Source organism: Hesperophylax consimilis, chromosome 26 (assembly GCF_061612785.1).
Source record: "Hesperophylax consimilis isolate HC1 chromosome 26, BYU_Hcon_1.0, whole genome shotgun sequence".
NCBI classification, from domain to species: domain Eukaryota; kingdom Metazoa; phylum Arthropoda; class Insecta; order Trichoptera; family Limnephilidae; genus Hesperophylax; species Hesperophylax consimilis.
This window is the reverse complement of record NC_142861.1, coordinates 8,199,341-8,343,519: the sequence shown is the minus strand read 5'-3', so window position 1 is coordinate 8,343,519 and position 144,179 is coordinate 8,199,341. Positions and strand designations below refer to the sequence as shown.

The following is a 144,179-nucleotide window of genomic DNA, read 5'->3' as shown; positions in this document are numbered from 1 at the left end:
AGTGAGGAGGACTTCAACAATCTGCCTCGTTTTTATGTATATATATTTCACATATACCCTACAAATGTAATTAATAAAATAGAAACTAAATTTTTTTTTAAATCAACAAATTTGACAGGATACCCATTTTTTTTTTAAAGTAAGTTTGTATTCTTTCAAAAGCTTAAACATGTATATTATTCAATGTGAAAGAGACAATCAAACATGCTGCTGAAATGGAAAATTTGGAATTAGAAAAAAGCATGCTCCAGATTAACTATTTAATTGTTTTTCTAAAATAAGTGTTTCTAACATCTTTTTCTTTTTTTCGAATTCTAAATTTTCAATTTCTAGTTTCCTTTTCTTTTCCAATCTGTGAATTATTTTTTGATTATAAAATATTATGTAATGTAATGCAATGTAAATGCTTTTGGTTTGTTTGGTGCTATATATTATGTAACATAATATATATACAATAAGTTATACTTATATTGTAACATAATATGCTGAGGTGTTCACATATCTTAGTTCTGTAAATAATTTTTTGATTACTGCGTGGAAATGCTTCAGGAATATGTTTGAGTTTTGTGAAATAATATGCTGAGGTGTTCACATGTCGTAGTTCTGAAAGCGGTGTTGTTGTTTAGAACTGTGTTTGGACAGTCTACACTCAATTCTAAAACCTTTTCTTTCTAGACAACAATACCGCATTAGGTAGATACTGGGTGGAAATGCTTCAGGAATTTGTTTGAGTTTTGTGAACATAATAATTATGCTGGAGGTGTTCACATGTCTTAGTTCTGTGAATTATTTTTTGATTATAAAATATTATGTAATGTGATGCAATGTAAATGCGTTAGATTTGGAAATGTTTTAAACTTTTCTTTAATGTTATTAATCTTTTGCACGCGGCCGTATCAACAGTTGATACGGAAACTTTGACGGCCGATATTCCAGCGCTCTTTCGTCATAAATGTATTTCTTGCTCGCTTGGACATTCGTAGAACTATCACGATGCTGACATCTACAAGTATTTCTCAAAAATAAAATTGTATTTCATAAAAAAAGATCCATAATCAAGTGCGCCTCTTCGCGCCTTTGAGTGCTTTAGTTCACAATTTTGTCAACGGATGGCGTTAGTACTAGTATGTTATCTGCGCTTGCGCGCGCCGAGTTCATTTGTGGAATCTGCGCCGATAACATTCTGTGTTCTGCTGTAATATTGAATTATTACGAAAAATTCAAATTAATTTGTTCACTTCAGAAATCATTACTTTTTGATTTCTTGTGTTTCGTCTAGCAAATTCAATTTTACTGTATCCACGAGTGACCATATTGTGCCGATTGCGCGTATTTTTTAACATTTTACTGTGTTACAAAACTGAGTTATTGACTTTACTATATACTTTATTAATTTAAATATATTTTGTTATATACATGTATTAGTTATATATTACTAAAGTGCGTGTTATTTTCGTGTTTTATATACTATTTCAAAATTTATTAGGAAACGTTCACAAGTTTTTAGTTTTTTTAATTCATTTGATTTTTCGGATAAAAAATGGCCCATAGTTTGGAAGATGATGAAATTGAAAATATATTGAACGTTTTGGATTCTGATTATGAAATGTCCGAAGATGAATTTGAACCTTCGGAACTTTCAGATACAGAAACTCAAGCGAATGAGTCTGTAAGTGAAGAAGTGCTACACTCCTGGGTGTCTGGACCTCATATTCCAATAGTACACGAATTTGATGATTTTCAATCCGGCGTTTCTGTACAATTTAACGAAAATTCAACAGAAAGTGATTTTTTTGAACATTTTTTAAATCGCTCGATTATGAATGAAATTGTTCGAGAAACAAACGACTACCATACTTTTCTTCTCATTTCAAAGGAATTTGGTGCGAAGTCACGAATTCATAAGTGGAAGGACACAAGTATTGAAGAAATGTATCTATTTTTTGCAATAACCATGCTTATGACAAGAAACGAACACTTGACTATTGAATAGTATTGGAGTACAAATATATTTCTAAGTTCCCCTATTTTTGGCCAGATCATGAGTAGAGACCGATATTAATTGTTGTTGCAAAATTTACATTTCTGTGACTCAAATTCGCTTCATATAGATCGTCTTTATAAAATAAGGTTAATTTTAAATCACACCCGAACACTATTTAAGGAGTCTGTGATACCTTATGAAGACCTATGTATAGATGAAAGTATCATTGTTTTCAAGGGTAGGCTAATTTTTAAGCAATATATTCCATCAAAACGACATCGCTTTGGAATCAAAATGTTTGTTTTGTGTGATGTGAAAACTGGATACATTCTAGATTTCATAATTTACTGCGGAGAAGGCACGGAAATTACAGATGAACAAAACTTGGGAATAACCGGCGCTGTTGTTACTACACTCCTAACTGATTATTTTGGCAAAGGGCACAATTTATGGTGTGACAATTGGTACTCAAGTCCAAATTTATTCAATTTTTTGCATTTGAAAAAAACAAATGCCTGTGGGACGGTAAAAAAGAACCGGAAGGAAATGCCAAAATTTATTAAACTGAAAAAAGGCGAATTTGAGTCAAAAAGCCGCGGTCCCCTTTTAGCATTAAAATGGTGTGATAAAAGGGATGTACACATGCTAACTACCTTGCACGATAACTCATTTAAGGAAACCAGTAAAATAAATCATCAAACTAAACAACCCATTCGCAAGCCCGCCTGTGTCATTGATTACAATAAATCTATGGGAGCTGTTGACAAAAGCGACATGATGCTGAGCAGTTTATCCTGTATGAGGAAGACCATAAAATGGTATAAAAAAGTATTTTTTCACATACTTGACCTATATTTATTGAATTCATTTATTTTGTACACCCAAGTGACAGGTATAAAAAAATCTCTAGCAGATTTTCAATTGGCGGTTATTATGCAACTAGTTGAGAAATATAAACCAGAGATTTCTCAAATACCAGAGCCTAATACATCAGCCCACCTCAACCCGTTTCGGGTTTTGCCTAAATATGCCGCTAAGCATATGGCCGAATTGATTCCATCAACTGGCAAAATAAAAAAAACCGCGTAGACGATGTCGTGTATGCCGATTGAAAAATAAAAAAAATGCAGTTAACGAGATACGTATGTAAAGAATGTGGTGTGTCTTTATGTATCGAACCCTGTTTTAAAGTTTACCATAGTTCCAAAAAAATGTGACAGACAGAGATTCCTCTAAAGTGCTTAAAAACAATATTTATTAAGTGATATAAAATTTATGTGTTATTTTTAAGTGTTGAGTTTAGAAAAGAGTTTGAGAAAAAGTTTTCAGAACTAAAAATGATAAGTGATCATGGTGTCCCTTATGTCTATCAACGCAGTGGCCTAAGTACACACACGGCGAGTGAATGGCGGGACCACATTCAAAAGATACGGTACGTCTTTGTATGAAATTTTATGTTTTTGTTTTTATAAACATCTAAGAGTGTTGACACACGAGGATTTGTTTTCATATTGTGGAGAATAATCTGTTCTGTCTATATAGTCCAATAAATCATGCCAGAATGCTATAATTTGACATTTAATTGCGTGCATAGGTATTTGAAAATGTGTACCGCGTACGGGTATAGATAAAACTATATAAATATATTCTGTATTGCCGATATTGTCGATAAAATCCTTTACAATCAGTCAGAGGCGGCACTGAAATTCCGGAAATTTCTTGTACATTAAATCGATCCTCCTTTCTTTGGCTTCTGCGAAATGATCAATGACACGGCTGTGGAAATTATCTATTTTCGAAATATATTTTTCTTCAATGCTAAGCATTGCAAGTGAGCATAGTCTATTTTGCCTCATTGTATTTCTTAAAAATGTTTTAATACGTTTAATAGTTGAAAAATATCTTTCACATTTAACTGGAGTCATTGGTATCACGCAAATAAATTGTGGTACTTTGATTGTTTCTGAAAATATTTCCTGGAAATTATTGGTCAGTAAAAAATTTAAAAGTACTGTTAGAATGGTGAAAGTCATCACATTGGTAAACAGTCAAGTGCCAAATCTACATTCAGTGTCTTTGAACTTTCGCCGTGAACCCTGGTTTTAACGGAGTATTAGCCGCCTGAAAGAAGAGTAGGGCCCGTTGCTCGCTCAAACCCGGGTTTTCCCCGAAATAAACTCACTCTATCTATTTTCCATTCATTCAATTGCAACTTAAACATTCGTCTCTCTCTCTCTCTCTCTCTCCAACTACCCACTGTGTCTCTCACCCGCTCCCATCCCAAACATCCAGCCCCATCGAAATGGAAATTGAAAGCACCAACCTAGAAATAGCCAGGTTCTTTGATTCACACCCCGACCATAATTCCGTCACTAATGAGGAAAAAATCCACATATACAATCTACAAGTCCGCCGATTCAATCTAACCCGCTCCACGTCTCAATTATCCCCTTGCAACTCTCCCTTCAACGACGGTAACGTCACACCCACCAACTGCGTCACCACCCCCCCGCACTCAATCCGAAGAACCCCCTCCACCTCAGGAAATGCCTCTCCCCCGACCAGCGCCCGCAAACATCTCGCCTCCTCCTCATCCCACTCCAGCGATTACTCCACCACCGATAATTCGGGGTCAGAATACTCTGGCTCCGAATCAGCATCAGAACTGACCACAAGGGTGGGTTTTCGGACCTATTCTTTTTATAATGTATATTAATGATATGGTAAAAGTATTGAAACATTGTAAAATAAGATTATTTGCAGACGACGCACTGATATATAATTATAACAGGAGAAGATTATGAACTCATAATGAACCATACAAATGAAGACCTACATAATATATTAATATGGCTGAAGAAAAATAAACTTAAATTGAATGTAAACAAAACAAAATCCATGAACATTGGAAAACGAGTAAAGCCGGGAATACACATGCCTGTAGCTGGCACACTTGCATGCAAGCTCCTTGCACATGCCAGCTTCTATCATGCGTATACGCTAACTTGCATGCCTGTACCTGCCTTGCAAGTAGATTGCACAACATTTGATTTACTGGCATGCAAGTTGAGGGAGGGGACGAGGGGGGCTATGAAACCGGCATGTGTGAACGTCGCGACAGGTACGGGCATGCCAGTAGCTGACCTGTTGTTCGCCGCGGCGCGCGTATTTTTGTTTGGTTTGTTTTTGTGTCTGTTTAGTTCGATTTTTTTTGTATTCACCATGTCACGATGGGGAGATGAGAAGACGATTCAATTTATTAATTTGTATAGAGAATACGAATGTCTCCGGAATCCTAATAGTTCTCTGTATAAAAATAAAGTAGCCCGTGACAATGCCTACAGAAAAATTCAAGAAGAATTTGACGTGAATGTGAAAAAGATCAAAAATAAAATAAAAAGTTTAAGAAGTAGGGTAGACTGGGTACGATTGAAACAAGTTATGATTGAAACATCTCAATTTACTCGAAAACTATAATACCTAAGAGTGTGACGCAACAATCGAATCTCCGTCAGATCTGTAGGTACCTATCACCAGTAGCCAGTAGCCCTCCAGCCGGCGAGTGATACAGTCATGCACAGGAGACATTATTGGATTTCGCGCTAAAAAGTAAGTAACTAGTTACGAAATTTTTGTTTACGTTATAACTCATTTTACTCTCGCAGCTCGACGAAACTTTTTATTCCATTCTCTTCTTTATCTATTTTAGAGTATTTGTAATGCATTTGCGCGGCGTTTATGTCTATTTAAAGGGCTTATTTTAGACCTTAAAGTAGAAAATGCAGCGTGGGGATGTTTGAAACAACTCGTGTGGGGATGATTGCAACGTTTCAATCATGACCATGTTTCAACCGTCCACACGGAGAGAAAATTAAATAGTTATAATGAAAATTGATCAGAAATTGAAATCATTCTGTCTTCGGATGATGAAGTCGATCTCATTCGACCGTAGACAACCTCACTTAACCATATTATAATTATATATAAAGTTCATGTTCAGCGTTAATAGTATACATTGTCAATATTAGGACAAAAAGTTGACAACAGAGAAAAAAAATACACACGAACAGTAGGTAATATTTAAAGATTAGAGATTTATAATTATAAATCGAGTTTTCACACAGCCCGCCTCAATAGACTAGCCTGTGTTGAGGCAGTCATTTTATAAGTTAATTTGAAATACATACGAACATACCTACACTTGTAAGGTTTATTCACTTAATACGATGGTTTCATTAATAATGTCGTATTTTGTCGGTAATGGCCCTATCATTACTTTTATTCCAATTTTTTACGATATCCAACCTCATCGTGATGGGTAGGTACCTACTCTTGCAATTGTTTTCATTCAGTATTTCTGACGAGGATTTTTTTTTAAATTTTTCAGATGCCTAGAAAACGAATAAACGTCACAGACCGAAATACTAGAGACATGTTTTCATATCAGCAAGCATATGAAGAAACATTATCTGGAAGATCGTTGAGAAAGGCTGCAGCGATGTTTAATTTGGACCACGTCTCATTGGGAAGGTACAAAAAAAGAGAGAAAGTGCACCAATAGATACATCTGTTGATTCCATAACCATGGGATACAATTCGGCGAAGAAAGTATTTTCCCCATCTCAAGAAACTGAGATTGCAAATTATGCAATAAAAACGGCAGACATTTATTTTGGACTGTCTAGAAAGGATTTAAGAAAACTGGCATTTGATTTGACCACACGGTACAACCTGACAAGGCCAAATTCATGGGACACAAATAGCATGGCCGGAATAGAATGGCTACGAGGATTTTTAGACCGCAATCCACAATTATCTGTAAGGTGTGCCCAAGCCACGAGTTTGGCACGAGCGACAAGTTTTAATCGACATAATGTTGATGAATTCTTCAAAAATTTAGCGAACGTTTTGGATAGATATAAATTTGAAGCAAAGGACATCTACAACGTAGATGAGACCGGTGTCACAACTGTTCAAAAACCAAATCGGATTGTAGCCAGAAGAGGAACTCGGCAAGTAGGTGCGGTAACGTCGGCCGAACGAGGAACTCTCGTAACTGTTACTGTAGCAGCAAACGCAATTGGCAACTCAATTCCGCCGATGTTTACATTCCCACGTATCAAATATCAAAGCCATTTCTTAAAAGATGGTCCGATTGGTAGTATCGGTACCGCGAACAAATCTGGATGGATGCAAGAAGAAGATTTTACCATATTTCTAAATCATTTTCAAAGGCACACCAATTCGTCTTTAGATCATAAAGTTCTTTTATTACTTGATAATCATTCATCGCATGTTTCTATAAATTGTATTGATTACTGTTATGCCAATGGTATAATCATGCTCTCCTTTCCCCCGCATTGCAGTCACAAATTACAGCCATTGGATCGATCAGTGTTCGGACCATTTAAAAAAGCGGTGAATACAGCTTGTGATGGGTGGATGAGAACAAATCCAGGAAAACCAATGACTATTTATGATATCCCAAGCATAGTGGCGACTGCTTTACCCCGGGCAATAACCCAAACTAACATTCAATCTGGGTTTAGATGTTCTGGAATTCATCCGTATAACAGAGACATATTCAGTGATTTAGATTTTGAACCCTCGTACGTCACGGACAGACCAAATCTAAATGTTTTAAGTAGTGCCGAAAGTGACCCAGTGGTAGTTCAAAACTCAGAGATTTCATGGCCACTTGAAGCAGCTGTTCCACCTACTTTAATCTCAGTGATTTCGCAGCCAATTTCTGTAGGAATTGAAACAGTTGTTCCGTCCACTCAGAGAGGCTCGGTGACTCCAGAACCAAATGTTAGTACTGAATCAATAACATTTGTTACGTGTTCATTGAGAGGTTTGGTCAGTTTAACAAATAATACGCTGCCTTTACCTACAGCTTCTGATCCTCTTGAGATTAACACGACCGAGTCTCTGATATCATCGTCACAAAATTATGTACATGAATTACCAGTCGATTTTATTTCCGAAAGCAATTATTGCAACTTGTCCGTGCCTTCAACAAGTAAAATGTTTATACCAGAAAGCGTGCGACCATTCCCAAAAGCGCTACCCAGGAAAACAACTACCAGAGGTTTGAAGAAGAGGAAATCCACTATTTACACAAACACTCCGGAAAAAGAATATATACGAACAGAAACCAAAGAAAAGGAAAGAAAAAAAGGTGCTAACACGATAAAAAAGAACATGAAGAATACAGAGAGGAAGAAAAAGAAGACTGAAACAACAGAAATATATCGAAATAACGCTTCGAGATCAGATAAACATACTTTTTGTTTAGTATGTGGTGAAGACTATAATTCTAGTAAGTCCGGTGAAATTTGGGTCCAGTGTATGATTTGTGAACTTTGGGCTCATGAAAAGTGCACCAAACAAGAATTACAGTACACTTGTCATAATTGTGAATCTGACTAATTATTGATGGTGTGCCTTGTAATATGGACGGATAATTTTATAAATATATTTAATTGCGTAAGAGTAAGGAGTTTACCTAATATTTGATTACTCATCGTTTCATTAATGTTAATTTTTATAATGTACCTTAAGAAGTAGGTAGGTACCCCTTTGTTTTAGTGCCATTCTTTACACATAGGTGTTTTATTCGTATCATTCAAGTGTTCACTGAATTTTTTTGTAGGTAATTAGTCACAAGTAATTATAATGATACAGTACCAGATACTTACCTACTGATTGTTTACTTGTAATAGATACTATTTACTTATTTATGACCATTTTCATTTTTTTGTTTTGTTGGCTAAGCCCTTTGTTTTAGTATCGTTCTTTACAGAAAGACGTTTTATTCGTATCATTTAAGTGTTTACTTACCTTTTTGTAATTGATAAGGGGTTTAAAAAAAGGGGTTTAATGTTACTTCCAGTGTTAAGTACCTACCTACATTTTTTTTTTCTTTAAATAGATACCTAATATATACTTATTTATTAGATATTTATGGCCCCTTAACCGATTATTTAGAGTTTTGTTAGTTCTAGAATATTGCGATACTTTGTAATAATATGATCTCACATCACAAACCACAGATACAATTATTTTCTATTTTTGATTTCTTAATTGTTGAATTTTACATGGAGAAAATTCTGTCGAGTCAGAGGTAAAATCAACATTGTTATGATTGAAACAGTGTGATGATTGAAACAAGCACTTTTGTATGAAAGCAAAAAACTTATTTTTAATACCGTTCTATTCTGTTCCAGGAAAATATCGCTGGAAAACTATGTTGATTATGCCAAATACTCATAGTTAGTATAACTAAGAGCACTTAAACACAAATAATAAATAATATATTTAAAGTTGTTTTATTTCAAGACATTTATGTTTATAGTTTTTAAAATACTTGTGATATGTTTAATCACTATTCATGATCTCATTGAGTACTGTTTTTATAGTGAAAATGTTTAATATTTATTAAAATTACTCCAATTATTCCAAAGATATTTAGAGTGTTTCAATTATCCTTACATACTGTTTCAATCGTCCACACTATGGGGATAATTGAAACAGATTTCCCCATCGTCTTTAAGTGGTTATTGTAGCTTACCTGTACGAGTTGTGGCCATCCAATAAATTTAATTTGATAACTAGATAGATCATAGATCATCTAGTATAAACATCTTATCCATAAATACTATAAATCCATAAATAATAAGGATTATTATTCACATATTAAAAGTGACAAGTAACGTTTGAATTTGTCTTGCGAATTTCAGTTAAAATAGTTATTATAAGCATCATTTAAACAATTGGTTGTGTGAATCACATTATAAAAATCCCTCTAAACACTGTGAATTATAATTATACCATAATCGTAGTGATCCAAACGTATCAATCGGTTATTCACTAAATTCTATAAAATATTATCAGACATTACTGATTCCAGTGCGTGTGAGCGGTGCGACATCATAGTAGGTCAATATCACCCGTAAGTGCAAGCAGCGCAGAAACACTCCGGACACTTGCAACTCGCTACGCGATACGCAGTTGAGTGTGCAGGGTGCAGGGTCATCACTCACTTCCTAACTTAATATTACGAACCTCTAAAATAAAAATGGATGCTAATCAATGTATGGCGAAGGCTCAGGAAATTATTAACCAAATACATTTAATAATTACCGACTCATCTAATAAGTTCAATAAAGAACAACTTGCAAAAATAATGCCAAAAACTACCGAGTTACTGGGCGTCGCGGGACAGATGGCAGTGAAGATGGGGACTATGGAGGGTGAACTATCCGCATACAAAAATATTATTAATAACCAACCTGCAATAACTGGAACTACTCAATCTACTTCAATGGAAATATGTGACGCAATTACCGAGATAACAGAAAGGAATTTACGTTCGAAAAATCTAATTCTGCTGAACGTACCTGAAAGTAGAGACGAGAATCAAACCAACAGGATATCTGATGACAACAACAAAGTATGTTCAACGTTAAAAATTATCGATGATACATTACAGATAAATATTTCTAAAATATATAGGCTTGGCGTAAGAAAAACTGACAAGATCAGACCCATAAAAGTAGAACTCCAAGATTCATATCAAGCTAAGCAAATAATCATAAATAAATATAAACTGAAAAATGGCATCAAAGTTAAACAAGATCTCACGGAGCTGCAAAGGAAACAAATGACGGATGTTTGGAAAGAGTTTGAAACGAGAAAAGCGGATGGGGAAACAAACATAACAATTAAGTACATAAACTCTGTTCCAAAAATAATAAAAAACGTGCCAAAAAACTTAAACAGCACCTAAAATTGTTTGGGTACTACCAAAATGTTCGCGGAATGAGAACCAAATTACAACATCTCAAAATAACTTCTCCCACATTCCCACATGATATTTTGTTATTAACAGAAACATGGTTAAATGAGGACATCAATTCATCGGAATTAGGTCTCAATAAATACAACATCTATCGTCTTGACCGTGACCCCATTACAAGCAACAAATCAAAAGGAGGAGGTGTAATGGTGTGCATATCTAAAAACATTTCATCTAAAAAATTGCCAGTTAAACACAAAAGCGTTGAACAGATGTTTGTAATGCTAAATATTTCATCCACAAAAATCATTATCGCTTGTACTTATATTCCACCAATGTCAGATCTGCAAATATACAAGAACCACATCGAGGATGTAGAAACACTAAAATATAAATATCCTAAAGCCAAATTTATAATTGTAGGCGACTACAATCTTCCGAAAATTGACTGGTCTTTCGATAAGAACAATGAAGTGATTATTAACGAAACAGAAGTGCAGTGTGTCAAATCTAAGGAAATGCTTGATATGTCTTTTTTCCTAGGACTAAAACAGTTAAATAAAGTGCACAATTCTTATAACCGAATGCTTGACCTAGTATTTTCTAGTGACTTAAGGACAGTGGTAGAACAATCGGATGAATTGTTGTTACCTTTAGACCAACACCATCCGGCGTTAGATATTATTATCACAAATGAGTCTAGAAAATTTCAGAAATTAAAAACTTCATCGTACAATTTTAAAAAAGCTGACTATCCAAATATAATTGATTATCTTGACCTTATAGACTGGTCATTTCTAGAAGATGAAAACAATATTGTGAATCAAGTCCAACAATTTTATTCAATCCTAAACACTTCAAAAGAACGTCATGTTCCAAAAGTTAATTTTATTGCATCCCTTTACCCTACATGGTTTTCAAAAGAATTAAAAGAATTGATTTATACTAAAAAACAAACTCACCGAATATATAAGCAATCTAGAAACGTCGATGATTATATAATGTTTACTAACATAAGAAAGCAGTGCAAAGAATTGTCTAAAAAATGTTATAATGATTATATTAGTTTAATAGAAATGGAGGTTCATGATAATGTTAAAAAATTGTGGAACTTTTCTAATGCTCAGCGAAAAAATGATTGTAGTTTACCAAATATTATGTATCTGAATAACAATTGTGCGGATAATACCGAAGGCATTGTCAATCTTTTTGCAGATTTATTCAAAAGTGTCTATGATGATAATATTACTGATAATGAAATCCCAAATGATATATCACTTGAAGAATCACTTAACCTAAACCATTGTTTTATTGAAATAAACGCTATAGAAAAGGCTATAAAAGCATTAGATACTAATAAATCCGCTGGACCGGATGGTTTCCCTCCAATATATTTAAAATCTTGTGTTCGCAGTTTGACTTATCCATTATTTTTACTATTTAATAAGTCTTTGTCGTCAGGGTGTTTTCCAAAACAGTAGAAAAAAAGCTATCTTACGCCTATTCATAAAAAGGGAGATAAAAGCGATATATAAAACTACAGACCAATATGTATATTGTCCGCTATTCCCAAACTATTTGAATCGTTAGTCCTAGATGTAATATGTAAACAAATTAATAATATTATTGTACCCAACCAGCATGGCTTTATCACAGGTAAATCCACCCTAAGTAACTTGATCATATACGAAAATTACATAACTGATTCTCTTGCCTTGAAGCATCAAGTGGATTCAATATATACTGATTTTTCCAAAGCTTTTGACAAAGTTAGGCGACATATCCTTGTACAAAAATTAAGTATGTTGGGTATCAAGGGTAATCTGTTAAGTTGGATTGATAGTTATCTTAGTAAAAGAGAGCTATGTGTCAAAATAAAATCTGTGGAATCTTACATTTTCGAAGCCACAAGTGGGGTCCCTCAGGGGTCTCACCTGGGACCAATTCTTTTTTTGTTATTTATTAATGATATTGTTAGCATATTTAAAGATGTAGAAGTTCTTCTTTTCGCAGATGATTTGAAAATATATAAAACAATACGCAGTTTAGACGATTGTTATACTTTGCAACTTAATTTAAATAAACTATATCGTTGGTGCATCATCAACTCTCTGTTTCTTAATATTAAAAAATGTCAGGTCATTCGTTTTTGTAAAATACGAAATCATACAATTTATGAATATTCGCTTAATAATGTAAAATTGACAGCTGTCACTCAAATCAGGGACTTGGGTGTTATATTTGATGAACAGTTAACATTCAATCCGCATATAAATGAAATCACAAATAAAGCCTTAAAAATGCTTGGTTTTATATGTAGAACCGCATGTGACTTCAAGTCACTAGAATGTTTGAACACACTGTACACATCTTTAGTAAGAAGTCAAGTAGAGTATAATTCGCCTATTTGGTCCCCGTTTTATAAAGTACATTCCAACAATATTGAAAGGGTACAACACAAATTTTTAAGATTTATTAACTTTAAACTGAATATTCCAATCCAAAATATAAATTATATCCAACTCATGCATCAACTAAATTTGATTACGCTGTCAGATAGGCGAATTATCTCCGACCTTGTTCTACTAAATAAAATTATTAATTATAGAATCGACAGCCCTGAAATTCTTGCCACAATAAAATTATTTGTACCTTCCAAAAATACGAGACAAAATTCCACCTTTTTCTGTGACAATTTCAAATCTAATTATCAAGCGCACATATCGTTAAATCGAATACAAAATTTTGGTAATAAATTTGGTAATGTTGTTGATATATTTAGAGATTCCGTAGCAGTGCTTAAACGAAATCTACATAAACACTTTGCTGAAATGTATGACTTATCCACTCCATAGTGAAAAACCCATTTTTTAGCTTCTGTTTTTTCACTCTTTTCTTTTATGACTTTTTAACTTTAATATATATGTTTTAACTTTACAAATTAATATTGTAATTTAAATAACAATTCGAATATGATTTTAAGTCCCTATAAATGCTGATTAATTTCAATCCATTTATTTTTCTAAGTAAAAAAAAAAAAAAAAAACTGTTCTCCATAATGGTATTCTGTATTATTTGTAAAACATTTATGTACTACAGATATAATAACTATTTTATTTATATATGTACGTAAACTTTTAAATGTCACATAGTTAATGTAATAACACTAATAACAATGTATGTAAAAGCCCAATGGGCGTTTAAATAAAATAAAATAAAATAAAAAAAATACAAAAGAAATATTACTACACCTAGTTAAGGTAAAAGTGTTTCAACCATACCCGGTCTACCCTACTTATCACCAAGAACTAAATAAAGTCGAAAAATCAAAACGATCGGGAGCCGGAGCGAGTGAGGTTTATAATCCCAGTTTGAGATGGTTTAAAGAAATTCAATTTCTAAATGATACATTTGACTATAGAAAGTCAATCCATACAGAAGTAAGTACTTACACATCTATACCGTATTTTTCTTAGTTTCGCAATTTTTATTTTAAGATAGAAATAAATAAAAAACAAAAGAGTAGGTATTCACAAAAACTTTATTGAATTTTGTACATAGTAGGCATTTATAATCATTTTAACCTGAAATGTTAATCATTCGATCTTGCCAAGGCAATACTTCCGTTGTTATAAAAAGATCAGCATACTTATTTCCAATAAGTATTGCTTCTCTAGATGAATGATTACTACGTGTTGGTGGTAAATCCTGTAATACACTTTGTAATTGATGACGCCAGGAGCCGTTGATCGTATTACTGACTTGAATATCTTCATAATCTACACATCTTTGAGTGATATAAGTAGGAGTAGTTTTTCGCAACCAATTGTGTAAACAACATGCTGCTAATACTATGAAATCAACTTTTTCCGGTTTTAGGGCTATATTTGATTCAAAAACTCTAAATCTTGATACAAGTATACCAAACGCATTTTCGACGATTCGTCTGGCCCTTGATAACCTATAGTTGAAGACTTTTACTCTTTGAGTTGTCATGGTAGGAAACGGTTTCATGAGATACTTTTTTAATGGAAAAGCTGCATCTCCAACTATAACAGAATGTTCAGGAATGTCCAGAGTATTATTTGCTAGTGCTTGTCCTATGCTTGATCTTTCGAATACTCCTTCGTCTGAAGCTCTACCGTTGCATCCAATATCAATATAAGAAAAACAGTAGTCGTCATCCACCAGTGCTAGGAGTACTATGCTGTTGTTTCCTTTATAATTATAATAATTTGAAGTATCATCAGGAGCAATTATATTTATGTGTTTGCCATCGATAGCACCAATACAGCCTGGAAAGTTCCATTTAGTTCGAAAGCCATGTTCTATCTCCTTCCATTCCAGTCTCGTTGGAATCTGAAAAAAAAAGTCTGTTATCTACCTATAGACATACACTCGATAGTAAATATGTACATATTTTTTACAGATGCAACCATCCTCTCAAACAAACACTACAACAGTCGAGCAGCCAGGGTCATCCTCTCCAACAAGCATTACTACAGTCGAGCAACCACAGTCGTCCTCTCCAACAAACATTACAACAGTCGAGCAGCCACCGTCATCTTCTCCAACAAGCATTACTACGGTCGAGCAACCACAGTCGTCCTCTCCAACAAACATTACAACAGTCGAGCAGCCACCGTCATCCTCTCCAACAAACACTACTACAGTCGAGCAACCACAGTCGTCCTCTCCAACAAACATTACAACAGTCGAGCAGCCACCGTCATCCTCTCCAACAAGCATTACTACAGTCGAGCAACCACAGTCGTCCTCTCCAACAAACATTACAACAGTCGAGCAGCCACCGTCATCCTCTCCAACAAGCATTACTACAGTCGAGCAACCACAGTCGTCCTCTCCAACAAACATTACAACAGTCGAACAACCACAGTCATCCCCTAAAACAAGCACTTCAACAGTCGAGCAACCACAGTCGTTTTCTCAACCAAGCACTGCGACAGTCAAGCAAACACAGTCATCATCTCAAGCAGCTATAAAAAAAAATCAGACTAAGAAAAAAGGTGCTGAACAAAATGAAACCCTATTAGCACTCCAACGACTGGAAAATATTTCAAATGCTATTAATAATCCAAGGTTTAATGAAGATGAGTTTTACTATTTTGGACAAAGTGTTGCTGCCCAGTTAAGATCATTACCATTAAACAACGCACTAGATATGCAAGCCCAAATTCAAACTTTGTCATCCACAGAGAGATCTCGATTGTCCACTCCGTATTGTAACATGTCTATACACTCTGAAGATACTTCAGCATCTTCTGCCAGTTATCAATTGATAACAGTACCAGACTACTCTGCAGTAGACGATAACACGGTTACTATTTACCAATCTAATCCAGAACAAGGGCAGAACATTTTCAATGAAGCTTGGAATAATGCTTAATTTTTAACTTACATAAAGTCATATTGTTATTTTTCTATGTGTTGAGACGAAGTGTAATAATTTAATTGAAATAAAACAATCACTTTGTTTGTAACCACGAATTATTATTTTTTATTTAAATTAAAATTTAAATTTTTTAAATAAATAATTCGTGGTTACAAACAAAGTGATTGTTTTATTTCAATTAATATGTCAAACCACAAAGTTACTGCTTTCTACAAAAATGTAATAATTTAAATAAAGAATATGTATAAGATATAACAAATTATTTTACTGACCTTCATAAAATCCTTTAATGCATTAAATATTTCACCACAAACAACTGAAACAAATTGTGAGATCGTCGATTTTCCTACTCTGTACAATGCTTCTAGAGTTGCAAATGAATCACCAGTAGCTAAAAATCAAGTTATTTCCAATTTAGTTCTGGACGAAATTGCATTTCGCATATGAGTATCTTTCTTTTTTATTTTATTCGCAATTTTTCTTAATAATTCATCAAATTTTTCTGGCAGCATTCTTAAATGGTTTCTGTAACCATCTATATCTTCTTGTCGCATTTCTGTAAGCAGACAACTACTTGCTCCAAAATTTTCCCTTCTGCTAATCCAATCTTTCACCTAAATCCGTCTTCTTTTTTTCTCTCATTAAATTAGCCACACATTGTACTGCCAATTGCAATACGATGATATTTAATTCACTTCGAATGTTTTCCATTGCCAAAAAGCTTGAGACTACTCAGTCTCAGAGTGATTTGAGACACGTACTGTCTAGTGACTGGCATGTGTATACGTCTTGCAAATACAGGCATGCAAGGACGCAACTTGCATGCAAGTTTAACTTGCATGTGTATTCTCATTGCGCCAGTAACTTGTACATGCCATTAACATGCATGCAAGCTACTGTTCCATTTTACAGGCATGTGTATCGCCGCCTTAACGCAAACAAAAAAAGACATATTGATAGACGGTGAAGTATTGAAAGAAGTATTTGAAATGAAATATTTGGGGGTAATAAATGACTCCAAATTAACTTTTGCTCAAAATACAAAACAAATTATTAAAAAGATTGCCAAAAACATCTCACTGTTGGGAAGAATAAGAAGATTCCTTAACACAGTTTCCAGTAAAAATGTGTACAACGCAATTATTGTACCACACATAAATTACTGTAGCAGCATTCTATTCTTATCCAACGACGGTTTAACCCCAAGGAGACAGCCAACTATAATCGTAGTGGAAGAAAAGTTCTCCTAGAGAACGGCTCACTACAAGTGTAGTTTTGAGCATTTGTCATGTTCATCGCTAAATATTTAGTAAATTTACCAGTAAAACTTCGAGGTTAAAAATGTTTTGCATTGAGTTGTTTATTTTCTACCACATCCTTTTAACAGATTCTCCTTTTTACGTATAGTTTTTTTTTAACAGAACTTTTAAGTACGTTGTATCCCTCTTCACTTGATTCTTATCTTCAGCGCACGCATACAGTCTTAGTTGTCCTTTCGCCGTGTGAGTGTCGCGTTTCTGGCCGTTCTGCTGGACACTGTTTATTGTTATATTAGGGTGTCCGTTTTTTTATTACTCTTGGAGTGTTTCTGTGTTAATATTTACTTTTATGAAGTGTTTCGTTCGTATTTATTAATATATTGTGCGTATTATTTGTGAATTTAAGATCATTTTATTGTTTTGTATATTTGAGTGTTTGTTGTAACTATTTAAATTTGATTTCTAATCCTTAAAATGAATGAAGACGTCATTGAAAACTTTGTGATAGATTGCGATTCTGATTTTTCGATGAGTGATGATGAAGATTATATTCCTGAACATTTGGAGAGCTTAGAGGAAGCTTCAGAACAAAATGGAGGTAGTGAAATTGGAGATTTTGAACGCTTAGATGAACTAAACACCATGCTCCTGGGTCAGTAAAAAAGGTAAATCGAGTAGGCAATTATCTGCTGAGGCTAACTGCCAGACATTTTCCTTCGGACGTTCCACCATCTTCAAATTCTAAGAGAAAATCAGTTTATCGGGAGTGTCACATATGCAAAAATTCGTCGCTAAATCCTAAACGTCGAGTTCAGACACGTTATTGGTGTTACTGTTGTCAAGTTGCCTTGTGCCCCACTACATGTTTTCGTATATATCACACTGTAGAAAAGTTTTAATAATTAAAAGAGCCCGTCGCGCTGTACAATCTTGTGGTCACCCTTTCTAATGCCGACAAGTGGCCTTGCGCAAGTGTATGCGTGTTGGCCAAATATTTTTCTGCATTGTACGAAAACATTTATTATAATTACTGTGTAGATAAAACTCATCGTAAAATTTAATAACTTGATTGCCAAAGGTTCATTTTTTGTGTGAAAAAGGCACAGACATAGGAATTAATAGACGAGAAGATAAAGGCGAGGGGTAAAATCAACTGTTGAAGAACGAAGGGAGTGAAGATGACTGTGATTCGTCAATAAATCAATCTGACAGTAAATAGGCATCTCGCATTATAATATCACCATTTACTTCTTAAAAGTAAAATCTGCTTTGAATGAATAGACATTTTTACATGGGAGCGCAAATTACTCGCCACGTTATGAACAAATTTGCGAAGTCCAAATTCGGCAAAGTAAGGCAGCTTCTATATTCAGAGTCGTAGTTAGTTTCAGAGTATTTAGTTAAGACACTTTTATAAATGTTCATAATTTACTTCCCAGCAACCAACCAGCTTTGTGTTTCGCGTCCAGACGTTTCTCGATGTGATAGTAACAACTGATTCATATTATACGATGTGAATATGCTTAAAATAAAATAAAATAATGCTTATATATGGAATGTAATACGACAATTGGGTTTATTCTCTTTTTTCGCATCTATTTTTACCAGTTTTCATAGTACAAGTAAACATTTTGCCGTGTTATTTCGTAAAATGAACCGATGATGCCTCGACCATAGTTCGCACAAGAATGATGACGTCACGTTTTCAAATATCACCTGAGGCCGTACGCGAGCCCAGCCGGCTCAATGGAACCGGTATGGGGAGTGGGGAAAATACGCTTTTAATCACTTAGGGCAGGTCTACTAATATTCATATGTCTATGGAAAAAGGGAATTTTTACGACTTGACAATAAATAAACAATCTGTGAGTGTTCCATTCCGGGATTTTGTCATTTGAAGGTAATATTTTTTATTTACATTCCATCTAACACAAAATAACCCAGTAAAAATATAATATCAAATGAACAAAACTAATTTTACAATATTAAAGAATACCGTAAAATAAATAAAAACATTGTAAAATCTTTAGGTAGGTACAGCTAAATAATATTTCAAACCTGGAGTGAGTATAAAATGTAATTTACGAAAATCTAGCCGTTTCAGGCGGGCAATTCATGCAAAATCTGCTAGTCTTCTAAGGGTTAATGAAACAAATGACAATTCTACAAAATAGAGCAATGACAACCATATTGGAGAAAAATAGATACACAAAAATTAAGAACATGTTGAAAGAGTTAAATATCTTGTCATTTAAACAAATTAATTTATACTTTAATACCATATTTTTAATCTACAAGATATGTAATATCAATGGCCATACGTCTAGTGAATTCCTAAGAAAAATTGATAAACTACAGAACAAACACACACATGAGACGAGGAAAAGAAATGAATTGAGACTCCCCTTCAGGAAAAAAACACAGAGTCAAAAGTCATTGATGTACGGAGCGTTGAAGATATTTGGAGAGCTACCAGAAGAAAACATAAAAACATTTAAAATTAAATTACGAAAATATGTGATTGATTCATTTTAAATGTGTTACTATAATTATATGTATATAAGGATTGTATTAGGACATAGATAACTATGTACCTACTTAGGGGGCTAAGGTTTTAATTTTTTTTTGCATTTTTTTAAAATAAATGAATATGTTAAGAATATTGTGTTCAAATTCCAAGTTGATTGGAGCAAAATTGACGAAGTTACGGGTATTTTTATACCTGTCGGATTATCCCTACCCGACCCGAGCGCGCTATTGTTACCTGGCAGATGTGTCAATCTCTATATAATACCTACTCTTACCCCCCAGTTCTATAAATAGAAATTAAAAATAATTGATAAATAAATTAAATTAATTTAAAGATTTAATTGGTAATATTCTATATTCATTTAAACCCTAAACACATATAAATGATCGCATTTTACATATTCAATCATAACGCGAACATCGTTCGCCACAAGCGGATGTTTCGCGGCGCTCTCTTCTGTGAAGTAGTGTTAAAAAACGTAAGTGTATTAGTTTATTTTCGATATACGTATATATTGTAGACATAAAATCAAAACGTAGAATTTGTTCATGTAATTTGAAGGGAGCGTGTCAAAGGTGAACAGGAATGTGAATAGCGTGGAGGCGAACGTTGTTGAGATGATTGTACCTTCTCATATATTACCTTCCAGCCGAACAATATGTAGCAGGTCTTAATTATTGTAACTCATCTCATTTGCTAGCGCCCGCTGTGGATATGTACGAACGAGACAGCAGTATTATAATTGCTTCCAGCAGTATAGACGAGCAGACGTATCGTATTTCATGTGACTAGTGTTATAGGGCTGTGCAAATAGATGTTTAATTATAATAATAATTTGATTATTTAATTTGGCTATTATAGCTCTTCGTGAATTGAACAATTTTTTTTTTTTTTTTTTTTCTTAAGTGTTTTTTTTTAAATGAAAATAAAATATAATTATATAATATAATATATGTATATATATATATATATATATATATATATATATATATATATATATATATATATATTATTTTTTTTTGTAAAAGGTAAATATATGACTGTTTTAAGTGTTGACAATAACTTTGTCTATAACCATCATTATTATTTTTGATTTGCTTAGATAAATTAAGTTCTCTTGAAAAATTAATTAGATGTGAAAAATATTGTTAAATTATATCTAACCCTAGTTATTCTTTGAATATATTTGTTAATTTAATTTTGAATTTGCCATTTTTGAAGAAATGAAAATTAGCTTATTATTTTTTTTCAGTGTATAAATATGGGAAACAAATGGCATTCCAAAACTTTCCGTCAGCTCAACAGAAAGAAGAAAAAGTATGATTTTTTTAATATCTTTATAACATAACTACTTTAAATATATTAAGACTACTATTATTAATAAATACCATATCAAGACCTAAGACTTTACCCAGCAATTCTTGAGATTATTTTACGTTAAAAATGTAGTTTTCATCAAAATTCTTTAACTTGTCGCCACCAGTTACAACGTATGCGCTTGGTCTATTTAGTTTATAGTGCGTACCACTTGCATCAGTTCGTAACTCGTAACCAGTGGTAACATGTGTTTTCATTGAAAAAAAAATGTCACCAATCCAAAGTGACATCAAAATTTTTCACTCCAAATAATCTCAGTAATTGTCTTGTTAGTTATGTCTGTTAACTCACTGTATATATATTTTTAGTTTAAATTTGACTGTTTTTTGTACAGACCAATTTCTCTGAGAACTCTGGAAATGGAGGTTTTGGTGGATAACAACTTTGAAAGTTTCAGTACTGAACTAACCACGAATATAGTTGCCACGGCTGCGGCTGCGGCTGGTATATCTGTTTTAGCGGTAAGCAACATCAACTAGTGATTATATGGGTTTTTTTATCTAATTGAATGTATAAGTAGTTCACATAAGATTGTTTTTTTTAGGAACAAAGTGTGGATGATATTCACGAATCTACTACAACCACACAATCAATGGAATCCGGCAATGGTGAAGTAAGAGATACGATGAAGCTTTTTTTTCTTAGCACGTATTATGAATGATAAATTTATATATAATTACTAACTACTTAGTATTTTCAATTTGATTTAGTATCAGCTCATGGATAGTGCAGATCACGACATTCCTGCAATGGAGCCACCAGAAAAACCATTTGCCATTGATGGAAGGAGGATTGTCGATTTCCAATACATGTTTGCGGAATTGCAGAAAATGAATAATCATTGCCCACTTTTAGGATGTACTCTGTCCAATATTTATATTTATAAGGAAAATAGAAAAGGATTCCAATCAACTTTTTTTTTCCAATGCAATATGTGCCACCGCAAAATGAATATTTCATCATATGACGAAAACATACCTCTAGATGTAAACCATGCTGCTGTGTCTGGAACTGTAACCGTTGGGATAGGTTTCGCAAACCTGCAGCAACTTGCTGAAACCATGGAAATTCCGGCCATGACTGGAACAACATTTTGTAAAATTCAAAATAAAGTTTCTTCGTGGTATGAATCCACAGCTATCATAAAAATGAGAGCAGCACAGAGAGAGGCAGAATATGCAAGAGAAATAGGAAGTGTAGATTCGAGTGGTACTCCGTTGATAACGGTTGTTGCGGATGGATGTTGGTCCAAAAGATCGTATGGAACTAACTACTCTGTCCTTTCTGGGGCTGCGGCAATCGTTGGCCAAAAATTTGGTCAAGTCCTTTTTTACAAAGTAAAAAATAAGTTTTGCGTAATATGTACCAGGGCTGAAAATAAAGGCGAACCTGCCAAAGAACACACGTGTTTCAAAAAACCACACCGGCAGCTCTACAAGCATGGAGTCAGACATTCTGGTAGAAGGTTTCATGTCTTCTATGAGCACACACGGCATTATATACTCCAAACTCATCGCCGATGGAGATTCCAGCACGTACAAAATTTTTTTTAAATCAAGGCCTTATAAAAACCTAACAGTGGAAAAAATTGAATGCCGCAACCATCTTTTAAGAAACTTCTGTAATAAATTACATAAGATTACAACAGAAATATTTTATCCTCTAGCTTCACGAAAAATTTTGTCAGCCAGAATTTTGCGGTTTCGCACTGCTGTGCGATGTGCCATCTCGCATAGGAAAGGAGAAATTGGAACAATGGCTGACAAAATTTTCAAATTAAATTCTGACATATTAAATGGACCCCGGCATGTGTTTGGAGATCACAAATCCTGCCACTTGGCGGATATTTTTGCAAACGTGCTGAAAACGGTGAACCCAATTGGACACCCCTATTAGAGAAATGCAAGATGTTTGATAAAATAATGCTGCATGTAAACACTCTAGCATCACATTCTCGAAGTTTGATTTGTGATGTTGACAGCAACGTGGTTGAAAGATTTAACCAAATAATTGCCAAAATGACTGGAGGTAAGCGAATAAATTATACGTCCCGAAATTCGTACCAGAGTCGATATGCCGCAGCAGTGGTGTCGTTTAATTCCAGGAGAATTCATTATTCCGTGCATAAAGAGGTTTATGGAAACAGCCCTGGTACGTTGTCAAAAAGAATGGAAGCGAAGCGTGCACATATTGCAAGGAAAAAAAAATCCCCAAAAAAAAAACTTTCTTCCGGGTTTAACCATATTATCGCAGATAGCGATTATGGTCAACATTTAAACTCACCCGATATGGATGACGAGCTTTTCACGGAATCCAAAAAAATATTTTTTGAGTCTCTGAATCTCTCAGACGCCGATCGTTCGCGTATTGAAAATGAAACCGTTTTGCAATCGAAGTCAAGAGAATGGATGGAACTCCGGAGAAAGCGGCTAACAGCATCTTGGTTCGGGAAAATTTGTAAAAGACGATTAAACATCAGCTGTGGACCGTTAGTTAAAAGTATAATGTACCAAAGTCCGCTAGGGGTGCCATCAGTGCGTTTTGGTAATGACACCGAGGCCCAGGCCTTAATGCAGCTTTCCATTCAATTAGGTTTGACATTTACTAAATACGGTTTGTTTTTATATGAATGTCATCTTTTCCTAGGTGCCACTCCCAATAGTAAAGGAGATAATTTTATAGTTGAGATTAAATGCTGTTATAGCGCTCGAGGTATGGAGCCGTTAGCAGCAATTAAAAAAAAAAAAGTTTTGGTATATTGACAAAGACGGTGAAGTTAAAATAAACCAAAAACATGATTGGTATTTCCAAATTCAAGGACAACTCCACATCAGATATATGTATATTTGGTGTATGGTCCTCGAATAACATTCCATTAAAGGTTGAAACCATAAGAGATGACTCTTTCTTTCACTTTTCAATGTTAAAACGCCTTCAAAATTTCTACTTTGATTGCTACTTGCCAGAAATCATTGACCCGAGATACGAAAGAGGCATGGATATTAGAAATCCTCCTTACATAGAGCAAGCCATAAAAAAAACGTAAGAAAATCGCGTCTGTGAGGTTATTGGTTTTCTGATTTCATTTTCCTTATGCTTGCTACAACCTTAACTTGCGTTTTATTGAAATTATTTTCATTGTGTTTAGATATAAATGTCTTTTACTCGTACCTGAACTATGTTGGTACCATTTTGTAACATTGCGCAAAACAAATGCATTATATTCCAATTGCCCGCCATGCACATATTTTTTATATTGATACATTCTGTAAATTATGTTGTATTATGTTCCTTATGAAAAAAACTGTTGTTTCTAATGAAATTGGAAAACCGTACAATAACTGTACACCATTTATTTCATATCTTGAGAGCTTCACTTACATTCATGCATCGTATCGTTTAGTATTATTTTATTGAGTAAAGTGGGGAATTACATCAGTTCATCAAACACGGCTAAAGCCATTTTAAGTATCGTTTTTTTGGTGGAAAGTACATTTCACTGTGGAAAGTACGGTAAATGTACTACTGAACTGAGTTTTATGTTCATATGAAAAATGCGTGTATCTATTTGTGAAATAACACAAATTAATTCAATAAACGAAAGAGCTCAAATCACTTGTACCTTAGCAATTCAGCATACACATAAATGTGAACAAAGAACATTCAATTACAAGATTTCTAGTTCTTTAAATATTTCACCTACTGAAATTATAAACGGAATCAACATAATTGTTGGAGACATGCTAGCTGAAAGAAATTGTTTGTATTGATTTAAGTTCTGAAATACTACTTTATGTAATGTTTTATTGTTGTTTTTATGTTTTATTTTATATATTTATGCAGTACAATCTATGAAATATTGATATCAGAATTTTTTAAAAAAGGACCCATTAGTCAATCTGCCAAAAATTGGTTTATCGGGACGTTATAAAAATACATAAATATTGTAAAAAAATTCGTAAATCATTTTACTGCCAAACTTTTTCACTATCACAATCTAGGCAAATAAGAATAGCACAAAAGTTCTATTATTTGGAATATTCCAATCTGTACATATCCTTTAAATTAATTTTTCCACATCAGAAACACCAGATAAAGCAAACAACACAAACCTGACCTCAATTATTTGATTTCCCAACAAAAAATTATTCGTACATGCAGGGATTTGAACCCGCAACCTCTGCAATCGAAGTCGAGAACCTTACTTACAGTAAAAATATCAATATCCACTTATTCCAAGAAGGGAAAGACATTATTCTAGTAAATTTTTAAAGTAATTGTTACCATACCAAATTTTGGAAGAATCTTAAATGTGTATTTATTTATAACAGCGCCCTTAAGGTGATTTTGCACAAAAACGGCGCTATACAAGTCATCCAATTATTATTATTATTATAAGCCTAAAAAGTTTTAACGTAAAAGTGGAATATTAAATCATTAGTGTTGATATGAAAATATCAATATTTAATAGGAAAAAATAATAGTATTAATAAAAATGCATAATAATAATAATAAAATATAATAAAAATAAATAAATATAATAATCTAAATTAATTTTTGAATTAAATAACATAATTTTACCAAAAATCATATTTGACGAAATTAGTTTTTTAGATCTTCATACAATAGTATATGCTACTGCTATTACTGTCTGTAATAAGTTAGGAATCAAATTATCATCCTCTGATGATAGATCATATAGTCATAGTAAACCAGAATGGCAGATCAGATTAGAAAATGATGTAGTATTTTTAAGAAGTAACATAGCTAGAGTAATAGAATATAAAAATGGGAATAGAAGTAGGAAAATTTTGAGACATGTAGATGAAATTGGGAGAAAATTTGGTTATAATATAGATAGTCATAATAATGAAAATATAATCAATGATTTATTGGATTTATTAAAACAAAAATTAGGCGTAAAAGCTATTAGATTAAAAAGATATAATTATACGTATAATAAAAAAAATAATAACAGATTATTCCATAAAAATGAAAAAATATTTTATTCCAAACTTGACGATAAACAAAATATTATTTCGAATAATAATATTCCGTTGCCATCTGAATCAGATATGCGCGATTTTTGGACTAAAATTTGGAGTAAAGATATAAAACATAACGAGTCAAGTCCCTGGATAAAAAATGAAGAACTCAATTTTTCAGGCATTGAACAAATGAGTTTTTCTAATATATCGGTTGAATTGTTAACCAAAATTATTAAAAATACTCATAATTGGAAAGCCACGGGTTGCGATTGGATACATAATTTTTGGTACAAACGTCTAACTACTTTACATCCTCTTTTGGCAAAAAATCTTTCAAAATTTGTCAGTCAACCACAAAATTTTCCAAATTTTCTAACTAAGGGCATTACTTATATGTTGCCCAAAAGCGAAAATATTAATAATCCCTCTCAGTACAGACCCATTACATGTTTACCGACAATATACAAAATATTAACCTCTTGCTTGACAGATTTAATATATACTCATTTAGATGAAAAAAATATTTTATCTGAACAACAAAAAGGTTGTCGCAGAAAACATATGGGATGTAAAGAACAATTAGTTATTGATTCTGTAATTCTAAAACAGATTCAAACTCGAAAACGTAATTTACATACTTGCTATATAGACTACCAAAAGGCTTTCGATAGTGTCCCGCACTCGTGGCTGATCAAAGTATTAAATATATATAAAATTAACCCCATTATTATTAGCTTTTTGGAAAATATTATGTCCTTTTGGAATACCAATTTACTTATCAATTTAAAAGGTAAGAAAATAGTAATACCGGGCATTTCAATTAAAAGAGGAATTTTTCAAGGAGACTCATTGAGTCCTCTTTGGTTTTGTTTAGCATTGAATCCTCTATCTAAAATGTTTATTAAAAGCAAGTTTGGAATAAAAGTTAAGGGTAATACAAGGGAGAGTAGTACAATTTCGCATTTATTATATATGGATGACATAAAATTATTTTCGAATTCTGAACAAAATTTAGAGAAAATGATCGAGGTAGTTAAAAACTTTTCAGATGATATCAAAATAACTTTTGGTTTAAATAAATGTAGAACGATCCATATAGAGAAAGGCAAAATTGTAGATGGGGACGAGAGTATATTTAGAAATTTCCAAATTACTAGTATGAAAAGGGATGAGGTTTATAAGTATTTAGGATACCCACAATCAAATAGATTAGACCATACTAGTATTAAAAATGATATTAGGATTAAATTTCAAACTAGGATCAGGAAAATTTTAAAATGCAATCTATCTGCTAAAAATTTAGTAAAAGCAATAAATACTTGGGCAATACCTCTATTAAAGTACTCATTTGGCATAGTTAAATGGTCTAATACAGATTTAGATAACTTAGAAAGATTAATTAGAACTACTCTAACAAAGTTTAATTGCCATCATCCAAATTCAGCTATAGAACGAGTTAATTTACCTAGAAATTTAGGAGGTAGAGGTATAGTCAAAATAACTTCTTTGAAACATAATCAGGTAGAAATGCTAAGAACTTTTTTCCATAGGAAAGCTCATAGCCAGAAATGCACAAAATAATTTGCAAGGCAGATAGAAATATTACACCTTTAAATTTATACGATGAGAATGCCAAAATTTTTATAAATCCCAACCAGGAATTATTAGATTCCTGGTCAAATAAAATTTTACACGCAAAACACTTCAATTATCTCAACCAAACGTATGTTGACAAAATTTCGTCAAACAAATGGTTGAGTATTGGAGAGTTGAGCGCAGAAATAGAAGGATTTATGCTTGCCATTCAGGAAAGAGTCATTAATACTAAAAATTATAGAAAGCATATAATCAAAGATATAAATCAAATTGATGATTTGTGTAGAAAATGTTTGGCTTTTCCGGAAACTATAGAACATATTATATCGGGATGTTCTATATTAGCACCGTCCGAGTATACATTTAGGCACAAACAAGTTTTAAAAATAATTCACCAAAATTTGGTAATTAAACATAACTTGATTGACTGCCGTAATGTAGTACCATATTATGAATACGAACCAAATTCATTTTTAGAAAACGAATTTTATAAAATATATCATGATAAAACTATACTAACAGACCGAGCGATTAGTCATAATAGACCCGATATAGTTTTACATGACAAAATTAAAAAAATAACTTATATCATTGATGTCGCTATTCCAAATTCCTGTAATATTCAAAAATCTGTTAGTGAAAAAATAAGAAAATACACAGATTTAGGAAATGAAATAAAAAGAATTTGGCATTCTCAGACTATAAAAATATTACCATTCGTTATTTCGGCTACTGGCATTATACCTAGCTCTCTTATCAAAAATTTAGGCGTATTAGATCTATCAAAAAAATTATATATAAAGATGCAAAAGTCGGTCATTTTGAATACATGTAGGATAACAAAAGATTTTTTAAATATTTATGTTGAGGGATCAGTACGATTTATAGGCCCTGTTCGAAGTTCTACCGAGCCGAACCCTCTGATATGAAAATATCTGGAGTCGGTGAATTATTTTCCCATTTTATCTCTGGTGAGTTGACGTGTTGTTCTTGTATTGTTTTGTATTTATTTTGCTTATATAATGCACTTACATAATGTTGATTGACTAGATGATCATTTGTGGAAAAGTGAGTGGAAGGGTTAAGTTTTTCCTTTGGGGAAGATTTAACCCGGACAACTAAATCGGAAGTTTAAAAAAATAAAAAACTGTTTTTTATATGCGTACAAACTGTAAAAACGAAAACTTTTAATTAAATAAATGTATTCTCAACTGTGTTTTATATTTCAATGTTGTGACAAGCCTACTCACTGTAAAAACCTAAACATTGAAATAAATAAAAGTATTCTCAACGGTGTTTTATATTTCAATGTTGTGACAGCCCTAGCAGCAGTCGCAAGTCGCAAGAGCCGGCCGCTTGCGAGTGTGTTCATTGAATTGAAATATTTCCAATATTGGGGGAAAAAATATTTTTTCCTAAATTCTTACAATTTTATAGGAAATTTTATTTTAGATGTTAATTAAATCAATACCTCTCTAATAATTATTTCATATGGAGAAGATGCAGATTTACATAAAACTTGGAGATCTCTTTCGACATTTATGTATTTTGAAACTAAAATAAGCATAAATAGTAGTGGTTAAACCCAGTAAAAAGCTCATAGTTTACTTATAAAATCAAATTATTTTAATCGTGGATATCCGCCAGTTTTTAAAAAGCTGTTCATATAATGTTTTTCAACACATTAGGGAATCTCAAGGGAAAATTCCCACAGTATAGGGAAAAATTGAAAGCCAGCCAAGATAAAACACGCTATTTTTAATTTGTGATCGGGAATGTTCGTGTTGTCGATCGTGAAACCTCGGGTGTTTATGCCCGGATAGTAGGATCAAACCACTTGTTCAGTAAACTTTTGGCAGAATTGTCGACAAAATACGACGAGGGCGACACAGTCGACCAATTTTTTTAACTATTTTAGCAAATTTCGACAAAATCGTTATCTCTGCTACACTCGACCAGGCGTCAATTGCGTTACGTACAAAAAAAATTTGGTATGGCAATTTTCTATACAGGGTGTATCGGCACGTACCCGACAAACTTTAACCAGCTATTCCTTAGCACATTTGGAGTAAAAAATGTTATGGGCACTTTGCTGTCCGGTAACATTTTTTTTCTTTTAAAAACAAAAAATAAATAAAATTTCCACACTCCTTTACTCCCCCCAGTATAGGGGTAAAGTACTTGGCAACGCCGCGCTACTGTCATCTCTTTCACACGTATTCTGTCTCAAGTCCCGTGTGGGCTGTTAAAGCAAGTGTGTCGAAAACCATCTTCGCTCTTTCCTACACACTAAATAATAATAGTTAAAATGAGACGAATGATGCCATACCATTGTTATTGTAAAAGCGCGCCAATAGGTAAGTATACAACGAAACTCGAATAAGAATTGCCAGGTGGTTTTTTAATCGCTTTAATCTGACTTCAAACAATAATTAAACACGTAAAAATTTATTAAAATATTTCCAAGTATTATTTAATATAATATTACAGTACAGTACTGAACCTTCGCAATAAATTTATTTGATTTTAAGTTTAGTTTGTAGAACTCCATTTCAATTTAGAGATTTTTTTAAATTTTTAACAGTCTTATTATTAAATTTATAAAAACAGTGTGTTTATAAACAAGTTCTGCTAGTTGTAATTATTATTACGCGTGACAGCTGTTTCACCTTCTGACGGCATTATCAAACTGTGGTGAAGCCACTTACAGACGACGTAAGTGATAACTTTCTATTTTTATTATCCTGGCTTTATTGATTTCCGAGTAAATTGTCCTAAATTATTATTTGCTAATTCCTATTATTGCATTGTTTAAAATTTCACTTAATGTCGTTGGTATTTCCAACTGATGACTCAGGGGTTTATTTCCCTGAATAATTAAGTATTTTGGGATCTAATTATCATGCATTTCGTTACATCCGATATATCTACACAATTTTTATCTTGAATTGGGGAAAGTTTTATGGCTAAGGGAAGGAGTGGAAGGTGAGGAAGTACCTGGATATTCAGATCTGGTCACCAAATACGGCTAGTCATTTCAAGCAACGTTTAAATTCTGAATTAATTAATCAATTACGAAAAAGCGTGGGGTTAAGAATATTTTTTAAAATATAGTTGTAATTTATTGTAGAGTTTTTAAAAAAAATGCGATGTTTTAAATAAAATTTAATAATTATTATGTAAATAACTTAGCAATCTGGCAGCATTCATTTGCCAGATGGTCAATCCAATGCAGTCATGACGTTTGTGTGAGTGCTTTCCTTTGTGTGAGTGTGTTGCGCAGCAGTTTTATATGAACCGTTTTTTGATTCATCAGGATTGTTTTTAAAACTATACATTCTTTGTACCTTCAAATTAGTGGAAATAAACTTAAGTGTGTCAAGATGCTCGTTATGTTCCGGTAATTCTGGAAGGCTTTTAACATAAGCAATAATATTCATAAATCACATTCCGCGAAGTTGTAAATAACTAAATTTATTAAAAAATATACATTGTAGGATAGCCTAGCAAGTAACATTTTGACAGAGCACTTACGGTGATTTAAAAAACAACGGCGCTGTTCAAATAATCCAATTATTATTGTTGATAAGTACCTAAGTGAGGAAAATTGTTTTTAAAAGTGCTCAGAATTATTGGACTTCGATTATAAATTCAGGAAACCTACTAATTAGTTTCTTAGTTTCAAAATTAGACTATTTAATACGTGAAACGCGTAAGAGGTGAAACCAGAGCATTCCAGAGGTGAAACAATTTAGATACAAAAATAAAACTGATGTGTACAATACAAGAAGACAATCAGTGATTCGCATACGAAAAATGTGAATAATCATTATTGTTAAATAAAATATTTATTTTCTGGTACTGGATTATGTAATACGGGCTTCGTTCGCAGCGACACGCGAGTTGAGTTGCGGCGTTGCTTTCAAACTTTGACAAAGGATAAAACAGTGGTGACATGTGGTGAAAATATGTTTAATTAATTTTTTTATTAAAAAAACGTTACCGGACAGCAAAGTGCACTTAACATTTTTTACTCCAAATGTGCTAAGGAATAGCTGGTTAAAGTTTGTCGGGTTAGTGCCGATACACCCTGTAGAGACAAAACCGGCTTAGAAGAATCACGTTCACATTTAAATCCTATCCTTTCAAAATTTATTTTAACACAAAACAAACAGATACACCCGCGCGGACAAGTCTTCTTTGCTTGCTTTAAACAAGAGTGGGCAAAACTCGTATAGACTATTGTCCAAACTTTTTGCTTTATCTTCACCATGTACCGATAAAAATCAATTAGCTTCATCTCTCTTCAACCGGGAATAAATAAACCTCTTTTTCGCAATTCCAAAAAAATAGTACCTTCGGTGAAAAATAGATGAATGTTTCTCCTCACGTCCACTTCAATGTGCGTAGTGGTAATATTGAAGGATTAGAAGCTAAGGGTGATGTAGGAAGAAAATAATTAAGATAAATTCTGCATCTTAAATTTGATGAGATGAATGTTTCTCCTCACATCCACTTCAATGTGGGTAATGGTAATATTGAAGGGTTAGAAGATAAGGGTGATGTAGGAAGAAAATAATAAAGATAAATTCTGCATCTTAAATTTGATGAGATGAATATTTCTCCTCACGTCCACTTCAATGTGCGTAGCGGTAATATTGAAGGATTAGAAGCTAAGGGTGATGTAGGAAGAAAATAATGAAGATAAATTCTGCATCTTAAATTTTAATGAGATGAATGTTTCTCCTCACGTCCACTTCAATGTGCGTAGTGGTAATATTGAAGGATTAGAAGCTAAGGGTGATGTAGGAAGAAAATAATAAAGATAAATTCTGCATCTTAAATTTGATGAGATGAATGTTTCTCCTAGCGTCCACTTCAATGTGCGTAGTATAAGAAAAAAAATTGCCAATCATGCTTTAGTTTTAATAATTGTAGAAGTTGATTTATGTTTATACCCCCTGCAACCACATGTGACGCCAACCCGACAGTGCCTCACTAAAAGTAGTACCAGTGGTGCTGACGGGCACCACTGGTACCATGCAGCAGATATGCGCATTCGTTTTATTAGACGAGGGCTCAACCGTTGACACTCATTGACGCTGCCACAGCAGAACAAATCGGGACTATCGGACCTGTCCGCGAGCTACGTCAGCACGGAACCTGTGAGAAACGGCATGCCATGTACAAAATCACTCTACGCAGCGCTGGAATAAGTGATATCTACTACTTCAAAGCCAACAGAGGGTCCCTGGCCGATATATCACCCCCCTCGGGCAAGACAATGCTCACTTAACCCATTCATGACGAAGGTGCCATATGGACCTCGAAAAAGTGTTGGACCTCAATTAGTCACATCATACCGATATATTAAAATTGCGATGCGAAATTCAGTTTTATGTAGTCTACAAGCATGTACAAACACGTTTGTCTTAGAGGCGCTCAGTTCGTTTGCATGTGCCGGCGTGGACAGACGTGTACAAACGGAGTTTGAAAAAAAGTGCAAATTTTTCAAAATGTCAAAGCGAGTGAAGTAAGTAATCCAATAAACTTATGTGTAGATTTGATTTTTTTTTTCCAAAACCGTTTATGATCCGTAAAGAATGAAATGTACTAACTATTTATAGACATATTGTTACAAAAATAATCCTTATTGTATCAAAGAGAGTACTTTGAATTGAAGGTTTTGATTTTTGGCTCCATATGGACCTTTCGGCAGATCTCACTATACATAAATTGTAATTTTTCGCAGATTTCATTGTTTTTTCGTGTTTTTTAGGGGTCTGACTGTTGAAGAAGTGATGTTACTGCTTGAAGAACAATCGGATACGAATTTGGAGGATGATGAGGTAGTGGATGTGGATGTGTATGTGGAGCCGCCAAATGAGAGTGATTTGTCCGGAGCAGATTCAGCTGATGAAGATGACGGTGGAATAATTGCCAATATTTCTCGAGCGCAATTGTTTTCTAATTGCCAAATCGTAAATCGCCGTCGACACAAAAAGGGACAAGATACGCCCGATTATGATTCAGATCAAGAGAACCCTAATCTAGAGCATTTCGGAGACGAGCGTTTGGATTCAACTTTCAGTGACTTCGACATAAATTTATTCGACGCTTCAGCATCACACGGTCAAGCGTCTGCAAGCACTTCTTTCGAGCCTCCTTTGAAACGATGCCGTGTTAGTACTGGAGACAGAGTGAATGATCCCGCTGAACCACCTTATCGCATTCCAAAACGTATGCCTGGTCTGAAAACTATGTTTCAATGGAAGTCTAACGATGTGACGCCAATTGTTTCTAGCATATTTCCCGAAGGAAATTATACCGACGTAGCTGCTTTATCACCGGTGGAATTATTTGAACTAAATTTTGACAACGAAATGTACGAATTCATCGTTACAGAATCCAACAAATATCAGACCAAGCAAGACCCTGAAAATAGTCATAAAGTATCACCTTTATCTGTCGGGGATATCAAAGCGTACATGGGTATACTTATAACATCGGGATTATGCCCGATTCCATCAACTCGATTGTACTGGAGCAGCTCTCGCCCTTTCTACAATAAGCAGATTGCGTCTACCATGTCTCGTGATAGATTTGAACAGATACACAAAATGATACACTTTGCTTCACCAAATCAGTTCAATAGTGCAGACCGGATGTGGAAGTTACGTCCATTTACAGATAGGCTTATTGAACGGTTTATGCGAAACTTCCACCCAGAAGAAAATTTAAGTTATGATGAATCGATGATTCCATACTATGGCCGCCATGGATGTAAGCAATACATAAAAGGCAAACCCATTCGATTCGGATATAAAGTGTGGAGCCTAAATACACCCTCCGGTTACTTGATCAATTTTGAGATCTACCAAGGCAGCAATCCCCGGATTCCAAAGGAGTATGGTGTTGTAGGCTTGAATGCTTCACCACTACTTATGTTGGTCGATAAATTGCCAGTGGAAAAGCGCGAATTGCCATATCACTTCTACTTTGATAATCTTTTTACGGGTATGCCATTGCTGTACTATTTGCATTTTTATGGATACAATGGCACAGGTACAATTCGAGACAATCGGATTCTCAGTTCATCTCCTATCCCCAAGAAGAAGGCAACAATGTCAAAATACAACAAAGGTGTGCTTTCTCGAGGACATACTGAAAGTGCGCAGACATCATTTGGCAAGACCCCCATCTACGTTACTCAATGGGTTGATAACGCTGTTTGTTCTGTAGCTTCAACAAAATACGGAAAGAATCCATTGGATCTAGCAAGCCGTTACTAACGGAAGGAGCAAAAAAAGATCAGTATACAGAGGCCATATGCAATTCATCAATATAACACGAATATGGGCGGAACTGACAGAATGGACCAAAACGTTGCACGTTATCGCATTACTGTTCGCCAATAGAAATGGTGGTGGTCCATTTTTACCTGGGCCATTGATGTAACCATTCAGAATTGCTGGCTTCTGAAGCGCAAAGCCACGGGCAATTTTAAATTGCGGCAGTTAGAATTCCGTGAAGAAATATCAAAGCATTACTGCGAGAAGTATTCTATCAAGAAATACTTCAAGGCACCCGACAAACTCACCAAAATAGGTCAAACGGCGATGCAGTATGATACCTCCGTCCCCCATTATCCTGGGCCAATACCGATAACTGAGACTAATAAGGGAGGAAAACTGTCTTGTTCATCTTGTAAAAGCAAGCAGCGCATCCGTTGCATCACATGTAAGGTCGGAGTATGCGTGAAATGCTTCGAGGGCTATCACACTAAATAATGTTGTTGAAAATTACACTTTTTGAACAATAAAGATGAAAAAATGAAATTTCTGACTAGTTATTTGCCGAAAGATCCATATGGACCTCATCCTTCTCGAGGCTCCTGGGGGATGAGGAGACGATTTTTTCAAATTCCGAAAAAAACGTTCTTATTCTACTTTCAAAACCAACCACTCTGTGAATTTTCTACGCGAAATTCGAAAAAAAAATAGTTCGTCATGAATGGGTTAATTGTCTCGAGGAAAGTGCAGGAAGTCTGTGATTATATTTATATTAATGCGAACATTTCTAAATTTCTGATTGAAATGTTATTTGTTTCAAACTTTAGTAATTAATTCAATATTTTTAGTTGCATTTTTACCAATTACGGATGAATAACAGTATTAATAAGTTGGAAATCTCGCTTCAACTCCAAGGTGATGTTTCCGGTATTGAGCCGGAGGATGGCGACGAAATTGAAGTTAATGATCTTTGGAGTCCGGAAGAGGCTGATAACTAACCATCATCTCGACCAACCAGCCCTCGAAGAAATAGTTGGCATGCGGCTTGAATTCTTACTAACTTTGTTTTATTACCTTGACTGTTTTTGGCATTTTATTTCATATCTGTAAAGTGTTGAATCATTGAATTCATTGAATCTACCCCATGTTTATTTTGGAAACAAAAACCATTAATTATTTCAAAACATAATGTATCCATCCATAATTTTTCAGTATGCGGTACTCGCACTGGAGGAAGATGATCCACCCATTGAACTAGAAGAGGTAGAGCCTCCCCAGGTCAGGTAGCAGCCAACACTGCTACGGAGGCCAGTGTGCGTTGGCGTCATGGAGATATGGAACCCGTAAACTCAATCAGCCTTACTCATAATCGCAACACTACGATAATACGGACAGGTTAAGTGAAATTGTTACTCATAATCGCGCCAACTCGCGCATTGCCTAATCTGACCGTATTAGCAGACGTCAGAATTTAACCCACCCGAAGACCAGGATTAGGCAGTATACGGCCGTATAAATTCGGAAATGGCTGACTTTGACAATTTTGACTGGAGCTTTGGCAAATCTTGACCGTATTCATCCACCACGGGCACGGAAAACATATAAAAAGCGGGATGACCCATTTACGGCGCTAACGGAAGGAGATTTTAGGTCCAAATATAGATTCACCAAAGCAAATATGAGACGTGTGATCGATTTGGTACGGCCATATTTGCATGTCAATAACAAACGGGGTGGAAAAATATCTACCGATCTCCAAGTTCTTTGTGCCATACGATACTGGGGCAGAAACGAGGTAAGGATAGTGTTTATAATTGCATTCCTGTAAAACAAATCAGCAAAATCGATAACCAAACAGTTTTTAAATTATTATAACATTTTTTTCGCAGATACAAGATGATTGTGCAGATTTACATGGATTTAGTCAACAGACAATGTCCCGTATTGCCAAAAGGGTCGCAACTGCATTTGCCCGCCTTGCTCCACAGTACATTAAAATGCCACAATGTATTGAAGAGCAACAATCAACAGTTGCAAAGTTCCAAGGAATAAAACGTTTTCCTGGAGTAATGGGTGCCATTGACTGCACGCACATTAAAATAAGGAAAGTTGGGGGTGATGCCGGCCAATATTACATCAATAGGAAGGGGATATACCCCAATTTTTGTTACGCTTGCGCCTTTTTAATTCTACCTCCAAATTAATCTCAACATTATCCATTTTTAGGTTATTCAAAGATAAACAAACCAACTCTTGGATTACTTTTTTGACATATGAATAAACGTGGAGTTGGCAAAACGCCGCGAAATGCCAAATTTATCAAGTGTTGCTACTGTAAAAAATTCTTATTCCATAATCCAGCGGTCGAGCTATATTGGGAAAATTTATGATTATGAGTAAAGATTTTTAATCTGACCAGTATAGGCCCCCACCCCTGTATAGTTAATACGGGGTATTATCGTCGTATTAGGGATTTCATTATGAGTAAGACTGAATATGTATTTTTAGCTATTCTGAACCGATTAAGGACACCTCTTAAATATTTTAAATATTTCATGTTGTTGTAAATATGGTGGAACAAACCAATCTATACTCGGTTCAGAAAAGTTGCAAAAATATTAACACCTTTGTCGAAGAAATGGAGAAGTTTCTCGGCATGCACATAATGATGGGTATTTTTAATCTGCCTCAAATTGCCCAATACTGACAAGAGGGGCTTAGACTGCCTATGATATGTGATGTCATGCTGAGAAATCGATTCACCAGCCTGAGACAATATTTTATATAAATTGTGTGCCCAGTGGTCAACCTGGACACGAAAAACTGTTTAATGTTCGTTCTTTGGTAGATGCTCTGCGTCGCAATTTTCAAGTCGAACCAAAAGAACTCAACTCCATAGGTCCCCAGTCACGCTCCGACAGCGCCGCCAACCACACGCTTTCGTTTGCGTCCGCTTCCTACTGTGCCCATCTACAGTTTACCGACTGCCACGTGCCCACGCCGTGTCCAATATCGTGTTATAATCTCAAGTCATCGTGCCTTCACGATTTTCTTTGTCAACTGAAGTTTTTTCGTGCAAGTGCCCGCCGTCGCAGCCAAATTGTGTTACGTACCTATTACCACCTGCTCACGCTGTGTTTTGTGCCCCGCCGCCAAACTAAACCCATGTGCCCACAGTGTATCGTGCCCCACCTGTGTCATTAGTCGTGCTACACCTCATTTCAATCTGTGCCTTCACGTTTATCTTTATTCAAAGTTTTTTCGTGCAAGTGCCCGCCGCCTCAGTCAAATTGTGCAAATTATCGCTCTCACACCGTATAGTGCTATAAATTCATCTAAACCAGTGCTTTCATTCTACCGAATCTACGTCTTACAAAGTGCCGCCGCCACGTGTCTGTTCCCAGCCATTCCCACAAGCACTCCCGTTCAAAAAATCTTCCAGTTCCAAACAACCTCCGTCTCAAATCACCCAGTTCCAAAAAAAATTTCCCAGTTCCAAAATCACCACAGTGCCAAAACCTGTCCGGTTCCTAACCACAGTCAGTGCCAAATCTACATTCAGTGTCTTTGAACTTTCGCCGTGAACCCTGGTTTCATCAGAGTATTAGCCGCCTGAAAGAAGAGTAGGGCCCGTAGCTCGCTCAAACGCGGGCTTTCCCCGAAATCAGAACTGCTCACCACTCCAGATTCACCAACACGCCAACCGCTACCACGCCAGCCGCTCTACCACGCCAGCCCTCCACCTGTAAGCCCGCTTTTTTCTTTTGTCCTATTGTTTTAACTGGCATACAGCTCTCTCCAATTTTTTTTTTTTTTTTTAAACTCACAATCTATTTTTCATTCATTCAATTGCAATTAAACAATCGTCTCTCTCTCAACCACCCACGATGTCCCGCTCCCAAACATCCAGCCCCATCGAACTGGAAATCGTACGCATCAACCTAGAAATTGACACTTTCCTAGATTCACACACCGACCGAATTTCCCTCACTATTGAGGAATCAAACCACGTAATCGATCTAACATTCCGTAGACACGATCTAGCCCACTCCCCGTCTAACATCTAATTATCCCCATGCAACTCCCCCTCTAACGACGGCAACGTCACACCCACCAACTGCGTCACCACCCCCCCACACCCAATCCAAAGTCCCCCTACCTTTCAGGCAATACCACTCCCCGATCAGCGCCCGCAAGCGACTTGCCTCCTTCTCTTCCCACTCGAGTGATTACTCCAACAATTCAGGGTCAGAATATTCTGGCTCCGAATCATCACCACCAGAACTCTCTGGTGCTGAAGACATGGCCTGGGAAACCACAAAGCTTTCCCGTAAACGCAACCGCGACAGGAAGTCACCCGGCTTCTCCCCCAAAATCGTCCCCTCACTCCCCATAAAAAAAAAACAACTCCGAAACATTTCCCCCGCCACCCAACTGTCCTCCCGCCACCCAACTATCCTCCCCCCTCCCCTTAACTTTCTAGCCCCCCCTCTCCCCCTCTATCCCCCCCCCCAACCCCCTCTTCCCCTGTAACACCACGCCAAGCTCCCTTACCCCCTCTCCACCCCCCAGTTGGTAGTCGCTTACCCCCAAAGTCCCCCCAATTATGCTCCACTCCAAGTGGCTCCCTTTGTATGATTCTTCTTCGCTAAGAATCAGACAAAGAAAAATATCCACCGCATCACCAAAATCCTCCTAGATAAAGAAACCAACTAACATTCCTTCAAACTAAACGAGGTCAAACCTCTCAGGGTTGTCCTCAGAGGCATCCCAGAACAAGTAACGAGCCAGGAAATCAGCGATGTCCTGGCCCTCTCCTAACCTGTCCTCTCCGTCCACCGCATGCGCACTGGCCCATCTCTTCAAGAAATCCCCCTCATGCTAGTAAATCTGACCCGCAACGAAGCCGCCAAGAAAATATTCACTGACCTTACCCAAATCCTCCATTTCAAAATCTCCGTGAGCCACAGCGCAAACGTCTTTCGGTAGGTCAATGTCACCGCTGCCAAAACCACGGCCACTCATCTACGTGCTGCAACGCAACTCCTCGTTGTGTAAAATGCGGCGAAAACCACCTCATCAACACGTGCATCAAACCCCCCTCAACAGCTGCCATGTGCGCTCTCTGCAAAGGGCCTCACCCAACTAATTACAAAGGCTGCCCCGCACGCCCCCCACCCCGCTTTTCTAACCGGTTCAGCCAAATTAACTCTCGTCCCATCCCTCCCCTCATGCAATACCCAGTCCAAAAACCAAACTCCTGGCCTCGCCCCAACTTCAACGCACCCAGACACCCTCTAACATCACAACAATTCCGTCTAGAGCGGCCCTCCACCTCCAACCCTGACCCCCCTCAACCCCAATCCTACAACCCCTCATCTCAAACTTCACCCCCCTCCCGTCAACATCACCACCTTCCCGCCCATTATTCTATTAATAAAATATGCTTCAACCACCTTGAAAATGCGGAAAATTCGGAAGTCTGACGACTGGTTTGACGAAGAGTGCCGGAGCCAGAAAAGGCGAATGAGGAAACTAGAGAGGTCATACAAAAGAAACCCCGAAGTTACTGCAGGAGATGGGTGGATTAATACTCAAAATGAATACAGAAGCAAAATAAGTTCCAAAAGATCCGATTATTGGATCAACAAAATTGACTCTGAGCAGAAAAATCCACTACGTCTCTGGAACTCAGTCAATATCAACGCTGATAATACTGTTCAAACTGCTACAGAAATTACACCGAAGGCCTTTTCTAAGTTTTTCTGTGAAAAAATAGAACGCACCTCCACATTTTCTGCCCCTCCGCCAATATTTTCCACAGGGATACTGTTATCCTTTAAACCAGTGATTCCCAAAGTGGTCTATATCGACCCCCAGGGGTCTATGACAACCTGCAAGGGGTCTACGTCAGCGAAAAAAAAAATTGGGGGTCCATGAAATGAAAATGGGGGTCCACGATAGTGGATCTCAACATACACTGATAGTACCTATTTACTTACACTTAACCGACACTAAAGGTGAATCAATATTTCATGTTTTGAAGGATTACTTCATTGAAAAAGCAATCCCTTTATAAAATATAATGTCAGTAGCTACAGATGGAGCACCTGCCATGGTTGGACGTTATCGTGGATTTATAAGCTATTTAAAACAAAATGTGCCAGGGGTGTTAGCAATACATTAGCTGCCTTTATACAGTCGCTCTGTCGCGCGTGAAACAGCAATAGTGCGCGAAAGAATGCGCGTGTAAAGATGAGGGATTCGGAAGGGATAGACCGTGCGATTGCGTTCATCAGTATTTGACGCAATCGCGTGGTTCGAGGTTGCTTTACACGTACAGTTCTTTCGCGCACGCAAGATGGCGGACATACGCACGTGGAGTAAAGAATTAATAATAGAGTTACTTGAGTTATATAAGTCTTTTCCTTGCCTATGGAAAATTAAGTCGGAACATTATAAAAACAAAAATCTTAAGGAGGAAGCTTACATCAAAATAATCGACTTTTGTAAAGAGAAAGGATTTCCTGATGCCAATCGAGATTTTGTGGTCAAAAAACTACAAAGTCTAAGAGGCTCTTTTCGAAAGGAACTAAAGAAAGTTCAAAACAGCCACCGCAGTGGAAAAGGAACAATGAAGTGTACAAATCCTCGCTTTGGTACTATGATCATTTGCTGTTCACTAAGGACCAAGAACTACCTACTGACAGTATATCTAACATTGAGGATGATCCAGTTGATGAAAACAGAGCTGTTGAGGAAAATATTATTTCGACCAACGAAGGCGGAATAACAGAAAGTGGCGTTGGTGAAATTGGACAGCAAACTCAAGTCGTAAGTAAATTTAATTTATTTTTATTTATTATTATTATACATTTAAATATATCCAATAGTACAGTTAAAACATTTTGACCGTTTAAGAACTCACGTTACTTAACCCTATTGGTTGTCGCACACAAAGACACACACACACGCAACTTTAAGAGAAGGTCCGACAACCTTTACATTATATTTTCTGTTTTTAAGTTCTTCCACTATTAACCATACGATCTTGCCACTCAACACTCCCATCTGTATTAAAGTATGTTTTATATTGTTCTCTGTTTCGTTTAGCTTCCGAAGTGATCTGTGTGTGGGGACGTCTTTGAAGATTGATCAATGGAACAGAATTTTGTTGAGAGTCTGTAGTAATCTCGTCTCGTGGGTAATTAGAAATAGGATATGTGTTACTGCGTTTACACAAAAAATTGTGTAAAGTGCAAATAGCAAGGACGACGTAACAAATACTTTTGTGGTTTTTTATATTTATTGCTGTTTGTAATACCCTAAACCTAGCTGAAATGATTCCAAATGCATTTTCAACTACGTTACGGGCCCTTGACAGTCTGTAATTATAAATCCTTTTTTCGTAATCTAGTTCTCTCTGAGAATATGGTTTGAGAAAATTAGGTTCTAATCCAAACGCTTCATCACCCAGAAAGACAAAGTTCAAGTTATTTACGGTATCACAATTTTCTGGAAAATTGAGATCGCCCATTTGCAGTTTATGATAAAATTCTGTTTGCTCTAAGACTCCTCCATCGGATACTCTTCCATTTTTACCCACGTCAACATAAAGAAACTCATAGTTTGGACCAACTAAAGCCATCAATACGATGCTATAGAAGTGTTTGTAATTATAGTACACAGCTCCGGAACCCGGCAAAGGCACAATGCGAATGTGCTTGCCATCCATGGCACCTCCGCAGTTGATGAATTGCCATTTCACTTCAAATTCTTTTGCTATCTTGATCCATTCTTCCTTCGTAGACGGCATCTGAAAATGAAATTATAATATGTTTTTGTCTTATATTTTTAGAATGATGCTGCTCCTACTGGATGGGACTCGACACCGCGTAGAAATAAAAGAAAAGCTACAAACAACTACCAGGCCGAATTCTTTAAAGTCTGTGCAGATACTCTCAAATCAAAAAGCAAGGAGTTTTCGGAGTTTGAAGTCGCCGGAATGAATATGGCCAAAAAATTAACTAAAATGGATCCGGTGCAGGCAATTTATGCGGAATCCTTAATAAATAATATTTTACGCAAAGGGTTGCTGAAAAAGTTGACGGAAGAAACTGACATATGCGACAATTATTGTAATAAGACCATTCGAACACCGTCTTCTGCTGACTTGCACAGGACTTCATCGATTAGTTCAGACGTATCACAGTCTATATTAGAAGGCATCTACCAAAATCAGGAAGAAACAAGCCTGAGAACTTTTTACGAATCTTCTACTGATACGTACCAATGACAATCTGATATGTATCTCAAATGAATCACAATTAATCTCAATAAAAAATACTATGTAAAACTATAATTTGGATGATGATTAAAGATATACAGGACTGATTATTTAGATTTTTATTTATAACAATAATAAAGTTACTTACCTTTAAATAATCCACCCTTAAACATTCATAAATAGCTCGACACGTTTCTGGTATTATTGAAGAAAGAGATGGAGCAGATATACCGGTACTGAATTTCAAATCTTCGAATGAGCGTCCTGTGGCGAGATATCGAAGAGTTGCTGCTAATCGTGCTTCTGCACTAATACTCTCTCTCATAATGGTGTCTTGCCTTGATATGTTATGTTTGATTTTATCTAACAACATACTAAATAACTGATCATCCATACGCAAATAATTCTTGAAATCGTCCGGATAATTTTCACGTAATTCTTCAATCAGTGGCATATGACAATATTGCTGTCTGTATTTCTTAACCCATACAGATCGTTTCTTCTTCTTTTTGAGTAGGCTAACACCAGCAAATATCATGACTTGTGCCATGATATTTCTTTTTCTTCTATCCATTTTGCTCCGTCGCACTATACTGAGTGTACGCGAACTTGAGTAAAACTTTGTAAATTGCACACACTCCAACACGCGCCAGTTCCACGCGGTCTATCGCGCATGATTAGTCTTTACACGTTCGCTCTTTCCGTTCACATGTAACGTACACATGTAATCGCGCGCGAATGAATGTTAAGCTTCAAAACTAACAAAAAGTGATCGCGCACGATTGCGCGCACAGGCTTACCAATACGCAATCCTGTACGCTCCTGAGAATGTGCGATAGAGCGACTGTATAAAGGCAGCTATTGTGTCATCCATCGACAACATTTAGTTGCTAAAAATTTGAGTGTTAGATTACATGAATCTCTTCAATCATTGATGCAGTAAACCGAATCCGAAACAACGCGTTGAATACGCGGTTATTTGCGCAGTTGTGTGAAGAAAATGACGAATGTACGCTGGCTGTCGAAAGGCTTATGTTTGACAAGATTTTTTGCACTTTTTGAGACTATTTTAGAATTTCTGGATACTAAAGATAAAATTTTAAAAGACAATTTAATGAAGTGGAAAACAGACATCGCCTATTTAACAGATTTGTTTACAAAATTTAATATGTATAATTTGCAGTTTCAAGGCGACAGTCTAAATTTGATTAAAACAAAGTCCATCTTATCAGCGTTTCTTGCCAGAGTTAAGCTAATGAAGCAATATATTGGACGGGGCGAATTTTCCCAGTTCCCCAATTTGTCACAGACAAACTGCCAGGAAGACGACGTTTCAACCTACGTTCAACATTCAAATGCCCTCTATTCAGATTTTGAAACTAGTTTGAGGATGTTTTGATTATGGTAATACCACCGTGGATAATTAACCCATATGGTGACATAGAAGAAACGAATGTCATAAAACAAGAGGAACTGACTGAAATCTCTTAGTTCCCTCCAAAAACTTAAATCCAGTCCTCTATTCGAGTGATGATAGCCTCCATTGAAAGCTCTGGTAAAACTGTAACTCTGATTTGGATTCCTGGACATGTTGGTATCATGGGTAATGATATTTCGGATGCCTTGGCAAAACAAGGAGCGTCCAACCCTGTTGTTACCCTCGTAAACCACATTCCCCTATCTCACATTTTTTCCATCATCAAAGATAGATCCCGCAATGTTTGGGCAGAGTATTGGCACATTGCTAGTCAATCCAAGGGAGCCTGCTATGCCTCTATACAAAGGATTATTCCATCAAAACCGCGGTTTCAGCAATTTCCTCATTTTTTCAAAAAATAAATTTCTTTACTCATTCGAATGAGGATCAGACATTGTTTAGTTCCCACCTTTTTAAAATTCACGTCCTTGACTCTCCCGATTGTACATTCTGTGGTCTAGAAGTGGGAACTTTAGATTACATATTTTTTGGTTGTCCCTCTCTAAACAAATATCCTCTATTCTATCAAGCCTTATCTAAAATTGCCTCCCCTCCTTTCAACATCTCATCTCTTCTAAGTCTGATCTCGACTCCAATTTTCATTATAATTTTGAAATTTGCCTATTTAAATAAAATTAATATTTAAATTCACCTTTCATTTCTCAATAATTTTAAATGATGGCCAAGAACACATTTGAAGGGTGAAAGCCAGAAAAAATGGAAAAAAAGTACAAACGAAGAACTTAAGGTTCAGTTTAAGCACGGATATCAGCACTTCTGGCTGCAAAAAAACATACTCGTTACTTATCCCGTATTATGGAATATAGCGAGGAAAATTTTAATTTCCTTTCCATCGTCATACCTAGTGGAAAGGGGGTTCAGCGCTGTTACCAATCTCCTAACGAGAAAAAAAACTGGACATCACTAGCCGAGGAGACTTAAGATTAAACCTTACAAAATTGACGCCAAATGTTGATAATTTATTATTAAAGCATCAGGTTCATCCTTTCCACTAAAAACATTTACTTATTGCTTAGTTTATTTTAAGTTACGTTTATTTTATATAACAGATACAAAATTTTATTTTGAGTAGTTGTAATTTAAATTCAATTAATAAATATATTAAACTGAACATGTGTTTTTACTTTAAGTTTTTAACACTAAACTTCACTACAGTTAGAAATTTACAAAAAAATCAATATCAGGTAAGTAGGGGGTCTACCAAAAACAGAAAAACATGGCAAGGGGTCTACAACACAAAAAAGTTTGGGAACCTCTGCTTTAAACCTACAACGCTGGAAAAAGTAGGAAAATTGATCCTTAAGGTAGCATTCAGATCTCGGCAGTCGCGGCCCGGAGGCCGCGGCCCTGCAGCCGCAGCCGTGGTCGCGCCGTACCGCTTTGTAGGGATTTGTATGCAATAGTTTCCGACAGAAGCGACCGTGCAGCGCGGCCGGGGGGCGTGGCCTGCGCGCGACCCTGGCAGCGCCGCCGAGCCGCTCCGGTGGCAGTATGGTCGCGCTGCCCGCCACGCAAGTCGACGAAATGGCAACGTTTACCGATGAAATTGACGAGTTTCTAGTAGAGTTAATTGCTAAAAATCCACCTCTTTACGATTCTCGACTTAAAACCTACAAGGATAACGTTGTTCGAGATAATATATGGGAGCATATTGGAAGTAAACTCAATAAAACTGGTAAGTACCTTGTATTTTTATTTTTACAGAATCAATACAGATTTACAACATTCAACTCACAAATCAAGCTTGCTGTGCGTAGTAGTTCATACCTATTCTAGTTCATTCTATTTATCCACTGTTCTTGCCATGAGACTTTTCCAGCTTCTGAGGTAAAGTAATCTTTAAGAATATCTCTGATTTGAAATCCATCTATGTTCAGAAACCCACCCCTACGCGCCAGTGGAATCATGTTCTCTGTTGATTTCTATAATATGGTATTCCATTTTTTTCTAAATAAGCATCCCGTAGTAAATTATGGAGGCAACAGAGTGTAATGATTAAGTCATCACATATTTCTGGTTTAATTGCTATAGGTGAATATAAAATTCGGAAAACTTGACTTAGAAGTCCAAAAGAATTCTCTGTGACTCGTCTTGCTCGGCAGATGCGGTAGTTGAAAATCGCTTTATCATGATCGCCTCTAATATGGTTTCTGTAATAGGGTTTCATCATGAGGGCATCTAATGCGAACGCGTCGTCACAATTAAATAATGTGGGGTTAAGATATCTGTCCCTGGTAAGGGTGTCGGTTGAGGCACATTAAATTGATCGGAAATAATTTTTTTTCCCATAACTGACTTTTTAAATATACCGCTGTCTCCTTCCTTTCCATAAGAACCCACATTAATAGCAATAAATTTGCAGTTTGCGTCTACAATAGCCAATAACACAGTGGAATAGTAGTCTTTATAGTTAAAGAACATTGATCCACTACTTTTAGGACACTTGATACGTATATGTTTGCCATCAATTGCTCCAAAGCAATTTGGACAGTTCCATCTTTTCCAGAAATGTTCCGCTATTTGTTTTAATTGATTTTCCGTTGGCACAGGAAGAAAAATTGTTACTAAATTCTTTCGCAAACTTGCTAGAACTTGTTGGACTATTCTGCTTATATAGCTTGCTGATATAAGATAATTGAATTCTAAAGATGTGTATGTTTCGCCAGTTGCTAGGAATCTGAAAGTGCAAAAAAATCATTCATTTGTTTGTTTTCTGTACAACAGGAGCAACAAGTACGGCATGCATGTGAGTGGCATCAAAAGGAACACATGTTCAAATTTTAAAATTGGTTTCTTTTTATATAACTAAAACATACATTTACTATGAGTTTTAAATCTGTTTTAGGTGATGACTGCAGAAAACGCTGGAAATGCATTCGAGATTCCTATCAACGAATTAAGCGCAAAAATAAATTACCAACCGGATCAGCGGCCGGCAGCAAGTCAAAAAAATGGCCTTTAGTTGAAAGACTGACTTTTTTGGAAAATGTTCCCACTGAAAGAAAGACTATCTGTAATATTGAGAGAACTAATGATGGTAACGATAGCGAAAATGAAGAATCAAATTATGATGGAACCTGTTTCAACAAAGAAATTAACGTGGAACCTAATGAAATAGAAATTAATAGCAAAGGAACAAGTGTAACACTAATGGTCAATGCGCCATCGAGTGCAACAGAGGTAAATGTTGAAGAAACGGCTGTTGAAGAAGAACAAAACAAAAAAGCAGGAAGAGTGAAAAAAAGAAACAGAGTCAAAATAATACTATGCAGGCGGCATTGTTAAAATACTGGAAAGAGAGGGACACTGAAAGGCGAGCGCAAATTCAGGCCCTCACACCTCAGTCACCTTCAAATTGCGAGCAGGAACCAGATGTGGATGGCATTAAATCGTTTTGCTCACACGTTGGGACAATGTTAAGTAAGCTTACTCCTGCTTTAAGAATAGAAGCTAAAACTAAGGTTTTCAATATTTTAGCAGATTATGAATTAAGGAGCCTGAACCAAAGTTCTAGTACTTCTTTAAGCAGTCCCCCATTTGATCAAAATTCGCAATTTTCATCAACAAATCCTTATTCACCCAGTTCAGTCACTGAAGCTACTGACTTAAGTGTTTCAAATACTTTTAATTTGCCAACAAATACATCTGAAAACATTCCTAATACATATTTCCAGCTAGATAACAGTTCTTTTTCATATTTACCTTAAAGTGAGAAATAGTTTTTCCTCAGCTGTGATCTTGAATTTAAATTTGGTTGAATATCGTTTTCAATTAAACTAAGTACAAATTGAAATTGAGTTTTATTTAGTCTGCAGTATTTCCTGAATTTCTGATCCTTTAGATTTAAGTGCCGTTTTATCAGGATTTGATAGCTGCCTTCATCGACTCTGGATGAATATAATGAATCGATTTTATTCCTTTTTGATGAAAGTAAGAGCAACATTATTTCATCATCCTCTTCTTCATCCTGTATCAGTCTCTTGACGAGTTCTCGCTTTCGTTCATTAAAATTGTCAGAAATAGTTAATGTTCGATACACGACTGCAATAATACACGACTGCAATACACAACTGTTCGCACTGACTTCTGCGTGACTACTACGGTTAGTGCGGTTGGCACTGTTGGCAGTCACTGCCCGGGTCGTGGACGCTGCTATCCGAAAGCTTCTGGCAGCGCCGCACAGCAGTAATAATGGGTCGCGGCAGCTGTTCGCGGCTGCCGGGCCGCGACTGCCGAGATCCGAGTGCTACCTTTAGTTCGCCAAACAAACAATGTGCTCTTGACCCTATCCCAACGTGGCTTCTGAAATGGAAAAGAAATGTTGCAACGTGTTAGCCCCCTTCCTGGTTCACGTGTTTAATAAGTCCCCAAGCACAGGTGACTTCCCGGAGCCACTTAAATCTGCGGTAGTGACCCAATTATTAAGAAAGAAAGAAAGAAAAAGAAGAAAAAAAAAAAAAAAAAAAAAAAAAAAAAAAAAAAAAAAAAAAAAAAAAAAAAAAAAACACAGCTTGATGCCGACAACTTGGGTAATTATCGACCTGAATCAAATCTGCCTTTCGTAGCTAAACTACTGGAAAAAATTGTGGCTTCTCAAATAACCTCCAACTTAAACCAGAATAAATTAATTACCAATCATCAATCACTCAACATCAGTAAACCGGATTACTTCGGGTCCTGTCAGATATAACCCTTGCCATAGTCAGGTAAGTTACCACTTATTTCACTTTCAGATATGAGCGCTGCTTTTGATACCATTGACCTCGACTTTCTCATCCTGTCAACTGTGCTTCGACAGCCGGCGAGCTTTTTAGAAATCCGGCGGTTTTTTTTTTTTTTAATTGCGATTTTAAGCCTTATGTATAAAGAATTTGTGTAAAAGTAAAAGGTCAGAATCGCTTGCGCCAATTACGGACTAGCATTTGCTTTTTGTTTCACGACGCTAGCTACTCTCAGTGTTGCCAATTCAGCTCCTTTGGAGCTAGATCTGGCTCTAAATCGACGTCGTCAGCTCCAAAAAAAGTCATCTAGCTTCTTAGCTCGTTTTTCAGATTTTTCAGCTCTTATTCACGTGAAATAATATTAAAAAAATATATATATTTGCAATAATATTCCAAAATAACGAGGACTTCCCAAAAAAAGAGATTCCCCGAACTCCTGCACAAGTAAACAGTTACTAAAAATAGCGCCGTTTACACGCACACTTCGGAGCGACCGAGTCCCGCTGTAAACCTATCGATCTTTACTTTTCTGCGCGGCGGCCTGAAGTGGCGCGGGACTCGGTCGCTCCGAAGTGTGCGTGTAAACGGCGCTAATGCTTTGGTGGAAACATCGGTACAGGGACTTCCCGAAAAAATGAAATTCCCAAAAACTCCGATACAAGTAACTTGCCTAGGCCGGCTATTGCGTATTGCATTTTGCATTGCGTCTTGCGTCAGTCTCCTTCGAATTCGAATGCTCTTTGCATGTACATGTCATTACGCAGTACGTGATTATTTACCAGAAAGTAATATTTTTTGCTAAATTATTATGGTGTTATCAATTATCAGTTGTCTTAAATTGATACGTAAATATAATTAGTAACTGTGAATTGTGAAAATAACAAATACATTATTGAAGTACCTTAATAAGTGTTTTTTTTTATTATTACGTAAGTAATAACTGTATAAGTGTAATTAAAAACTATAAATAACAATAATAACTGTGATTTGTGAAAAGAACAATAAACTTTTGAAGTACCTACCTAAGTTAATGTGTTTTTAATTTTAACATAATTATAAGTAACATCCTGCATAAGTGTAATTAATATATGTGTAAAATAATAATAAATGAATAGTTACTGTGAATTGTGAAAAGAAAAATACACTTTTGAGGTATTTACGTACTTTAATTTCCATTTACTATTGTGTTTTTTTTTTTGCAAAGATGTCTCAAAGTAAGCCCTACACTCAAAAATTTCGTCGCGAATGGCTCTCTGACCCTTCATTTGAAGGTTGGCTTAGAGAGGTCAAGAAAGATTCTACCAAAGCTTTTTGTGTGTACTGCGAAATAAATGCTAAGAAGACTGACTTATTGAACCAAACGTCAAGAAAGAAGCATTTGAAGTCAGCGGAACCATTTTCTTCGCGACAAAGCAAGTTAGGCTTCCAAGCAATAACTAAATTCGATTCAAAAATTTCATCAGCAGAAGGAGCATTGTCCCTGTTTATTACTGCACATAGTTCTATTTTATCGATAGATCACCTCGGAAAGCTATGTAAAAGGCAATTTAAAGATGCTGATAATTTGAAATTACGTAGAACCAAATGTAGCGCCATTATAAAAAACGTCTTGGCCCCACATTTCGCTTTAGATTTACAAGTAGATATTGATAATGGACCATACAGCCTTTTATTGGATGAAAGTACAGATATAAGCATTACAAAGCTGTTAGGTATTGTTGTACAATATTTTAGCAAAAAAAAATCTGAAATTGTTTCAACATTTCTAACTTTGGCGGAAATAGATAAAGGTGACGCTGAAACCATTACAGAAGCTGTCAAAAAAACGATATCACAATTCGGACTTGATATCAAACAGCTTCGTGCCATTGGTGTGGATAACGCAAGCGTAATGACAGGAATTCATAACGGCGTGTATCAAAAATTGAAGTTGGTGGTGCCTCATCTTACAATGATTAGGTGTTCATGCCACTCGATCCAGTTAGCCGTTTCATATGCATCTGCCGAACATCTTCCCAGACACTTAGAGTATTTAGTCCAAGAGACATACAATTGGTTTTCCAAATCGTCCAATAGGATAAATCAATACCGGAACCTCTACATGACCATCAACGATAAAGAACCGTTAACCGTCAAGCATGTGCAACCAGATGGCTGTCTGTTGAAAGGGCCGTAAAGAAGGTTTTAGAACAATGGGTTGAGTTAAAATTACATTTTAGCTTAACTAGAAATAGTGAAAAATGTTTTACGGCTGAGACTCTTCATAATCAATACCGCCAACGAAGCTTATCTCTTGTATGTGCATTCGATATTGGAACAAATGCAGGTACTGGTCAAAATATTCCAATCTAATAATATTGATCCGTGCAAATTGTTGACGGATCTAATGTTTGGCATAGAATCCCTGGGAAAAAGAATATTGATCCCTACACGTAAGATCAATATCTTTGAAACGGAAAACTTTCACGAATATTTGGATCCTCACCCCTACTTAGGTTACTTGGTAGAAAATAAAGTGAGAGGAATAAAAGAAACAGGAAGGTTCTCTGAAAAAAACGAGAGAGAATTCAGAAGCAGGTGCACTCAGTTCGTTGTTTCACTGATTAAGCAACTTAAGCAAAGACTACCGGAAAATTATGAAGTTTTACGGAAAATAGATCAGTTGTCAGTTTCGAACACTTTAAAATAGCTGAAAGAAAGCATCGCACCTCTGATGAACGGAATGGGCATTTCTGCAGACATCATTGCAAAAGCCGAAGTCCAATGGTTCAAGATCTCTCTAATACCCTGGAAAAGCACATCAAGCACAGTCAAGTTTTGGGCTGAGGTTCTAAAGTATCGTGATGCCGCTGATGAAAATCCTTTCCACGAAATCAGCTCTTTCGCAGTTTCGGTACTTGCTCTGCCGTGGTCAAACGGAGAAGTGGAACGAGTTTTTAGCCAGTTAAATATAGTCAAAAATAAAACTAGAAATAGACTTGGCAATGACATGGTTAATTCGATTTTAACAATTCGATCGGGGCTCAGGCGACACAACAAATGTTGCGAGGATTATGAACTTCCCCCAGAAGTTAAAAAAAAATTGGAACAATGGCTGTATATGAAAAAAATCCTGATGAAGCCGGTCCTAGCAGTGCGATGGTACAGATGGTTAGAGGACTAGTCGCTGCCTAACAAAAAAAAAAAAATATTCGACCGGTCATAGCGCTTGGGTCTCACCCGAGCGTCGCGTGTTCGATTCCTCGGCTGGCTGTCCTCCATCACAACACAAGCAACATTTTCGGCTTTCTGTGGTGGTAGTAGGAGATTTTCAAACATTGTTGGGTTATTCGTAACCTGGGAATGTTTGTCTTTCTTTTAAAAATTAAAATAAAAAAATCCTGAAGACTTCGATATTATCAAAAATAATTGTGTTTTGAAAATTATAAAAACAAACAAGTGTATTGTTGAGTGTTTGTTATGAGTTGTTCAAAAGCAGCCAACAAGAAGGACAAAAGGTAAGTTTTTTTTGTCAAAAATTCTGCAGTCCGCCCCCGAATTTTTCTTCTCTGAAATTCTCTAACAACCCCCCCCCCATGCTTTATGTCACTTTCAAAATTTTAGCTCCTTTTTGGCTCTTTTTGGGTTTCGCCTAGCTCTACTTTAAAATTCGAGTTGGCAACATTGGCTACTCTGTTCGTTTAAATATTAATTTATCTACGACAAGCCGGCGTCATCTTCTGTCAGCATGATTTTTAACGGTCGTTCTTTGAGTGGGCATTTGCTGAAAACCGGATTAATCAAAATAAATATATATTTTTTCTTTCTATATATAGGTAGTCGACAATATCATCTTCGAATTTATCGGCTTCGATAGCGAAGATGATGTCGACATAAATCCTGATTGCGGTGGTGATCCCGACTATATCCCGCCCCTGGGGATTGAAACGGATGTGCCTGAGGAAGAGTTGGAGCTGTTGGGGGAGGAGGAGGAAAACCCCGAGGAGCAGTCCTTCACCTGGTCTCAAGACTTCTCTTCTTTCACGGGTCAGCGGGAACATTTTACCGTCCTTCAGCCTGGCCCAAAGTGTTCCCTCCGACAGGGGCTGCATCTGCCTATGATGTTTTCTCCAAAAATTTGGGACTTGGAAACAATGTCCTATATTGCAAAGGAAACGAATAGGCATGCATGGAGCGTACTGGACGAGATAACTACCGAAGATGGGGTATTGCAGATAGCCGCCCGTTCCAAGCTGAGGGAGTGGCAAGATGTGACGGTCCCTGAACTGTATTTGTTGTTCGCAATGTTAATAATAATGTCCATTTGTTACAGAGCTGCCTTACCAGAATACTGGACAAAAGATATTTACATAGAGATGCCTACATTTAGGACTCTAATGTCTTATAATAGGTTTTGTCTGATAATGCAGTTCCTCCACTTTGGTGACAATAATACTTCTAATGTCGGTTCCCAAGAAAAGCTTGCAAAAGTTAAACCACTATTGGACATAATGAATGAAAAGTTTTCCAGTCTGTACACTCCTCGTGAAGACATTAGTATAGACGAGTCCCTGTTGCTCTGGAAGGGTCGCCTAAGTTTTAAGCAATGCATCCGAACTTAAGCGGCTCGGTTCGGCATTAAAACCTATGTGAGCTGTGCGAATCGACAACAGGCTACTTGTACCGCTTTATAATGTATGCGGAGAAGGGTACAGAAGTCGAAGAGAAACACCTTGAGTAAAACTTCTAAACTTTTTATTTTTTTTATTTTTATTGAAACATATAAACAAGGTTACAATTTTTTAACAATATAAAAATCAATATTTCAATCACTCTCCTAATAAAGCAGCTGCTTGTGTTTAGGAGAGGACAACAAAAATATTTTTACATTTGTTTAAATTAAACAAAAAATATTAGTAATAAAACAAAAAATAACAATAAAAGTAATAAAAATATAGGTTAGTTAATAAATGATTAAAAGAATTGAAAAGGCAAAAACATATTTCTAAACAATAAGTAAAGTTATGAGGTGGTACAAGAGTATTTTAATTTAATTTTTTTTATATTTTTCGTAGTTTTCTTCCAATCGTATATCAAGGGGTAATTTATTACATAATTTTACACCCTTGAATTGTTATGAAAATATCTAGAAACTTAACTTAATTATAATTAGGTACTAATTATTATTTTGATTTTTGTCTATGGTTATTTTGACAGCCATAAAATCGGCGCAAAATAACGGGAAAGGGTTATTCTTGCAAGGTTCGACACTTTCCAACGGAGCCCAGTTGGGCGAGGACTCAGTTGAAACGTCAGGTGCCAAGTTTATATGGAGCAATTTAAAAAACCGTTCGTAGCAAGTACGCGACGAATCTTAAAAGTAAAATCAGGCATCCGATCCTGAGATACGCGGAGTAATGGTTAAATGTAAAAAAAAAAACCCGCGCCGAAATACGCGCAATGTCGGTCGACAATTTTAAAACCCGCGTGAATTAAACGAGTGCCAAAGTGCACCGGGCCGCGTGTTCCGTTTGGGATGTAATCCACGTTTAAAGAGACAATCCTCTCTCGCTTCGTACATGCAAACCTTGAGTACGCTGAGGAATACTAGATCGTTCGGATGAGTATTGTATTTGGGTGCGTGAACGCCGCCTACCGCCATTCACACGCGCGCCTTGAAAGGATCCGCAATAATCGGGTGGATGGACACCGGAGACTGGTTTCCTGGCTGGAGACTGGAAGAGAGACGGAGCTGGTGGGCCGGTCGCCCGCGCCGAAGCAGACGTTCCCCTGGGAGGAAGGCATCTCCACTCATCCGCGTTTAGATGGTTAGATAGGATAGAATCGGTCTGATAGGGGGTAAGTCTTTTAAAATCCCTTGTTTAATGTTTACCCTGTTATCATGAAATAGAGTTCAACTTATATGTACAGAAACTTGTCTTTTACTCTGATTTACTTGTGAATAAGCCCCATATGCCCACCACCCTGAGAAGGGTTCTTATGTCTCACCGCAGAGCTCGGCATATCTTGCCCCCGGCAAGATTTGGCGTCCAAAGGTTCCACATCGGAACCAAAGCCGACCACTGTGATGATGACCAATCCTTATATGCACCCATTTAACAAGAGGTGTTGACCGGCTACTACCCCTAGCCTCACAAAGTAGGTACAACCCCACTCACCAGCATATCAGAATATATAGTGATGCTGTGCTGTTGTGGTTCGTGCCAGTGGCACGGTTAGTCCTCCAACAGATATTATTCTTTTGCTAATATTCAATTGTGTTAAATTATTTTTACTAAAGAAATCTTTATGTATTTGTAGAAGTGCAATTTTGTCATAAATTTTTGTAAGTGGGGGAACCGGGAAATCTTGAAAAACATTTATAGTTGGGTAGTAATATGGCTTTTTTAAGGTGATTTTTATTAATATTTTTTGAATAGTTTCCAATGGGAGGAGGGATGGTTTATATGCACCCCCCCAAGCCACGATTCCATATTGTAGGACAGAGTGCGCCAGTGAATAATAAATATCTTTTAGTATTTTTAATGATACAATATTTCTTAGTCTAAAAAATATATAGATCAGTTTTCTCATTCTGTCTACTGTGGAATTTATTTGACTTTTCCATTTGATGTTATTATCAATAAGTATTTTATTATAGTTGTACTTAAACTCATAGAGGGGTTCTTTGACAAAGGGTACTGCCTTTACATGGACAATTTTTATAATAGCATGCCATTGACTAGGTACCTGAAAGAAAGAAATACCGATGTTATCGATACCCTTAATCGCAACCGAAAGATGGTACCTCAGGTTATTAAAACCATGAAGAAGAGTGTGCCACGGCATACGATTGTTGGTAGACACTGTGGTGACTTTTCAGTCGTTGCTTGGAATGATATTAAAATTGTCACCATGGTGTCTACCTTCCACAACACCGAAACGGTCATGGGTCAAAGAGGGTTAGAGAGATACCAAATGTCTCGATCTGTGGTCAGGTACAATTCCTTCATGGGTGGAGTGGATACCAAAGATTCGCTGTTGTCCACTTACCGCATGGAGAGAACGCGAGGTCCCAAATGGTACATTAAGGTATTTCATACAACTTCCTCAAAGAAATGTGCGAGGTAAAAATCGTTACGTTTGGGCCACAACTAAAGGGAGCACTTCGACTAGAACTTCGGTGAGGAACATTGCGCGAACTTCAAGGGGACCTACTCGTTCCTGTCGGGGATTAATGGGTGAATTATCTCGTTTCGAAAATTTTTTAACCAACGAAATTAAAAACACCATCGATATAGAAAAGTTTAAAAAAGACATCAAATATTTTATTTTGGTTAATCTTAACCTCTCATTTTGTAATGTATTGGCTCTTAGGAGAACCGTCAAAATACAGATTCCGTGGAAAATATTTTCGAAGTACGTTTTGTTTCAGATAAAATCGCTGTTTTGAGTCTGAAGAATATCTCCGAAAATTGCCTAAGGAGTTTTTAACTTAACTTTACGTGAGAATTGAATTTATTTTCGTTTTTAGACAGTATCCGTGTTCCACCAGGATCGTACAGCACGTATTGTGATGCCCTCCGAGATCATGACTACACATTAAAAGGTATTCTGTACTGCATCGGACTATAATAATAATAATGTTTTGTTTTGCAAACTTCGGCTAATGTCATAATTATATCAATTTCAGAGCGTAACATGTTCTCAACCAGCAGCGTGCATGTTGCTGCCCAGGGGATGGCAGTAGAACACGAAGGTACTTATCTGTTTTATATTACTTAAAAGGGAATAGTATTGTTAGTTTTTTTCATCTAATATGTCAATTACTTCCATCCCTCCAAGAACTAAGATAATTTATTTTTCCAGAAATAAGTGCAGGACCTAGGAATGTCTTCTCTGCAACCAGCAGCGTTGCTCTTGCTGCACAAGGGATGGCAGTAGAACATGGAGGTACATATCTGTTTTATATATTTTTTTTTTTTTATTTATTCTTTAATATATTTGTTAAACAATGGTATAGTATATTGTCCTCCACGCTAGGAGTTCACCTGTGTTGTGGAGGACTTTTTCAATTGTAAAGTTATATAATTCTAAAACAATACAGTGGAGTTGGTTACACATAGAAACATTAAAAATTAAAATATAAAATCGATTTTTCCATAGTTATAACAGTAGTTTTTCCATAGTTATTCCAAAAAAGTGAAATATAAAAAAATAAATATTAACAGGATTGTAGCCAGTTCCATATGTGTTTTTTGTATTCTGTAAGATTAGATGTTTTATATTGTGTTGGAAGTGAATTGAATAGTTTTATAGCCTGGAATCTGTAGTGTTTTTGTCCAAAGGATGTGTTGGTTTTTGGTATTAGTAGTTGGTGTGCATGTCTTGTTCTGGTATTGCGAGAAGTTTGTGAAGTTTTAAATGTGTTTAGGTTCTTGTAAAGGAAAGTAAGTATTTGTTTTGAATATAGTTTTTGAATCTTCAACACTGGGAATTGTTTAAATATGGTTGAAGTGGGTGTTAGTATTGGTACTTTAAGTATAACTTTTATTAAGGTTTTCTGAGCTTTATATAGTGTGTCGATGTATTTTTTACTGGCATAGCCCCAGGCAATAATGCCGTATTCCATTATAGATTGTGCTATTGCGAGGTATATATTTTTAATATCAAATATGTTCAGTATATTTCTCACGTTTTTGAAAAAGTAAATCAACTTGTTTATCTTTCCTTTAACCGATTCAATATGTCTGTCCCATTTTAAATATCGGTCGAAGTATAAACCAAGATATTTGATATTTTCGGTTTGTGTGATTGGAGGACAATTGCACGGGGTGCTCGCTGAGTGACAGGAATGTATTTTAAGGTAGATGTTTTTGGCGGGTTGGCCTCTCGAGTTTATGCTAAAGGTTATGAATTTAGTCTTATCTATATTTAAAGTTAATAAGTTAGAGTCAAGCCATTTTTTTGTAATATTTAGACCAACTTCAGCTTTTGTGATTAGTGTGTTCCAGTCAGTGGCCTTAAAAAGTAACACAGTGTCATCAGCAAAGCTTATAATTTCCCCGTCTATTTGGAGGTGACATAGATCGTTAATATAAATAAGAAATAGGATTGGGCCAAGTACGCTGCCTTGTGGTACTCCGTAGGATACTTGTTCCTTGTCACTACATGTGTTTTCTATTGAGGTATATTGGGTGCGATTTTCCATGTAGCTTTCAATTAATTTGAGTTCTGTTCCCGTGATTCCGAAATATTTAAGTTTATTGAACAGGTTTTGGTGGTGAATTGTGTCAAACGCTTTTGCCAGGTCGAGGAATATTCCAAGGCATTTTTTACCCTGATCTATATTTGTTTTGAGGAAGTCTGTTACTGAGGCTATGGCATGTGAGGTACTCATATTTTCCCTGAATCCAAATTGATTTGGTGATAGTATATTGTTTTTTTTAAGAAAAATTAAAAGGTGGTTTTTGATATGTTTCTCGAGAATTTTTGAAAGCGTGTTTAGAATTGTAATTGGTCTGTAATTATTAATTTCTTGCTTGTTTCCTTTTTTGTGGATTGGAATTACTTTGCCCGTTTTCAAAATAGTTGGGAACACTCCTTCTTTAATGGACCGATTTATAAGTATAGTAAGTGGGATAAGAAGTGCTGACTTTATTATTTTTAGTGTCATCGGTGATATTTTGTCGCTACCCTGAGAGTTTGTGTTTTTTAGTTCGTTTATTAGTTTTAGTGTTTGTATTTGGGTAATGTATGGAATTTTAAAGGAAGAAACACTAGTGTGTGTATAGTGGTTTGAGAATTCTGGGATATCGTCATTTGTAGTGATTCTGTTTGCTAATACCTTGCCGACGTTAGCGAAATAGTTATTCACAAAATTACATACTTTTAGTGGTTGTTCTGATGTCTTAATAATCTCGTTATCTATTTTAATGTCGGTTATGGAATCGCTTTTCTTTGAAGATGTGTGGGATATTTCTTTTAGGATTTGCCAAATTTTTTTGGGGTCCTTGTTGCATTTATCTAATTTATTTTTATAATATATTTCTTTCGATATACGTGCAAGTCGTGTGCATAAGTTTCGATATCGTTTATAGAAATTTATGAGATAGATGTCATATGGGTTAGATTTGCATTGTTTGTGGAGTTTGTCTCTTTTACTGAAACTTGTTATGAGTCCTTTTGATATCCACGGTTTTAGAAGTTTATGTTTAGTTGGAGAACTTTTTTCGGACGTGATGGTATTTTTTTTAAATTCGTCTTGAATACATTCTATAAAAAGTGACCATGCTTCATTAATTTTATTATTTTCTACGAGTTCTTCCCATTTTTTATTAAGTAGTATGTCATTTAGTTTTAAAATATCAGTTGTATTGTGGATTTTTGTGGTTTTGGAGTGTATTTCTTGTGAATTGTTTGTAGTGTTTATTTCCAGGATAAGTGTATAGTGGTCTGTAATTGTCGAGTGATGGATTGTGGATTTGTATGATCTTTTTGTTTTTAACATAATGTGGTCAATACAAGTTTGCGTGGGTAATAGGTTATTTTGTTTAAAGTTGACTCTTGTGGGTTCATTTATGGTGCTAAAGAGTCCATGGAATAACAAAAGGTTTAAGTAATCGTCACTTTGTGGATGTTTTTTATTTTCTAAAATGTTTATATTCATATCTCCTATTAAGCAGATATTTTTTTGTTTTTTCATTTTGATAAGTTGACTGTCTAGGGACCTCAGAAAGGGAAATATGTTTTTTATAGAAGGTGATCGATACATAGCTAAAATACATATGTCATTATTTATGATTATTTCAAAGCCGTTTGCGTCTGTGATATCTACCTCCGTTAAAGTTGAATGTAGATGTTTTTTGCAGTAAATTACAATACCGTCATTTTGATTTTTAATATTTTTGGAGTGAGTGACCGTATAATTAGGTAATTGTATTGGTGTGAAGATTTTATCTAGCCAACATTCTGTGAGAATTATCACGTCAAATTCTGTCTCCAATTGTTGAAGTACGACAGTGAAATTGTCAAAATTTTTTGAGATACTGCGTATGTTTTGGTGTAATATTTTTAATTGTTTAGCCATGGTAAGATTAAAATTATCGGATGGATGTGTACGATTTTGGGATAGTAAATTCAGATCATCTTTATTATATCATCGGAGTGTTTAATATAAATTATTTTATCTTTTTCGGCTTTCCGCGCCATAACCTTTCCATCTTTGGTCCATACAAATGCATATCCCTTTGTGATGGCTTGTTGTTTTGTTTTCCATAGTAGTTCCTTTAGATATGGTGACAGGATTTCACTGATGTAGATTTTTGAGTATAGCCCTGGGGATGTTTTGTATTTGACTTCTCTTTTCTTAGAGAGCAAAAGCTCACGTAATTTAGGATTATTGAATCTAATTTTGATTTTCGGATGGTCCCTTTGTTTTGTTGACGTTGACGCTGCAGACGGTCCCCCTGGTTGAGCCTTGGCAGTAGTTGGATGTAGTCTGACGGCCTGTAAAATGTCTTCCGGAAGGATCTGAATGTCCGCTGTTTCGGCTATTGACTTTACTATTTCAAATATAGATTCATCCGCTTTAAGAGGTACTCCGGATATTTCTAACGAGTCTGCTAGCATGCTATGGTCGCTTTCGGCAGCCCGTATTTCCAGATTCTTTAGTAGAATACTTTTTTCGTTTAGTGTTTTTTTCAATGTTTCGATATCTGTCATCATTGTTTTTACCGAGAGAATGGATTGGTCTATTTTTTCTATTAATTCATCATATTTATTACAAAGAAAGTCTATGGTTTTTTGTCTTTCTGCTGCTTCAAGGTTCATTTTTTTGAAAAGTTCGTTTTTTAATTCATCTATTTTTGTGTCTATGTGCGACATTAGTCGATGTGATAGGTCTTCGAGTAATTCGGCTGAATGAGGAGTAGTAGATGCACTGGTGTTTTTACGTGATTTCGACATTTTTAAATTTGTGCTTATGATTTGGTCGATAGATGTCACTTTAATTAAGTTAAATTTAGTTCTATTGCCTTCAGTTCCAATTATTTAAGTAGTCACTGTAATCTATTTTCAAGTAGTTTAGGTTATTTAGCTAATTTATTATTAAAGTAACAGAAAAAAAAAACTTTTTGAAACAGTAGGATTCGAACTCACTTGGTTCAGATATCTCCCCTGTCTAGACTGCCGCTTTCGTGACTGTTCACGCCACTGCGCTATTGGCCGCTTATGACGTATCGTGGAATAGGTGCAATATGAAATTTCTTGGTAGAGAAATTTTATGAAATAAGCTGATGGATTTTTTCGACAATAATCACTGTCACTTTGTAGAGATTGTTCACTTGGAATCACTTGAAATCACTTAATGAAATCACTCAGAGTTCACAGTCCGTAGAATTTAACTGTAATTTATCTTCATGTAAACGTTTACTGATATCTTGTTTGCTTTTTTTGAATTATACGCTAGAATTCGGATAATTTTTGTGGAGCAATATTTTTGCGTGCGCTCTATGTGACGGTTGGTAAGTTTTTTTTTTACTTAAAAGGGAATAGTATTGTTAGTTTTTTTCATCTAACATGTCAATCTTTACTTCCATCCCTTCAAGAACTAAGATAATTTATTTTTCCAGAAATAAGTGCAGGACCTATGAATGTCTTCTCTGCAACCAGAAGCGTTGCTCTTGCTGCACAGGGTATGGCAGAACATAGATGTAAAATATCTTGCATATGTGACCCATATGATCCCATAAATTCATTAATCCTAGCAAGCGAGTACCGTCCCAAACAGAGGTTTTGCTTAAATTATCCCACTAAGAAATTTGCTATCAACGCTCTTGAAATGTCTTCTCTGCAACCTCTGTGGTTCTTGCTGCCCAGGGGATGCCATTATAACATGATGGTAGGGAGGGGGGTGGGGGCATAGCGGGGCCACGGGGCATAGCGGGGCGAGCCTTACGCAGCTCGAAACGAACGCCGTGCAAACTGTCAAATGGCTCGCTTTGATTGGTCGTTAGTCGACGCATGACCTCCATACGCGAGCCACGCCATTTCGGTACGCGTTTGTGTGATGTAAACAAAAATATCAAAACCAGTGTTTTTCTTAAAATTTTTAGTGAAATTGAACAGCAATCCTTTGTTGTGTGTATATTTATATTTAATATATTTAACTTACTGTGTTGCGTTATAATTTGTTATGAATCAGTTCCCTTCCGGATTTCTTAACCTTTTCTCTGCGGGAGACGCACGCCTGCGACGCACTGTACATGCCCTGTACGCGGGTGGCACATCTGTGCGACGCAAAGTTTCTTCGGCGTTATGGGTATGAAACATGCTTGAGCACGGTAAAACTTATACTCTTAAAAAATCTCACATCTTTACACTACTGACATCTTACGATATTTATCCATAATACGTATCCTAATCATCGATACAAAGATTTGAAGGGATCTTCCAACTCGGAGCGAAAAATGAATCAGTTTGAATTCTTCCCGCGTCTTTACACACGTTATTGCGCAGGCGCATTTTATAAGATTCTCAAACAGAGACGCTCGCCGTGTAGATTACATTGTTTTATCGAATTATTGTTTGCTTTTTCGTGGATATGAACTTTTTTAATTACAGTGTACATTCATCTGATTTATCATATTTTAAAATAAGTTCAGTTACATAAATTCATTCAAACTATTGAAGAAATATAAAATTTCGTCAGTGTTAGATTATTTTCAAATAAAGATACGTGGTTAAAACTTTTTTTTAGTGAAAAATCAAGTGTAAAGTTGTACAAGTTTGACGTTTTATCAATTTTTGAAAGTATTTTTATTGCCAAAATACAAAATGTCGGGTCGTGGTCTTAATGACGAAGAAATATTTGGTGCTACTTTAGAAATAGATTCAGATTTTGAAATTAGTGACAGTGACGTCGATAATAATTGCGAAGATGCTGAAATACATGAAAGCCATGATTCTGAACCCGAAATGAACATTGAAGGAGAAGAAGTGGTTGAAAATCTGTGGACTGCCGGCCCTTTCGTACCCATTATTTATGAATTCGACGATTTCGCATCAGGTATCAATCCAGATACCAGGTTAACTGAAGACACGCCCGAACTTATGTTTTTTGAACATTTTTTGAATACAGAAATTATGACAAAAATTGTTGATGAAACAAATCAATTTTATCAATATAAAGTTAGGACGATGGATTTTACAGCAAAATCGAGAGTTACAAAATGGGTTGATACAACAGTCTCAGAAATGTACGTTTTTATTGCGTTAACATTTGCCATGACTAGGAACAAACACTTAGCTATCGAGGAACATTGGAGTACGAACCCCATAATCTTTTCACCAATATTTGGAAAGACAATGCCCAGAGACCGTTATCAGATAATATTACAGATGCTCCACTTTAGTGATAGTAATATTCAAACGCCTACTGATAGAATGCATAAAATACGTGTTCTTGTTGACCACACACGAAATATTTTTAAATCAACTATGATGCCCCATGAAAATCTATGTATTGACGAAAGCATCATCGTTTTCAAAGGCCGTCTATTATTCAAGCAATACATTCCATCTAAACGTCACCGATTTGGAATAAAAATGTTTGTGATGTGTGACGTCATGACGGGTTTCATTCTCGATTTTATAATTTATGTTGGTTCTGATACAGAAAAAAATGATACTCAAGGTATTGGTATTTCGGGAGGCGTTGTAACCACCCTTTTGTCAGATTATTTCGGAAAGGGTCATAATTTGTGGTGCGACAACTGGTACACTAGTCCAAATTTATTTAAATATTTACACGAAAAAAAAACTAATGCTTGTGGCACTGTTCGGAAAAACAGGAAAGGCATGGCACCTTTTGTTAAATTGAAGAAAGGGGAAATCCAATCAAAGCACCAATCACCGTTGTTAGCTTTGAAATGGCACGATAGGCGTGAAATCCACATGCTGACCACTCTTCATGATGGTTCTGTTGGACCATCGGGAAAAATAAATAGATCGACAGGAGAGCCCATTTACCACAATGTGTTCTAGACTATAACAAGAACATGGGTCTAGTAGACAAAGCTGATATGATGCTAAGCAACTTAAGTTGTATGAGGAAGTCACTCAAATGGTACAGGAAAGTTGCATTTCATATAATTGATTTGTATTTATTAAATGCTCACATAATATACCAAACTGTAACATCAAAAAAAGTCAGTTTGGCTGATTTCCAAATGGCTGTGATTGAGCAATTACTAGAGAAATATCACAAAACTTTGCCGAGTATTTTACGTCCCACAACATCAAGAGATTACCCGATGCGTTTATCATCGAAAATTGTTTCCAAACACATGCCCATTAAAGTTCCCCCTTCAGCAAAAAACACAAACCCTCGTCGAAGGTGTCGTGTCTGTGCCACTTCAACACTGAAGCCCAAAGTCAGAAAACTTACTAAATTTATGTGCTTAGAGTGCAATGTGCCGTTATGCGTTGAGAACTGTTTCAAAATTTATCACGATAAAAAAATATATTAAGTGATACATATTTACGGTGACATAATAACAGAAAAATTATTTCATTATTTTTGTAAATTTAAGTGTAGTTATTTTTTATTATATGAACCTTTTTAAGTGTGTCAATATTTCATGTATCCAGTCAAACGCGACATCGCACCCATAAATCAACCACTTACATCGCACCACAGTTGAAGAGCTCTACTCCGGTATGTTTATAAGCATGTGTATCGTTATCTTTGAAATATAAACATGGCCGCCCGGGTATACCGTATCAGATTACGAATATTATATACTTCGAATTTTTATCAAGTCTCATTGATGTTCGGATTGTTTATTTATACTTGAAAAGATAATTCAAGACATAAGCGACGTATTTTTTAAAACAAATTTTAAAATCCATGCGTGATTATTGTTTAAAGTCATAAATTAGATTGATGATAAATAGCCCCGCGTGTGAACGAAGTGATACAAATTAATGACGCATAGAAAAGGTTAATCAACAAGCACAAGGTCATTGTATCAAAGGTAAGATGCGGTAAGTTTGTGTTTAATTTTGAACGAGCCGGTGGGGCATAGTGGGGTATGGCGGCAAAGTGGGGCACCCCACTATGCCCCTTTTTTGATTATAGAAAAGTTCCCCACTTTTCCCCGTTTTAAAGACTTCTAAGTTGTAATATATTTATTTTTTACGTTTTTAGCCAACATGGTCCGCACATACAAGGGGAAGACTGAACAGCATTCATTGTCTGTGGAAGCTATGAAACAAACTGTGACTATCTATTGAAAGTGTCGCTGTCGACATAGAGACCGCCCTACATAGCCGCCCAAATCCTTTTTTCTATAAAAGTGGTGAGTTATTAAAAAATCTTATTCCAAAATGTAAATCGATACCTACTCCAGAAACCCGCTATATGTTAACCATTCGAAACAAGTTAGAGACTGTTAAATTAATTTTAACAACGGCCGATAAAGGCAATACCGTTATTATAATTCATAAATGTGATTAACTTTCAAAAATGAATGATTTCATCAATATGATAATTTTAAGATCTTACCACAAGATCCAACAATTAAATACCTCGAGAGTGTCAAAAATGCCTTAAATTCATGTAAAACCCCAATTTTTATCGATGAGTCATATAATAAAGTAAAATTTTTGATAAAAAACCCTTAAGTCCCTAAGTTATATGGAGTTCTAAAAATACATAAAACGGACACCCCCATTAGACCAATTGTTGCATGTTGTGAGTCGCCAAATTTTAAATTAGCATCTTTTATCACTAATGTGTTTAATAATTCCAAAGTGTTTTCCCCCAAATACACTATTAAAAACTCATTAGAGCTAATTAATGAGTTAAAAGACCTAGTAATTCCGAGTAACAGTAAATTAGTTTCTTTTGATGTAGTCAACTTGTTCTCGAATATCCCATTAACTGAAAGCAAATCTCTAATTAGTAATTTACTTAATAATTCCAAATTGCCACGAGATTTTACTAATGATCTCTCTCGTCTGTTTAATGTATGTTTAAACCAAAATTATTTTAAATTCAACAACACTATCTATCAACAAAATACATGACTAGCGATGGGGTCTCCGATATCTCCCTTGGTTGCTGATATATTTATGGATAATCTAGAAAATAACATTTTTTCTTGTAAATCCCCCCTCTTAAAAAACGTACTTATATGGAAAAGATACGTTGATGATATAATTTTCATTTGGTCGAGTACGGATTGACAACTCAATGCCTTCCTCTAACTCAGTGTTCGTTGTAAGTGTGCCGCGAGTCCCGCGTCACTTCTCACAAAGTGCTCTGTAAATCGGTCTTTACTTTTCTGTGCGGCGCGGCGGCCGGAGGTGGCGTGGGTGGGACTCGATCGCTGCGAAGTGACCGTGTGCTACGCCGCTACGCTACATTATCACGTGTGCTACACTACATAAGTGGGGTGCTATTGCTACATTATCACGTGACTGCGCACGAGCTATCGGGGTGCATGCGCGTGACGACATAACATTACGAATTACGACGGCGACGTTGCGCCCGCTAGTAGTCATTCGTTAATGCTAGTGTTTGGTTGTGTCGTCGCGAACTTAATTGACTTTTTTAATTGCAAAAAAATATCCCATATTACGTGTATATAATGGATAAATTCGTTAAACGTACCGCAAGTTTGTCAAGTGAAACAAATGATTCCCAAGAAGAAGCAGAGTCAACAAAGAAAAAACCTAAGCTTTTTGATCGGAAATACGATGAAATGCGGTGACGAATCGTGCCCAATCCCAAAATGTCTTGTTTGTGGAGAAACTTTGGCTAATAATTCGATGGTGCCCAGTAAACTTTCACGACATTTAACAACTGAACACCCTTCGGTGGCTCACAAAGATAAAGCCTTCTTTCAACGTATGAAAGACCAGTCTAAGAAACAGGTAACTCTCATGAGTTCGTCTTTCAATACATCAAGCAAAGCGCAAAAAGCAACCTACGTGATCGCTAATATGCTGGTTAAATCGAAGAAACCTCATTCTCTCGCTGAAACTTTAATATTAGAGGAGATGTACCGAATATGGCATACGTCCCTAATATGAGATGGTCATGTTTCTCAGAAAAAGAAGTGTTCGCGCTTAGAAGCTGCAGACACGCATCTATTTAAGCTCCCAGATTTAAATTCTCCTGAAAGGGTAGTTCTTATACTAGTGTTCTTAAAGTGTGTCCTTATAAGTGAAATATGCCAAATTATGTGTTTTTTATGTTAAAATAATTGTATAGTGTAAATTCTGATAGATATGACATTTTCAAATATTGAATGTAAAAGTTTTATTCAAAAACTTTTTAGCAGACATAGTTTGTTGAATGGTGCAGTGCGAGTTCACAGATGCATGCCACATGTTTTCTGCTGGGACGGTGCGATGACCGATATAAGGGTACGTTGTATTTTTTGTGTGAACTTTCGAAATGGGTCGTAAGGGTCATAAATCATGATAAGATATACTTTGGACGAATTGTGTGCTTTACGACCCTTGCCAGTTAAAAACAATATTAATAGTGATAATGGCAGTGATAATGACAAAAATCATAGTATTATTACATAGTAACAATAGTGTACTATTTTCCCGACGTAAGGGAAGAAAACGAGGGTGTAGAGCCGGGAGGAAAGGTAAGCTAGTTAAAATCTTGCGTTTAGCACAAACCAGGAATGCTCGTCCGCCTAAGTTTTTAACCGTTGCCGCCTGGAATGCGCGATCCATTGGAAACAAACACGATGATATTGTGGATCTGATACGTGACAAAGGTATTCACATTTTGGCGCTATCGGAGACTTGGCACGAAAATGCAGACTCACTTTCAATCAAAAACCTTCGATCAAGCGGGTTCTCGGTTTATGAAGCTGCAAGGCCCATTAAAGATGATACAACGAACGCGCGTATCCCAAATTGAACAGATGGCCAGAGAAACCAATGTAGAGATTCAGTGTGTTCCTGAAAATAGATCTGAGAACTTAGTATCCATCATCAAACAACTTGGAAGCGTAATTTCCCGTCCCATTGCTGAATCTGAAATACTTCACTTACATCGGGTCCCCAAGGTCTATCCTGAATCCAGCCGACCCAAGTCAATAATAGTGAAGCTTCCAAGCGTGAGGGTAAAGAATGAAGTGCTGGCTGCAGTCGCCAACTTCAATAAAAAAAAACAAGACGAACAAACTAAATTCTACACACATAGGCATCGATGGCACGAAATCACCAATTTACGTCAGTGAACATCTCTCTCCCGCAAATAAGGCCCTGTATGCAGCTACTAGGATGAAAGCCAAAGAAACACATCATAAATTCGTATGGATCCGAAATGGACGGATTTTTGTACGAAAAAATGAAAACTCTGCTCACGTACTGTTGATCCGCGATCATGACTCCTTGGTTTCTCTCACCTAAATTTCCCAATTTAATTTATCTGTAGAATGTTTAATCTGTCAAAATCTTAACAAAACAAAATGGAACTGAAATTTTGTTATCAAAACGTTAGAGGAGTCAAAACTAAAACAAATGACATTAAAAATGAAATTTCAATCAACAATTATGATATAATCTGCTTCACTGAAACATGGTTAAATTCATCAATATTTAGTAATGAATTGTTTGACGAGCGTTACCTAGTTTTTCGAAGAGATCGCGAATCCACTAGTTCAGCATCCAGAGAAGGCGGTGGAGTTTTAGCAGCAGTCGATAAAAAATTAATAACAACACGCAAATCATCTTGGGAAAGTGATGGAGAAGATTTATGGTTATCGATAAAACCGCACGAATATACTAACTCACTTATCTACATTTGTGTATTATATATTCCTCCCAATTTATCTGTTGATGATTACTGTAATAGAATCAAGAATATTCAGGATATTTATCTACAACATAGTAATCCGAAATCTAAATTTATAATTATCGGCGACTTTAATTTACCTGAGATTAAATGGACACCTGACATAGCATATAACAACAAAACACTAGCTCCGTCCAACTACACTAGTCATAAAGCTCACTGTGTTGTCAACTTGGCCTCAATGTGTAACCTTCACCAATTCAATTATATTCTTAATGGAAATTCTAATATTCTTGACCTACTTTTTTGTGATGAAACTAATATTAATCTGTCTAGAACAACAGGGTTATCAAAAGTCGACAATCATCATCCCCCTTTCGAAATGATTTTAAAATTTAAAAAACTGAAATACTTAAAAGATAATCTTTGCCCTATTAAATACAATTTTAAGAAAGGAAATTATAAAGCTTGTCGTCTAGATCTGTCAAATGTTAATTGGATCTCACTTTTCAGTAACTCGAATGTCAACAATAAGGTACAATAGGCCTCTTGCATCCCATTTTTTATTTTATTTTCCGGTTTAGGCAAATATTCTAAGACATTCTGTATTTTTTTTTTTTTTTTAATCGTATTTTTGAAACCATGGCGATTTTTTGAAAATTTTAATCCGAAAAATCGGACCATTTTTTCATAAACCGGAAAGACGGAACATAATTTATGGGTGCGAAAACAAAATAATTACATAGCCCAAAAACATTTAAAAAAAAAACGACGCATTTCACACGAATGGCAGAGGAGAATAACGAGGCATACCAAAAATATTACATCTCATAAATATTTTTTTCCTTGAACCTTCTTATTGATCATTAATCCTTATTAATTTATTTAAAGTTTTATTCCAGCAGTACTGGGAGGATATTGCAATCTCAGTCTGCCATATTAAATGAGATGACATATAATATAAATATACTTATACACAATATTATAGGATTGATGAATATATACGATTATAATGTTCAGTCACTTAATCCAAATATTTTACAATAAAACCTAATGTACATAAAATTAAATGAATTAAAGGGGAAGGTTTATCAACAATATGAAATATATAAACAAGTATAAAGAAGGTTCTCATAAAATATATTTAGTTGGTCGAAGTACCTATATATTCTATATGTACCAAGGTTGGTTTTTGTTTTTGCAATGAGACTATTTTTAACAGCTGCACATTCTAGTTATATAACATATAACTTGATATTGTACCTCTTGTTTGATACTATCCAAATGTTGCGATTTAAATTATTCTTGTACTCATAAACTCATAATAATATATTATTAAATTTGATTTTGTTAAAATCAGGACCATCACCATTATACTTCTAAGACAGCCGCCACGGAAGGATAATCTGTACGATTTTCACATCATAACATCTGTCACTTCTGAATAATATCTGTCATGTCAAAACGAAGTACTTCCAATTCTAACGCTGCGTTTTGTTACTGTTTTGTTATTTAATTAAACATGGATTCGTGTAGTAACCGTAGGATCCGAGATCGTAAAAATAATTATAAATATTGTATGGTTCCTTTGTGCCCAAATACTTCGGCGACTACTAAGGAAAAAAGATTTTTCGTTGTACCGCGAATTTCAGCAATTAGAAAACAATGGTGTATTGCAATTCATAGGTCCAGTCAATTGGGTGAACTGTCAAATAAAACCGTACGATATGTCTGTGAAGATCATTTTAATGTAAGTATATTTTTTACAATATTATTGTTTGAACACAATATTTAAAAAATACATATTTTTCTTTGTTGCATGCTTCACGAATAGTTTGCTGTACAGTACAGTAGGTTGAGTAGGTGGGTCTATTACCTAGTGACAACAAGCCTACACACATTACAATATTGTTACACTTTTGCAGGCTATTCTCAAATGAAGATACTTATTATATTTGCATTGTTAAGTTTGTATTGAATAAATACAATGTCTCTTGATAAGTTGTATTTTTATTTTCAGTTAAGCGTGGATGCTCGGAAATGGCCCCAACATCTAAGTAAAAGGGTGCTTTTAAAAAAAGGAACCATTCCTCATAAATTTGAATGTCAAATTGGAGCTGATGGGCGAGATCTACTCAATGTGGTGGATCAGCATCCAAGCTCATCTAAAGGCGGTGAAGTGTTTGTTGCAAGTCTCGAGCCAATGTCTCCTTGCCTGTCTGATGTGGATGAGTCTGTGCCACAACAGATCATCAATCAACCTCAAGACTACGTTGAACTGGAAGTGTCGTTTCCTCTCGAGAAGCCTCAATGCTCTGGACTCCAAATACTTCAACAACATGTGGATGGACCACAAGATACATCAAGCTCCGAAGAAAACTTTCACATGTTGATAGTTGAGAACGCAACTGATTCGAAAGCCATTCAATGCAATTTGAAAAAGAAATTCAAAAGTAAATTGACAAATACAGGAAAAGAACACAGTAGGGGTCCAATCGAGTGTTTAACTACTCGTGACGTAAGTACTTCTCCTGTGAAGCATAATAAAAATACCAAGAATGTACAACTAAAGCATGTCACTCTTCAGCCAGACAGTTCTGCCTCGGAATCGGCATCTGGTTCAGAATACTCCCAACAAGCTACGTCAGATTCGTACGTTGATAGTAGTTCAAATAGTGATTTCAAAAGTCTGTCATTGAAATTAACTCTGCAGCATATTGAAAACAAACCAAAGCTGTATTTAGGAATCCTTAAAGATTTTTATTGGATTGTTAAAACCCTAGCACTCCTTGAAAATATAAACATTTTAAATGTTTTAATCGTTTTAAAAAAAATTAAATTAAACTCTAGTTTCAGCATTTTAGGTGATGAATTTGGCCTTTCTGAGGCTCAAGCTTCAAGAATCTTTAAGCAAAGTTTACCGAAGTTATCTCGTCATCTTGCAGAACTGGTATTTTGGCCTAAGTCAGAAGCAATAGAAGCCTTACTACCAATTCCATTCAGAGCAAGATACAAACATGTCGTATCAATCATAGACTGTTTTGAAATTCAGATAGAGAAGCCATCAAATCCACTGCAGCAGGCACTAACTTGGTCAGAATATAAAAAATGCAATACACTCAAGTACCTAATATCAATCACTCCTGATGGCTTTATTAACTTCATTTCAAAGGGCTTTGGTGGACGTACTACAGATATGATGATTGTGGAAAAGTGCGGCTTCTTGGACAACTTGTCTGAAGGCATGTCGGTAATGGCAGATAGAGGTTTTAAGCAACTAGCTACTATTTTAGAAGGCAAACATTGTCAACTTGTGCGTCCACCAAGTGTTGTTACAGGTGTAAATAGCACTAAAAGAGAGGTGAAGTTATCCAAGCAAATAGCAGCCCTGCGTATACACGTTGAACGTGTAATAAGCCGGCTCAGACAGTATAATATTCTAAAGCCACATTCTTGTATAGACTTCCATTTGACTCAACAAGTTGACCATATTGTTATGATTGCATGTGGACTCATAAATCTACAAAAACCAATAATTTGATCATATTAGTCTTATTAATATTATTAGTCTTTTAGTGTTTTGTGCTCTACGCTAATGTTTAGTTTAAAATGTTATGTGCGCTTCATTATCATATAAACTTTAACTTGAATATAAATATTCATAATATGTACCAGTGTAATTTTGTTTATCCTTCATGTAATGTATATAGAATAAGTCTAAAGTGTATAATATTATGTAATTATAGCGCCAGTATGTGTTTTTTATAAAAACATATGTTGGAGCTTTTACTTAGAGTTTATAGGCAATGAAGCCACCAAAAGGGATAATATCAAATACTGTAGAATAATTTATGTATAACACCTTCAACTTCTTACATTTACCATACATTCTGATTATGCTATACTAGCGCCTCGTAGCCCCGTGACTTCTGTGGGTTGGTTTTTTTTAATGCATGTTATTTGAAATGTTTTCTTTATTTTACGTTAATAAATTATATAAGTCGAAAATAAAATATTTAGTAACCTACATACGACCTTACTGTTCTTATGCTCACACGTAAAAAGAATATTAAAGCCCGCCATTAGGTTTGTTTGTATTGTCCCGAAGAAATGCAACATGCTACACTAGCGCCATCTAGCGGCCAGCGTTACCAGTCAGTGCAAGTACTGACTATAATAATGCTTCCAATATTTTACTGAGAGTGGATTGATTGCTATTCATTCATTACGCCTTACTTTTACATCAAGTTTATATAAATACAGTTGTGTTGTAGCAAAGTGATCATGTTCCACTTTTTAATACATTTCTATTTGTGTTAGAATTTCCACTTTGTAATCATTTTCTTACTTCCAATAATAAATACAAAAAAAATCTATGCGATAATACAATAACATGTGTACGTATTATCAAATAAATACTAGGTATAAATGTAAAAATATGTCTTATGTAAACTTTTTGTTTTTGTTTTTCTGTCACTTTATACAAATACATATTATACTATGGTGGATGGGATGAAAATAATATGATGCTATTGTACATAATCAATATAATCATGTATTATTATGAATAAAGAAGCGAGTGTAGTGCAGTAAATACGTGATTTATTTCAAATAATGTATACCTATACATTTTTTTTAAGTACAGGAAATATAGCTCTGGACCAAAACAGCATGGCTTTATTAATAGCTTCGACACAGAATTCTTCATCGTAATCGATGTGGAAAACATTTATTTTGCCAGATGATTCAAAGTTGGGTTCAGCAACACAAAACACTCCCTTGAATTTGTTCAGTACAAACATTTGTATTTGCATTTGTGCATAATACTTTCTGGCAACAACACCCTCAAAAAAGTAATTTTTCATTGTACTATGTTTGACTGGACACTTGACCTCAACAATATAATCATCAGTGACTGCATCCGGGGAGCCACCGATAATTGGTAATTTGCAACTGATTTTGAAACCACATTCTTTATATTTGTGTCCCAGTTGGTTTGCTAGTACCTTTAACACCAAAGGTTCTAAAAGCCGACCTCGTTGCATAGCCTTTGTGTCTGGAATCTTGGCTGCCCCTAAGATGACTTCAGTCAATGTTCCATCCAATGTTTTGCAGTTAGCTGCCTCGTATAGTTTGGATGCAGTAATTCTGCCATATCGCATTTCGTACCATAACGGGCAGTTAGCCTGCTTTCTTGTTAATGAAAAAACTTCCTCGAAGATATTTGGAGGAATATTTAGATCACATGTAATAAAATTGATGAAATCTGTAGCACTTGTATTGTGCAGGTTTCGTGTTTTCTTAAAAGCAGAAATCATCCTGTGCATGGACAAACAGTCAGTGGGCTTCGGATCCATGTAAAGTTGAGTCAGTTGGCATCGAAGCCCCTCCTTAAGACTCCTTTGGAGTACTGCTGCCAGGAAATCTCCATTACCTTTTTCCACGCTTTTTACTGCGTTCTTGCCAACTTGGGATGCCAGAATGAACTTTTGGGAGGTTCCGACACACGATAACTTTGATTTTCTCCAATAACAGTCGACAGATGTCGACGCTGGTTCTTCACTTCTCCTATGGAGCCATGTTAGAAATGCCAGTGCATGTTTACAGCCACCTGAAAGCAAAATGTTCCAAATATAAATTATTTGTCAACAGGTAGCTGGCAGAGACCCTCGCAATGATTCTGTGTTTGTTACATCACACAAGAGTTTGCTCTTCCCCACATCTCCATAGGGTAGAAGAGTGTAGAGGTTAGAGGAGAGAAACATATTTTACAATATAGCGACATACAGTTCAACTAACCTCTAGAAGCTGCACAGTCTTGACATTCTAAGACTTGTATTTCATCTTCCATCTCATCACACAAAAGTACAACAGAGTATGCTTTTTGGCGGACACGGTGCTCGGGGGTTATTTTTGCTTTCACTGTGCAGATAGGACCTTCTCTTTTTACCTGCACATACCCGATAGCATTATCACCATAACTTTCACGTGCAGACCTTTAAAATATATAATAATAACACGTTGAAAACAAAAGACAGTTGCATATAACTGAATGTTAACAATTGTCTTAATAATAATAATTGATGGAAACATAATATATAAGTACATATTAAATGTTGTCAAAATATATAACATAATATTCGTATATTAGAAGATACAGAAAAAATACTAACCTTTTTGTTTTGACATTTCTAATTTCGCTTCCAATGAAATTCATATTATTACTTAGAAAAGTAGCCATCATAAATGAATCTATGTTCGGCAAATTGTCAGACTGACCCTGAACAAAACCTACTTCAATCATTTCCAAATAATATATGCTTAATTTCTCAACAAAGTTAGCGGACTACAATACAAACAGCCAAACCCCAAACAAGTGTCAATATTCAAATTCACAAGTCGCCGGAAATCAAGGTGTTGCCATATAAAAAAAATAATCAGTGTGGAATTTTACAAAAATTAATTCAATAATATTGAAGACGGAACATTTTCAAGTGGTGACGTCACAAGCCAAAAATAACAGATTTATTTATTTTATTTAAAAAAAACTATACATTTCAAAATTTTTTGAGTAACATTTTCGTAATCTTAGTAGAGAAATCTATCCACTCATTTTTTTCCAAGTCATTAGAAAATCCTTGCAAGTGGCCTATTATTCTACGATACTTTGTGGGATATTATTGATAAACATATCCCGAAAAAAAAACACAAATAAGAAATCACTACCCCAAATGGTTTAATCAGTCTCTTATTAAGCTCCTCAAAGAGAAAAATAAAGTAAGACTGCGGGCCAATAAATATAAAAACCCACTAGACTATGCTGAGTTTGGTATTCTAAGAAAAAGATCGAAAAAAATGCAAAAAGAATGCTATTTATCATATATAAATTCTGTTGAACAAGGCATAAAAGTAAATGTAAAAGCTTTCTGGGCATACTCAAAATCGTTGCGTACTACCAATTGCATTAATTTTTTGACCTCTTGTCCTTTTTACGCCCTACTGCTGCCAGTACTTCAGACGAACGTGAGTCTAATATTTCTCCTGTGGTTTTAACACAAAATCAGGAGATAGAAGCAGATGTTCTAATGAGACCACCTCAAGAAAGACAAGTTTCTATGAAGAAAAACCAAAAAGAAAAAAATGCAATTCCTCAAATAACCAAAATTTTGAACGAAAGTTTGCAATTGCAAAAAGATAACAAGGATAAGGATGAAAAGGGAAATCGTGCATTTCTTATGTCGTTTGTACCCATTATGAATTCGATGACACCAGATTTGGCTATGGAAACCAGATATCAAATCACCAGTTTATTCAGAAATATACAAAGAAAGCAAACAACCTACGCAAATAATGAAAATACAAATCCCGATATTCCCAGCAACTTGTCTGAATTTATTTACCGCAGAAACCAGGATGGGAGCTCAGGCTCAAGAACATATTCTGAAGCATTTTCTCCAATAAGCAGAGTAGCATCGCCACAAAATGAGACTGCTTCTGACACATCACAAGAAAATGATGATTATTATAATATTATATCTTACCTACCTCTTCAATAAATTACTCTGGTCTACTTTTTATTAATAATTTTTTTTAAATAAAATAATAAATAATATTATGTGATTTTATTTACCTGAGTGTGATAGCCAAGCGTTCTGCAGGTTTGATGGATCGTCGCATGTTTGTATCTTGTTTGTTAATACTATGGCTCACAATTGATAGAAGTTCATCAAACGAGTTCACAGACATTCTGTAGTATGTGAAGAACTTTTGAGGATTATCTCGGTGTACACTAAACATTAAATGAAATATTCCGGAATTTAAACGATTACTTAATATTGGTGCCACCCAAACACTTCGTCGTTTTTTTTTTTTAATAACTCTATTAAAATAAGCGCTGCAAGAGCAGTGATCATTGGCGGATCCATTTTGAAGAATGAACCAAATAATGTCCGCGGTCGCTTTCTCGAGCGGTTTCCCGCGGCGGGAGAACCGCTCGTGTAGCCTGGGCCCGTCTGTAGCGGTTTACAAGCGGTTCTCCCGCGGCGGGAGAACCGCTCGTGTAGCCTGGGCCTAAGGATATGACACCTCTTAAATATTTTAAATATTTCATGAATGTTGTTGTAAATATGGTGGAACAAACCAATCTATACTCGGTTCAGAAAAGTTGCAAAAATATTAACACCTCTGTCGAAGAAATGGAGAAGTTCCTCGGCATGCACATAATGATGGGTATTTTTAAGCTGCCTCAAATTGCTCAATACTGACAAGAGGGGCTTACACCCATATGCATAGTCGGTTCCTCGAGACCTCCTCCACTCGACCTTAGTCGAGGTCACCTCAAGGAAATCTTAAAAACTCCCTTGAAATCAGTATGTTCAGTTACGGCTTCACCCTCCAGTGAGGAACCTCCAGTAAGTCGAGTTGAGGTTGAGTGAAGGAATGACGTCAGTAAATTTCTTATTATTATGTTGGCAAACTGTAGAGAATATGTTTATGGTTCACTTTTTTATTTATGGGCTGTCTTTCTCTGAGATTGTGTTCTGTTTCTGTGGTGCTATCTGTCAATTCTGTTATTCAACTCAACGAACTCAACTGCCGAGTGCGAAGATAATCCCACTACCTACTTCGCTGCCCTGATGCTCTCTCCCTCACATTTATATACTTTCTCTTTCTTTATTGTTTACTTAATAATCTTCCTCTGTATTATATTTTAGTTTATATTTGTACTGTCCTGATGAAGGTTGAGTCCAACCGAAACCGGTCGACGTATATAAATTTAATAAAGTGGTTTAAAACAAAGATATTCTTTCATTTGTGTAATAATGTCAAGCCACAAAGTGTTTGCTTCCTTCGATAATATTTATTTTTATTTATTTATTTATTTTATTTATTTAGTACAGGTGATGATACAATGACACATGTAGATAAAAAATACTTTGACTGCCCAACTAGGAGGAATTCCCGTTTTAATTTGGTTAATTTGATTTCGTTCGTTTAGTGAGACAATATAACATGGGACGGTCGGTCTAAGAGCGAGGTTGACAGCCGTATACATCAGGCTAGGCTTGCATTCAATAAAAGGTCGAAAATAATAGAATCGAATAATATAGACCTAAAACTGAGAATACTCCTCATCAAGACCTATGTATGGAGTATCTTGATGTACGGCTGCGAAACATGGTGCCTATCCGAAAGAGATAAACGGAGACTAGAGGCTTTTGAGATGTGGTCCTATAGAAGACCGTTAGGAATTTCCTGGAGAGACCGTATTACAAATGAGGAGGTTCTCCAAAGAATCGAAGGAGGAAGGCACCTGCTCAGCACCTTGTCCGAAAGGCGTGCAAGATGGATCGGCCATGTTATACGACAAGAAGGCCTCTTGCATGTCATAATGGAGGGTATGACCGAGGGGACCAACTCTAGGGGACGCCCGCGCCGAGAGTACCTGGAGGACCTGCTGGTGGACGTGCGCTGCTCATCATATGCAGAAGTCAAAAGAGCCGCACAAGACAGGGAAGAATGGAAGAGGAGATTAGATGAAATTGCTGCAAACCAATCCCAGGATTGAAACCAGAGAGAGAGAGAGAGTGAGACAATTATTATAGCCGGGAGGCAAGTTTTTAGTGAAATGGAAAAGGCGTGCTTGAGGGAATAAATTATAAAGTATAATTTAAACACCACGGGAACAATCGGGGCAGGAAATCCGATGTAAACAAAATAGCATGGGTCCGGCTTACCGAAGAATACAATTCTATTGAAAATAACAGCAAAGTAAGTAGAATACTTTACAATTTTATTTATTTATTTAACTACTACCTATAATCTTATTGCCTAACCTAAATAATTTTGTTGATTTTAGAGAACAGAAGTCCAACTTAGGGATAATTTGAAGACAAGGAGGAAGCCCCTAGAAAAAAGGGAACAAATGAAAACTGGAGGCGGGGCATACATACCTACACCGAGTTCCCAGGAGATTGACGATGCCCTTCAAGACCAGACTGATGTGGAGATGCAGTTTGTCTGTGACAGTGACTCTGTGCTAGATGAAAGTCAATGTAATTTGTGTTACTTTTCTCCCTGGAGATTTATTAGTTCCCTTGAGATAAACAAATTTTAGCTTCAATACAATATCATTAAAATATTTCAGGTATTGAAGTGGTGGATGAAGTGCAAGATTTCCATCTTGTTCAAGCTGCAGGTCAAAGTCTTGAGCAAGAAAGCATCGAACTTGGTTAGTTTATTTAGGTATGCTTATATTTGTCATTAGTACCTAATACATATCTGTACCCGAGAAGCATACGGATGCAAGTCCAAAATTTGAAGAAATGAGTTTTTGATGAAGACATGAAGTAAATTATCATGTTCATTAGTGGCAGAAAGATGCAAGCCCTATTTTGAATATTTATGGTATTTTCAAAAATATTATAAGGATGCAAGAACCATTAGCACATTCACACCGTAGAAGCATAAAGATGTACATTGGACTTGCATCTTTCTGCCTCTAACATTACTACGCTTTCCATGGAAGTAAACATTCGAATGTAGACTCAAGTCCAATTTGCGTCCTTCTGCCTCTAATTTCTATGTTTTCTGTGGAACTAAACAGAACAATCCCAGTGCTCTCATCATTATTTATTGCATTCCTGCAATAAATAATGATGAAAAAGAGTATTTCCGTGTATGAATGTATGACGAGGCTCAAGAAACAGAATTCTTCTTAAAAGACTGATGGAAACATAGGTGGTGATATTATTATTGAAGACCTGACAATGACACTTATTTATTTATTTACTTACATTTACCTTACCTCATCATTATACTACTGAATGGACTATATAGGGATGGAAAACAGGTGGCAAATGAAGTAGCTTCTTGCCTCTTAAAGTGGATATACAGCGATATGGGGAATAATGTTGAAGAAATAACCGTATGGTCTGACAACTGTGCAGGTCAAAATAGAAATATAACAATAGCCATATCCTACGTATGGCAGGTTTTATAAAAAATTAAAAACCTCAAGGTCATTCATCTTAAATTTTTATTACCTGGAAGTAGACTCTGTCCATTCAACGATTGAAAGGGCAAAAAAAAACTACCCAATTCCAAATATTTTACCGCACGATAAAAAAAAATTAACGGGAACAATTCATCAGATATTGCAAAACTAATAATCAGTACATTGTACACTCAATGAACTTAGAAAATTTCAAATATTTAAATTCCCTTTAAAACTGGTTCACAATCACCTTTTGTATATCGAAAGAAGAATATGAATGGTAAGGGTTTCCTAATATCAACGGTATTATGGCTACGAGCTGACGTAAATGTGTCGGGGATGCTACTGTATAAAAATGGTTTTCAGGAAACTGAATTTAAATATTATTATATTAGAAGAAAAAGTAGAGGTGTTTTGAGCGGTGACCGGATAAATCATCAAAATGATAATTATTAAGTTTTTCGGAATAACTTTATTGAGTAAAACCTCAAATTGTAATATTTAAATATTGAAGACAATATTAGTGATTTTTAAACGAAAATCTGAAACAGAAAAATCAGAAAAGGAAACGGTCACATCTGGGACTCGAACCCAGGACCCTTGTCTTTCCGGGACAATGCTCTACCAACTGCGCTAATGGGACCCTATCCTACTCGGTCACTTTTAACTGTATCATACTTCGAATAAGAACTACCAACATTGTCTTCATTTTTTCACCGCACATTTTTATTGGCAACTATCTTTATGTATGATCGCAAGATTCAACCCGAACTAAATGCAAGACAAGGGTCCTGGGTTCGAGTCCCAGATGTGACCATTTCCTTTTCTGATTTTTCTGTTTCAGATTTTCGTTTAAAAATCACTAATATTGTCTTCAATATTTAAAATGATAATTCATGATAATTTCCCATTTTTAAAAAGTTATATAAAGTCATGAAAAGTGATGGTAAAGTGAAGAACAAAATCTCTATTAACTGGGTTAAGTGGGTTAGGTTGGGTTTAATTTATTTTTTTCATCGTTTCTAATGACTTTATATCACTTTTTAAAGGTGTGTTGAATTGTCGATTTATCGTGGAACCGTTTTGAGCACCCCGGAGGTATTGCCCTAGGTAAATACAAATCCAATCGCATTATACACCAAATTTTGGTGTCCTACAAAAGATGTTACAGTGGGTACCAGAGCCACTGCACTTTTTTTACACTTATTTTTTTTAATCTTTTTTTCTCTGTCAGATGACGAAGATATGGAAAATACCAATAATTTGTAAAAATAATTATAATTAAATAAAAAAATATATAAATAAAATAGTTATTTATATATACCGGTTATATAGTTATTATTTTACTTCCAAATGAAATTTCAACATTGATCTATTTTATTTATATTTATAATTACCTAGGGCCGTCTGTTTCAACGCTAGCTATAGTAAAAGTAAGAATAAAAGTAAATGCAAAAGTTAAATTTCACCAAAATGCGTTTTTCAATCAATTTAACTCTTGGTTTTACGTCACTTTTAACTTTTGTTTTAACTTCCCGAAATCCGAGAGTTACTCGCGAGTTATTCGCGATTCTCGAGTTACTCCGCCATTTTGATATATTTGACAGTTCTATACGTAAGGTTCTTCTGTTGAGTGTTGTTACGAAACGATTATTAATCAAGATTAATATTATCGAAGATGACAGTAGTGAAGATGAATTCGTCATGCAATATGTTTTACAGCGAAAGCCAAAAACATTTCGACCCCGTGTTAATAATATGGTCATTTGGGATGATTCCGAATTTTTGGCACGGTATCGCATGTCGAAAGAGCTTGCAAAATTTGTGACGGATCAAATTGAGGGAGATATTACGACTACTGGAAAGTAAATTATATTTTTTCCGTGTAATATCGTATATATTATAACAGGTCGTCATTTATTTTTAAATACCCACAGAAATATTTTTCTGGGAACAAAACAATGTAATAAAAGTATATCTTTTTTCATAAACTTTGGTATAAAACTTATTATTATATTAAACCCTGTATATAATGTTTCAATATACATATTATAATTGAAAAGAAACTATGTAATAAATATATAACTTTTTTTACAAAGTTTGGTTGGAATTATTAATCAAAGGAAACTAGCCCCTCCAATACTCTCAAGAAATTATTCCTAAAACTATAAATCGATCTTCATCATGTAAGTAAAAATTAAATTCTGAAATAAAAAATTCGAACACAATAACAAACAAGAAGTCAGAAGAGGTTATAATGACGCACAACAAACTTCTGTATTTTGACAGTCACTTAACCAGAGATCATATTTAATCTTCGGTGTGGCCGTACCAAAAAAATAATGCCGTGCGTTTTTCCACGTAATTTCGAGGAATATTCTGCTTTTTAGACTGGCCACACTAGTAACTGTTACTTTTGCATAAAGGCACTTGTAACAGCGCGCGGTCCGATTTAACATCCTTGTTACTTTAACTGACAGTTAAATTTTTAACTTAGCTCACGATTTAACATTCTGTTGAAACAGACGGCCCCTAGTAAATATAAATATCAATTTTATTTATAGGGAAATATAAATATAAATAAAATAGATATTTATATTTACCTGTTATATAGTTATTATTTTACTTCCAAGTGAAGTTTTCAACATTGATCCCTTTATAATATACCATGTGTCATACCAAAATATTCAATATCATTTTGAAGCAGAAGGACTCAAGTACACCATGCTTTTTTTAAAACATTTTTTTTAGGCTTTGCATATAAAATATTTTATTTTATTTTCTCATTTTCGATACAAAATTAATTGATTCAATAGGATAAAAAATAAAAATCAATTATCATGAATATCCGCAGAAGTTATGAGACCAAACTTACAGAAAAAAAAGTATTTTGGCTCTCCTGAACATTTAGCTTTTTGGACTTGCATCCGTATGCTTCTCGGGTACAGATATATTTTTAAACTTTTGGATAAACAGGAGATATATCTTTTGACAGGACGATCTGTGGAATCTCCTCCTCGTCGATCAGAGTCACAATTACCTGACCATGGTGCTCAGGCAACTCAAAGACAAGGTGAGGTGTTGGATTTGATTTTATATTATACAGTGTGTAACAAAAAGGTACAGTCATATTTGAGGGCATGATCCTTCTAGGGGATATGTTTGTATATGAATACTGACATTTTTATCTGACTTATGGATGTTTATATTTATAATGTGTTTATATCAAAGAAAAAGTATTTATGTAGAAGGTATATTAACCATTCAGAATCTACAACACAAGCATGAAGTTGTTACAGTAGAACTGATGGCGCTCTGTGTACAATTTCCAAAATAAAAAGTATTATTTATTTATTAATGTACATTAGTAATTAAGGGAAACTCATTGGTACGTGGTCAATCTGCTATTGTGTATTTACTCATTTCTGGTGCAACAAATACACGTGCCCGTGTTATTACGGAAGAGTTCAATCTTAGAAAAGCGCAATATGATTAAAATCAGCGAATGGATGAAGAACTACAAACATTGAAGGTTGCTGAACAAGAGTGGTTAGTAAAGGCGGCACAAGAAAAGTACAATAAGGCTCGCCTGGAGAGAGAATGTGCAGAAGAACTTCTCCGTTTAAACCAGGTCCAACGGGAGGAGGCGGAACTTAGTTATTATTAATTAGTCTACATTCATTACCAACCAACTCTCGCTTCTCTTTCTAAGTTTTAAGGTCTACCCTCTTCTTTGTGACATATTAAAACATATCAAGAAAAAACACAAGTGTTTTACTCAGAAGCGAACCTCTCAATCTCTCTCAAACGGCAAGTTTATGGTTTTGGTTATTTGTTGAATGTGTGTTATCATTTGTTACTTGGATTTTGTTATGTGTGATTGTAATTTGGTACTGGTTGTTGTTATTTATGGTTTTAATTATTTATTGAATGGGTGTATTTGTGCATTATTTGAATAAAAATGTTTACTGAAACAAGTGCATTGTGCATCTTTGCATTGTTTGAATTTTCGTTTCCATTCATTGTATCTTCCACTTTTGAGGAGGACAGAAACAGTGTCTAAAAATTTGAATATTATAATAATAAATTTATGTATGTGAAAAATGATTTTTTTCGCAGTCTCTCGACCAAAGATTAAAAAAACGTGTTTCATGTACCTGTTCTAAAACTGAAATAAATATGATGAAATTTTTTTCTTATTTATTTTGAACCACACAGTATTTGAATTTAAAAAAAAACGTATTTAAATAAATAAAAAAAATATTAGCAAATTTTATTTTTATTCCCCGAGTCATGATTTTTTTGTCACCCTGTTCTGAGAAACACATCTGTACACATAAGACGGCGGCCATTGATGGCAACCGAATTCACAACAATGCAAAAACATCGCGAATTTTTATAAGGTAACCTCTTACTTCTTTCATTATTTTTGATATAAATTGATTGTGGAAATAATAGATTTGAGGTATCATCAGAAAGATAGATTTATCTACAAGATAATATTGTTACAAGTTTTCCCAGAATAGCTAACTTTAACAAAAAAAATGTATAAAAATTTTCCCATTCGGCAAACAAATGTAAAAAAATATATTCATAAGAAAATTAACTGATTTTTATTGTTAATGGCGATCGTTATCGGGCCATGTTGAACGAATTTTTGTTCACAAAAATTGAAGAGGAGGATATTGGCACCATTTGGTTTCAACAGGACGGCGCTACGTGCCACACAGCCGAAGCTACACTCGATGTTTTGCGCCCTGTTTTTGAAGATCGCATTATCAGCCGCAGAGCTGATGTCGTTTGGCCACCTCAGAGCTGCGATTTGTCACCGTTGGACTATTATTTGTGGGGTGCCCTCAAAGATAAGTGTTACGCCGACAAGCCAGAGACAATTGACGCTTTAAAGGACAATATTTGTGAAGCCATTGGTGAAATACAGCTGCACACAATCGATAATGTGCTTAAAAATTGGACCGATCGTGTAGGCTACTGCATGGCCAGCCGAGGCAGGCATTTGAATAAAATTATTTTCCATTATTAACCGGAAGGATTGTACTTTCAAATAAAAAAATAAATTTGAGAAAATATTCAGTAGTTTTTTTTCATAGCATTTTCAAAAAAAAAAGTTATTTGCGGACCCTTTATATGAATAATAATAACATTATCCGATAAACAGAAAACAATTTCTCTGTTTTTAAACGGATGTTTGACCAAAAGGCAGGAGAGTAATTTGCGCGCGGTTTTTTTCAAAAAAGCTTGGAATTTCCTGGCACACCACAGGTTAATGGCACATGTCGTGTGGTTTGTATTAAAATAAATAAAACTTTTTCAACCCCTAGAATCGGAATTTAAGTATTTTTGACAAACAATCTGCATACAAAGTTAGTCAACGAAGAAGAAGTAGTAATTGATGATACCGAGGTTTAATTATCAAAATAAATGTTCACGGATTTGATTTGTTTATGTTTAGGTGTACTTTGTACTTCTTACATCTTTGTTTAGGTGTATTTTGTACTTCTTATATCTTTGTTTAGGGGTACTTTGTACTTCTTACAACTTTGTTTAGGTGTACTTCGAGGTCGCCCTAGCAGCTATGTACGACACGGAAAAGAGGGCGGAGGCGTCGAGGTGAGATTGGAGACCGTCAACCTGATTCGGAAGTGGCATCCATCAAGAGTAACCCAGATATATTTAGGTGGGAATTCGACGAGCGGGATCAGATCTCTCGAATAAAAAACTCGGAGATAAAGAACATTCCAATGACGAAGCGAGAGAACCTCTTCACCGTACGTACTTCAGAAAGTAGGTGAGCAGGTATTAGAAAGAGTAGAAGTGTTTCTTGCGCTGACGAAAATGGCATTCAACACCTAAATATTAAAAATAAGATGCAGCTATCAAAAGTGAAAACAAAGGTGCGGGAAGTGGGCTAAAAATTTGTCTGGGGCAAAATCCTGGTGAGAAAAAAATAACACCTCGATTGCTTTTTTAATCAAGAGGGAGGACGACCTTGGGGAAAATCTTGTAAGAGAATATTGCCCATTTGATTATTAGTATGCACTCCCCCCTCTCCTGCCTATCCTGTACCTTGTGTTGTCACTCCATCATTATTATATTATCACAACATTACCGCATTATATTGTGCTGTTCTCAACTCCTGTTGATTGCAAGGTATTATTATTTTCTGTATTCAACATATTATTATGTAATTATCATAATGCTATCGTCACTTCATGATCACTTTATTTGGGGTTCTGTTAAATCAACGTCCAAAATGTGTAATAAGCGTTCATAGTTATGTTATTATATTTATTTACAGCGTAGTGTATTTTTTCTAGGGCGTACACTCCACTATTTTTAAAGATTGACTAGAATAATTACTCTAGAAATTATTAACATTACTTTATTTTTGTGCAGATAATTCACTACACCTCACATTCTCTGCATATCCTTGTTATTGATACTTAATTGAAAAATAGTCACTGCCTCTGAGTGTTTTTTATCAGAAATAGATGAATTGATGACAAAAACTGACACCTTTCTTCACGGTGATTATGATGTGATCGATCGATTCTATTTCAGATGGCGAGCTTATCGACTCAAGGTACAATGTATTCCGACGCGACAGATTATGGAAGACATATCGATGGTGTAACAATGGGTGGGGGGGGCTCTTGACTAACTACTCACGGTGTTCTACTGATGAGAACATATGGTTGACTCTTCATATCCTACGTGGAACTGGATTTACTAGCGTTCATCTTTGTACTTAACTATACCCACATACTGGAATCACCACTTTTTCTAATGATCTAGGCATTAAGCTTTTGCACTGACCTGATAAGTTTTTAGAATAATTGAATACTGCATGAAGTCTGTAAGCGATAGTGATTTACATAATGGCTCTGATCAGCCGCAAAACTGCAAACCAACAAATACTACATCTGATGAGCATACAAACAATGTTAAAGAGCATATTGATGCATTTCTTTGAGCGGAGTCGCATTACTGCCGACATTACTCAAAAAGACTAGCTAAAAGATAAAAATATCACACCTGTATCTCTTTGTGACATATTCGTGGTGTAAATATCATGCACGTATATATAAATACAGAGATGGCATTTTTTGTTACCCGTTTTGAGTAAAATACATAAATACTTTTATCCTGGAGTCAAATTATGGAATAAAATCAACAATAATAACATTTTACAGGATTAGTCATCGAACTACGGTAGTGGACAGTCGTGCTCTGTGTTTGACGAATTACCTACCTGCTGTTGCAGACTTCGTGCAGATTTTGAGAAATTGAGTTTTGAATTTTTACATATTTTATTTTTTTAAACTCAATGTTTCTCTTTTATCTGTGTGCTTTTGTTTATTGCTCTCCAATTATAACTTTTTTTATAATTTTTGTAATCTTTATAATTGTTTGTAAAATTTCTTTTTTTAATTCGATGTTTTCATTTTTATAATGTATAAACGAAAAAAAAAAAAAAAATTGAAATTACGTCCTTCGGGCGTGATATACTGATACGTCCTAGTGAAGGAGTTCGCGCCCGTTATATACTGCGTAATTCAAAACGGAATTCCCCGGCTAACAGGTTAATTTATAAAAATGTAGGAAGACGAAAATCGTCCTCCTGACCCCGAGTCCATATTTAATATTGCAGATGGCTATGAATCTGATGCTAGTCATGTTTCTACAACATCCCCTTCCAGAAAACGAGGACCATCGCTCTGTCTTGATGTACCACCCAAAATTAAATCTCTTTCTCAATCCAGGAAAGTCGTTAGGATCCCATAATACCAGAAACTAAAAGTACTGAACTAACTTATTCCCTGTCCTCTTCGGGTACATTCATTGTTAATGTCCAAAGAACTGAACAAGGGAAAATCATTCATCCTTCTGGATTTTGGGAAATTCATTTTTACTTCTAAAAACAGTAACCTTGGCTTAGTTAACAGATCTATTAAGCCGGAAGGCCGTTATAAATTATCTATAGAATTTAAATCTGCAAACTTTGCAAATGAATTTGTCAAAAAAAATAGATGCACTTTCACACCATAAATTTAAATCTTTTATTCCGACATACAACCTTACAAGAATGGGCAGAGTGATGGGTATCAGTGGCGGTCAGTGACTTTTAGTAGAAGGGATGCTGGACATCAAATGTTTATACTCGTACTTACTACGTACTTGATATCAAATATGCACATCTAGACGCTAGCCCACGAACAAGATACAATTAGGTACCGTCTAAAATTATCTCCATAAATCCATTAAGCTCCATAACTCAATATTTCCAGTATCCAGAATAAGTATTTGTTCCGCAAATGGCCGAGAAACAAAACTTTTTCGCATTAATGATTTAATTATACAATCACACAATTCACTATTATCATTTAGAACACGTTGGCGAAGTATTCAAGATCAAAGCAAACTGTCAAAGCAGCTCGCGCATACAATCCAATGGATTAGTAATAGAGTTTACGATTCTGTGCATTTTACATATGAGCATAAAGACAGTTTTTGCACGTTGGATGCTGTCATTAATATCGTATAAAGTTGACGAAGATATTGGCTTGCGGGTCTCAGTGCGCATACGCGGAAGAACGTACGTTCTAGCATTCTTGGATACGGTTTACAGATCGCTTCCACACCAGTGTGTTTTACGCGTTTCACAGTATTTGAGAATGTATGTGTATTTAAACTCGCCAGCACTATTTGTATTGTGTCGTTCGTTGTGCGTACACAGAAACGGGACGATAATATGCACGATGTCTTATAATAATAATATTTGTATGATTTTTTACAGCACCGTTTTTGTAAAAAAAAACACATTAAAGTCGCTGTAGAAATATTAAAATATTTACATTGCAGTATTGCTATTTACGGCTAGAAGTCCAAATCTTTTTACTCTAAAATGCAAGGGATGCGGAGCATCCACAGCATGTATGGACGGACACAGAAACGTGGTTTAAACCCTCGTATCAATTTAAGATTTCTGGATATCATTGTCTTAGACATGATAGACTGGATGGTAAAGGTGGCGCTGCTCTAATTATCTATGATTCTATCCCTTTCAAACAAATCATTTTTCATACTCTCTCTAACAAGTCTAATAGTAGCAGCTGTTGTGTCTGATATTACAATATTATCTTTATATATTCCTCCCTCCACTATATTTGTTGTTATTTTGTTAAACGAATGGTCATCATTTATATCTCAAATCAGTCCCCCGTATATGTTATTGGGTGACTTTAACACTCATTCTCCCTCTTGGGGTAGTGAATTAACAAACCATTCTGGCCGTAATCTTTTAGATTTTATTGATTCCTATAATTTATGTATCCTAAACGACGGATCTCCAACCCGATTCAACCCTCGACAAAGAAAAAGTGCTGTTGATTAATTTCTCTGCTCATCTTCGGTGATACAATGACCTCTTTCCAATGACCATTTCTCTATTATAATTCTCTTTCACCATCCCACCTGACATTCCTTTACGGTTAACAATAATTTTAAATTTGGAAGTTTATTAGCACTAGGAAAACTAAACATTCAGTACCAATGAGTTAAAATAGAGGATTGTGATCCATTAACCCAATGCTGTCACTCCTGTAAAATCATGCACACAGCCTTCAGATGCTTACATCGAACAAATCCATCGATATGCTCTCATTGTGCGGGGGACCACATTCTCGCCAAGTGTCCTGCAAGGGATATAACACCGGTTTGTGCAAACTGCACATCACAAAACAAAATATATGGCGAAAAAAATAGCACAGCACAGACCAGGCTTTTAGCAACTCGTGTCCTTACAAAAATACAATGCTCAAAGTAGCAAGAGACAGGATCGACTACGAATAAAAATGACAGACTTCTTATATAATGCACTAGACAAAAAAAATAACATTAACGAGAAAATATATAATAGTTTTGAAGAATACTGTCTCCACCAAAGCGACCTCAACTACAGCCCACTAATTCTACACATGAACATTAGAAGCATAGATCGAAACATAGATGAATTTCTAGCAACAATTAATAAAGATCTCAAAAAGCCGGCACGCATTGTGTTAACAGCAACTCATTCGAGTAGTGAAGTGAAGTACTATATACCTGGATATAAATATGTCACAATGACAGAATAAACAAGAACTATGGCATCGCTATGTTCGTACAAAATAATTGTGACATTTTGTGCACGGAAGAAATGAAAATAATTGGAACAAACTACCTACATGTTCAAATTAAGTATTACAAATTGCGCTGTATTGTCAACCATCAGAATTAATGCAATTTTTTTTTTTTTAAAACTTAAATTAATCATTACATTGAGAAATCAATATTCTACACAAAAATATTATTATAACTTAAAACTTATGTAAGAATCGTGGCTCCCTTATCAGGCACAAGAACTCCTCTTTTCTGATAAGGTATACATAACCAATGATGATCTAAAATGTAATATTGTTAAATTTTATTTATCTATATTCCTTATATTACAATAAAAAAGTAATTTTAAAATGAAAGAGTGATAAGAAGCGAGCTCCGAAAATAGACGGGAAAACAACGAGGGTCATAATGATGGATTTTCAAGTGATATTATCTATTCCGTTAGCAGGCCAATTGTATTATCGGCATAAGCAGAATGTTTATAATTTTAAGATATTTGATAAATACCAGAAGACCAGATGATGTTCATAATACTTGTAGGATGAGTGCAATGGAAAAAGGGTAGCCCTGAAATAGTCTCTTGAAGGAACTAGCACAATTATCCAGAGGCGGCTCTAGGGATTCAGTCGTGGTAGGTCATTTGAAAAAAATGTGTGACTAATCTTTATTTGATATTGTGAAAAATGCCCATATATTATTAACTATATCAATTTGTTATAGAGTTTTAGAGTCGCGGACTCTAAATAAATATTATGTTAATATAATAAATTGGAAATAAATACACAATCCATGTACTTACGGCAAATTATTTTTAAGATATTAAGTTTTAATGTAGTTGTCCACAACATTAAAATAAATAAAATCAGTGTTTGATTCTATTTGACAATGATTTTTTACGTTTTTTGTTTTGTTTCATTCTAAATCGATAACAACATAAATAATTATTCTAATCCTTTCCCGAACTATGCAATTGAAAAACAACCATTGTTCCACACACTACAAGCGTGTAAAATGAAAAAACGACATTTGTTTATGTCACCATCTCTGTAAAACATATAATATTCACCGTGTTGTCTCCCCCACGGTCATGACCTAAGCGTCCCTAAACTTTCTTCGGAAGCTAATTTTTACTTCGACGAAAAATATAGTGCCATCTCGTTTATTCTATGGCGCGCGTAGGGACAGAAGATGCCAAATTGGACATTCTTTAAATTGACCCAGCGAATCGTGTGGACTTGTGAATGAAAGCTTCTATTAGAGACAACAGATGTCACTGCTAGTCACTCGCCGCCGCCGCTGTTTCGCGTTACATTTTAAATGTTTTGATGCACATAATTGATTATTATATTTATTATTGTTGTCTTATAATTTTGGGGGGTCAAACACCAATTGACCTAAGGGAAGAACCGCCACTGCAATTATCTATGCAAATCTGTTTCTACTATGATAATTGATAACTGATAATTCGACTTCTCAGAATTATCAGGTCTTACTTCCTGCAACACCAATATAGAAGACCCTACTCCGTTTGAAATATTTAAACAAATATTTACCCCAACATCAATCATATCATGTTTCCAAACAAATATAGATAACTCCCTTCCCTTCCCTTATTGGCGGCACGGAGATGGTAAATTTCACTTCATTACAATTATTTAATATTTACAATATTTTAATATTTGTGTTTTTTACAATAGATATACAATGTTTACAAGTCATAATGTTTTACTTTATAATACACTTACTTCCATTAAAATCATTTGCTTGTGGATGGAAGAGGAGTGTACATTTGCCAAAAAATAATATAACTTGGTTACAAAGTAAAAAATAATTACAAAATTAAAGTCCAAACAAATTATTGTATTTGGAAAGAAGAAAAAAAATATTATGGAGGATAAATAGAGTATTGTAGGAAAATTTGTGAGATTTTCAACTGAAACTAGGATATACATTTTTTATTTAAATTCATAAAAATACCACACATTTCCACACCGATTAACGTCGCGGCCGGCCCTTTAAACTCGGATTTTCGAAAAATACGATATATTTACGCGTAAATCGAAATTTCGCAGCCGATTTCGGTCGCAGCCGACCCTTTAAATTCAGATATTTTAACCCTATCCCCGCGGGAGACGCACGCCTGCGACGCACTGTGCATGCCCTGTACGCGGGTGGCACATCTGTGCGACGCAAAGTTTCTTCGGCGTTATGGGTATGAAACATGCTTGAGCACGGTAAAACTTATACTCCTAAAAAATCTCACATCTTTACACTACTGACATCTTACGATATTTATCCATAATACGTATCCTAATCATGGATACAAAGATTTGAAGGGATCTTCCAACTCAGAGCGAAAAATGAATCAGTTTGAATTCTTCCCGCGTCTTTACACACGTTATTGCGCAGGCGCATTTTATAAGATTCTCAAACAGAGACGCTCGCCGTGTAGATTACATTGTTTTATCGAATTATTGTTTGCTTCTTCGTGGATATGAACTATTTTAATTACAGTGTACATTAATCTGATTTATCATATTTTAAAATAAGTTCAGTTACATACATTCATTCAAACTATTGAAGAAATATAAAATTTCGTCAGTGTTAGATTATTTTCAAATAAAGATATGTGGTTAAAACTTTTTTATAGTGAAAAATCAAGTGTAAAGTTGTACAAGTTTGACTTTTTATCAATTTTTGAAAGTATTTTTATTGCCAAAATACAAAATGTCGGGTCGTGGTCTTAATGACGAAGAAATATTTGGTGCTACTTTAGAAATAGATTCAGATTTTGAAATTAGAGACAGTGACGTCGATAATAATTGCAAAGCTGCTGAAATACATGAAAGCCATGATTCTGCCGTTATGCGTTGAGAACTGTTTCAAAATCACGATAAAAAAATATATTAAGTGATACATATTTACGGTGACATAATAACAGAAAAATTATTTCATTATTTTTGTAAATTTAAGTGTAGTTATTTTTTATTATATGAACCTTTTTAAGTGTGTCAATATTTCATGTATCCAGTCAAACGCGACATCGCACCCATAAATCAACCACTTACATCGCACCACAGTTGAAGAGCTCTACTCCGGTATGTTTATAATCATGTGTATCGTTATCCTTGAAATAAACATGGCCGCCCGGGCATACCATATCAGTTACATTATGAATATATACTTCGAATTTTTATCAAGCCCCATTGATGTTCGGATTGTTTATTTATACTTGAAAAGATAATTCAAGACATAAGCGACGTATTTTTTAAAACAAATTTTAAAATCCATGCGTGATTATTGTTTAAAGTCATAAATTAGATTGATGATAAATAGCCCCGCGTGTGAACGAAGTGATACAAATTAATGACGCATAGAAAAGGTTAAGTAAATTTTGTAAAAATTTGTCATATTTCCGCATGAATCGAAATTTTTGCGGCCGATTTCCGTAACAATATAATATATTTATTTTTCGGAATGACTTTATTGAGTAAAACCTCAAATTGTAATATTGTCTTCAATATTTAGATATAATATATGTAAAAAATAAGATATATTGAAAGCCGTGAAAGAATATAATTAGTAAGACAGTTACACATTATTACAATTTTAATTATACAGGATTTTATTTCAAAATAAGATTCGCTTGTTTTATGATTTCCATTTTTTTCCCTTAGCTTCAGCTAGTTCCAGGAACTCGTTACAGTATATTTTTTTTTGAAATCCTGAAGGAATAGAATTAATCCCATATAAAATACAGAGATTTTTCGTTACCCGTTTTGAGTTAATTCGGTAAAATGGATAAATACTTTTATCCTGGAGTCGATTTATGGAATACAAATCAACAATAATAACATTTTACATACAGAGATTTCTATACTACACTGGGATGGCAAAGGAGAAATTATCCTTTTATTAAAGATAACAAAATATTCAATGAAAGTAAATCTGATGAAATCTACACCGATTCAACAAAAAAAAAAAGAAATAACAAAAACGTAGTTATTAAATTTACAAATTAAAATAATCATTTAGGTTTTCCCATTTTTGCAATCCCTAAAGGTACTTCAGAAGGCTACAATGGCAGTTTTATCACGAGTTAATCACATACTTGAACGGTCCATCCACCGGTATCAGCAGTTGGTAGGCTGCCTCGGCAGGTTAGGAGTTGGCTTCGTCCATGGACTCGTCACTAGCGAGGCTGAACGGCCAGTCCACGGATGGCAGCAGACTCCGCGGCACCAGTAGGTAGCCGGCAGCTCCCTCCAGCCGACCCTGCCCCAGGCTGTCCAGCACCCACTCCACATTCAGAGGAACGACAGGGTGTTTCGAGCAAACGTCGAAGAACCGGACATCCTGGGTGCTCATGGGATCAGCCAGAAGAATGAGCACCTTCTTCGAGTCGCGCACTTCAATCTGCTTAATGTTCTCCACCACTGTTCCGCCTGTCGCTCTAAGAATACCTAATAAGTCATCCTCTTTAAGGGTAGTTAGCGGCGCTTCCAGGTAGAAAGTTATACCTGTAGAACAAAAATAATAATTTAAGTAAAACCCGCTGAGGGAGCTAGCAGAACTGTTAACAGGACACTGCCATCTCAGAAGACACATGCAGTTGTTGGAATAATGCATTCATGCATGGTGACAATATTCTACATGGATGGGAAGAAGGCTTTGGTATCTGGGTAGACAAGATAATGCTGATAAGAGAGGGAATGCCAGGAGAACTTTATTAAAGAAAATAAACGGTTAAAAGCCTCCGTATCAATAACCATTCCAACGATGGCTAACCAAATTTACTCATTTAAAATAATATATGTATAGTATATTTGCGAGAGTGGAAGATACTCTCAGTACCGCCCTGGTGTAAGACCACCTTTCAGAATTGAAACATTGCTTAAAATAGCTTTGGCCGTGTTTGGTGACCAGATCTGAATAGCCAGGAACTTCCCCGCCTTCCTTATAATTCCTAAAAATATGGTGTAAATGGTGAAAATTAAGCACTTCATATTTCCGTATTAATATTTGGAGATATGATATTAATTAAATCGAATGGCTGAATTGATTGAAAACCGAAAACTCGGAAATCTCCATCGCTCGAGTAGATTTCAGTATTTTTTCATATGATTTCACTATCAAAAATGAATAAAAATAGGTAGCTTTTGTTTTTCAATTGGTGGTATAACTGTTTTCATGCTATTTTAATGGATTTTAGCTACTAGTTCAGGTGGTAGCCATTTTTATATATTATATTAATCTCGACTGAACTTTCTCTTCTGTATTTTTTTAAGCTTTGAAGGTATTTTTTGTAAATTAATAAAAGGTGAATACAGGTCTGAAAGGATTAAAGGGACTGGAATATTGTCAAACAGCCTGACTGTTTCCGACAATTATGCAAACTGTGTCTGTATCAGGCTTAAGACACATTACGCTATATTAGTGGTCGCATAATTTGGGCGTGTCATATACGTATTATTGGGGGTCACATAATTTTCAAATATAGCTTGGCTAGCAGATCATGGCACATATCGTCACCACGCCCACACTTATAACACATCATCTTTTTAGGTATGACAGGTCTGTACGGAATTGAAATTATACTTTGAACATATTGTGTAATCTGTCACCTCCTTCAATAAGAAACATTACTTATTACCTTTAAAGAGTTTGGTGTTGGAAGTCCTCGAAATTCGTGGTCCTATTCCACCGGAGGTATCCAGAACTTCGAATTCTTCCTCCTTGACATGTCTGTTCTTGGTGGCACATTGAGTGATCCAATTGTACGAGACGATCCACTTCCCGTCAGCCACGGCCTGCATGTACTTGACGGTCCTCTGAGAGATGTTGTTTTCGTCCACCTTGACCACCAAATGCGTCAGATTAGGAGAATACTGGTCAGTAAACTTCCAGCCCATGTTGGCTACCAGCTCTTTCACGGTTTTGACCTGGTCTTTGACCAAACAAGAAGTGGCGATGCAGACAGGAGGAGATTTGCTCTTGGGACTGGTCTCTGGCTTGCAGACTTGCTTGGAGAGCACTTTCGCCTGAGAGCTGTGAGCTCTGACTAGACTGTCTTTGCTCGTAAACCCGATGATGGCGCTTTCTCTTCCACTACTGTTTTTTTTGTTTGAATCGTTGGCGCTAATTTCAAAGGCTTGTTCCAAGAATTCTTTTTCACCGCAAGTGTTGGAATGAGCTGTATTTTGACGACTGATGTTGTATCTTTCTGATATACTTTGAATTTCATTGTCTTCCATATTGGTTTGAGTTTTTTCATCGTCTTCAGCTATTTTGGACAAGGCGTCCATGTAATTCAGAGATCTTCGTGCTGGAGCCTGATTGGGAGTGGAACGAGACTTTACGTCATTATTAAATTTGGTGATGCTGAGTGGAGTTTCAATTTTTTTCAGCGAAGCAAAATTAACTTTTTCGGCTGTCTTCAAATTCTTGCTAAGCATGTTTTCTTCGGAGAGTGGTTTCTCAATCTGGGTGAGTTCTAAAGCAATGACATCTGAAACATTGGCATTCTGAGATTGAGACATGTGCCTTAACGAGGATGACTGTTTGTTTGTTTTATCGTGACCTTTTTTCAGGATAGTCATTTTTCTGCAAAAAAAGAAAAAAAAAAATAAATAAAACACCTCTTTATTCAAAATATTAAAATGGCATCAACAGTTGGGACACAAAGATAAGGATGTAATGCCGTAGTCGTTTCTACAGCCATGCAACTATATGTGACTGAAGCGGGGAGGGTAAGAATATAGAGTAAGCTTGCAAAGTATCTCACTATTCAGATCTGACCACCAAATATACTTAAAGCTATTTCAAGCCAAGTTTTCAATGGCAGTCTCTCCCACAACAGATTTGTAAAAAATTAATGGAAACTAATCAACGAAAAATAACAAAATGCTTTGATTAAAATTATAAAATATTGCAAAAGTTAAGGGGATGTTACCGCAAGCGCAGCATAATTGCGGTTTTTGACGCAGTTTTTAGCAAATTTCCATATTGTTTATAAGAAAATAATATTATGTTTTGAACAGATAATTTATTCTTCTAAACAATGAGAAAACAAAACGCTTTAAAATGTTTAAAACAATTGCGTAAAAAAATATTTACAGAACCTCTAAAAATAGCTTTAAGTTCGATTATATCCTTTAATTCTAAATACAGAAGAATTTTAAATAAAAACATTATCACCACGTCAATGTCGTCTAAACAATGAGAAAATAAAATTATTTTGAAAAGCATTAAAACAATGCTTAAATAAATAAAAACAGTTTTTTAATACTAAGATATTGTTCACTGTATCACCGCATTATATAAATCACAACGCAAGTTATTTATCTTCAGTAACCGAGGTGAGTTCGACGTGAGAGCACGTTTCATTTTACAAAAAAATAAATACGCACATGCGTAGGCACATAAGAAAAGAGATCACACTAAAGGTTAGTCGTTATGTTATTATGTATCATTTCTAGCCCAAGTTGACTTTTTTACTATAAATCTCGTTTTATGCAACACTTGGCCAGCTGGCTGACAACCAGCGGCACAGAATATTAGAGAGTGCCCCTTCACTAGAATCGTATTCCTAGTTTTATTTATTCACGCACTACTGTGCTTTTGCATAAATTTCTAATTCGCTATTAACTGTATAGTTATATTATTTGTAACAATAATTTATCTAATAAATTATGATAAAATAAAATGAGTTTTTTATTAAGGAGTGGTATTCTCTTATATTTCAATAATTCAAGTGTTTGTGAAGAGTTCGTTTCATTACTGATACGGAATCCCCAAATAAATGGACAACATTCTCAAATTTATAACCCAGATTATGCCGTCAATTTATAGGTGTGGTAGTTAGTTTGAAAAAAAAACACAGGTTATAAACTTTTTGGATTAACTAGGCAAGATCAAAATGGAGTTAGTGGATAACACTGTCACTAATAAAATCGCTTTTGATTAACACGATAGTTAAACTTTTTTGATATGTTTCAACATCTCGGATTTTTTATTTATTTATTTAATACATGTTACATTATTTTGAAATTTACATAAAGTAGATATAATGAATCGCCATACTAGGCGGCTGCCTGTTTCATGGTGACCAATTGAGTGTAATTACCTTGTATGAAATATGAAATCTAGTGTAAACATATGAAATAAGTAACTATAGATGAAGTTAAAATTTTGGAAAAATTGTAATAAAAAGTAGAAGATAGAAATTAGAAAGGAAAGAGAAGTAAATTAGCATTAGATTGTAAAAATGTACATAATTATATATATAATTTTTAATATGTGTGCATGCAAGCACACATGTGTTTATAGCAGCAGACATACCCATATACATATAACAACACATGTATACATACACCCATATGACGCATCCTCACGCATATAAACAATATATACACAAAATATATATAAATATACATAAATATATATACATAAACGTATCAAATGATTAGTTTGAGAGAGCGCGTCGTTACTTTTAACATGTAGGTACGTTCATCATCTACAAATAAATACAAAAACCGACCTATATAATCCTTAAATCTTTTTTCCAGAGGTTACTAATTGTTTAGAATGGGCAACAAAGAAAAGAAGAACAGGTATTCGCTAGTAAGCAGGGTGAAAAAAATCAAGAGGCAGAATAAAGAACACAGAAAAAAGGTGCAATTAATGCTTGCTTCTAGACTTAGCAATATACCATCTCTACCTATATTACAACAGGTAATTTATACACTTGTATATACTCGTCTAATGCAAAAAATGAATTGAAAAGTGAATGAACATAATTTTTCTAATATTGTTTTTATTTCATCAGGAAAATACTGAAAATATCAATAATCCGATGTCGGAAGGACCGATGTCGCCTGAGAAAAATTCTGAAAAAGTAATAACTGTTTTAAACATATAATTTTTTTCTGAACGTATTGAAGTCGTAAAAAGAATTTCAAATGCATATTATTTTCAATTGACGTAAATAAAGTAAAAGTTTTGTTTACACAGGAAAAGAAGAAACCCGTTATTCTGGAAGGAAGAAGAATAGTAGATATAAATTTTTTTTTAAATCAATTAAACAAAATTTCGCAGCACGACTCTCTTTATGAGTGTACATTATCTAACTTGGAGATAGTTGAAGAGAAGCAATCAGGATTTAATTCAGTATTGACATTTATTTGTAATATGTGCACGAACAAATTTAGTATTTTTACCTGCGAAGACGTGAAAGATGATATGAATGTTACTGATTCAATGGTTTCTGGAATTATAAGTATTGGATCTGGCTATTCTAACTTAAAAGAACTAACGGCAGTAGCAGGGATCCCTTGTATGAGTAACAGACAGTACAGCAAATCACATGAAAGGGCGTGTGAATGGTGGGACCGTACTAAGGTTAAGACGATGGCAGAAGCCGCCAAAGAGGAGGCTACTTTAGCCCAAATTGCCGGTGATGTTAACAGGGATGGGGTTCCAATGATTACAGTTGTGGCAGATGGGTGTTGGTCTAAAAGATCTTATAAGACAAAATATGCTGCTTTATCTGGCGCAGCTGTAATTATTGGATATAGGACAAAGAAAGTTTTGTATATGGGTGTCAAGAATAAGTTTTGTATGACTTGCACTCGGGCCTCAAATAAAAGCGTGACCCCACCCGAACATAAGTGCTATAAGAATTACGTAGGCTCTTCAAGCGGCATGGAATCCGAAATAATTGTTGAAGGATTTAAAAGCTCATTAGCCACACACGGATTGATATATTCCAAGTTAATAGCAGATGGCGATTGTAGTACATATAAGAAAATATTAGAAGCTCGACCCTATTCAAATATAACCGTAGAGAAAATCGAATGTCGGAATCACCTTCTACGTAATTATATATCTAAAATCAATTTACTTTCATTAGATACCCAGTACCCTATACGATTACGCAAAATTATCAGTGAAAGATTACTCCGCTTGCGTAGATCAATCACATCTGCTATTAAATATAGGATTTCAGAAAATTGTTTGATGGATACCAAAGTCGGGAATTTAAATAAAGATATTCTAAATAGCATTAAACATGTGTTTGGCGACCACGCTACCTGTGACGACTATTACTGTAAGCATGTGGATGAGAAAAACTACATTCAAGATTTAAAATTGTGCAACTTATTTTCTAAACTCTCCCAACTTTGTTCGCGTTTAGCTTCAAATTCCCGCAGCTTAATATATAACGTCGATAGCAATATTGCGGAATCATATAACAGCGTTGTCGCCAAAATGGTAGGTGGGAAAAGAATAAATTTTTCAACAAAACAGTCTTATACTGGGAGGTGCGCAGCATCTGTTGTTGCGTTTAATACAAAACGGCCACATTATGTTCTCCATAAAACGGTTTTTGATAGCAGCCCGCGAAATGTCTTGAAAAGTTTTGAAGCAAATAAACGTAGAAAACTTAGTAACCAAAATTATAAGTACAAAACAAAAAAAAATAGTAAAACACTAAATTCTTTAAAACCAGATTCTGAATATGGTGATGCATGTCAAAAGCCGGATATGGATAATATATCATTTGATGCTGCAACAAGGCAGTTTTTCAAAGATTTGCAATGTTCTTCCCCAGAACGTCGGCGAATTGAAAGGGAAACCATTTTACAGTCTGAGAGTGGTGAATGGTTAGAAAGGCGTCGAAATCTTTTAACAGCGTCGTGGTTTGGTAAGATTTGTAAGAGAAGAATGATTAGTTGTGCGCCATTAGTTAAAACTTTACTATATGGACGTTCTTTGCAAAATATTGAATCAATTAAATATGGGAAAATAAATGAGCCAATCGCGATTCGGCAGTTATGTGAACAAGAGTCCATAACTATTGAACAGAGTGGCTTATTTATAGACCCTGAACATTTTTTTTTGGAGCTACACCTGATGGTCTGTCCGGTAATAACTGTATCGTCGAAATTAAATGCCCATCTTCTGCAAAGAGTATGTCTGTTGAAGACGCAATTGAAAAAAAAAAAATAACGTTTTGGAAATTAGACAACGAAAAATATCGCGTAAACCAAAATCACGATTGGTATTTCCAGGTGCAGGGCCAATTACACATTAGTAATAAAAGTCATTGCATTTTTGCCGTATGGACTGGCTCACACTTCCCTCTAAAAGTTGAGCGGATACTTCGAGATGACAAGTTCTGGGAAGAAAAAATGCTTATTAAATTAACCAATTTTTATATGGATTGCATTCTTCCCGAGCTTATCGATCCTCGAGTCACAAGGTCTATGAATGTTCGTGATCCTTCATATATCTTAGACGCAATAGTATGTAAAGAACGTCAATTAGGAAAGCGTCGTTTAGATTTCGACAAAATGCTAGTTGATTGAATATTTTTTTTAGTTTTTTTTATATTAATGTTATTGTTACAAGTCATTTGTAAGATTTAATAATTATGCAGAGGCAGCTTCATTCTTGAGTGTACGGAGGCATCATAAGGATGCACTATTCCTGTATAAAGTAGTTAACAATAATATTCAATGCCCAGAGTTGCTAAACAAGATTCCATTCAATGTACCTGCGCATTCAACACGCTCTTGTGTCCTGTTCAGGGTTGATCAAAGCAAAACAAACTCTAAGCAGAATTCTTGCCTGAACAGACTATGCAATAATTACAATAGCGTATTATCTAAGGTTGATATTTTCAGTGGCGAACTTACCAAATACAAGAGGTCCATAAAAGAATATTTCTCTGATGTTTTGTGAATAATGTTTATATCTCAATTGTTATTTGATTTATATCTACCACCTCTCTCCATAGCTGTAAATGAATTGTTTTGTAAATTTTTCATTTTATATAATCTTTTGTTTTATATAATTTTTTAATTCATATTTCTTTCTAACAAATTTAAATAACTTATTCCATATTATGCTGTCCCAGTTAAAGTCACAGGGAGGAAATCCATAATTGGTTTTATTTTACCACATAATACTTATGTACAAACTGATTAAATGTAAACTGTCGATTTCCCAAAAATGATTACGCCCTAATGGGCTTTTACAAAAATAGGTAACAAAGTAATACAGTTGTGTTAGGTACATAGTGTACAATAAATAATGTTTTATGATGAAGTAAATTAAAATTAATAGTGTGGATTATGGAAAGCAAAATATGTATCAAGAAAGACAGAAATATAAAAATAAAAGTGTATTCACTACGGAGTCGTGAATTCATACATCTAAGTAAAGTGATTAAAAATATATCGTTTTATAACTAATACGGTATCTTTAAACATGTATAAAATATTCCCAAATATATTGCCAAAATGATGTAGTATATTTATAGGTGTATGAGCTTCATAGTTGGTTTTAAAATTGGCAAAGAAAACGGTAGCACTTTGCCTCAAATTTCTGGTCGGTACGTAAAATTTTATTTTGGCGAGAATTTCAAGGTTGTCAATGCAATTATTAATAATTTTATTTAATATTACAAGTTCAGAGATGATCCGCTTATCTGACAGCGTTATTGTTAAGTTGTTTCATCAAAAGGACATAGTTAATATGGAATTGAATTGGAATTGAATTGGAATATTCAGTTTAAAGTTAATAAATCTTAAAAATATGTGCTGTACCCTTTCTATATTGTCAGAAAGCGTTTTATACAATGGGGATCAAAAAGGCGAATTATACTCTACTTGGCTCTTACTAAAGAAGTGTGCAATGTTTTCAAACATTCAAGTGACTTGAAACCACTCGCTGTTCTGCATATGAAACCAAACATTATTATATCTGTAGTTATCGTGGTGTATAAATGAAAAGATCTCTCACTCAGTATAGCGTTTATTGATAAATTGTCAGCTGATTTTACAATCACACTATTGACAATATGCTCGCTGCGTCGGGCCTATTTATACTAGACGGCCGACGGTAGCAGTAGGTAGATGGATGGCAACTAAATCGAAGACACTCGCTCGATCTGGATCATTCGCGAACTTTCGACGGCGTGGCAATTATGCCTAGGCCGTAGGCTCGAACCTTCTGGCGAGTTCTCGTAGTATCCGAGACGGGCTGCAGTATTATTGTCATCGATAGGCAGGTAGGTACTTGAAGTACGTAGGTTACTCTTGTTTACGAGGCGAATTGGAATGCAGGTACATGATTCGGGAGTAGGTCGAGCGGTTTATTATTAATTATTTAATGTAGATTTTTCTCGACGCTACATATCATTTACATGCAGAGTAAATGTTAACTTTTCATCAAATATAACCCCCAAGTCGCTGATCTGAGCGACTGATGTCAATAGTACATTATTTAAAGAGTATTCATAAGTAACATGACTTTGGATTTTACGAAAACGAATAACTTGGCACTTTTGAATATTAAGAAATAATTAGTTGATCACACACCAATGATACAATTTACAATTTATCCAAATTAGATTGCAAAATATGGCAATCTTCTATAGTACGTATCATTCTGTATATTTTCAAATCATCAGCGAAGAGCAGAACTTGTACATCTTTAAATACACCAACAATGTCATTTATAAATAATTAAAACAGAGTTGGTCCGAGGTGAGATCCTTGGGGAACTTCACATATGGATTCGAAGATGTAAGATTCTACAGAATTTATTTTAACACAAAGCTTTCTTTTACTAAGATAACTGTTGATCCAGATCAATAAGGTTCCTTTAATGCCCAAAAGACTTAGTTTATACATAAGAATATGTCTCCTAACTATATCAAAAGCTTTGGAAAAATCAGTGTATATCGAATCCACCCGATGCTTGTGGATAAGGGAATCAGTTACATAATTTTCATAAATGATTAAGTTACTTAAAGTGTTTCTATCTGTAATAAAGCCGTGCTGATTGGGAACGATTATATTATTGATTTGTTTTGTAATGACATCTAGTAAATTATTATGTAAATTATTTTTACTATTCCTAACTGATAAAATAATAAATGATGACCTTTATATAAAAAATTGAATCTTATGCTTTTTACATTACATAATTATTTGTTTTATGTACCTTTTTTGCAAAAAATAATAATAAATATTGAAAATCACCGATATTTTATTTATCTTGCCAATATATTCAGATATAATTATGATCAGATATTATGAAAATAAATACCGTATTGTTTTGACATCTGTCAATGAAGAACACGAACAGAGTCATAATGTACTGATTACCGTCTAGCAGTGTAGTTGATAGTATCGATAATTTATCAAACAAGTTTGATAGAAATCTGATAATCTCATCTAAATCTCATAAAATCATGAGCTCCTTCTGCAATTCTTCTATCGAAATTTACCTAAAAAATGCATACTCAACTTAATAAACTTTATTTGAAAGACGCTCATTATTAAGCGTTTCATGTTCAAACCTTACTCATGGGTACCATCTAGTGGATTTCATCGGTGCTCTGTTCGAACTGAGTTGACCACAGCACGTCGCCGCGTGTTCCGCGTTCCAACATACTTCATTCCTCTCCGCCCCGAAATATTATTTCGGTTTTTGCAAATACCCCCTTAATATTATCCATTATTCCATTTGTAAGAAGGAACTTTAATAATATTACAAAATATCATCAAAAATGCTAATTTCAGTTGTGGGTATGTCTGTAACTCTGGTTCAATGAACTCGGTTTTGTTTTGAATTTAAGTGTCATTTTCATGCCGTTTTTCTCCGCAGGGGTAGTCAGAGGATGGACTGCCAAACGACCCAGTCTTGGCACACACTCCTTGCCTCATTCACATTTATACACTGTCTTATACATACTCTTCTATTATTCTGACTCTTGACGTGGCCCGAATATACATATAATGTATATAAATAATAATTTTATTTAAATATGTATAAAAAAAAGAAAACATGAAAACTGATGAAAAGTTGAATTTCAATAATATAAATGCTATTATTTATTACTAGGTGACGTGTACCCGACGTTGTTGGGAGTCATTCTTAAAAGATAGACATATACCACCGCGGAATTTCTGTAGGCCTTTTTAAGATATACAATTCCGTAGTACATTATATTCAGAGACGTGCAAAATGGGTACCCAAAACCATTTGAAATGCAAAATGGAAATGGGTCAAAACTTTTCCATTTAAAAATGCAAAATGGTTTTTAGAAAAGCATTTAAAATGCAAAATACCTATTTTCAAAATGCATTGAAAAGGCAAAATGGTTTCTCAGGTCAAACAATCAAAATAATTATAGAATTTTTAAACAGTTTTGTCATTTAATAATGGACATCAATGTAGAACAAACATATTACATGATGGTAAATCAAAAAATGCCACGACTACAGATTATGAACCACAAAAAATTTGCGCGGGACAAATGTTGCAAACGTAAAAACATAGAAACTTCAATCTAACATTTAATATTACAGAGTCATGGCCCCATGTTCAGTATTTGAATCAGTATTTTTTGTAATGTTATCACTCAATTGCCAGGGCTCCTACCAGGGAGCAACTTGACAAATGTAAATTATCTCTCATAGCGAGGTTGAGGACCGACTGATATTTGGGGCTTATGAAAAAAAGATGAGTGGAGATAGTAGGAAGAATGTTGCAAAAAAGCATTTAAAATGCAAAATGCAAAGTGGGTTTTAGAAAAGCATTTAAAATGCAAAATGGAAAATACCCATTTTGCAATTAAATTTGAAATGGATTTATTTGAAATAAAGCACATCTCTGATTATTTTGATGTATCTCATAAGGTTTAGCCAACGTTAGCAAAGCGCCCGAAAATATTTTTTTTACGACTTGATTAAAAAAAAAAAAAAAATTTCTCTACTTTCTATAAATATAATATCCATGTATTATATATATAAACCTTCCGGAAGAAATTTCCTACATGATAGTGTAAACGCTAAAAAAATCTGTTGCGTAGTTTAGAAGAACTAAGCTCACAAACAGACAGATGCGGATAGCTACTTTTTTTTATACTATTTAGAGATTTGCTCACGTAGGGGTTCAAACATGTGATCACTGCATCTGGCGTCTCGAATACAACTCTGTTACAGTTGTTGCTGTTATTGGTTATTACTGTTACTGACTTAACACTGGACAATTTAAAAAAATAAATTTAAATAAAAAAGCGAATAGAATTAAAACAAACCTTGGCTTCTGAGGAGTATCTTCTACAATGTCACCAAAATCCAACTTGTCAACCTGTGGAGTGAAGACGTCGTCACTAGGCTGCATCAACATTGACTCTCCCACCTTGTTAGTGGGTGTGAGCAACATTTGTTCTTCAGGAGACAATTCTATGGTTCTCTCCTGAATGCCTTTGCTTACAACCGCTGATCTGGCACCACTACTTTCCCCCGCTATTCCTTTATTCACAATCTGAGAAGAGTCCTTAGGTAACACATTGTCAATCTGAGATGTTTCAGAACTGAAACCTAAGGTGTTCTTGTCGTAAATTGTTTTAAACATATTTTCGCTGTATTTTAAGTCCGTTTCAATATCCATGGATAAATTTCTCAAATCGGTTACGTCATCTTTCCGAATATGAGAAAAGTTATCACGTTCCTCTGGAGTTAAGTCAGCTTTGTGTATAATACTTGTTGGTGATTTAATAGTGTTACTTTTTTCGAGTGTTTGAGAACAATTCTTAATTGGTTTTATCCTTGATTTTTGAGAACCCTTGGCTGTTTGAAGATCCTTGTCAATGTTAGCGAACACTGTCCCCATGATTTCATCGTAGTTCATAGGTTCACTGTCGGGGCATGCAACCGCAGCCTCGAGTGATTCCTGTGTTTGGGAATCGACGTAACTGATTATTAAGTCTTCGTCCATTAATTCATCGTCTTCTTTGGTTCTAACTTTTTTGGGATCGCAATCATCAGTTGTCTTATCGTCGTCGTCTAAGAGATATTTTCGTTTCTTGAATGAGAGAGGGCCTGAATTATGCACTTCAGGAATGGTGACTTGCAGGGAAAGACTCGAGTTCTGAGAAGAATCAATGTGTAAACAAACCAACTGATCTGATTGCGGCGTTATGGCCTCCTTGATGGAATTATTGACAGGTCTTATTGAACCTTTTTGGGAAGTAATTTTCGAACAAGTAGAAGGTATAATTTTTGAAGCAACTCTAACGGGAAACTTGGGATCGCACTCGAGCGAATAATTTTCCCGCATTTCGTTTTCTAGACTAGCGGTTATTTCGTATGTATCTGTACAAACATTGCCTTTGGGCTTTTGAACGCATCTATCGCCGGCACCGTCTATTGGATTATTTTGGATACTTCTGGAAGCCGGGCCGAATTTATCAGTCTGTGCCTCCATGTTGCCTGATTTTCTCATATTCAATGAAATTTTATTTTGGCTAACGATTTCATTCTGTTCCGTGAACAATTCGTCGTCACTTTCTTCCCGGGGCGAATGGTTTTCGTCCAAAAGGGCAAAGGGTATAGGACTGGTTTGGGCATCTCTTGTTGTGGCAACTTTGACGTGGCACTGACTGTCTCCTGACAAACGTACCACTGGATGATTTCTGATGACAATAGTGGTGATGATGTTGTCTCTAGTGATAGCAATATTCAATCCATCTTGCTGCTCGGTACATGAAATGTTTGGATTGCACTTAGACTTATAATAAAATGGAACTTTTCTATTGTTAGATTGCCCGCGATAAACAAAGGGTGCAGCTGTTGCCTTGTAATCTGAATTTAGGATTTCAAAATCACTGTTATCGGGGGCCAGCTTCACAGAGTTAAAGTCATAAGAAGTTTCTCGTTGTGCCACGGAGTCTGGTACAATTTCTACACTTTTACTAAATGGATCAGTCTTGACAGATTTGACGGAAGAGCATTCAGACATGTTGTCATCGGTGAAATCCTTCAAAATATTTGAAACTAATATTTTTTTCTCAATATTTTCTACAATGTGTTTGACTTTTGAGGCATCGTTTTTACCGTTGGGACTGAAGTGCGTGAGTGGTATTTCAGATAAGTTCTTGCTGGAGTCTGCTTCAGACTTCGAACTGCTCAAGTCTGTTGGCCGCATGTCGTGATACATGGCCGACTTGATTATAGCTTGCCGACAGGCCAAGTAATCTTTATCCGTCTTGGGGATCGGGTCCTGGGGGGAGTCCAGGCAGATGGGACTGGGCACGGAAGAATCAGCGGAAGCAGCACGCTGAACAACAAACTCCGGTGATTGAATCGGATCAGCAACTCTATCCTGGCTCTTTATAACTTCTATAACCGGACTGTCTCCACTGGTACCCAAAACTTGTGGAGATTTTGCAAGCACTATTGGTTTGATGTTAATGGATGTGTCGAGCTTTTTAAGAAGTGGTCGGCTGGGTTTCTTCAAGTCTTTCTTCATCTTCTTAACATTCTTCCAAGGGTTCTTATCCTTGATAACATTTTTAATACTGAGCTCCTGTTCCTCGGTCTTGTGTCCAGCCTTATTCAAGGCATTGGTGAAGAACTTCTTTAGCAAGCTATCATCCTTTTTGATGTTATGTTCTTTGGACGAGTTGCATTCTTCGATACTTACGGAGCTGCTGTCTTCAGTCCTGGCAATAGGTTCAGAGGTACTGTCTTCAGCCCCGGCGATGGGTTCAGAGCGGTTATCTTCAGCCCTGGCGATGGGCTTAGAACCACTGTCTTCATCTCCGTGGATGGACTCAGAGCTGATGACTTGGATTTCATCCCAGTCAGGCTGAGATTTAGACAAATGTTTCACATTTTGGTTGCTTAAGAACTTTTGGTAAGATGCATTTTGTATGTCCTTTTCTGCTTGTGGTGGGAACTTGCCTTGAGTCACAGTCGGTAGATCTTCCTCGGAGAAAACGTTCTGGGTGCACTCCAGCCATCCCTTGACCTTATCCAAGGCATCAGGTTTGCCGCTTTTGTCATTGGAGAGAATACTGGTATCTATTGCCTCTCCTGGGAAGATGATAGTGGCCTCCACCTGGCTGGCGGATTGCAAGTTGCTTGTGGTGGATTCGCGTTTCTTCTCGTATGTCTTCTTCGGGAGTTTCTTGTCTTTTTGATAGAACCAATCTTCGGAGTCTTCATCCTTGATGAAGTTGACGGTACCACTGGAAGGACTGCTTACAGCAACTGTAAAACAGTTTGAATGTTATGTAAAATATTCATTCTCATCTGAAACGGGTAAAACTCTCAAATGGTGAGCTTTGTAATCTTTAAATGTGCACAGCTTCTTCTGCCTCAAATTTCTAGTGCAATGCAAGTATTTTCAGCTTGTAACATCATTTCCATCCATAGTTAATAGAAACAAAGGGGATTTTGCATGGAAGCGAGTTACAATCAAACTGCATGGACTATCAATACAGCGGATCCAATGGAATACGTTTGATGTGCAGGTATAAACAAAGGCAGAGACACAATTGTTGGTATGGGTGAACAATGTTGGCGATACTTTGGTGTGCCTGGTTTCATGGCCCATCTCCCTTGTTTCTATTATCTTGTATCAGTATTAAAAGTGCCTCACCCTCGACACCGGTGAATTTTTGAAAGGCGGCGGCCATCCTGAGGACGGCGGCGACGCGCGTAGTCTGTGGCAGATGGGGGCGCACCTCCTGGCGGTCCTCCGTCAGCCCACACAGCGGGCAGCACAGCGGGAAGCGCGCCCAGCAGCGGGCGCAAGCCCCGTGCCCACACCGCCCCACCAGCGGAGTCATCAGCGTGCTTGAGCTGAGGACACCAATTGTCATTACAGAGCGTGCATTTTAGCCACCACAGCGGGAAGCGCTAATGATAGCCTATTATTTATATTTTAAGAAAGACAAATGTTCCCAGGTTACGAATAACAAGATAATATTTGAAAAACTCCTACTATCTTAATAAGCGGAAGTTGTTGCCTGTACAATGATGGAGAACTTGAAAAAACGATTCAACCTACTGCAAGCAAAACCCCGTATGTGTCAATAAAGCTTTGGACGAGTTTAGAATGAACTGCAACAATAATTTGCAACCGTAATGTTTGATGGAATTGAGTGAAAGTGAATTTAGGAGAAAAATGGGGTGAAAAGGAAAACCTAGCACTTACCAAGAGAACATCTCCTGGTAGAATTTGAATACAAAAAACAGAACCACAATACACTTTACAAAATATCTATCCGTTAATAATTTAAAAGTCCCACAATCATAGAGAGTGCGGTACCTTGAATAATAAAAAATATATATAATACATAATATAAATAATAATAAATATACATAATAATAATAAATATACATAATATAAATAATAATAAATATACATAATATAAATAATAACAAATATATTTTTGAATGACTTCTGCTCTTTGAAGTACTGTGGTTTCAAAATTCGGCCACCTTGAAAATAAATAATTATGTTAAAACGGCCATCTATTGACAAGTTTTTTAAATGCCATGTGAGACATAGATTCTCTACTATTTAGTTTTCAATAGCGATAATAGGTGGCTTTGCACGGTTTGGTTATGTGTTTGACAATTGCCAGCGAATTGTGGTTTTTTGTGATCTCCGACTTTAAAGTGAAATATAACGGTATGTATTTCGAATTTTTGTCCATTTCTTATGAATTCTAGTGCCCTTGTATTTCATTTGTTGAATTATCAATAAGAAATGTCTATAAATATAGTATTTTTTTGTAAAATCGAAATTTTTTGGTGGTTTTGCTTTTCGACCACCGTACTTGAGGTAATTTTTTTAGTCTTACAAAATGGTTATTCTGATTTTATAATTTTACAGATACACCATGCCAAATAAAGGTCTTCGCCAAGAAGAAATCGCAGGAATACTTTTAGAAGAGATACCTTCTGATGATGACAGTTGTTATGGGTGCTCAGACAATGAGGAAGAGGATCTACAGGAGGAGCATCTAGCAAATGTCACAGTTAGCGCCTCTTCGGACGATGATGATGATGAACTGCCTCTATCTTGTGTGAGGAATCAAATCCCGGCGTCTTCTTCATCTACCACACTCGATCACCCTATAGCAGGCACATCCAGCCCTTCTGGTTCACAATCACCATCCACTTTTGATGTTCATCTTTTGCGTACGCGTAACCGACCAGTATCGTCTTCTCCATCTGCCCAGTATAGTCCTAATATCTCAATGTCCGTTTTGTCATCCACCGCTGCTGTTCCAGGCACAACTGCATCTACACCTGTCATACCTGCGATTATAGTCGTGCCTAAATGGAGCCGTACGTTCAATACCGCCCTCCCTGGTGAATTCCGTGAAGAAACAGGACTACATAATGACTTTCTTACGATGGAAAATCCCACACCTTTGGAAATTTTTCTGAAATTTTGGACTCCTAGTTTGATTGAAAATATCTGCTTCCAAACCAATCTATACGCACAACAAGTCGGGAAAAATCACCAACCCACAACCGTTCAGGAAATTAAAAAATTCATTGCACTAAATTTAGTAATGGGAATTAAAAAATCCCCCAGTTATAGAGACTATTGGTCATCGTCCCCTGATTTACACGACCCCTATATTTCAAGATTTATGACAGTCCATAGGTTTGGCTGGCTGTTGTCAAACCTTCATCTCAACGACAATTCATTGATGCCTGCTAGAGGTCAACTTAATTTCGATAAATTATATAAAATAAGGCCTTTGTTGAACTGCTTGTCAGACACCTTTGATCGAAATTACAAGCCATCACCTACTTTGGAAATTGACGAGAGCATGGTCAAATTCAAAGGCCGCAGCACATTGAAGCAATACATGCCCAAAAAACCCATTAAAAGAGGCTATAAGATGTGGATGATGTGTGCAGAAAATGGATACAACTTAAAATTTGAAATATACACAGGAAAAATTGGTGACTACGCTGAGTCTAACTTAGGGCCAAGAGTTGTCTTAAATTTTTGTCAATCTATTCAAGGTCGTCACTACACAGTTTACTTTGATAATTATTTTAATTGCTACCCCCTACAAAAACAGCTGAAAGATATGAATATTCGCTCATGTGGAACTGTCCAATCAACCAGAAAATATTTGCCTAAGATGAAGGATGATAAAAACCTAAAAAGAGGTGAATATGACTGGTACGTGAGTGATACAGGAATTTCTATGATAAAATGGAGAGATAGAAGAGCTGTACACCTCCTTTCAAACTTTCACAACCCAAAGGATGCCATGCATGTCAACCGTAAAGAGAAAACTGGTGAGATCACAAGGGTGCCATGTCCGTTGGCTCTAAATAATTATAACAACTGCATGAATTATGTGGACAAGTTTGATCAAAAGAAGGCGGTTTACTCGATAAACAGAAAGTCTAAAAATGGTGGCATCGTTTATTTTTCCACTTTTTAGATGCGACAATTGTAAATTCTTACATTGTTTACACAGAGCTCTGCAAGTTGGGTAAGGCTGACAAAGACAATCCATTGAGGCTCAAAGATTTCAGGAGGCAAGTTTACAGAGGACTTTTGGCTGAAGAGGAGCTGAAATGCACCAAAAAGCGTGGGTCCACATCGGAGGTGGTGGAAATTAAGAGACATAAGCCTTACGTGGACCCTGAAATACGTCTGAAAAATAGCGCCCACCGGCCAGAACATACTACTTCACGTCGTTGTGCGAATTGTAGTACAAAAGACAGGCCCATACGTTCCAACTGGATATGTTGTGTTTGCAAAGTACCCCTTTGTGTAAAAAAAGATAAAAACTGTTTTGAAAATTTCCACAATTAGTCATATAAAATGGCCTTTTTTTATTTCTAATAAACTTTTGATTTGAACCTAATATTTTTTTCCCATGTGTACTGTGGTATAAAATTTTGACCACCTCATTCCTGAAAAGCCTTCAGTCCAATTTTTTTTTTAATATTTTTTCCTCGTTATTATAAGTTACATCAATTGATTAAAAAAAAAAAAAGGTAAAAAATAAGAAAAAAAAAGTTCGTACCTCAAGGAGTTAAATGTATTCCCATTGTAAACTGCCCACCCATTAAACAATATTTTTTTTTTTTTATTGTCTTCTTTTCTTAGTAACATATAGAGATAATGATATCCTCACTGGGATCTCCCGTGCTGAGGATGTCATTTACATATTATAATTTAATTATAAAAAATTAATATTACAACAAAGTAACATATGAATTTAATTATAAACATATATCATGGAGTATATATATTTTTTTTAAATAATTTGAAAATAAGTAAGATAGTGTTTTGTTTGTATAGTTCAGTTTAGTAGATTCGGTTTTAGTCTGTGTTTGATATCAGTATATTTTCTATTTCAGATCTTCCTATATTAAGTATCCAGCTTTTTATTTGAGTTTTAAATGTTATAATGTTGAGGTTTTTGAGTGAGAGTGGTATTTTATTGTAGAGTTTAATACTATGATATAAGAAGCTTTTTTGCCCATAAGTTGTATAAGTAGTTATTTGTTGGATAAGTTTTGGACCATGAGATCTAGTGTTTCTATTGTACGTGTTTGTTGTTATTTCTTGGGTTTTGTACTTATGAATGTAAACGAGTATAGTTTTAGAATATAGTTGTTTAATTGACATGATGTTAAGATTGGTGAAGATTTCGTCAGTGCTAGTTCTTATAGGAACTTTCACTATATAATTTTCATTATGGCTTTTTGAGCTTTAATTAGAGGATTTAGTATATTTTTATTTGCACTGCCCCATCCGATAATACCGTATTCTAACAGTGATTGGCAGAGAGCCATGTAAATTTTGATTAAGTCTTTTTTAATGAGCACATTCCTGATAGTTTTGAAAAAATAACTTAGTTTTTTAATTTTATTATCTAAATAGCTAATGTGATTGGTCCATTTTAAATTTCCATCAATTTTTAGACCCAGATACGTTATATGGTCAACGTTTTCTAATGAGGGACAATTACAATGCTCATTGAAGTGATGCGGGCTATGAATTTTCATGTTAAGGTTTTCTTCAGAGTTTTTTGTATTTTTTATTTTGAATGTCATGAATTTGGTTTTATTAGCATTTAGTGTAAGTGAATGGTAGTCTAGCCATTTTTTAATCCTGTTTAGTGTGTCTTCTGCTTTCTTAAATGTTTCTGTCCAATTATTCCCATTTATAAGAACAGTATCATCCGCAAAACTGATGATTTCTCCGTCACAGTCATTGTGGTATAGGTCATTAATGTAAATTAAATAAGGATTAGTAAATTGAATAAGGATTGAACCAGAGGTTCCCAAACTTTTTGCCCCGTAGACCACTTGCCAAATATATTTTTTTCGTAGACCCCCTGCGTGCCGAATATTGAATTTTCCTAAAACTATTAACGTCCCATGTGATAATCATTTCACTTTTTCGTAAGAAGATTCCCTGCCCTTGCCTGTACAACAACCGGGTGGCGGAATAGTTCCTCTGTCTTTACATTGTGCATACAGGGGAGCCCTTGTGAAGTATTACACCAAATGAAAATGAAGCAGGATAAGCAACGGGAATTTCTTTCTGTAGCTAGGCCTACAGAACTGCCCCTTAAGTTCTTTGTTAGCACTTATTCCGATCAGTTCTTCTTGATCCGATTCTTCAACATTCCACTTCCACCCTCAAAATGTCCTCAAACTTAGTTTTAAAGTTTGTGTGAAGTACGCGTACATTTAAATGTTGAACGTCGTTATTACCCTGGACTTTTTCAATAACAAGTTGGGAATCTAAGAAAATTCGCGGCTTCCGATGTGCATTTTGTGTGTTTTGCTTCAATATATTAATACTGACGAGAAAAGAAATGTATAATTTTATTTATTTACCTCTGTAAACAACTTTACGAAATATAAAAATACAAATATAAAATAAGTCATTTCTCAGTCTATTATTAGTATTACGTAAACTGTGTTATTTGTGTTAGGTGAATTGTGTCATCTACGGAACTCCTAAATGTTGACTTAAGATAAATGGGGATCCACTCGTATGTACCCCCATTTCAATCTCGTGGACCCACAAATTTTTTTCTCGCTGACATAGACCCCCAGCAAGCCGATATCGACCCCTGGGGGTCTATATAGACCACTTTGGGAACCTCTGGATGGAACTATGAAACAAAACAGTAATAATTTACTGAAACGCAGCACTTTTAGTAGGTACAGATTATGGAAATTACAATTCATTTCAACTTAATTACTGTAAGGAACAACTATTTACATCGGGAGAGATGGTAAAAATTACATTAAAGTTGCATTTTTGTTCAAAATACAAAATTTCTCTTATAAAATGATCTTGTGTCGCCATTTTGGATTTTTTGTATGGATTAATATTTTTGAAAGGTATTGTTTCAAAATAAACATCCACAAATTACTTAATTAACCCAAACTAAAAACCTAATAACCTATGTTGTGCATGTAAACAGTTGTTTCTTATAATAATTAAGTTGAAAAGAAGTGTAATTTCTATCTGCGCAGAGAAGTGTGGTGGTTAGGTTTATTAGGCTTTATTTTTATCACAATCTTCCATCCAAATCTAGGTTGGTTATTATCAAAGGATCGAGGACAAAATGAAATTATTTCTTCAGAAAAACAAAATATTTGGTAAATATCACATCGTATTGAAATTGTTCAGCGGTGTAAAATAAGTTCTCAATTAAAAACATCATGTAATAACTAGGTTTTGTCATAATGGATACAATAAAAAAATAGACATTTGAGATTCGGATGGTAGAATTGTAGATGTTGTTGGTCATTCTTCAACAAATTTTTCTTGAAGTACGTTTTGGATAACCTTGAAGTGTCTATCGGAGAAGATAGTGCACGCTGCAAAGCTGTAAAAAACGTTGACTCAAGGAGAAGTAAAAGCTTCATCTTTTAGCTATCATCAGAGCAATCTTCACCTGGGAGGCTGCAGCCCAAAACAGTGCAAGTCATGAAGTGCTTGCTCTACTACATCTTCCATTAATCCTCCCCTGAATTTATAGTTGGTTAATTTTGTGGTGGTTGCTTCTCGTGGGGGAACCAAGACATGAAAGGTTGGAGGTCCCCCAACGTCCAATGCAAAGAACACAATCCAAAGAACAATACATCTGGATTACTTACCACACGTGACATTCCACCGCTTTTAACAAACTCTTGATATGCACTAGGGCCAGTTGTGATGTCGCTGAGTCCATCATCACGAAAACTTGAGATTTTGTAATATTTTGTGCGCGTGCCTTCACCTCGACTCGAGTTAGAAATGTTTGGTAAAATTTCCAATAACTGTCAATATAAGTGTATAAAGACGATAATGTAACAATAACAAGCTCAAAGCGTCAGAAGCGGCTGGAATGGGCTGGAACAGCTACAATCGCCGAAAGCGGTCATTGGCGGCCATCATTGGCATAAACACATAAACATAAATCAACTATCATTGGCCATCACATTGCATCACATTGCATCACATGATCACATGGCCATCATAAACGCCATAAGTAAATATAAATACCGCCAAAAAGGCGCCAAATGAATTCAACCCATAAACAAACCACTCACAATTCTAATCCATAAATCAACTATCTATTCTAATCTCTATTATTATTTCCCGGTGGAAGAAAAATACATTTTCCTCTATGAATTCAACGAAATCTGGATTTTCATAATGTGTGATTATTCAATAATTTATTGCTCAACATCTCAAAGATGAACAGAATTTATATTAAATTAGTGGTTAGCATCTACTCGAGCCATTTTTTCAAGTAAGATCGTTATTTGAATATTATAGCAATATTGTAATTGAGCCCGCTATTTAATAGATGAACAGTATTTATAAATCAGTGGTTCGCACTTATAATCTCTTGAGATCCGAATTGACTCAAGGTTAAACCACACACCAGAAAAATAATTTTTGATTTAAAAGGTAATTTTTTTTTTCTCACAGATAATTATTTTCAGAAGGGGCATTGTAGTGTCCATCAAGTCACAAAGTGGTTAAAGCGTATTATTTTAAAATTACCTAAATTAGTATTTTGTCAGTTCGGGGTAATATTTTATTTTATAGAGCGGAGACGGTTTATATATAGTTTCCGTGAGCACTTAGGCCACAGGCCCATTGTGCTATCTCCCATTTACCTCATTCCTTTAACAGTCACCCGGTCCCTTAAATAAAGCTCACCAGGGATGTTATTGGATATGTGGCTATGTCTTCTGGTTCCACAATGTGTATTCTCAGGTTTCATTTCTCCTCTCCAATCCCCCTTGGTTCCCTGAAGGCTCCACAAGGGAAGAGAGATTCATCTCTCCTCTCCATTCCCCTTTGGTTCCGTGAAGGCCCCACAGGGGGAGAGTTCACGGAGGTGGCCTCATCTCTCCTCTCCACTCCTCCTTGGTTCCCCGAAGGCCCCATGGGGGAAGATTCCACCCCCCATTGGTTCCCTGAAGGCCCCACGACTAGAGATTTCATCCCCCCTCGGTTCCTTGAGGGCTCAACGAGGGAAGAGGGCATAATTTGTCCTCTCCGCTCCTTCTTTGTTCCCTGAAGGCCCCACGACGGAGGGGAGTCTACTCTTCCTTGGTTCCCTGAAGGCCCCATGGCGAAAAAGTCCACTCCCCCTCGGTTCCCTAAAGGCCCCACGAGGAAAGAGGGTCTCGTCGCCCCTCTCCACTCCTCCTTGGTTCTCTGGAGATGCCAATAGGGAAGAAGCCTTCGTATCTCCTCTACACTCCTCCTTGGTTCCCTATAGGCCCGCGACTGAGGAGTCTACTCCTCCTTGGTTCCCTGAAGGCCCCATGGCAGAAAAGTCCACTCCCCCTCGGTTCCTTGAAGGCCCCACAAGGGAAAACGGAGTTTTCAAATGGTCCAATATTCGTCCCACGGGTATCTAGGGAAATAGAAGGTCTACTCCAGCAGAGTCTGAGTCCGAGTGCTGGAGTAAGGTCTAAATACTCCGAGATGCGACCCTGTTTCTCGGAGGCACCGTTCGTGACATTGTTCCTCAGGTCATTCAGCCTGAGCACGGCAGCTCACACCTTAGCTTGGGATGGCTATTGCAGGTCGTGTTTCTGCTCCCTGAGCGATGGGTTCGCCACACTCCCTACGCTGGTTCGGGGTAATATATATGGTGTGGCTCGAGAAAAAATCTAATAGAGTAAGTATAAATAAAAAATTTCCAACAAAATATCTCATTTTAAAAAAATGAGATATATTATTTTAAATAATGATGCTTATGAGAAATGAAATTCAGGAAATTCTAGAGAATATTTATATGCCCCTTTTCGGACTAATCTCTTTGTTTTTTTTTCATTCGAATGCATTAGTTAATTGCTTAGTTTTTAAAAATTTGGCACTCGGAACAAGTCTTTATCAAGCTCTCCTACCTTAATGAAATCATTTCTGTTAGATTTCATACATACTTAGAAGAGCAATCGTTGCGTTACAAAAAAATATTCCTTTTCACTCTGAAGCTGATTACGGATATTTATCGCTAACTTTAACGATTGTAAGATTCATTTTTTTAGATATATTTGTAATGTAGTCGGTAACAAGGACCGGGAATTTTATTTGGTTATTTTTTCTTTTTTATTACGCCACTCTAATTTATATTATTTCATGAATCTTCTTAAATTTATGATATTACTTATACACGGTGTCCGGAAACTCGTAGTACAAGCGGGAAACTGGAGAATCTACACCACATGGGGAACCCAAAAAAACATAAAGTTTTTTTGATTTGAGCATTTTCAAAAAAAAAAAAAACCAAAAAAAATTTTTTTTCGGCTATTTTAGGGTTAAAGTTTTTTCTGGTGTTTAGGGTTGAATAATAGATGTTTTAACCCTGCAGAGCAGAAATATTTTATGATTACACCGGGTTAAATGAAGGGTGATTTCAAAATAATGCTTCAAATCCGAGTTTCTTCATTTGTTTTACTTTCAAACAGTTTTAATTAGTTGGGTACTTTGATCTTCAGTAATAATTTATAAGAATTTGATTAAAAAAAAAAAAAAAAAATCAACTTCAAACTCGATTTACTCGATAACGAAAGCTCAAATAAAAAAAAAATATACTACAAAATCGACTCCAAATGTGATGTAGATTCACCAGTTTCCCGCTTGTACTACGAGTTTCCGGACACCCTGTATACTTGTAAGTTTTTATGTATGTATCTATGGGATGTGTGGAATTGCACTAACCACACCACTTTCCGGAAAAAAAACTCATTATTATTAAGATACTGTACTGTAGATAGTAGTAAATGTTACCAATAAGTAGCAATTTAATTGATTGATTACACCTTCAACCTTTTTTATATCTTTTGATTAGATTATTTCGGAGTAGCCCACGATATTGGTTTAGTTTAGTATCTACCTGCGTAAAAATTGAATTTTCAACATCAACGGGCAACACTGAGTAAAAATCTGTGGATACAAAATAGAATCTGTCAAATTTCCTTTCTCTCTTTCCGGATTGTGCGTGTGCCGTGATCGGTGACTTAAAATGTCGTAAGTAAAATTCTAATGAAATCCTAGTTTATTTGTGCAATCTTTCGTTTAATTTAATGTTAAAGTGCTATAATTCAACGACTTAACTTATTTATTTACGACTGTGGCAAGATTTCGCCGTAATTCCGTGTTAAAAATATAATTCAACGTGTCTTACGATTCATTGGTTATAATGATGGCAATTTTTCACCAGGTCCAAAGTTTCGAGAGATCAGCTATATGAGGGAGTCAATGCTGTGCTCCAGCATTGCCAGGAACACAAGAAGAACTTCCTGGAGACAGTGGAATTACAGATCGGTCTGAAGAATTATGATCCCCAGAAGGACAAGCGTTTCTCCGGAACCGTCAAGTATGTTAACCTGATACGTTAAAACCAACCAGGACTTTAAAATCAGGCAGTCGGTTTATGCTGACGGACCTTTATCCAGGGTCTTTTAAATAATTGGAGAGGTGTGTGTTTCTGACACTTACCGAGCACGTTCTCACTTTATTGTGTTATAATGTGTATCACGGTGAGTAAGTAACCACTATTCTTAAACCCGAGGGCCTTATTATTTTGCTTGTTATAATATTTTGTGTGTTTTCATGACCTTTAATTCCACTTGAAGTGTTTGTAAAACGTGTATGATTCACCCCTCGCCATGAAAATTGATATCTGGTCTTCCAACTAGACCGCCCTAGTTATTCTTATCGTATAATATAAGTAAATGGCAAACAACTCCCACGAACTCTTTGTGCCTTCTCCCTTGTTTCCACTTTTTCCTCTGACGTATTCTATACCTCACGATTCCACAATGTGGCTCCCTATAATAGCCTTCTTCACATCATGTTCCTTTTTTTGTCTTGTGCAATTTCAGCCTTGTTATTACACTGTGATGGTCTTGTTGCAGGAGTGAAAATACAAGCAAAGAATTTTTTTTTGTAAAGTTACCTAATTCTGCCCCACACTTGCTCTTTAAAACAACCCTTGTTTTTAACATAATTATTACTGAATATAGTGATAATTATCCCCCAACTTCCGCACTTTTAGGCACAGATTACGGAACTTACACTTTGTTTCAACAATTACTACAAGGAACAACTATTTTTACATGCACAAAATGAGATATTAGGTTGTTAGTTTGGGTTAATTTAGTAATTTATGCATATTTTGACTGAAATGAAACTAAACCATACAAATAAGTCCAAAATGGCGGAAAATGGATTATTTTATAAGGTAAATTTTGAACATCTGTCTATCTTCTATAAAAATGTAAATGTTGGTTTGTTCAAAATCTTAAATTTCCTAAAGTTCTTCACCCATTTCTTTGAAATTTGACGCAACTTGTTACTGACGAAGTAGCATGATGAAATACGCATGATTTTATATACATATATTAAATTGATGTAACATTTAAAGACAAATGTTTTTTTGAAACTGCTGTCTGTTGGACTTAAAAGCAACATGCTCTATTGTTTCTCTATCTGCACAGACAGACTGAGCCACAGCAATGCGGTACAGCTAGTTGATTGAATAAAAACGTATTTATAACGCATCTATCCTGACATAAAATACGTTTCTTGTAGTAATTAATATGAAGTGTAATTTACGTAAACTGCCTATCAAAAGTGCGGCGGTTAGGGAAATAATTACCAAAATAACTAATTAAGTCGGGGGAGATGTAAAACATGCTCAAAATAAGTTTTGTTTTTTTTTAAGTTGGGTTATGTTAATCATCTATGCATATTTCCCAACCTTCAAACTCACTTTGAGCAAAAATGGAACTTCAATGCATCTTTTACCATCTTCCCAGACATAAATATGTAGCTGTTTCTCGTATTAATTAAATTAGTGCTATTTTTAAATTTGAGTGGGAATCTGGCAACTTTTTAATTAAATGGAGCATGTTTGCTAGAGATACTATTCAAAGATATGATATTGGCAGGTAGTACTCCCCCATCAACGCTACAGATCAAATTTCCAGTCTGAAAATTCTGTATTAAATTATAATGGGGAATATAAAATTGTCATTTAAAACACATGCATGATCAAATTGATTGACTTGTGTGTACCTAGGTGCTCAAACAGCATTATACCATGTAGATAAGTTGAGTTATTACCAGGGAATCGATTACACTAAAACAACAAGACCAACAATTTGATTAAAATGGGCCGAGAATCAGCGTTGTGGATCATTCAAATGTCGCCGATCGTCGATTGGTTGGGCCATAAAATGTGTCAGTTGGAACACCCTTACTTACGATGTACACATTCTTGCATATGTGATGCATCAGTAGCTATCGCCGCACGTGTCATAATGTGATCCATGAAGTTTCACTAAAACATACATTTTGTCAAAACTTGCCGCGTGGTGGGATAGATTGAATTAAAAATGTTTGTCATGTGCAAAATCCGTTCCCCAGTAATATTCAGAAAAAAATTATGGTTGGGTTTTGGTTTCCTCCACTGTCTGCGGTCCCTCATCACCCGCCTCTAGTCCTTCATCCTTCCCGTCCTGCTTCAATACTCCTCCACGCAGTCTGTCCACCTAGTTTTGTTTTAATTTGCATGAAATATAGAAAAGATTACTTATTAGTATCTACTTTTCAGGTTGAAGTACATCCCACGCCCCAAGATGCAGGTGTGCATCCTGGGCGACCAGCAGCATTGTGACGAGGCCAAGGCCCAGAACGTGCCGTGGATGGATGCCGAGGGGCTCAAGAAGCTCAACAAGAACAAGAAGCTGGTGAAGAAGCTGGCCAAGAAGTACGACGCCTTCCTGGCCTCCGAGTCCCTCATCAAGCAGATCCCCCGTCTGCTGGGCCCCGGACTCAACAAGGCCGGCAAGTTCCCTGGACTGCTCTCCCACCAGGAATCCATGACCGCCAAGGTCGATGAGGTCAAGGCCACCATCAAGTTCCAGATGAAGAAAGTACGCAATACATTTACTTATTTTAGGCCATTTGATCTGGTCTCTGTAAGAATTGTAATATATATTCGGACGTTTTTGTCGAGGCTTGCAGCTTTCATGGAGTGCAAACTCTCACTATATAGAATATTTTAAACAGTTCTTCAATCAATGGAAGTTGTCTTCCCCACATAAAGAAGATTTAATTCATAAAAGCTTAAATTGTATGAACTGTAAATATGTAGAGTAAGCTTTTCTACGTTAGACAATAAATTAATATGTCCCTTCTAATACCGAATCTCTTAACATAGGGTTGTCGGCCTTCGCTTTGGGACTAAAGTAACGCTTCATTTCTATCCTAGTATGATTATCCATCCTGATTTTGCATACTGGCATTATGATTGCTACAAAATTATCTATCAATATTGTGGTCGGACATAGCAGAGTTCTCGACAAGTTATTAATGAACCTTCCATCTGCTCAGGTGCTGTGTCTTTCCGTGGCTGTTGGAAACGTAGCCATGACCCCCGATGAGCTGGCCCAGAATGTCCACTTGGCCATCAACTTCCTGGTCTCCCTGCTGAAGAAGCACTGGCAGAACGTCCGATCCCTGCACATGAAATCCACAATGAGCCCGCCCCAGAGATTGTACTGAGGTGTTTTACTATCTGTGTGCAGTTGGGAGTCTCTCCTGTTTGTACATTTTAAAATAAACAATGGAAAATCAGAAAAATACATCTTTCATTTTGTTAAATTTTCCTGCTGAGAAAATCTTTGTTTTATCTTTACGAGTCATAAACTTACTTGGCAGGATTGTCTTGAAGTTTGCATCATATCTACAATTTAGAAGAAACAATATTTTTTTTTAGTGAGCATCCCACTATTTGCTCATACAATGGGTTTATGTAAGTAAAAAATATGAGACCGGTTCAATTGATGCTCAGATTCCAACTCCATTTTTTTTTTAATAACTGGTAACACCTTCAGCCGGTGGAGGGGAAGGTTGAGAATGTACATGGTTATTTAGATCTGGTCACAAAAGTGTGGACCATTTAAGGAAATGTTTATTGTGGATGGTGGTCTTGCTAGCCATGTGGCATGTTCATCTGATGATGGTAGTAGTTTCAAATATCTTTGGAGTTGCTGTTTCCTGTGCCATACGAGAGACTTTCAATTCTGACGTGTTTCGCAGTACTACAGGAAAAAAAAAATTAAGAAATGCAAACAAAATATAATGTTTGTTTCTCAATAGTGAGACTTGACAATAAGATTTGCAGTTTTGTCTTTGGCTAATTACTTTCAGCTTGCAATGTCATTTCAAAGTAAAATATGCATTTTGTAGACAATAAGCAGTCATTTCGTGATGCGTTTTTTGTTCATGAGAGATACGGTATGTAACCTAGGAATGTTAAAACTCTGAACGCCGTAAAACTAAACTTATAAAATCTATATAAATAAAAATGTTTGTTCAAAATCTTAAATCTCCAGTTCTTGACTGATTGCTTTGAAATTTTGACAACGTTGCATTTGAATATATGATTTTTTATGTACCTATATTATATAGATGTCGCTTGTGACAGTTATAAACATCACTTTTTGAAAAAAAAACAGCGCCATCTGTTGGATGTAAAAGCAACATGCACTATTGTTTTTCTATCTGCACAGACAGAGCCACAACGCGTGGTGGGGTACAGATTAGTAGTAATAATTTATTAAAACAATTTTAGGTTTTAGATAGATTTATTAATGCGTAGTGGATAACTATAGAGAACGATTCTGCTAAGCGGCTAGCTGCCAGCAATTCCTATTTACATTAAGATACATTTAACAATAACCACAGATTCGGCTCATGATACAACTCCATGTAAATAGGAATCACACGCGGCTAGCAGCTTAGTGGAATCGAGGCCTTGGAACTGCACATGGAATATATTGTTAAAATTTAAACAATATTGCTGCAACTTTTAGAGCCAGCATCAGTTAGATCCCCTTCCAAATCAGAAGAGATGCTCTCATCGTCTTCTGGCAGCTGATCGTCCCCATCTGCATCACTATCAATGGTGGTGCTCTGCGAGGGTATGAGCTCCCCCTGCAGATTTTTATTCTTGAGATTCCCCATCCAGAAGGCCTCGCTACAGTTGTTGGCAGAAAGAGCTGCCTTCACTCGATAAACGAGGGTTTCCATTATCAGTTTCATTTGTGGGAGATAGGCCACAAATGAGGTGTCCTTCTTCAGCCGAGAGATGCAATGCAAAGAGTGAAGGAACCTTGTGCTGTATTGAAGTAATCGTAGTATTTCTACTACTGCATCAGGTTCGCTGCGAAGCTTCAACTCCATCATCGGCATGCCGTGTGATAAGAAGAATCTCAGCAATGGAATGGATTTCTTCAAAAATGTTAAAAGGTTTGTACGGTTTTCTTGTATTTTGAGTATTTCTGTGAAATCTTTCATGGACGTAGCAACATTCTTCCATAATTCTAGGTGTTCGTTGTCTGAGAGACCATTGTCTATTTCGAGCTTGGCCGCATCATATAAGGCGCTGTACGTGGCACGGAATAACAGGGGAAAGTTGGATTTTACGATGCATTGGAATGTACCCAAGGTTCGGTTCTTCTCGGCTAGAAGTGGTACTTGGACTTTCAGCTCCATTGATAAGGATTTGATCATGTCAACGTCAGGTTTAGTAAAGTAGCAAGAAAGAAGGATGTCAAGATGCTGATTAAAGACTAATCCCTTTTCTGGCATTCCCAAAGAATCTCTCCACGTTTGTGAGAGCATGTCCAAAGATAAAAGCACCAATTTCTTCGTTGTAATTTTGTCTTCGTAAATCTTTGATAGCACTTTAAAGAAACTTACTAGACTCACGGCAGTAGCAATCAAAAGACACCAATCTTTATATTTCAGAGCGTAAATGCTGGATTCGGAAACAAGTTCTTTTAAAGACGTTTTGTTCAAAGCTTTTTGTGGATCTCTCCTGTTAGCCAAGACGGAGAGGCCTTCTTTCAGTTTAGCCGTGTTATTTTGTGACCGAAAGCCGGACCATGAGAATATAATTGAGAGTGTATTCAATAGACTACTGAGACACTGTTGGGCTTCGGAACCGATCTCAGTGAACAGCCCCATTGAATCTCTCACTCCGTCATTAGCATCCAAAGTCTTTTGAACACTTTCGGCAATGGTCTCCATGTAGTAACAAATTCGTGGCAGAATTTTAATGCAGTTTTCAATCACCTCTTCTGGTTTTCTGTGAATTTGCTTCGGAGGCGCTGCCCTACCGAAGAATCCTTTTTTCTTTATTTTGGATGGCAAAATCGTAGATAGTTTTGGCAATATTTCATCCAGGAGTAGAAGGATGTTGTGTGGCCTGAATTTGCTATCCGGCGTTGTTAAACAGTCAACTGGGATATCTTCAATAACAAGTTCTTCTTCAAATAGATTCAACACTTCAAAATCTAAGACTCTGAACAAGTTAAGGTTTAGTTTACACTTGGAATCGGAGATCGCAGCTTGAGGCGGAACTTGGGTGGATTCTGCTTGTGTCCTCAGAGTAGCGGGTAAAATAATAGAAGTGTCCGTTTCAGGAACTGACTTTTTCTTCTTTTGACCTCCTTTCTTTGCAAACTTCTTAGGTTTTTCTTGTATTATGGCAGATTTATTTTTACCAGCATGGCTGGGATCATAGGAACACAGAGGAGGTTTATAATCAATACTAAGATTCTTAATAAACCGCGCCAGGTTTCTTTCCAGACAGATTAATGCATTGAGGCGCTGGATGACTCTCTCTCTCAGATCTTCTTGCTTTAAAAAGGCGTTGATCAGTTCTCTGAACCAATTGATACAGAAGACGTAACAGTCTAAGATTTTAACAGCTTGTTCCTGGACAAAATCTTCTAGACCAATTTCTGTATCCACCGTGGGCATGAGAATACCGCATCCCAGAAGGGCGTCTATAGCAGACAAGTTCCCGCGGTGTTGTTTGCTGTAGACCAGTTGAGTTAGTCGGAACAAGGAAGGCAATATTCTCAAATCAGAGCTCTCTTCAACTTCGCCAAAACACAGATTCACTAGGTTAAGAGCTATTTCTCCTTCTTCTTCATCGCGAGGATTGAGACTGAACTGTACAGATATGGGAATACCCTTCACGTCTTGGGTGACAGCATCGTCTACGTCGATGATGAAAATATCCGTCAGGTCTTTAGTGACTGCTGAGGATAACCAGCTCAAGAAGGTACTTTCTATGTTGGTACACGTTGAAATGACTTGCGCTAATTCATCGTAGAATAAACAAATCATTTCAGGGAATTTGGACGTACTCTTTGAAATCAAGTCTATGATAGTGGCAGCGTCTTTCGGGGGCCCGTCGGGTAAGTTTCCGATTTCAGAAATCTCAGAATCGGTTTGGTCACTTTCTTGGTTCGGATCTGAGCAAACCATATGCTTGACGGCCATGATGCCCCCGATGATTCCCCGTATCTTGATCTCCAGGCTGGAACTGCTGAGCTGTTTGTTAATGAGCATATGGACGTCACCTTCTAAAAAGGAGTTATCCACACCGAATGCAAGACCACATAGAAGGTCCATTACCAGATGAATACCGTCTACCGTTAGATTATCCAACATATCTACGAGACAGAATATTTGCAACGAATGAGCTTTTAAGGAAGAGATATCTTCGGTGGCTATCTTGGTTAGAATGTTGAGAGAAGTTACAATAGATTCATCATTATCGGTGTAATCTCTCATCAGCAGTTCACTTATAACCGTCTTCTGCGAATCTTTCAACTCCTTAAACAGTACATTAAACCAGTTTGCGGCGAATTCCACTATGGAGGGCTCTGTTTTAGTTTTGAGAAGAATCTTTGCTATCTTCAGCATCTCTTTTAAGTACTCGCGCAGAACTGGCTTGAATTTCGCAAAGGTAACGTTAATCAGTTCGCTTTTGAAGAGGCCCGCCTTTATTCGTTTGCGGAACATGCCTTCAACAATCTTTTCGCGAGCATTGGACGAAGAGAATAGAACGAGCAACATGATTATATCCAAAGGTTTATGCTCTTCGTCGGTTTTAACTTGATTTATAACTTTGAGCCAATTCATGGCTAGAACCTTGGACTTGGCTACAGCATTCTTTAGTGCTAAGACAGTCATCACTTGGCTGCTGGAAATATCCATGTTTGACTGCATACCCACTACCGTCCAATCCAAGCCACCTCGCAAGCCACGGATCACGTCCAAGTCTGTATCAGAATTGTTGCCAGTAAAAAAAAAGTTTACGAGATTTGGGAAAAAGTTAGGTGGGGCACTAGTCTTTAATATTGTCAGCATCTGTAGGTGTACCTGCGCCTTCAGATCATTGGGCAAACACAAGTAAGACAAGCAATCTAGAATGGCAGGAGCTAACTCCTGATCTTCCGTGAGATACTTCCCCAATTCCAGGGCGATAGATTCATGTTGAAGATGGCAGATTATATCTGGTAGACAAGTGATGATTTCCAAGCGCGTGGAGTGTCCGGCCACGTCTAATAACTCTTTCAAACCAGTCATTAGCTTGGTCTCCGAGACCATAGTGTCCAGAAACATGAAGTGCTTTAAAAGAATTTGAACCCATGTCGTTTTGTCGTCTATTGCAAACTCTGTAGCTCTTTCCAGAACATATTCTATCAGAACTTCTTGCAAACAGGACACATTGAGTAAGAACTTTAATACACTGTCTTGAACGATTCTGCATTCTGAATTATCTTCCGCAGTCAAAGAGACATTCTTAATCAGAAACAATTTAAATTTTTCCTCATCTTTTGTGCAGTTTTTGAAGCCTTTGATAAACTCTGTGACGTTACGGGGAAAGTCGACATTGTTTTCCAGCGTTGATTTGAGGTTCCTCAAAAATTTCACTGGCTCAAACACAAGGCCGTGGTTACGTGTTCCGTCACTAAGTGTCAGTCCAGATTTTTCTAATATATCTTCGAAGTATTTGGTGGCAAATGGTTTTATTTGTTGAGATTTGCTCGAATCTGTCTTTGCCTTTTTTGATTTTGAGCAATCTCCGGTAAATGATCTGTCTACTTGTGATGAGGGAATCATGTTTCTTTCCTTTAGGGGTCTAGACAAAGCTTTCTGAATATTCTCAACAGTTTCTTCTTCACTTACTGAGTCAGTGGGACTAGGAGTTACAGGAACGACCTTAGATAAGGATTTAGACTTTCTTTTGTACATTTTGAAGAATCGGTATACGATCTGGGAGTATTTAATATCTATCGGCAATGTTTATATCCCACAATCAAACAACCATAACATATTGATTTCTCGTCTGGTTTACTGGGTTTACGTAAAAGACAAACTTGTACGAACTTGTAATTTATTTGACAGGTTTGGCAGTTGTTTTTGACAACCCGCCAAAATGAAAACAAGACGGCGGTGCTGCCAGTAGTCCAATTGTTTACAATCAAAATCATAGACTTTTTTCCAAATAGCATAATCATCTTGGGGTTGGTTGGTACAAATTATTGCAATAAGCCAGACTAATATTTTATCTTCTTTGCTTGTATGCTTACAGGACACATGTACAGAAAACTTTTCATGTGCACCTCTAGGATAGCAACGTCTAAATGCGTATAGTGTACCAACTTCAATCCCACATCTCCTATTTTTTGCTGAAGAATGACGTTATTGCATTGTTCGTTAGGGTGTGTCAATTATTTCAACTTTTGAATTCAGAAACGCCTGATGTCTCAAAAGTTGCGTCTTACAAAGAAAATTAGAACTACATTTAAAATTATTTTTTTAAAAATGGTTATTAGCTCGCTAAAATGCATTGAAAAACAGAAAAAAAACCTAAAACATGTATTTTTAAATAATGGTAATTAATATTTTCCTCACAATAATTTAACCTTTTTACGTTTTTTTATTATTAAAAACTGCGAATAGTTGACAAAAATTAAAAAAAAAAAATCAATTTTATTAATGCAAGTAAATCTACAAGAATTCCGAAATTAACAAAAAAGTGGTAAAAATCCACTAAAACGTCTTCCATTGCCATTTAGTTTGCTTTAATTTTCAATTATTGGACTTGGTTTGATATTTGAAGACTCAAATGAACATCTCCCCTTTCCTTTCGTCTGCTCCACCACCTCCTTCTCCTACCACTGTACCCCTACTCCTGCCACAATAAGATGTTTGTTTTTGTCAAGTTTAAGTTGTTCTTTCCAACAGTTTTTCAGATTCTGATGAGGAACCAGCGCTAAGTGAAGATCATCAATCTGCAGTGGCTCATGATACATTATCTCCTCAAAATATACAATATTCGAAGATTAAGAATCCCTTGACGAAGTTATCTCAAATTTGTGATCGATACGGCGTATCACACAGAGCAGCAGCTGCCATTGCTTCTGCGGTTTTACAATATTTAAATGAAGCTGGTCCGTCTTCCGCTATAGATCATAGTAGATTACGAATAACTAGAAAGCAAACTAGAGATATGTTATTAAATAGCCGTAAATTGACAAATATCGAAGGTTTATTTTTCGATGGGCGCAAGGACAAAACAATGTTTATTATCAAGAAAGGAAGTAAATTTTATCGACGAATAAAAGTTGAAGAACACATAACGCTTGTGCAGGAGCCAGGATCAGTGTATCTCGGACACGCTACGCCATCATCTGGTACTGCTAAAGACAGCGAAAATGCCATATGTTCTCTTTTGGAAGAGGAAAATAGTCAAATGGAGAAAATTGTTGCAGTTGGTTGTGACGGAAGAAATACAAACACTGGCCGGAAAAATGGAATCATTTCAAGATTGGAACAGCGACTTGGAAAGCCATTGCAATGGCTTATCTGCCAGCTGCACGCCAATAAACTACCATTGCGACATCTGCTATCTTCATTAGATGGACCGACTAGCGGACCTGTAGCTTTCTCGGGACCAATCGGAAGAAACTTAAACATGAAAATTATTCGGTTTTTTACCATTCAATCATCCATACCGGAAAATATAACAGAAAAATTAAGCACGGACCAAAATTATTTATATAATATGTATCTGGCTGTGTCAAAAGGTATGATAACTGTAGATTTGGCAAGGAAACAACCAGGGAAAATGTCTCATGCCAGGTGGCTAACAACTGCAAACAGAATATTACGGCTATATGTTGCAACGGAAAACCCAACAGAAAATTTGCTGATATTGGCCACCTTTATTGTGAGAGTATATATGCTCCAACATGGTTTACCATAAAGTGCAATAGTTCTTGTATAGATGGAGCCCGTAATCTCTGGAAAATGGTTAGCATTTCCAGATATCTTTCAGCAGAATTGAAAGCTATTGTCGACCCCGTGATTCAGAGGAACGCATATTTTGCACACCCGGAAAACATTATTCTATCAATGTTAACCGATGACAATAAATGTATAAGGGAGCTAGGATGTAGAAGGATCATTAAATATAGGGCCCTTCAAACTTCAGGAGTGAGAGAGTTCATAATTCCAAAAATTAATTTCAACTGCAATAGCTACATAGAATTAATTGACTGGCAGGCCACAAATTTAATTCTGACACAACCTCCACTCATGAGCAACGTAAAAACGGACGAATTACTTAAATTGTGTGATGAAGGAAATGTAAATTTTTTTTCCTAAATTTCCTTGCCACACACAATCAGTGGAAAGGTGTGTGAAGTTGACCACAGAGGCGTCTTCTTCTGTTGCTGGTTACAATGCTAGAAAGGCACAGACATAGGAATTAATAGACGAGAAGATAATGGCGAGGGGTAAAATCAACTGTTGAAGAACGAAGGGAGTGAAGCTGACTGTGATTCGTCAATAAATCAATCTGACAGTAAATAGGCATCTCGCATTATAATATCACCATTTACTTCTTAAAAGTAAAATCTGCTTTTGAATGAATAGACATTTTTACATGGGAGCGCAAATTACTCGCCACGTTATGAACAAATTTGCGAAGTCCAAATTCGGAAAAAAAATTCGGTTCTATTTTCAGAGTCGAATATTTCGTTTAAGTATTTAGTTAAGACACTTTTATAAATGTTCATAATTTACTTCCCAGCAACCAACCAGCTTTGTGTTTCGCGTCCAGACGTTTCTCGATGTGATAGTAACAACTGATTCATATTATACGATGTGAATATGCTTAAAATAAAGTAAAATAATGCTTATATATGGAATGTAATACGACAATTGGGTTTATTCTCTTTTTCACATCTATTTTTACAAGTTTTCATATTACAAGTCAACATTTTGCCGTGTTATTTCGTAAAATGAACCGATGATGCCTCGACCATAGTTCGCACAAGAATGATGACGTCACGTTTTCAAATTTCACTTGAGGCCATACGCGAGCACAGCCGGCTCCAATGGAACCGGTATGGGGAGTGGGGATAATACGCTTTTAATCACTTAGGGCAGGTCTACTAATATTCATATGTCTATGTAGAAAGGTTATATTTACGCCAAGCAACATTCAAGAAACATAATGCCAAATTTTAATTCTATGCAAGATTTTAAATAATTACTGTTTTAACAATATGTTATCATTCAATTTTGAGCATCCATTATTTTTTATTCGTTGTATTTTGGTCAAAAATGTTGTTGTACGTTATTGTTTAGTATCTCGAATTTAACCATAAAAAGTGTTATTTTCCCCTTTTATATTTTTAACAAACACATCACAAATGTATAAAAAAATATTTATTTTTCGTTCTTTGTACTGCAGTTATGGAAATAAAATTAAGTGTGATAGAAAATATAAAATATGAACCCATTGTTTTATTTTTTTCCCAAATCACGAAATCAATTTTTTTTCAAAACTTCCGGCCATTTTAGCGAGCTAATAGTGAACACCAATTTCATTTATTTTTACGTTTTCGAATAGCTACAGATCATACGCAACTTTTGAGACCCCAGGCGTTTAAAAATAAGGCAGTTTTTTTCTCTCTATGGAGAGCGACACACGCTATTGTTCGTGTTATCTAAGATCTTCGTACAGAATACTTGTTTTTGTTGTAAATCTGTTTTAATATATTTACATAACTTTATTAAAAGTGGTTAAACTATAGTAAAACTTCTCGACTCTCGACGCCGCCATACAAATCAAAGCCTGTTAAAATAAAACGTAGGCTTTTTGTGACTGGTGACGTCACACAGCAACCACAGATTTAGTGAGATTTCAAAGACCCGAAAAATTAAAACTTTGAAAATTATTTATACTGTTACAACAGCTAACTATAACAGTAAATATATATATACTGGTATTTAAGTTAGAAGGTAATTAAAAATAAACAAAGGGACTGGAGTTCCTTGTTCCAATCTAAAAATAGCACTATTCAAGAGTAATTTCATAACACATCTCCTTGTCGAATTTCGTTGCTATCAGTCATGCCTCGCTTCGAAAGCCTAGATATACGTACAAGTTCTCTACAAAATAAAATGGAACACAAAGTTCTCGCTCAATCCCATGTTGTAGTTTGTTAATTTCAGCTGGCCCGAAAGGCATCAGATACAAGATGTCCGGGGTTAAAGCTCGGTCCAGACATGTTCTTTTGTCCGTACCGTACCTCCGTTTCGTACCAGCGTCGCGATCAAGAACGCTAGTTTGGACGCCCGTTCGGTACGGTACGGTGGTACGGCATCTCGATACGGATAGAGGTACGCTCCGATCCATCGCGAGTCGGTTTTTCGGCCCGTTCAAAGGCGATACGGTACGGGTCTGCGCCAGTCTGGACGTGTTCGCGGCGTCTTACATCTTTCTCTGTTTTTGAACAATTCTAACTCCCACCAACGTCGCCTTTTTTGTTTTTTTTTCGTTATATTATTGTGAATAACAATGAAGGACGCGCAAGCAATCGTCAAATTCTCAAACACTTCCGCAGTCGACGACATGGTGGGAGGAAATGGACACGCGATGATCGCAGCGACGTTACGGAGATACGGGCTCTTGATCGCGACGCGGATACGAAACGGAGGTACGGTACGGACAAAAGATGATGCGTCCAGAGTTTTTGGATCGCGACGCTGGTACGAAACGGAGGTACGGTACGGACAAAAGAACATGTCTGGACCCAGCTTAAGGTGCGCTAACTTCAGGGTGTAATTCTACATGACAGTACAAGTGTTTTAAGGTAGTTTTTGGGTAAAAAAGTTGAATTGTTAGTACGGGAAAAAAAATTCTTCTACGGATAATTTTTTTTTGTATGGCAACATTGGAATAAACATTAGAATTTCTAAAAAGTTATTTTTCTTTTCTACTTCTATCATTATGTAGAATCACCTCCCGAAGTTAGCCTGCTTTACCCCCCTCCCTGTGTAGAGATGAACTTAAGGCCCCGTAGTAAGTTAGTTTGAAAGGGGGATAATAAATACGAATGTTAGAGGGAGCGCGCTAATATTAAAAAAAAACCGATAATAATTAAGCGAAAATGGTGAAAATATTTAATAAAACACAACTCGTTTGAAATAAAGCAAAAATATCCCGCAAAATGATTTTATGTATTTATTTTCCAAGCTTACTTTGCGATTTTTTTCTATCAAGGCAACTCCATATAATTAACGTCTCGGCATAACAAATGTTTAGATTATTATCTTCAAAAATAACATATATTTTTTTGGAACTTAAAAACTTAAAGCGTTAACGAGAAACTTGTTATAAATCGGTAGAAACTGTGTAAGCGGGGGCTTAACAACCCGGTTTGATGTAAACTTGTTTAAGCTCCTAAAAACGTACGCGAAACGTTGTGGTAATTTGTCGCGTGTTGTAGTTGTTTTGCTATAAAGAAATGTAAGATTTTTTTATCAATTGTACAATTGTACTTTAATACAAGCGCCGCCTCGAAGATATACATTAGGTATATTTATACCTAATACAAATAGCTATATACATATAGGGCGAAGCTTAATGCCAAATCACTATTTTGATTAATCTTTATAACGAATTGGTGTACATTATGAATACCAAAAAATATGTTTTAGATAAATTGAAGGTTTTTCTATCGTTTCGCTTCAGTAGAATACAAATAACTTAATAAATTACTCAATAAAAAATATAAATGTAAACCACTAAAAAAAACATTCTTTCATTAGAAATGTATGAATACGTAAAGGAAAAGACTTTTAAAAAATACAGTATTATAGCTAAGATTATCTGTGACAGTTTCACTCGATTAACTTTTTTTCTTCTCATAAAATAAATAAAAAAAAGTTTTTTGTGTGAAATTGAACGTTTCCAGACTCCGTTTGTCAAGCAATTTTAATGCCTATTACCTACGATATAAGGTATACCAAGAATATACACATTTTTGGCTTGTAGCTTCATCTTAATAAAACATGATCTTCACAATACTAAAGGGACGAACTTGCTGGAAGACGAATTTGCTTTCTTGAAAGCAATGCTTCTTCCGATCTCTCAACTGCGAGATAATCAATTTTTTGATAAAAAAAATCCTTGAACCAATATTTTTGGGTTTGGTGTTCATTTTAAGGTTCATACGCCCTATCTAGAATTATCGAGATACTTGGCCTTCACCATGAAGCTAAAAAGCCCTGGACGGAGCAATTCGAAAAAAAATTGAAGGTGAGGGGGAAGAGGTGTGAGAACTGCAAAAAACTACTTATGTTTAACCATTCCTTCTCTTATTAAATACCCCCAAAAACTACAAGCCGTTATAACAAACATAAAATAAAAACACTTCATTATGCATCACTTTGCATAGGTACAAATCAGTTTAAAAGGTGGTCATTCAAAATGGCTGCCAGGCAATTTCCCCTCACCATTGATTGGGTTCAGTGCCATTCATACAAAATCGCACTAATGCTCTGTCCAGGACTTTGGCTTATTTATGTAAGTGGTTTATTTATGGGCTTTGGTCTACACACCATACAACCCATAGACAATGGTAAGGGAGATGGGCTACGAGCTACGAATATTAAGGCGATGCCATACGTATTAATGCAAAATCATGTGTTTTTGATTTGAAAATTTTGTCGCCTAGAAATGTTTCAGATGCTTTAATTAAATACTGCAAGTAGAATACATCTTGGCCTTTGAAATAATCGAGTAATTTTTAGACAAGTCTTTTTATAAGCCCAGAAAAAATAATGTATAAGGCCTATGAAAACTGCTTAAAAGTTCAAAATCTACTACTTACGAACCCATTTTCGGTTATGATTTTTTTGTATAATGTGGCAAATTAAGTTATTTATAAAATGATCGAAAAGAAATTAAATATTTATGCCTGAACATCCACAAAATAAAATAAAAGGCACTTTTTGGCCATGTTTTTTTCTTGCATAAATCAAAACAGGCGGATGGTGTTAAGCGGGAATTTAAACCTTATCGCCATCTACGTAAGGGTTTTTATTGATAGCGGCTCAATTTAAAATATTACACGACGTAGTGCATCGCCTTAACACTACGTTATCACCTTACATCTGGTAAACACTTCGTCAGAATAAAAAATCATATTAATATCTCGCCTTAATATGAAAACGCGCGCATTACGTGTGTCGCCAACATCGTTCACCCACACTACTGCATATTGCATCTACACACACCGTCGCACCGCCTTTGTTCTTATACCTACACACCAAACGTAAAACATTAATTGGCACCGCCCCCCGCCACTTTGATATTCCGTGCAGTTTGGTCGTAGCTCGGCAATAGTCCGCACGATTCCATGCCATATCTCCATTTATTTATATTATCTATGATCCAGTCAATAGCCACCTCTATTAGTTAGCAGGATTACCACAAGAATCGATGGTTATCTGCGACTATCTGAAGCTAATTCGCCACTGTATCCTTATTGACATTGACATCGTGTTTCGGGTGAACCAAAGCGAATCTTCTTTCTCAGATACTTATGTCCCGATAATATATGTTTGTACGTAGGTAGGCGCGATATCAAATCAAACACAGCGATCTAAATCAGTGGCGTAACATCAATAAGGAAGTTGAGTGAAAAATATTTTGACTTATAAAAAATATGTTCATGTAGATCAAAAAATATCTTCTTTCTAAATATATAAATATATTTCTATATTATTATTCTTAGAATTAGTTAAACGTCCTTGAAAAGGCATTAAATAGCAATAAACTGAATACGCTCCACGATTGGTCGAAAGAATTCTGACGTCACATGTGTCGTGACTTGTACGTACAACGGATCACCTATGGTGCATCTCTTTCTATTACATGAGAGATGGTCGGTTTAGATGAGAGAGGTGTATAGGCCAAACGTTTATTTGGGCCAAATCACAGCCGGTCGTGGAGTTAAAGCTTCCAAGTAAGTATATCAAATTATTAATTGTGTTCATTTGTACGTTACGATAAATATAATACATTTTTACAGTATAATAATCATTGCGTATCTACCCATCTGACATTTCCCCATAACCACTAGTTTTGTGCAGGTATATTTATTGATTTCGCATGACATGATAATTATTCTCTACTCATTATAATATATATTATAATGTGGTGATGGCTTTTAAATATTTCATCTTTTTTTTACCATATAATAAGGCACTGCTGAAAACCAGCTGCATTCCCGGAGAAACCCCCTTGTCAATAGGACCTATGTGAAAAAAATAGCTCCCATCTATTGTCAAATATTTATGTAGGTATTTGTTGTTATTATTATATAAAATGGATTTCTAAGGATACATATTCGTATAGTGCTTTATAATAATATGTTGTTTATTGCATCGCTTAGAATTTTTTATTATTATACATGTCTCATTACACTTCAGGCCTCCGCGCAGAAAAGTCTCACAGTGAACTGGGCTGTAAACCGTTATTTTACTTTTGGTCTTACTTTTCTGCGCGGCGGTCAACAAATAGCGTCTTCAATACCGTGCCGGGCGGGCGGAAGCAAATATTCTAACTTAAAATATTAATTTAACTATGAAATCTTAATCAATTTTCTTTTTTTTTAATAACATCAATTCTAATAGACGGTTAACATTGGTAAAAAAAATACTGGAATTCCTTATTGAAGAATTAATTTTTTTTTCATACAAAATGTTTAAGCGACGTGGTTCTCACAGTTTGAATGACGTCACACCCACACCCCGCCTCTTACCGCTCGGATTCCACTCGTTTTGGCGGGTTTAGTAAAATTTAAACTTTGAGAATTAATTTAATTATGAAAACAGACTTTAAAAAAAATACCAGTATTTAAGTTTGAATGCGAACATTGATAAAAAAAAATTTAAAAAATGGACTCAACTTCCTTATTCTGATATATTCACTATTATTTTTATTCATGAACAAAATTACTTAGATAAAGGTAAGTAGGTACTTATTTACATTATAAAATATACATAAATAAATTATGAAATCAAAACTAACCCCTCCAAACAATACATTATTCCAAGAAAGCGATATTTTGGACCTATAGCATTCGATGTCTAAAATTTATTTAAACGCATCCTAACAATTTCACAAAAAAATCTAACCGTTCTAGCCAAAGACAATATGGCTTCTCTGTATAATAGTAAGTACTCCATTGCAAAACCATAATATTAGCCCAAAGACATAATAATTTTATTGCCCCTAAAATGTACAACTCACAACATACAACCTATGAATAGACCATGTTGCATCAAAATATTAACTATTATAAAAATATATTTGAAATATTGGCAAAAATATGCTAAAATAGATAATTTTTTTATTATAAGTCAACAGTCATCTGTGGCAGTATTTACTCACATCGGTTACGCATTTCCTTGTTTTTGTTTTTGATTGCACAGTACCTACATTTATACTTTTATGAAACTTGTTCTTGTTAAATACATTGAATACATAGGTATCTATTGTTAAATACATCGAACACATTTATTGTTAAATACATTGAATACATCTATTGTTAAATACATCGAACACATCTATTGTTTAATACATTGAATACATCTATTGTTAAATACATGGAATACATCTATTGTTAAATACATTGAATACATCTATTGTTAAATACATTGAATACATCTATTGTTAAATACATGGAATACATCTATTTGAATTTCACATTTGTTTTCGTGAATGAATAAATGCAACTCTCGGAAGTGGAAATTAACCCACTTCCATTATGATTAATATACGAAATAAATGTCGGTCCTAATCAATCGGGATTTGGCTCAGTTGTTAGCGCTGTTGATTCCAGTCCCCGGGAGGAAGGTTCAATCCTCAGTCATATATTTATATCTTAATAAATATTTTAATAAAAATTTAAGTAAAATTATAGCACAATAACTTGTTTTTAAATACATCTATTGAATTTCATTTCACTTTTGTTTTCGGCAATTAATGAATTCAAATCTTCGGAAATTAACCAACTTTCCGACTCGTTTTAGATGATAATGCATTATATCATTTGGTGACATTACAACAGTTAATATACGACATAAATGCCGGTCCTTCCCTATCGGAATTTGGTGAAGGAAAATACAATCGCTACAATCCTCAAACAAAACCTTTTTTTTATATTTTAAAAGATATTTAAAAATAGATGTATCGTGGTAAAAAAACTAGCATATTTTTATATTTGGCTTAAAACTTCCACTGAAAGTGTCATATTTTATGTTTTGTTTTTTTCATATCATTTTTCGTTTTTTTTCCTTTTTATAACTTAATTTTATATCTTTAATCTCCAAAGAGAATGAACACCTCATTTTAAGCTTTTTTCTTAAGGCGATGCTATGCATGCAAATGCAAAATCATGTGTTTTTGGTTTGAAAATTTGGTCGCCTAGAAATGTTTCAGATGCTTTAATTAAATACTGCGAGTAGAATACATCTTGGCCTTTGAAAAAATCGAGTATTTTTTAGATAAGTCTTTTTATAAGCCCAGAAAAAATAATGTAAAGGCCTATGAAAACTGCTTTATAGTTCAAAATCTCCTACTTACGAACCCATTTTCGGTTATGATTTTATTGTATAACGTGGAAAATTAAGTTATTTATAAAATGATCGAAAAAAAATTAAATATTTATGCCTGAACATCCACAAAATAAAATAAATGGCACTCTTTGGCAATGTTTTTTTCTTGCATAAATCAAAACAGGCGGATGGTGTTAAGCGGGAATTTAAACCTTATCGCCATCTACGTAAGAGTTGTTATTGATAGCGGCTCAATTTAAAATATTACACGACGTAGTGCATCGCCTTAAACCATGGTGTTATACAGGGGCGCCGGTAGGGGGGGGGGCATTTTTGATATTAACTGCACTGAGAAATAAGTTCCTTAAGGATTAATAGGTATGTTGTCTGTGGGGATGCTATGAAAACGATTGACGACACAGGACTCGGAAAATAATACATCAAATTTTCCGTAGAGCCTCAACGTTGGAGGGGACTTCGGCTAGGTTCCAAAATGATACACTTTGAGGACACAGATTTCGAAAAAAAACACATTGTGTGTAATTAAATTAATTGTAATTAATTAATTAATTGTAATTAATTAATTTAACTCAAATAGAAATCGCACAGAAAACGATATTAAAGGTAATACTCAAAAAACATAAACTAACCGACACAGACCAAATATTTAAAAGCTGTGACGTACTTGATATACGCCAATTATATGTTAAAACACTACTAAACTACATTTTCGACCAAAAAAACAAACCCCAACAAACACAAAATATCACTAATAGACCGGTCAGACAAGCGTACAAAGAAAACATAAAAACTCCGACGGTAAACACTACCTTTGGACAAAGACACCATAAATACCACGCTATTAAAGCATTCAACAGTCTTCCACTTGAAACAAAAATTGAGGAAAATAAAAATAAATTCAAACACAAAATAAAAAAATGGATTAAAGAACAAAAAGACAATATTACCAAAATTCTATAACATAAAAGAATAAAACATATACACGCAACACAAAAAAATATATAAAACATGCAACACGCACAAACACATATATCATTATAAATGCCGATTTACATTCTCTTAGATATTTTTCTTTTAGTGTTATAATTATATTTTAATTTTTAATCTTTATTTTTATTTTAAATTTATCTTTATTTTAATGTTGTTTTTCTTTTTTTTTAAATGTATAAATTCTTAAATTATAAAATGGGGGCCTCAGCACGGGTAAACAACCCAGTGAGGCCAACATTACTGAGTTGAAATATGAAATATTGTAAAAAAAAAATGTATCAAAAAAAAAAAAAAAAATGTAAAATATTGCAAGTGCAATGATGGAGGACTTGGCTAGTATTGGTCTGAACTCTCGACGCCTGGGTGAAAATTCCATGCATTTGTCCAATCGGCTACTAGCCGGTTAAGCTGATGTGTTTTAAAGGTTCCGTTTTAAGCAATACTAAAATACTAAAATAATTAGGGTTAATAAAAATCGAAAGCATTTGTTGGTCTGCACTTGGACATTTAAAAAATATATATTCCAATCCCTTCACTCATAATGTACTGGGAATACCATAGAAAAATTTTCACCTACGGCGCTTTTTCCGTTCGTTTATGAATATAATAATTCGTATTCGGACAAAGAATTTATATTTATTTTGCGACGAAACTCTACAACATCTTTCCCCTGATATAAAGCGAATAGAAAATTTGAATGATTACAAATCACGAATAATAATCTGGCTATAATTAATGAAAAAACTCTGAAAAAACATTAAAAACGATATAGAAAACTAATAATGAAAAAACTCTGAAAAAACATTAAAAACGATATAGAAAACTAATAATGAAAAAACACTGAAAAAACATTAAAAACGATATAGAAAACTAATAAAACAGAAATGAATAACTTTAGTCCTCCTCAGCACACAGTCACCCTAGTGAAGAAGGACTAAGAAAAATAATTTACTATACATATATTTAATATCATATTTTGTATGTACAATGTTTAAATAATAAATAAAAATAAATAAAATATTCCACTAACTTTACCCATACCACACACCTACCATAAGAAGATACCGTAGAAAAAATTTCGCCTGCGACGCTTTTTCCGGGTCTTTGTGAATGTTTTAATTCATATTCCACTCCTTTTACCCACACCACATACCTACCCCAATTGGGAATACCAAAGAAATAATTTCGCCTACAGCGCTTTTTCTGTGTGTTTCTGAACATAATTATTTATATTCCACTAACTTCATCCACACCTCATCTAAAATCTTCCACATACCTACCCTAAGGGGACACATAGAAAAAAATCGACTGCCCCGCTTTTCCTTATCTTTGTGAGGGTTGTAAGTTATTTTCCATCCCCTTCACTCTCGTCACTTACTTCATTTGGCGATGTCATAGTTCCACAGGGCTCCTAGATCATTGAGCATTTTGGACTAGTGTGCGGTATTCGGTATTTATTTGACATTTCCAATGCAAAAGTATATTTTGGGCACCTTCCCAGCTTAAAACGGCCCCGTTCATAAACCCGAGCAACACCGGGTACAAGCTTGTATGTAAATATTAATAGTTTGTTCTGACCACTTCTGTGTTCCTTCCCTTTAAGAGGAAGTTACAAGCCAAAAATGTGTATATTCTTGGTATACCTTATATCGTGGGTAATAGGCATTAAAATCGCTTGACTGACAGAGTCTACAAACGTTCGATATCAAGCAAGAAACTGGTTTTTATTTTATTTTATAAGAAAGCAAAAATGTACACCAATTCGTTATAAAGATTAATCAAAATAGTGATTTGGCACTAAGCTTCGCCTTAAGCTCTATAAAAAATATCTATGCTGTCTTCACCCCCTAGCTCGGTGACTGGCGACGCGCGACGCGTGATCCCCAAATAGTAATGTCGCTATCCGGGTCTGTCTGTTTGTGCGTTTAGTTCTTCTTAACTATGCAACGGATTTTGATAGGGTTTTGACTGTCATTTAGAGAATTTCTTCCAAAACGTTTTTGTGTATAATACATGCATATTATATTTATAGAAAGTAGAGAAAAGTCGATGACTTGTAAAGAAGTTGTGAAAAAAAAATTACCATTGAATTGTATATCTTAAAATGGCGTACAGAATACGCGTACGTGATGGTATATATATCTATCTCATAAGGATAACGCCAAGCAAAGCCGGGTTTACGTCAGCTAGTATTATACAATAAAGCATGCGATTTATAGGTCCATATATAACTTCTACAATACCCAGGAACAGTGTACACTGTATTTTTATTTGTATAACTGTAAAAAAATAAATAATTACACATTTTTAATTTAACGTTTTAAAAGTTTTCAACAATGGTTAAAATTATACCTATTTTGATTTGCCATTACGTTCTTGCGCGGAAGGCGTCTGTGACGTCATACCAGCCTGTGTTTATAAGCAGTTACGCGTCGGAAATTGTGAAATTCGCGAACGATTAGCGATTTTTGAGTATTTTTCAAATCAATAAAATTATAAATTAAAATATTACTTACTACATTTATAGTGAGAAGTTCAGAAAAAAAATTGTGTTCCATTTGTCTTTCATTTGTGTTGTAATCATGTTTAATTTTCGTTTCATTTGTATGTAATTTGTGTTGTAATCATGTTTCATTTTCGTTTCATTTGTATTCCATTTGTATTTCATTTGTGTTGTAATCATGTTTCATTTGTGTTCAATTTGTACCTTTTGTGTTGTAATTAGGTTTCATTTTCTTTTCATTTGTGTTCCATTTGTATTTCATTTGTGTTGTAATCGTGTTTCATTTTAGTTTCATTTGTGTTCCATTTGTACATCATTTGCATTGTAATCATATTTCATTTGTGTTCCATCTGTACTTCCTTTTGTGTTGTAATCAGGTTTCATTTTCGTTTCATTTGTGTTCCATTTGTATTTCATTTGTGTTGAAATCATGTTTCATTTTCGTTTCATTTGTGTTCCATTTGTATTTAATTTGTGTTGGAATCATGTTTCATTTTCGTTTCATTTGTGTTCCATTTGTACCTCAATTGCGTTGTAATCATGTATCATTTGTGTTCCATCTGAACTTCCTTTTGTGTTGTAATCGGGTTTCATTTTCGTTTCATTTGTGTTTCATTTTGCCTTTCATGTGTGTTGAAATCATCTTTCATTTTCGTTTCATTTGTGTTCCATTTGTAGTTCGTTTGCGTTGTAATCATCTTTCATTTTCGTTTCATTTGTGTTCCATTTGTATTTCATTTGTGTTGAAATCATGTTTCATTTTCGTTTCATTTGTGTTCCATTTGTATTTAATTTGTGTTGGAATCA

General features: G+C 35.5%; 3 protein-coding genes and 1 pseudogene across 3 annotated transcripts; 2 read left to right on the top strand and 2 right to left on the bottom strand.

Annotated features, from left to right (window-relative positions):
• Positions 1-5,206: 5,206 nt before the first annotated feature.
• Positions 5,207-16,191, top strand: LOC149411056 (uncharacterized; annotated as a pseudogene).
• Positions 16,192-41,885: 25,694 nt separating this feature from the next.
• On the bottom strand, positions 41,886-117,031 carry LOC149411055 (uncharacterized). Its single transcript, XM_089647632.1, has 6 exons — positions 116,710-117,031; positions 110,192-110,394; positions 106,842-109,800; positions 96,381-97,330; positions 94,839-95,247; positions 41,886-43,055 (listed from the first exon to the last, which is right to left on the bottom strand). Exons 1-5 carry the CDS (start codon positions 116,784-116,786, stop codon positions 94,889-94,891), a joined length of 4,548 nt encoding a protein of 1,515 aa, XP_089503758.1. The 5' UTR covers positions 116,787-117,031; the 3' UTR covers positions 41,886-43,055; positions 94,839-94,888.
• Positions 117,032-119,992: 2,961 nt separating this feature from the next.
• Positions 119,993-123,709, top strand: RpL10Ab (ribosomal protein L10Ab). The gene is made up of 4 exons (XM_089647505.1): positions 119,993-120,088; positions 120,282-120,437; positions 122,679-123,000; positions 123,461-123,709. Exons 1-4 carry the CDS (start codon positions 120,084-120,086, stop codon positions 123,629-123,631), a joined length of 654 nt encoding a protein of 217 aa, XP_089503631.1. The 5' UTR covers positions 119,993-120,083; the 3' UTR covers positions 123,632-123,709.
• A 1,010-nt stretch (positions 123,710-124,719) lies between these two features.
• On the bottom strand, positions 124,720-129,352 carry Fancd2 (Fanconi anemia complementation group D2). The gene has a single exon (XM_089647579.1). The coding sequence runs from the start codon at positions 129,185-129,187 to the stop codon at positions 124,919-124,921; it is 4,269 nt and encodes a 1,422-aa protein (XP_089503705.1). The 5' UTR covers positions 129,188-129,352; the 3' UTR covers positions 124,720-124,918.
• Positions 129,353-144,179: the final 14,827 nt, after the last annotated feature.

Bases quoted from the DNA above. Each gene is read 5' to 3' on its own strand.
- LOC149411055 (XM_089647632.1), bottom strand. From the start codon at position 116,786: ATGATGGACTCAGCGACATCACAACTGGCCCTAGTGCATATCAAGAGT. The intron at 97,331-106,841 runs GTTTGTTTTAAT...CTTTTTTTGCAG, and splicing joins GATACTCCTCAGAAGCCAAG to AAAAATGACTATCCTGAAAA. The intron at 95,248-96,380 runs GTAATAAGTAAT...TTTGTTCTACAG, and splicing joins CAACACCAAACTCTTTAAAG to GTATAACTTTCTACCTGGAA.
- RpL10Ab (XM_089647505.1), top strand. The intron at 120,438-122,678 runs GTATGTTAACCT...TCTACTTTTCAG, and splicing joins CGTTTCTCCGGAACCGTCAA to GTTGAAGTACATCCCACGCC. The intron at 123,001-123,460 runs GTACGCAATACA...CCATCTGCTCAG, and splicing joins TCAAGTTCCAGATGAAGAAA to GTGCTGTGTCTTTCCGTGGC.
- Fancd2 (XM_089647579.1), bottom strand. From the start codon at position 129,187: ATGTACAAAAGAAAGTCTAAATCCTTATCTAAGGTCGTTCCTGTAACT.